Raw genomic sequence first — 143,606 nt, 5'->3', positions numbered from 1 at the left:
CTGACTCTCAGCCTAACCTACCTCACAGGGTTGTTGTTGTTGTAGTTGTTATTTATAGCCGAGGCTCTCTGGGCAGTTTACATAGGATAAAAACTATGTAAGAACAATATACAAAAATTTTAAATCACAAAAACATACAATTTAAAACCATAAAAACAAACCCAGGCTAATTACATATTACTAAATGCCTGGGAGAAGAGAAAAGTCTTGACCTGGCGCCGAGAAAGTAACAATGTCGGCGCCAGGCAGGCCTCGTCAGGGAGATTGTTCCACAATTGGAGGGCCACCACAGAAAAGGCCCTCTCTCTTGTTGTTGTGAAGATAAAATGGAGAGGAGGCGGCTTGTGTACCCCAGCTTAGATTCCTTGTAAGAGGAAAGAAAGTGGGATATAGTTGTAGTAAAATAAATAAATACAAATATACGTTAAGCAATAAATACATAAATACAAATGTAGCGTTAATTAAATAAATGGCAATAATGTTGCAAAGGGGCATTTGGCTTGCACATCTCCACATGGCCCTCACACGGCTCACTCAACCCTTGCCGGACTGGCTGGTTATATCTTTTGATGCAAACATGAATGTATGCCAAAAGGCAGGGCGATACGTTCTGTAGGACTAGTTGCCTGAACCGGCAAATTGATGAAGGCCCATGGCTTCAAAATGCAGGCATTACAGCTGCCGTGGGGATTGCAAGGAGAAGGTCTAGTTTCTCTGGGATCAGCACCCCAAGACTTCTTTCTGTGCTCCCTTCCTTTCGGCTTTCACTTTACCACATACTATTCATGGGGTGTTTTTTTTGCATTTCATTCCTTTGGCAGCAATTTCTAGCCTACCCCAAGGACGCACGGGATTCCAAAGTCCCCCGTTTCCCACCCCCTTGTCCACTGCTCCTAAAACTGCCCCCCATAAAAGGGTGTGGCACCCTTCTGGTGCCTCCTTCTCGCCCTCTAGCCCCTGCCATTCCCAGGGCAGAAATCCCTCGGACAACAGGACTCCTTCTTTTAAAAGGTAATCAGAAAGAAAAGAGAATCTCTCCTCCTTCGGTCTGAAATACAAAGACTTTGATCTGGCAGAGTCGATCCGACTCTCAAATCTGGGGGAGTTGATGGAAGAACAAGACAACATTGTTTTCGGCTTTTTCACTTACGGGATTTCAGAAGAGGGTAATGAATGACTCATCCGGGGTCACGGCATGACTCGGTGCTGAAATCGGGGATAAAGAACCTGCCAGGAGTCCTGGCTCCAAAGCCTCTCCTCTGCACACCCAAAATGTAAACGCTGGTGACAGGAACTGTCTGGGAGGCCGGCACATACCATGATGCAAAATGGATTTGCCTGCTTGGGTGGCAGATCTGGGTGCCATTACAGGTGGACAGGTTTTGTGGGCTTTGTTTCGAAAGTTGAGCCCGGGATGAGGCAGGTGCAGGGAAAGACGAAGGCACCTCCAAGCTGCAGGAAGAGGCAGGCTACTGGCAAAGGGAGTTGGAGGACTCCGGGGTTCTCTGGCTCAACCTTCACCAACCTGGTGACATCTAGATGCTTTGGGCTATAACTCCTACCATCCCCCAGCCAGGGAGGGCAACCAGGTTGGCAAAGGCGGCCCTATATGATCCCAACAGCCATTAAGGGTAGCATTGTTGGGGAGGCGGGCAGACAGGGCTGGATTAAGACATATTGAAGCCCTAATGCCATGTCAAGGTTCAGCGTCCCCAAACCATAATGATAAAGCAGAAAAAGTGCAAGGGTAATGATAGGGTGCCCCAAATGTTAGGAGGTTAAACAGTGTTAGATAGCCTTCTACGAAGATGTGTATAAAGGCACTAAAAAAATAGGTTGATTTGAACTTCTTTTAAACTGGCTCTAGTTGGTGCTTGTCGGGTCCATTACTAAATGCTGTGTTGCCACACTTGCTCTCTGTATAAGGCAACTCTGCCGTACGTCACACTGGACTTTTCAAGATATTTAAGCCAAAGCAATGTTATCTTTTATGAGGCCCTAAGCCATGGCTTATTTGGGTCGTTCCTAAATCTGGCACTGTAGGCAGAACCGGGTTACAGGACACAATCCACCAGGGTTTGCTTGTGAAATTCCACTAGTGGACAGTGCCTCGTTTTAATAACTGGACGGCCAGCTAGGTGGCTGTTTGGATTTTTTTGCCTTAACCAACCCCAATATCTTAGGCCAGCCCTACGAAGATGGCAGGTGGTGCAAGGACCCTTGTATTGCACATGTGAGAATAGCGGGGGGGGGGGGGAGGCGCTTGCACATTACCAAAGAGAACGCATCACCCAAAAGGAGGACATCACTGTGCACAATATTTGCATATGCAAATGTTGTTGTTTATTCGTTCAGTTGTTTCCGACTCTTCGTGACTTCATGGACCAGCCCACGCCAGAGCTTTCTGTCGGCTGTCGCCACCCCCAGCTTCCCCCAAGGTCAAGTCTCAAATACAGACGTATAAATGCAAACGTAGAAATAATAACAACAATCATGTAAATAGAAGCAGAATACTTCTCACCATTGTAAGGAAGACTGCCCAGGTGTCTTGGGTGTCCACTGTCCAGGTGCTGCAAAGTGTGGATGGACAACCTCAAGGCCCCTGCTGTTCTCCCTTCATGCGGTTTTTCGATGTTTTGGATTTCTATTCCCAGTATTCCTGACCATTGGCCATAGTGGTACAGCAGTTGCTGGGGAACATGGGTGTGAGGGTGCTGTTGCACTCGTGTCCTGCTACTTTCATCATCATCATCATCATCATCATCATCATCATCATCTATATACCATCCCATAGCCCAGCCTTCCTCAACCTGGGGCGCTCCAGATGTGTTGGACTACAACTCCCAGAATGCCCCAGCCAGCTGGCTGGGGCATTCTGGGAGATGCAGTCCAACACATCTGGAGCGCTCCAGGTTGAGGAAGGCTGCCATAGCCGAAGCTCTCTGGGCGTTTTACAAAGTTGGCCAGCGTGCTGGACTAGTTGGACCCTCAGACTGATCCAACGCTGCTCTTCTTATGTTCTTAAGAGACAGAGCACAACCCCCCCGACATTAAATCCTATTTGGGTGATCGCTCATGGACAAAAAGAGGAAAGGCATCACTTTGAGAACTACAAGTTCAACCGCAGCTTTTAAAGCTCAGCTAAAAACTTTTCTTTTTCCTAAAGCTTTTAAAACTTGATGTTGTGCAGACTTCTACTGTTACTTTCTACTGTTAGTTTTTCCCTACCCTGTGCCTGCTTACCCTTCCCTGTACCTGTTTGCATTCTCTTCCCCTCCTTATTGCTTTACTATGATTTTATTAGATTGTAAGCCTATGTGGCAGGGTCTTGCTATTTACTGTTTTACTCTGTACAGCACCATGTACATTGATGGTGCTATATAAATAAATAAATAATAATAATAATAATAATAATAATAATAATAATAATAATAATAACCCCAAAAGAGTGCCACAACTGGTATAAGCCTGGCACCTCCTTACCTGTATGAATGCAAATTTAGAAACAATTTACTCTCATTTAAATGGAAATGCAGTACATCTCACCGCAATGGCCATCACACTTTGGACATACAGTGAGAAGAAATGGCTCATGAGAAAATACAATAACGCCGGGGGGGAAACAGAAGGCAGAAGGAAAAGAGATGGAATGACTCCATGAAGGAAGAATACGGGCACGGAGTTACAAGTCACTGTAATGATCTACATGCCTGCCTGTCCAGTCTGCTGTCCTGGGACTACCTGTTGATGAGCAACAATTCTTATGGTGCTTTATCGTTAAACTGGGATTGGACAGGACAGCCTTTGGAACAGAGGGTGACTCTAAAGAGGGGATGGCACTCTCGCCGCCTTTCAATAGAACCTCTGTATCCACAACCACCTTAAACCCTATTCTATTTCCCTCCTTCTTCTTTTTGTCTATCACCACAGCCCACACGTTTTCCTCCCCCCACCCTCCGTAGACCTGGCTGTAGAATCCAGAAGTCCTGGATTACACATGCCTTAAACGTTGTCTGCAGAGCACAACACACCCACGCATGGCTAGGGTTAGAGAAGCCGTGACTTGTGATCACCTGCCTTTAACCACAGAAGACACGGCCTGTCTTGCTTTAGACGCGGAGGCAGCTGTCTCTGCCCACAGGCTTTTGGCTTTACAAGGATGGCATAAGAAGCTGATACAGCAAGTCATGTCTGCCCAGGCACAAGCAGGGCCGGTGCTACCATAGAGGCAACTCAGGCGGCCGCCTAGAGCGCCAAGCTCAGAGGGGCGCCGGGCACAGCGCAGCACTCACGCGTGTTGGCTGTGAGCTGGGCCGGCCCGAGGATTCAGCTGGGCCTGGGCGGGCGAGATGGCACCCTGTGCCCGCCCAGTCGAAGCAAAGCCAGGGACGCTGGGGTGGGGGTGGGGCGGCTCCACGTTCGGACTTCCGCAATGCGCAGAGAGAGAGAGAGAGAGAGAGAGAGAGAGAGAGAGAATGTATGGGTGAATGTGGTGCATCATAGGGACTTTGAGTGAATGCATGTGTTCATGCGTGTGTTTGTTTGGAGTGAGTGATGCTGAGTGTGTGTGTGTGTGTGTGCGCACGTGTGTGAATTGGGGGGGATGATTTGGAGGTGATATTCCTATTAAATAATGCATTTTAGACTCATCGACATTCCTTTCCAATTTGTTTGCTATAATTGGCATGGCGTATTTCTTGCACTTTAAAATAAATTTAGCAGTTTCAAGTTTTGTGCTTCTTATTTTTTCCAGGTAACATATGTTCTTAAAAATCAAAGTTGGCATTTTGGGGGGTGGGGTGGGGGTGAAAGTAGCTCACATTGCCTAGGGCGCAAAATAGTCTGGCACCGGCCCTGGGCACAAGGAAGGGTAGGAGGCAGAGGAGACAGAAACTCTGGCAGGGACCACCGCAGAGTCAAATCCAGTTGGATGCAGGAACTGGGAAAACTGGAGCCACAGTGGGGATGTATCCATGGACACAGAGTGCTACTTCATGCGCCTGAACGTTGCCAACTGAAAGCAGTCATTTTAGATTCTAGGGGAGGGTGAGCGGTTTTCCCTAGAGGAGGCAAGATAACCAGTAAGTTCTTGAGGCCTTGGAGACGTCAAAGTTAAATTGAAAGGGAAAAGAGAAAAGAAGGGAGACGTACTTTAGGAGCCAATAGCCATGGCAAACTTATCAACGCAAGCCAGTCACTCATGTGAGTTTGTTTTTGAAGTAAGAGATTTGTTTTTTGAAGCAAGAGATTTAAGGCAGCCCCATTAAATTGTTTATGACGGCGGTTGCTCTGTGTTGAAAGCCGGTAAATGAAGCAGAAATATTTATGCGTGTCTGAGGATTAACCGTGTGTCATTTAAAAACCAGTTCATTCCTCCTCCTGCCCATGTGGAAGGAGAAGAGGGGAGGTAGAGCGTTGGAACCTTGTGCAGGCTCCTTTCTGCTCGTGCCCATAGCGCCAAACTATGGTTTAGTGTTACGTGCAAATGCAATCCTCGGATCCTGGTTTGGCAGCCACGCGTAAACCATGGTTTGTTGAGAGGTGCTGGATTAGATATCGTGACCTAGCATGGTTTCGTTTTGTCGATCCTGGTTTGGCATTACTTCTGAACCATATCTAAGCCTTGGGAGTAAAATGATCACAAATCGCTTTTCGGCTGGCGAGATGCGCTCTCAATCGGGTTCTTGCAACAGCCGCTGTGGCTGATCTTTGCTGGGTAGCTTCTGTCCCAGAGAGAGAAAATGTTTGGGGAGGGAGGGGTGGGGACATCCCAAACCAAGATAAGGCTTTTCTGGTAAACAAGTCAGTAAAAAGAGTGACTCACAACACTGAGCTCCTGATGAGTTTTTAGCCTTTATCTGGGGATAAACTGGGAGGTAAGCTGCCCATCCTATCTTAACTGTAGATATCTGAGACCTGGCAAGAAACAAAACTCATTTCAGGAAGCCTTTGCTTTCCAACAGGGACAAAGGGCAAACCACAGCCAATGCTGGGCTGATGGAAAACAGATGCACCCCAGTTGTTGTGAGCAAGAAAGCACCTTGTAACACAGGAGTGAATCAGCTGTATTGCTTCATGTTGAGGCTCAGCTGAGTTGGGGCGGGTGGGAGAAGACGTGAGGGATGGGGAAGGATATTTAAAAACAGAAGTGGAATGTTAAAACACACACACACACACACACACACACACACACACACACACACAGCCGGGTGCTTCCATGAGGGCTAAAGATTGCTCAGAGTTATGTAAAGTAGTCATGAACTCTTGCTTCTCCGATAGATTCACTCTTCGAAGCGCCACCGCTTAAACCACAAGAGCAAGCTGCAGTGCGCTTTTCGAAACAACTGTATCCAGATGTTGGTATATTGTTATTTCCATCTGAAAGATGGAGTGGTTTTTTTGGATTGAACCTGGCCGAACCCATCCTATGGTCAAAGGAAAATGGCGGTTGCTGTGGCATTGGGTGACGCACCCTTCCATCGGTACCCAGGGCGGAGTGGGGAGTGTAAGTTCTGTTTTACTCTGTACAGCACCATGTACATTGATGGTGCTATATAAATAAATAATAATAATAATAATAATAATAATAATAATAATAATAATAATACCAATGCCAGTATAACTTTGCGGGTTACTCGTGCGGGTTCTATGGGGCTTAATTAGAATAAACTTGTAAAGTATATATGTCTGTAGTAAACATCCAATTACAGAAATATGCCACAATTTGTCCTTCTATGTGCAAACAACAACAACATGGATCTCTTGCTTGTAGCCCAGTCCCACATGGTCCTGTATCTCCAAGTGCTGAGTATTTTGGAAGTCCCTTTTGTAGAATGTTTTCTCAACTTTTATTTCACAGGCCAATGCCCAACCAGTAACACAACAGTTCAGAGTATTAGCCCTGCAATAATATAGTTAGTACGAATATCAAAAATGCCCCCCCCAAATATCTCCACCCCCTTGAAACGCTACTGTACACCATTAACAGTGCAATTTACCTTATACAAGGTGATGAGCCTATAATTAAACAGAAGTTCTTCTAATATTCAACTTCATTTCTTTTTGCTGTTTCTTCTCTAGCCCGCCCTCTGAGTGAGAGCCCCGCCCAAGGGACTAAACCATCTACTCCACAGGTGTCACACCAGCTCCAGGTTTTGAAGGTCTTTTGGCAGGTCACCCTCAAGGAGCCTACCTTCTCACCACCATTGCCACCATCTGCTCTTGCTTCTCCTCCTCCGTCTCATCGCTGCTAACAGAGGAGGGCCAGGATCTCTTCTCGATCCTCCCAGAGTGCAGGACACGGAATAATGGGCTCAAATTAAAGGAAGCCAGATTCCGGCTGGACATCAGGAAAAGCTTCCTGACTGTTAGAGCAGTACGACAATGGAACCAGTTACCTAGGGAGGTTGTGGGCACTGAGTGGGGGAACTCCTGAGTGCTGGATTGTGGCCTGTATACCGAAGAGACAAGAGGACGGTGGGGATAGCAATGCACTATGGGTAGCACCTGCAACTTACAGTATCTCTGACTTGGTGCTCATCAGGTGTCACTGAGAAGTATAAGCTTCCAAATCACATGGGATACTGGTTTCCCTCTGTTCGGCACAGGTTAGGCCTCATTTTGAGTACTGCATCGACAAGCAGATAAGCTGGAGAGGGGACAGAGGAGGGCAACCACGATGATCAGGGGTCTGGAAGCAAAGCCCTCTGAGGAGAGACTGAAAGAATTGGGCGTGTTTATCCTGAAGAGAAGGCTGAGGAGAGACATGAAAGCACTCTTCAAATGCTTGGAAGGTTGTCACACAGAGGAGGGCCAGGATCTCTTCTCGATCGTCCCAGAGTGCAGGACACGGAATAAGGGGCTCAAGTGACAGGAAGTCAGATTCTGGTGGCACATCAGGAAAAACTTCCTGACTGTTAGAGCAGCACAACAATGGAACCAGTGACCAAGGGAAGTCATGGGCTCTCCCACACTAGAGGCCTTCAAGATGCAGCTGGACAGCTACCTGTCAGGTAGGCTTTATGGTGGTTTCCTGCATTGAGCAGAGGGTTGGACTCGATGGCCTCACAGACCCCTTCCGACTCAACTATTCTGGGATTCTATGGGTTATTCAGAAAGGGTGCTGCTATCAGGCTTCTTTCCCCTTCAGCGTGCCCCAGGCCAACTCTGTGCTTTTTCACCAGGACCTCATTCACAAGGCAGTCCCTCTGTTGGGAAAGAGTTTGTTATCACGTGGACAAGACCTACTCGCCAAAGGCTGTCTAGGAACTCAGTGTCCAGGTAATGTTTGTCCTGCCGCTGTGTACCCTGGCTCTGATCCGGCAATGGAAAAGTGACTGACTCCTGGAACTGGGCAATCCCACCCGAGTCTGACGGCTTGTGTGAAGTTGACCCTCATGCCATATAACGGCCCAGTTTGGACATCACGATATGGCTGAATTCTTTTGAAGGACGGCTTATCTGGAATGCACAAAAACAAACTCTGGGTTAGGGATAGGAGAACCAGGGATTATTTGCCCAGATTCTCCAAACTCCATTTCAAAACACGGTTTGCCTCACTCCCATGTTCGTTTGCAAGCCATTTTTGTTCAAATGGGGAAAGGGAGCATTTCTATGCACGTTTTTTTTAGAAATATGAACATTTCCCTCGCTGGTTAAAGCATGAAAATGCTTATTATTATTTTTTGAAAGATCCACATTTTCCAAATGGGAGGGGGGAAAAGCAATCACATTTGAGGCTGTGAACAGGGCAAGTTCTAAGGATTTGAGAACTGAACCTAAATTCTCATATGTATCTACTCCGGCGTATGATCCTGGCTTGTTAGGAGAGCAACATAACGCTAAACAAACCATGGATGAGACTTCCTGGTTTATTCTGCTCGTTCTGCCGGCAGGAGGGATCCAGGAGTGATTGATGGAGCAGCGTGCCCCAGTTTACATCCGAACCAGCCCATTGAATCCATGGATTCATGGGATCCATTGCAGCCACAGAAGTATGTTTCTATGAGCTAGATCAGTGGGAGGCCAGAAGGTAGATTGGGATCTACTGATAGGTTTGATTTGCAGTAGAGCATCCAAGTTTTCTAACTCTCAATTGTTTAACAATACTAACTGTGAAAATGCTCCCTCCCTGCCCAACACTGCAAAATTAAGCTGGAAGAATCCCATCTCCTGAGGCTATTCTATATGCCATTCCCTTGATGCAGACCCCACCTCCTGAAGTTATTATATAAGCACCCCGAGCCACCATTTTGCATCTGGTTAAGGACATCAGAAGAGCCCTGCTGGATCAGACCGAGGGTCCATCTAGTCCAGCATTCTGTTCACACAAGGGCCAACCAGCCATCGGCCAGGGATGAACAAGGCAGGACATGGTGCAACAGCACCCAGCCACCCATGTTCCCCAGCAACTGGTGCACACAGGCTTACTGCCTCAAATACTGGAGATAGCGCACAACCATCAGGGCTAGTAGCCATTGATAGCCTCTATATCAAAAACTTATTTTGCATTTTGTTGGACCTCAGGGGTTCTAGATTTTTTAAAGTCCGCCCCTGCCTGGGCTAGATCAGTGGTTCCCAAACTTTTTCAGGTCACCGCCCCCTTGGTTCCCCAAACTCATGCCCAGTGCCCCCTACCCTACACTATAAAAATTATTATTCGGAATAGCGATTTTCAACGACCCACTAAGGAAGATAATGACAATAAAATTCAAAACAGTAACAATTAATTGAATATTTATTCAAAATCCAATTACATTTTTTTTAGTTTATTCAATTAAACCTAATTGATGTACTTGATCCAGTGATATCATCTTTTCAAAGTAATCATTTAGCAAGAATATTAGATATCACACTTCGTAACTAGGGTAGAGTACCTCACTATTCTGTAAATTCTTAATGTGATGGACGGGCTTGATGAAGTGATACCAGTTTCCCAATGTCTGGTTTAAAGTCACTTAACATGAGTCTTAAATCACCACGTTTAGTAATCTGGAGTCGATTTCTTTGCTTGGAGAGAAGTCGGCAGACCACACTAAAACCACATTCCACCAGATATGATGTTGGAAATACAGCCAGGAGCTTCTGAACCACTCTCCGTAGTGCAGGATAGCGATCAGAAATTTCCTTCTGTAACCAAAACTCCAGGTATGGAAAAGACCACCTCGAGTGCCCCCTTGCCGCCCCTTTGCCTCTTAACGCTCCCCTATGCAATCCCACCGGGGCAGTACCACCCACTTTGGGAACCCCTGGGCTAGATGAATGCAAGGAAACTATATCGTATCTTACTAGCCAGTTTTCAGTGCCCTCTAGTGGTGGATTTCTCATTTTGATTTTATTTTTAAATGTAATCAGGGACCAGACCCTGTTTTTTCTCTGAAGCAGCGCTGCCCCAGTTCCCCCCATACACCTCAGTATCTTCTGTGTTTATAACACAAGCAAGTGTCACACATCAGTGCATAGTGTTGTAATCATAGGAGAGGAAATGGGGACTTCAAAGGCCATGTGTCCTTTTTAATTTATGTTTTTATTTATACATGTATGAGTCTCCTTTTGGCCCAAATCGTGCCTCCCAAGGTGACTTATATTTATAGTTTTTTGTTTAAGCGTTATTGTTTGTGTGTATTACACAAACACGTGCCAGCAGAAACCACAGTATAATTCTGCAATTGCAGGAAGACTGGGACGTCATGCTGCCATTTCAGGTTGCTTTTTTCTTTCTTTCTTTTTTAAGGTTTGAGAACTGCATGCACACCTTTGCAGCTGTGCAGGAATGCAGGTTTAAAGCAAAAATTTGTGGTCACTCACAGAGGTACAGTTGTATAATATAGGCTGCATTAATAGAAGTGTAGCTTCCAAATCACGTGAGGTACTGGTTCCTCTCTATTTGGCCCTGGTTAGGCCTCATCTAGAGTATTGCGTCCAGTTCTGGGCTCCACAATTCCAGAAGGATGCAGACAAGCTGGAGCGTGTTCAGAGGAGGGCAACCAGGATGATCAGGGGTTTGGAAACAAAGCCCTATGAAGAGAGACTGAAAGAACTGGGCAGGTTTAGCCTGGAGAAGAGAAGATTGAGAGGAGACATGATAGCACTCTTCAAATATTTAAAAGGTTGTCACACAGAGGAGGGCCAGGATGTCTTCTTGATCCTCCCAGAGTGCAGTACACGGAATAACGGACTCAAGTTAAAGGAAGCCAGATTCCAGCTGGACATCAGGAAAAACTTCCTGACTGTTAGAGCAGTGCGACAATGGAAACAGTTACCTAGGGAGGTGGTGGGCTCTCCCACACTAGAGGCCTTCAAGAGGCAGCTGGACAAGCATCTGTCAGGGATGCTTTAGGGTGGATTCCTGCATTGAGCAGGGGGTTGGACTCGATGGCCTTGTAGGCCCCTTCCAACTCTGCTATTCTATGATTCTATGATTTAATATATTTTTGACTTTGTATATTTCTGTTTATAGGTTTTAAATGTATATGTTATAAATTTTGTAATGCCACCTTGAGGCTCAGCATTGGACAAGAGGCAGGACATAAATAAATATAGTAACAACAACAATAATTTTTCTAAGGTATTTTGTTTCCCTGCATTGTGGAAATCAGGAGGGGTGGTGGTGGAGCGCAGCAAAGAAATCTCTAACAAGAATTATGGAACTACACAGAATATTTCGTTGTGCCCTATGAAAAATGGAGGACCCTGTAACAGCCGCGGCAGCTCGTCCCCAGAGTTGCATCCCAAACCCGCCACACACACCCCTGGCATCAATCAAGCCGATAAGTGGTACCCTAAATCTTTAGCTCTCTCTTTCTCTCTCTTCTTCAAAAGGACCCGACCCCCTCAGGGCTGCCTCAGACAGCTCACAAATCCGGGAAGTGAAAGATGTGAGCGACACAATCACTTCACGGAGATAAAGCAAGGTCAGTAAATACAGCCTTCCTTGAGGGCCGGGGATTTATTTATTTATTTATTGCAACCTTCTTGCTCGATTGAGCAAATGTGGATTCGCCTCCTCACCGCCTCCTCCTTTTTGTAAGCAATGGTTTTGGAGGCTGTAGCAATAACTGTTGGGGGTGGAAAAGAAAGCCCCCCACCCACATGTCCACAGACACCCCTCTGTTAATGAATGACAGGAACCAGGGGAGGAAGGGAACATTTATCCCCCCCCTCCCTCGGTGCTCCCACTCCTCAAAGACGAACCTGGTCTCCATCCTAGCAAGTTCTCAGGACCCTGCACTGAGCTACCACGATGAGGTTCCTCGTGGTCACGCTGGCTTTGGCCCTCTTTTCAGGTGAGTGGAGAGTCAACCTCTGGAGGGAAATTATGGACTCTCTTTTTGGCCATGCGGGTGACCGCTCTGCTTTCACCCGGCCAAAAATGATTTGCTGGAAGAGCCAGGAGGTGCCATATTTTGTTTTAGGACCCATTTACGCTAGCGTTCTATCCCGGGGCCGGCTCTACCAGTAGGCAGAGCGAGGGAGTTGCCCGAGGGAGCAGATTTGGGGTAGCAAAATATCGTTTAATCTGTTTTTATTGTATTTTGACTGCAAGGCAAGGGGAGACACCCTTATGGGGTTCTTTTTGCTCCATGTGCCCAAATAATTTGGCTGGCTTCACTTGGTAGATTGGAGAGGGGGCATTTGCTGCTCTACCTCAGGCAGCAAAACAACTTGGGCTGCCCCCTGCCCAGTACTGAAACATCTGGCTCAGTTGTAGTCACAGCACAACCTATGATCCGGATGCTTTTTCTCGCTCGATATTTCATCCCTACCCCCTAAGCAATTTTTATGGCTTTTTTCAGCTGTTTCCGTGTGCTGCAAAATCATGTGCATTTCACTGTAGCAGTAGTAGAACTCTTACAGATGGGAGTAGCTTTAAAAATGTAGACGTGTTTTGCAGAAGTTTTGTCTGTCTTCTTCCCACCCCTCCACACACACCTTTCTCCTCCCCCTCCCCCTCCCCCTCCCGCCTCACTTGGTTTTTAATTCTGATTAGCCCAAAGCTGTCTGCTTGGTCCTCCAAAAGATTCAGGTACGCTCTCAAACGGTCCAGAGATTACATTTCCTTGGATCAACAGCACTGATAAAGATAGCAAGCTTTCAAGTTGCACTGCACTCTTCCTCCCTCGAAGATTCTATTGAACTATGACACTTCCAATGAGCTGAGGAACGAATGAGATGGAATGATGGGGCAGCCTTGGATAGGGGTGAGAACAGTGCTTGTGTGTCCACTTTATAATCCCTTTCTCCGAAGGGAGGGGGCTCAAAGGACACCGTCCACACAGTGAAAGAGCATGTGAAGGGATAGGACAGCCTCGTGGGCCAGACCCACCCTCCACCGCTGGCGCATTCCATCTGAAATGCATCGGAAGGGGGGCTACAGGCATACCAGCGTGTGTACATGCAATTCTTCTATGTGAACAGAGACCCTGGTGGGGCGTGGCTGCCATGCATGGCAGAGGGTCATGTGACTACCAGTGGTGGCCTCCTCATGACCCACCTCATATGTTCTTTCAACGCATGGAAGGGGTCAACTGAACTGAGCTGAGGAACTCACTGGGCTCCCGCATTTGGGCTCCATCGCACTCAACAGGAACCAGACGCACATTACCTTAGAAAAGGCCGGCGACACTTACATGCCCACAGCAGGAAGCCTGTAAGTTGAATTCTCATGTAAACACTGATGATGGGGCAGCATCCTCCATTGCACCTGAGGGCAACACGCTAGGTTAGGGGGTGCATGACTGTGGGGCAGGCACTACACAGCTCTGTCCTCCAACACCGTTCCGTTGGTCAACGCACCCTAGTGCCCACCACTTGAGGTGGCTGCTCCACTCTACCTAACGGTAGGGCCGGACCTGTCTCAGTAAGTGGTTATATGTTCGTTCTCTCTCTCTCTTTCTGTCTCTGTGTTTTCTATTAATACATCTTTATCCATCAGAACTTTTCTGCTTTTGGCATCATGCAACACAGACCACACAATGGCGATTTTCATCTTGTCCTGGTTTGTTTGGGGGTGTTTTCTTTTGGGGGTGGGGGTGTCATTTTATTTTATATGAAATTGCAGCTCCTAAGGAAAGGTGTTCATTTCACAAAGCAAAGGCCTTTGCTCAGATGAGGGTGTGACAAACATCCTTCTCCTCTCCTTTATCTTCCAGGCTCCCAGGCATTTGTCCTCAAAGAACAATATCCTGAGCTGGTCCAGTTAAACCAGGAGATAAAGGAATACCTGAGAAACGTCACCAGAGCAGTGAATGAAAAAATCGAGTTCATCCGAAGCTTGGAGATCGGCCAGTCGCTGGTGTAAGCAATTGAGGCTCCTTCTTTTTCTCATGAAAATGAATATATGTATAATGTCAGGACCACGAACTTCATGGGTTGCCACTGAGGCCAGTGTTGCTGGCTTATTGGCCCTAAGAAACAAACACGGTCCATTCTTGGACTGTAAATGAACACATTTGTGATTCATGTGCAGAGCAGGGGTAGGGAGAGAGGAATTACATGTAAAAAAACACACACCTAGATTCCCCATATGTGCTGGACTACAACTCCCATCGTCCCCAACAAGCAGCCGCCAATGGCTGGGGATGATGGGAGATGGCGTGAAGCACTAGCTGTTGACGGCTTAGCCTGGGGTGGTTTCTCTCTCCCCTTGGGATTACTTTTCTCTCCTTATTCCTCCCCTCCTAACTGGTAAGGAAAATTAGCTGGGAAGAGATAAAATAGCTTGAAATCAGCCAGAGGAGGCGGCACGTGGCCAGCGGCTCCTTCTTCCTTGTCAGCCGTACATGCTTTGCTGGAAGGGAGCCCAACAGGAGAGGCAGCCTGCTTTTTGTAGGCTAAGCGTAATACGCAGGGCAGCCCTGAAACAGAGGAGTTTGCTGCTCAGTGGGGAATTTCCGTCACCTTGGCCTGAGTCTCCCAACCCTCCGTCCTTCTCCTGCAGAGACCAGCTGCATGCAGGCTACTCCGAAGTCAGTGGGCACCTGCGTGACCTGGAGGCTGAGCTGCCCGCTGAGGTCAAGCAGGCCTACGAGCGGGCGATCAGGGCCTCGTTGACCGTGGTGGAGAAAAGCGTCAGCGCCCTCCGCAGCTTGAAGAGAAAGGTGACGCCGGCCACAGAGAAGGCCGCCGAGTCTTTGTACTCCATCGTGGTGCCCTACACAAATGCTGTCCTTGGGAAGGTGAGTTCATACACGGATGCCCTGCGCCAGGCCCTCGCCACGACCAAGGAACTGAGTCCCAAGGTGAAGGAGAAGCTGAGGAAGCAGTTGCAAGAGCTGAGAAACCAGCTGGCTCCGTACACGGAGAAGCTCCAGGGCCAGTTGAAGGCGCTCCAAGCCTCCCTCAGGCCCTTCACCAATGGGGCCAAGGAGAAGTTCAGACAAGGCGTGAGGAGAGTCAACCAGACTTTGCAGCCGTATATCGCCCCTATTCTCAAGGCACTCCGGAAATACACCGCAGACTTTAAGGAGTGGGTGGACGCTCCTGTGCCCACCCCAGCTCAGTTATGACGACGATGAATGGAAGGGAGGACCCTCAGACCACCCTCGAAATAGATGAAAGCAACTGGGAGGGAGGCATTAAAACGTGGACACTCAACAACGTGGCCGTGGGCATTTGTAAGTTTTCCACATCATATAATAAAGCGGATGTCCCAAACGATGATTTGGTTATGGGGTGCCAGTTTCTTATGACTTTGCGGCAGCTTCTGCCAACGGGTTAAAGATGATGTCCACACAAATAAACCTTGAGCAACATTAGACATGAGGAGTTTTCACACAGTAAACCCATTACCCGCTTTGCTTCCTCAGAGAATTGTTCCCAGTTGTCGCAGAGAATCATCTCTCTCTCTCTGCTCACACTTTGGCAACTGTTTTCAGGGCCACCGTCATAGGCCAGGTCTACAGCTTGTGTCATATCATAACAATTCCATCACAGTGATGCTATAACCCTCTTATCTTAGAATCATAGGCTAGTAGAGTTGGAAGGGGTCTATAAGGCCATCAAGTCCAACCCTCTGCTCATTGCAGGAATCTTGTATGTACTGTATTTTCTGGCGTATAAGACTACTTTTTAACCCAGGAAAATCTTCTCAAAAGTTGGGGGTCGTCTTATACGCCCAGTATAAGATGACTTTTTAACCCAGGAAGATCTTCTCAAAAGTTGGGGGTCGTCTTATACGCCCAGTCGTCTTATACGCTGGAAAATACGGTATGTATTATTGCATTTATATCCTGCCTTTTTTCCTCCAAGGAACCCAAGGCGGCGGACATAATCCTCCTCCTCTTCTCCATTTTATCCTAACAACAACCCTGTGAGGTGGGTTGGGCTGAGAGTCTGTGACTGACCCAAAGTCACCCAGTGGGTTTCCGTGGCCGAGTGGGGACTAGAACCCGGATCTCCCGACTCCCAGTCCAACACTTTAGCCACTACCATACTGGCTCTCTTGCTCGTTTATACCTCGCTGGACACATACCTCGCTTCGTTCGCTACATCAGGGGTGTCCAGAAACTAGACTGGGCTCTCCTGGTAGATCTCCAAGTGCTTAGCCTTAGATCCAAAAGTATTTTGGTTCCCAATTGTTTAAGAATAGCCGCAACAAAATGACCCCCACTCCACCCCACCCCACCCACTACACACACATCAGTGACAGTATTTTGGATAATGTGGAATAAAAAGCAGGGAATATGATGATAGCAGCATATAGAATCCGTAATGTGCCCCAACAGTTATCAACACACTTCAATAGCGCTATAAAGCAGGAATGTAGATCTAGCCCAAATCTCTCCCTCGGTCATTTGTCTCAGGACCTACCCCCCAGTAAAAACTAAAACACCCAGGATCATTGTGCCTGTTTTATAAATGAATGATGTGGGACATTGGGCGCACTTCTAATCTCCCCATCTCACACAGCCTTTTGTGGAGCTGGAATGGATTTGTGTGTGTGGAAAGATGGTGAACTTTGTTCAGTTCAGGACTCAAAACAAGTCCTTGGGTGTAGAATCGTTCCAGTTGGGACTGTTATCGCACTGACTCATTTACAGAATTTGTCAGGGGTGGTGGTGGTGGTCCAAAAGGCATTTTCTTCCATTTGCAGCCCTCCGATGTTTTCTCATGGTGCTACTTATAAACTAAGGACAGCCTGAAAACCTGAGGGTTTGCCCACCCTGCACTATAGAAGCCTGACCCATAGAGACTGCTCCAGACTTTCAATAAATCAGGGAAGAGAGCCAACCCCCTGCCCCAAAGACTCTCCCCATGAAAAGGGGTCTATGAATGTTTTCTTTCTGTCTTTAGCAAACTATACCTCTGTTTCCTGGTGGCAATGAACCCAAAGAATGGGGCATGGAATCCCACCATGTCTATAGATGCATCTTAGGCCAATGCCTCGTGTTAATGAATGACAGGAGGCAGGGTGGACGAGGTGACTTCTCCCCCTTCAGCTCCCACTGCTCAAAACCCGCCACTGCCTTCCACTCAGCACTTTCCCAGGACTCCCCACTGGAACACCATGAAGATCCTTGTGGTTATGCTGGCCTTGGCCATGGCTGCGGGTGAGTAGAGCGGCTACCTCAGCCTGGAGGGAAATTCTGAAGCCTCCTTTTGCAGTGAGAGGGTGGGCTTACACTGAGCAAACCCATTTTCACGTTATCAATTTGATAACAAGAACACAGGCTTAACACTGCCACTTGTTATTCTGAAAGAACGTAGTCTATCATCAACATTAATAATAATAATAACAATAATAATAATAGAAGAACCCGGGGTCACCCCATGAAGCTGATGGGTGGCAGATCCAGGACAAATAAGAAGTACTCCTTCACACAGCCCAGAGTTAAATGATGGAACTCACTACCAAAAGATGCAGTGATGGCCACCCATTTGAATGGCTTTAAAAGGGGGTTGGATAAATTCCTGGCGACATAGGTTATCAATGGCTACTAGCCCTGATGGTTGTGTGCTATCTCCAGTATTCGAGGCAATAAGCCTGTGTGCAGCAGTTGCTGGGGAACATGGGTGGGAGGGTGATGTTGTACCCTGTCCTGCTTGCCGGTCCCTAGCCGATGGCTGGTTGGCCACTGTGTGAACAGAGTGCTGGACTAGATGGACCCTTGGTCTGATCCAGCATCAGGGCTCTTCTGATATTCGAAAAAGGAGGAGGAGGAGGAGGAGATATACCACTTTAATTGCTTAAAAGCTATCAAGGCAGTGTATAGCAACTTAAAACAATAAAACCTCAACACATTTTTTTTAAAAAAAAGACTCCAAGAACATTTTAAACAGTAGAACATTAATGTTTTAAAATAATTTAAAACAATTTAGAAGGCTAAATAAAAATGACGTGCCTTCAGGCCTTTTCTAAACGCCAAGAAAGTTTTGTTCTTGAGGGAGCAACTCAAGAGAACGGCGAGGTGCAAAGGTCCTTCAGCATTCTGACTGAAACCCAGAGCAGATTCACGGTCCCACTGACATCGGAGCCACCAGCCTCCGCTGACTTTGGGAAAACCTGCCTACAATGTGCCAGCTAGCATGGAACCGCCTCGCCACCGACAGCCGCTGCAAGAAGCTGCAGAGGATGAAGCTAGACCGCCATGGCATATTTTTTGGATAGTAACATTTGAGCCGTTTTCGCTGCCCTAAATTGGGGCCCAGCTCAGGGCAGACCTTCAGCTCACCTTGTGATCAAACTGCCTCGTGCGCCTTCTTTGTACCCAGGCTCCAATAAATAAATAAATAAAAATTAGATTTGCGTTTGCTGAAGCAGAGTCCATTCTGCAACTCACTGTTGGAGGATCAATAACCAAAGCCTACGTAGGCCTTTAAGCGTTGGCAGTCCAAGAGGGACAGAGAGGACCGGTGGAGAATCATTGCAACGACTTTTGGTACTTGTTATCTTGATAAACCCAAATACCCCATAGTCTGAATTTACGTCAGGAGATGTTGGCCTGCATCACAGCTATCTGAGCTCGCAATTGGAATGCTTTTTGCACACAACGGGAAACACAGATCGTGCGGGTGCCAAATTAGCACGACAAATAAATGGGTCAATTGCAGGCTTCCGGGACATAGGGCTGGAATAGCCCACACTGCTGCCTAAACTCCTGTTTGGTCTGGAATCTCCATTTTAAAGGGGTATGGGGTAAACACACAAACACCAGCTCTGCATGAGGTGTGAAGGAGCACAAACAGCATCTGTGTTCAGCTGAATGCCGGATTAAGTGGCAGGCTGCAATTTAACTAGATTTATCCTTGTTGCAACCTCGACTTTTGGGTATGAGTTCTTTTCTGCTGGAAGTCAAAATCAACCACCAACAGAAAGGGAGGGAGTACGTGACTTCCACTTCAGCATTTTAAGCCCCATTTAATTGATGGGATTGTTGAGTAACGATGCCTCCCGTTAGAAAGACAGTTAGCAGAGAGAAAAACACACAGGCAAAACAGAATGAGTGTTTACCAGTCCCACATGCACACAAGGCTATCTTGATGAAAGAAGACCACACCTTTCTTCAGTGAAAGAAACCGAAGTGCTTTACTCACAAACGTGTTCGCACAAAAATGCAGGTACAGCATAGAGTTTCAAAAGGCGTTTGTGCAGTCCATTTTGTGTTCCATTACACAGGCGGGAGCGGGAGCAAAGACATGTGCTCTCAGCAATGGTGGAGGTCAGAGGGAGAGAAGGAAGGGGAGGAGCACAGGAAACCACACGGTGAACTACTGCGATCCTAAGGCCAGCTGTGGCCAAAATGGCCATGAACTAACTAATTGCAACACTGTCCCCTTCCAGTAATTTGCAGATGAGGTTACAATATTCCCAACAACATGGACTGTTGTACAATAAAGCAGCTGCAGAGTATGAAGAGGTTTATAGGAACATGGTAACAATTGGACCACATTGCAGTGATTCTGTATACTACTTGTCTCTCGGCCCCAGCCTCTGCAACATGGGAACAGTAACACACACATTTATCACAGGGTTTGGTTCCGCTACCTCACCTTCCTGTGCACTTTATCTTCTAGGATCCAAACCTTTCACCCTAGGAGGTCAATCGGACTCCAGGCTGGCCAAGTTAGTCCGGGACACCAAAGAGCACAAGCAAAACATCTCCTTCGTATTCTTTAAAACGTTGATAGAAATCGATAAATCAGAGGTTGGCCGGGAGTTGCAGTAAGCAAATCCAAATTCTGTTTCCATGCTGCAGTAGCCTTCCAGCTCAGAAAGTGCCTGCCTATAGCATTAAAGCAGCTGTCTGGGGCTAATAGAAGTTTTAGCCCAATACCTGCAGAGAGCAATGATTTGGGAGAAGGCTAGATTAGGGATGTGGGCCATTAACGGTTTGGGACCAAGTCGCTTGGATCACCTTCACCCAGAGTGACCATATGAAAAGGAGGACAGGGCTCCTGTATTGTTAACAGTTGCATAGAAAAGGGAATTTCAGCAGGTGTCATTTGTATAGATGGAGAAGATGGTGAAATTTCCTCTTCATCACAATGAAAGCTGCAGGAGCTATACTGTGACCAGATTTAAAAGAGGGCAGGGTACCTGCAGCTTTAACTGTTGTGATAGAGGAAATTTAACCAGGTTCTCCATATATACAAATGACACCTGCTGAAATTCCCTTTTCTATGCAATTGTTAAAGATACAGGAGCCTTGTCCTCCTTTTCATATGGTCACCCTATCTTCACCCATATCAGCCTGCCTGCACTTTACGATCAGAAAGAGGGCCCCCCTCTTCTCCTTCTCATTTAGTTATGCATTTATTTATATTTATGTATATACTACCTTATTTGTTAAAAAGCCATCAAGGCAGTGCACAACCATCTTTTGCTTCTGCTGATTTTGTTCACTTCCATTCTATCAAGGACATTTTTAATTTCATTTCCGTCTTCCGAGGATCCCCTCCCACCCCTTCATATAAGATGAAGAGTATTTGGACCAGGACAGAGTTTAGTCTGGAAGTGCCTTCCTTTGTTCACACATGTATTATGGAGAACTGAGCCATTGTATCCTGGCATTTTCTGTTGAACTCTCTTCTTCTTTCCAGATGGAATTCATCAGGATTTCTCCAGGTTAAAATGTAACTGCAGGCAAAGGGCAATTGAAACTTCAAAGTGTTTTGTGCTTTTAATTAAAAGCTTCCTGTTTGCAGTTTGACCATTGTATTTGCTTGCTGCTGAATGGATCAGGGAGATCACTGATGTTTACTCTAGTCATTGCCCTTTTGAATAGCCTCTCTTAATTGCCTGATTTCTCCAAACCTCTGTTTCCCCCCCCCCCCCCCACTTCAGAGAAAAGATAAGACCTGTCATTTCAAAACTCAGTGTCTACTTAAACAAGCTGGGGCGGGAGTTGTCCTCTGAAGCCTCAAACACATATGGCCTAATTGGTGAGGTATCCCGGGGAGTGCTGGATAAAGGTCAAATGCTCCTGAATGGCGCGAGGAGAAAGATGAGGCCTGAAACAGAGAAGTTCTCTGAGATTCTGCAGTCGTACACTGAACCTTTCCTAGAAAGGGTGGAACCATCCATAAAGTCCCTCTTGAGTTCCCTCAGCACCATGACTGAGGAGGTGGACACCAAGTTGAATAAGAATCTGTCTGAGTGGCTGGGCTCCTTCCGACCTTGGCTGAGCCCTTATATCATCGGTTTTGAAAAATTCCACGAATCCCTTGTGCCTGTCGCCAACCAGCTGCAGGAGGCGGTCAGACGAAGAATGGAAGGGTTCCACCGACAACTTTGGTCTCACTTTGGACACATTCTGGTGGTATTCGAAAAACACAGGCAGGAGTTTAGGGAGTGGGTGGACCGCCCGGTCTTTCCCCAAGACCAATGATTTTTCACACCAGTAACAGATGAGATGGTCTTAACCAACTTCTGAATGGAAACCGGTGAAGAAGGGGATATACTGCAACCGCAGCAACATGGCAGGTGTAACCTCCCTCCCCTTCCAGATCATGTAATAAAGGACATCTCTCTAAAGTCAGCCTCTGTCTATTCTCATTAACTTCTGGCAGAAGCTTCTTGGCTATGAAAGAGGTGCGTTCACACAAGCAAAAATGGAGAACAATGGATAATCCTGCAAGGGGGGGGGGCGGGGAGCAGAGTTCTGCACTTAACTTTAGCGCTACTATTGTTGTAAACTGCCCAGAGCACTTTGGCTATGGGGTGGTATAGAAATAATAATAATCCACGCCAACGTCCAGAAAGCAGTCATACTTAAACATGCTCAATTGTCAGGAAATTCCTGAATCCATAAAAGACAGCATGACTTGGCAATGCCCCAGAGCTGGGGCATTCTGGGAGTTGTAGTCCAACACATCTGGAGCAGCCCAGGTTCAGGAAGGCTGGTCTAGAAAAACCACCATGAGCGTAGTAGTAGTAGTAATAATAATAATAATAATAATAATAATAATAATAATAATAATAATAATAATAATAAGATGGTCTGAATGACCTTTCAGGGGGCTCTTACAACCCAGTGCCTTTGACTGCAAAGAGATGCAGGATCCCTCTGAACTTTGTAATTCTGTAAACAGTGTTATCAGTACAGCAGAGATACAGTAACAGGCAGTTAGCCTGTTAGCCTGTTACGATAACCCACCTTGGCTTAATTTATCCACAGGGGATGTTGCACCATGCTGGGTGCCCGCAGGCAACGTTTTGCATAGTGCCTGGCAGGTGTCTGGCTCGCCATGGCTTGTTGCGTCATGTGAACCCAGGCGGAAGGGGCTGTTTGAGACAACCCTCAAATAACCCATGGCTTGTTTTAGAGTTAGATTAGGGCTGTGCAAAAATGGCACCCAGCACAACATTACAGCCCCCGCAGGTAAATTAAGTCATGGTGGGCTGTCTTGTCATGCGAACCAGGTCAATGGCTCAGTTTGCGCAATCAAATGACCCATGGGTAACAAACTGTGAGTAGATTATTTTCTCCTTTCCCAGGAAGGACTGGGAGGCAATTGGTACAGGTTCAGCCTCCAACTGGAACGAGGATGTTGTGTGTGTGGGAGAAAAACAGCTACCAACAATACTGAGGAACTCTGGAATGTGAAAGCAGCTGTGGGAAAGAAGAACCTTTTGCCTGGGTGGGCAGCATTCCTGTCGGATCATCATACGCTACTGAGGCCCAAGCAACAGTTGAGTATTGCTTGATAAACCTAAGCCGGTGTGGCCTTGAGCCGCGCATGATGCAGAGACACCCCACCACCAAATAAGCTACTCCTGACCCTCCAAGGAATAGTGGCGGGTGCAGGGAGAGGTAAACACTAAACAGAAAGCTAATTTTTGCCCCCTCGTAATCCCACAAATGTCACATTTGTGGGATTACGAGATGCTGCGGGGCATTCTGGGAACTCTTTTGGTGGCTACGTTCCTACTATTGCCCTCCCAAGCAAACCACAAATCAGTGCAAATGAGAACAAAACAACTCCCAGGTCGTATGAGAACGAAGGACCAACCTCGGATAATCAAAATGATCTTCACAAGAAGGGCACAAATGCCAGGAATGTGTGTTTGTCTCCAGCACCTATTATTCCCTGCCTTACTCCATGAGGGCTCAATTTAGCCATCATTGCTAAGAGACTTCACGAATTTGTCTATTTGTTAAAAAGGAAATCTAATCAAAGCTAGTGGGCGTTACATCATGGTAGTGGCAGTGAATGCTGTGGTACTGGGGTCGCCAACGTAATGACCACTGGCACCAACGGGGTCATGGTCAGCTCTAATGGCACAGGCCAGGCTCTTGGCCTCTCCTGATTTTTATTGTATTTCTTAAGATGTTTTATTTAACTTGGAGATTGCCATGTTGCCAACTGAGGTGCCGCATTCCAGCGCCATCTTTATTTGGGTTCAAAAGAATGGTTTTGCATTTCAGGGGTCAGAACCCACCTCTGCCTTGCGCCTAGGTTCTTGGACAAGCGACTTGTATTTTAGTCTTATCCATTTGCATTCTGAGAATCATTCCTGCCCCACCACTGCATGACTGGGCAAGCCGCCCGCCTCATGGAAGCCATGTTGTGAGAGCGCCCACAGCACTCTCTCAAAATTCCAAATGGGCCCCATTGACTCAAAAAGTTTGGGAAGGCTGCAGTAACAGGACTCACAAACATCATATGAACTAGGGTTGTGCTCCGCTTCTCCTCGAACCGGAGAAGCAGGAGCGGAGCGGGGGGCTTCGCCTACCCTTAAGGCGGAGGCGAAGAGGATTGGGGGGCCGGCGGAGCATTGCGAAGAGGATCGAGGTGAAGGCGGGTCCTTCGCCTCGATCCGGAGCTCCACAAGAAAGGTAAGTGGGGTTTACCGGGCTCTGCCGCTGTCACCCTTGCGGCGACAGCGGCAGGGCCTGGTAACCCCCCCTCCTCTCCCTTACCTGCCTCCATCCGCGGTCCCTCGGCTTCTTCAATTGAGCACTTGCGGCCCAGACTTCCTGGTTGAGCCAAGGGCTCAATTGAAGAAGCCGAGGGACCGCGGACGGACGCAGGTAAGGCCCCCGGGCTCTGCAGGTAAGGGAGAGGAGGGAGGGGGGCCTTACCTGGCGCCACTCCCCTCCACTGCGGAGCTCCGATTTGGAGCCGGAGCTCCGCGGCGAAGAGGAGCTGGGGGTCCGTGCACACCCCTAATATGAACCATATTCCACACTCCAGGACTACAGGAAACTACTATAACAGGGATAGACAAACATCAGGCATGCTAGAAATGCTAGTCCTTTTACTAGGATGTTGAAGGCATGTGCAAAATAGTGGCTGGGAACAGGACCAAACGATGTTTGACTTAGTGCCTTTGTGGCCAAGCTCATACTTTTAGAACTGAGGTCTCATGCACAAATCCATTTTTGGTTTTCCCATAAGCGCTCTCCATTTTACCAGGCTCTTTGTCCTCTTGCAACTTGGAGAGAAATCAAGTAGTCTAACGTCCAGTCCAGCCCTTCACTTTCCTTTCTAACCGATAGAAACTAAACTAATCCCACTTTACAGCTGCTAGAAACTAAACTAATTCCACTTTACAACTGTTGTTGCAAGTTCCAGCCCAGTTCCCCACTGCTCTGTCCTTGTAAATGGAAGCCACGCTGCTCCAGTTTAGATCAGCTTCGGGGCCGGGAGCCTCTGGTTCAAGCACAGGAAGGGGTTCACTCAGATGGCCTTTGTGAACCGCCCAGAGAGCTTCAGCTATTGGGCGGTATAAAAATGTAATAAATAAATAATAAATACATAAATAAATAAATGGCCTTGTGCGGCGCACACCCTCAGTAGCCCCATCTGTAAAATGGGGACATTTGCACATACAACATAAGAGTCTAGACCAGGGCTGTTAAACCTTTCAGTCTGGGCCCCCAAATTAACATCAGAGCAGCTCTCAGGGGGTGTATTCCGGTGGTTGGGGGGCTAAGGTAAAAAGAGGTGAGGCCAAAAATACGTAAGAAGAGCCCTACTGGATCAAACCAAGGGTCCATCTAGCCCAGCACTGTTCACACAGGGACCCACAAAGCAGGACACGGCACAACAGCACCCTCCCACCCATGTTCCCCAGCAATTGGTGCACACAGGCTTACTGCCTCGGATACTGGAGCTTAAAGCTCTCACCGGCAGTAAATGAGCCTTAGGAGAAGGTATTTCAAGCTTTCAGAATGGGAGGAAAAACACTGGAAAGCAAGAAATCAAATAAGGATTACAGGTGGGCCTGTATTACAGGGAGTTTCACGTCCCTGTTCTAAACCAATATAAATACACCACACCACACCAGACCCTTAAATCTTAATTCCTTCTTGATCTGGGGTTGGTATATGCTGCTTCCTTGCTATGAACATGGGGATAAAATCCTCCTCTCCTGTTCAGAAAACTGGTCTCCTGGACCTTGCCCGGCTTGAGATATTAGAACTCCATGCTGGCTGGTGATGTGGATAAGAAACCTTGGGAGCGGGGAAGTCTCAGAAGCAAAGGGTATCTTACTACTGATAATGTCTGGAGAAAGGGAGTCTACGGGAAGCGATCAAAGGGGCAATTAGCAGTTAGCCGGCCTAAGCCCATGCAGTACTTGCAGAAGGCAGCTAAACTATTACACCTACCGGTATATATTATTTTTTACTTTTTTTATTACTTTACTCATTTAGCTTCTGGTCTTACAAGTCTGCTATGCAAGATTAAAAAACAGCAGTTTGCTGGTGCCAGTAAATCACCAAGCCTTCGGTGAATCCCATCTACAAACAGCAGAGAGACGGGGATTAAAAAAACAAAACCTTGTCTTGTCAAGACAAGACTCTAGGACAAATGAGAAGGGTTTGATTGCTTCCTCCTTCTACCAAGCTTGAGCTGAAAAAGGACTATCTTTAACAACAAAATGTTCTTTGTTTTTTGTCAAACGTCAGCAGAGTTTGACTTCGCGGGGGGGGGGGGAGAGGAAGCAGTCAGCGGCTTTCCTACGATCTATAAAAACAGAAATACAACTGAGAGAGCACCTTCTCCTTTACCAACCTGCCCAGTCACTGAGGTCATTGGAGGGCCTGCTCCTGGTGGTTCCACATGGACCTTTGGCCCGATTAGAGTCCACCCGGAGAAGAGCCTTTAGTGTGGTGGCCCCTTCTCTTTGGAAGGACCTGCATCTGGCGCCTCCTGAAAACAACTTGTTTCGAGAAGCCTTCTTCAACTGACTAGCCACTGTTTTTCTGGTTCCTGTTTTTAAATTGAACAATTTTAATTTGCTTTGTAAATCTAATTTCTTTTACTATTTATACCTATGTTCACCGCTCTGGAATCTGTTAAGATAGTTGAGCAGTACATAAATATTGTAAATAAATAAACTGTTGTGGTCTGTTGAAACGGATACAATGACCCAGTTCACACAATCACCTCTGCTGTGCATCCAACAAAATTAACCAGCAGGTTCAAGCCAAGGCTGCTCTTTTCAGGATCCTCAAAGCACCTCTTGGGCCTAGACTTCACAATACATTATTTGATCCTTATGAAGATGCTGAATCAGACCGCTGATCCAGCCTTTCCTGTATTCCAGATGTGTTAATTACAATCCCCATCACCTCTAGCCAGAGTCTTTCCCACTCGTCACTCAAGAACCTTTTAACACCAGACATCCATTGAACTGGGGACTTTCCATGTGAAGCTCCACCACTGAATTGAACTTGAGCCACCAGTTCAAAACCAGCTAGTTAGCCGTCGCTTAAAGGCATGCAAGGTCCATTCTTTCGCCCACTTTTAACACCCTGCTGTAGACCAGGCTGGACCTGACCATTCAGAACTTAGCTTGCATTTGCTGCGAGGAAAGCCGCGGCCTTCAGCCTGGCAAGTGGGAGCGTGAGGCAGCCAGAGAGAGTCTCAGCAGGCAATTTTGAAGGGTCTAGGTGAAAGGCAGCTACTGCAGGGTTACTTTGGGCTGAGTCAGCTGGTCTAGACAGATGGATGGACACGCGGGAGGCCAGATAGTTCTCACTTCCTCCTGAGGGCGTCTGCAGACAGCTGCTGCACCACATCCTTCTTCCGTGGGGATGTTCCTCATGACCACTAGCCCGGTCTAACGCCATGCAAACAGGGCTCACCCCTGTACCGACTTCTTGTTAGTGCAACTAGGAACATAAGAAGCTGCTGTATACTCTCAGTCAACCTAGCCCAGTGTTACCAACCCTAACTGGCAGCCATGGCTCTCCAGGGTGGGATTCCTTTCCTTTCCCCACCTGGAGAAGCAGGGGATCAAACCGGGGACCTTCCATGTGCCACCTACATGCTCTATCACACTGAGCTATGGCCCCCTCCCTACACCACACTGGCCTATGAAGCTCCTGGCAGGCACCAGGTCAGAATGGGGAGATCACAGCTTGGGTTTTGGCCACTAGGCTACACCAAGAACATCTGAAGAGCCCTCCTGGATCAGACCAAAGGTCCATCCAGCGCAGCACTCTGCTCACAGGGGTCAACCAGGGACCAACAAAGCAGGACATAGTGCAACAGCACCCTCCCACCCATATTCCCCAACAACTTACTGCTTCTGGAGGTTGCACTTAGCCAACAGGACTAGTAGCCATTGATAGCCTTCTCCTCCAGGAGCTCTTATTTGAAAGCAGGGCCATTTGCATTCCATACTTCTGAGCCACATCCAAGTGGCTACGGAAAAGCCTGGAACCAAGCTCCAGTCAACCCACCTTCTACGACAAGGATGCAGAACCAGCCCTCCAGGGTCCCCAATCCAGCCTCCCTGAATTCCCCATAAAGCCCTAGTCCCTTCCTCCAGGTCCACACGTTCCCCAAACCACCAAGCGTTTCAGTGTTCAAGCAGCTGGACATATTTCTTCTCCCTTTCTAAAAGGTCGAAATGTTTTTCTTAAGGCTTAGTTACCGGCAGTGAGAACTTTTCAGCTAAAATACACTGGCATTTGGAGCCCTGTCCACTACTGGAATGCAGCCGCTGCGAACGTCTCTGAAACGGGATTCAAAACTTGCGCTGAAACAGGTTCTGCGCTGCCACCCTGTGAGACAGGGAGCAGGAACAAACCAAAAAAAGACAGAGAAAGGCTGGAAGAAGGGTGGCAGATGTTTTTGCATTTTTTAATTGAAACCCGACGTTCCCAACTTTGCAGAGGGAGGGCGGCTCTCACCTTGCAGGGCTTTTTTTTTTTTTTTTTTGGTTTTGTTTTTCTTCTGTAAAAGATCGTTTCGTTCCCATAACTTATAAACATGATTTACACTCAGTCTCTGGCGGCGAGAGGGAAGGAGGGCATGCAGAGATTCCCCCGCTATCTCCACAGGGGGTGTGTGGGGGGGGTGGCAGGCACGCTGGGCAGCTGTGGGTGGGTGTTTCTCTCCCTCTGGTCCCATAGAGCGTCTCCGTGCATTGGGTGGGGGTCTTTTTCGGGGGTGGGGTGATGAAAGGTAAAGGTGGAGGCGGGGGGGGAGGAGGGGGAAACGGTGCTAATGCATCCAGCAGATACAGAAGCAGAAAGATACTTCCTGCAAAACCTGTTGCTGGCAGCAGCAGCAGCAGCAAGGGGTGCGCATGTGTGTGAAGAGAAGGGGAGGCAGTGGGGAACCCTGAAGGAAAAGCAGCAAGACAAAAACACTGGGTTTTTTTTAAAAAAAAAGAAAAAAAATGGAACAGGGAGGTAAGAAAAAAGGGAGGGTTAAGAGGTCTGGGCTTCGGAACACGTGCCAGGAAGGATCAAATGGTTCCTGGTGGTGGGAGTTAAGGCCCTGAAGGCTGGGACTGGCCGCTTGGGCACTTTTACAAAACCGTCAAAGGAGCACTTGTCCCTCCGGGCCAGAGAAAGAAAATGGGAAGGGAAGGATGCTTCTCTCTGAACAGAAAGAAATAAGGGAACCGGGGGCGGGAGGGAGGGAGGGAGAACTGTACAGAGGGATGTAGCTCTCCGGTCCGGGTCCGGGTCCAGGAACCATCGTCCCATGCTCGGCCCTGGGGTTCGTGCTGCTCCTACCACCTCCTGCGTTGCATTACCGGCCGTAGATTCCGTCAGAACGCACCTGCTTCCCCCAGGCCCAAAACAACACCCCCCTCTAGTGGCAGCAGGCCGGCCGAGCAGCTGCTTCCGTCAAAGGGCCCTCCGGGAAGAAAGCTCTGGCCGTAAACCCCACACAGAGTCCTGCCTCCAAGTTCCCTGAGAACCAGCTGACTGCTCTTTGTGGGCGGGTGAGAGGAAGGGTGAGAAAGAGAGAGGGGAGGGGAAGACTCATTGCTCAATACATCCTGCCTCCCCTCCCCACGACACTCTTTGGGTTCCCCCCCCCCACGCCCCATGGACGCCACCGCTGGGCGGACGCAAGTGGGAGGGACAAAGGGGCGTGAGCTGCACTGAACAGGTGGGGAAGAGGAGGGGGCGGGGATTAGCCAATGGTAAGGCCAAAGCCACACTGGAATTTGTTCTTGCGGTGGTTGAGAAAGGCGCCCATGGCCAGCGTGAGCGGCAGTGGGAGGAGCTTCTTTTCCAGCGCTGCCCCCACAATCCAGTTGCTGTCGACGGAGCCTGAGAAGGGGAGGAGAAACACGGTCAGGGCGGAAGAGCGCGTTCCAACGAAACGGCAACGGAGCAGCCGTGAGCTCTCAAGAAATACAAGAACATCAGGAGAGCCCTGCTGGATCAGACCGAGGGTCCACCTAGTCCAGCACTCTGTTCACACAGTGGCCAACCAGCTGTCGACCAGGGACCGACAAAGCAGGACATGGTGCAACAGCACCCGCCCACCCATGTTCCCCACACAGGCTTACTGCCTTGGATACTGGAGGCTGCACTTAGCCATCAGGGCTAGTAGCCATGGATAGCCTTCGCCTCCATGAATTTATCCAACCCCCTTTTAAAACCATCCAAATGGGTGACCATCACCACATCTTGTGGTAGTGAGTTCCGTAGTTTAACTAGGCGCTGTGTGAAGAAGTCCTTCCTTTTATCTGTCCTGAATCTCCCACCCATCAGGTTCATGGGAGGACCCTGTTAGGTTCCAGTATTTTGAGAGGGGGGGGGGACGCCTCCCTCTCCACATTCACCACACCAGGCTTCATTTCGTACAGCTCTTATCCGCCCCGCCAGTTAAGCTCCCTGCCTGAACTGGGGTGGAGATTGATGTCGTACCTCTGAAGAGCAGGTTGGCTTTGGGAAGGTCCAGCTGGTACCCAAACGTGACGCTTGTGTCCTGCATGCGGGTGCTGGCTTCCAATTCGACCCCCACCTGCAACTGGAAGATGACAGGGGGGAGAGAGAGAGGAAGAGCGTGAGGCTCCATGGAAGATGTGGGGAACCATGGCTGTCGACAACCTGCACTTCCAGCCAAGGCCCATCTGTGCTGGGAGCCCAGGGCTAAGAGCATGGGATGAAAAGGTATCGCAGCAAACTAAAGCAAACCTCCCGCTTGCTAAGCTTCAGGCACGATCTGTAAATTTCACCCTGCTTAACTTCAGAACCTGCACCAAACAGGCCCGGAGCACCCCAGTGGGTGACCAAGCTTATCCGCCCAGGGAGCTCTGGCTGTTGGGCGGAATAAAAATGCAATAAATAAATAAATAAAATAAACAAACACGGCATTCATCACCACAGACAAAAAGGTAAACAGGAATCTTATTTTTTTTATAAAACTACATATTACGTAATCAAAATAAACGGTGCGGCATGGCTTAATATTGAACCCTTTAGTACCAGATTAACACTATTGAGGGTATCCCAAAGAAATACTTTTGTAAGCTGCCGTGAGAGCCTTTTTTGGCTGAATGGCGGCATAAAAATCCTTAAATAAATAAATAAATAAATAACAAAAAAAGAGTTGCACTAGATTGGAAGACCAAAGGCATCAAGAGTCGGCATGGTTGGGCACTTGCCGGGGGCCTGCCACACAGCAGGGGCCCACTGACAAAAGCCCCCTGGAGTTTTGCCTCCTCTTCACCCTTGCAGCCTGCCTGTAAGAACATCAGAAGGGCCCTGATGCTGGATCAGACCAAGGGTCCATCTAGTCCAGCACTCTGCTCCCACAGTGGCCAACCAGCCATCGGCCAGGGACCAACAAAGCAGGACATGGTGCAATAGCACCCTCCCACCCATGTTCCCCAGCAACTGGTGCACACAGGCTTACTGCCTCGAATACTGGAGATATCACACAAGCCTCAGGGCTAGTAGCCATGGATGGCCTCCGCCTCCAGGAATTCATCCAACCCTCTTTTAAAGCCATCCAAATGGCTACGTCTTGTGGTAGGGAGTTCCACGATTTAACCCTGCGCTGTGTGAAGAAGTCCTTCCTTTTATTTGTCCTGGATCTCCCACCCATCAGCATCATGGGATGAGCCCACTGGGTTCTAGTATTTTGAGAGAGGGAGAAAAAGGTCTCCCTATCCACATTCTCCACGCCGTGCATCTATTTGTACACCTCTATCAGGTCTCCCCTTGGACACCTGCCACTCGCTCTGGCCCAGACCACAGAGGTGGTGTGTAGGAAGAGCAGTAGATGCCCACTGCCTGCTTGGCTCCCTGGCTCTCTAACTGCCAAGTGATGAGGACGAGGAACAAGAGAAGGCCAATGCAGTGAGGGACAGGGGCCATGGGGGTGTCTTGCCCAATGACCCTGCTAAACTGGGAACTACACTGGCAGAGGCCCATCTAGTCCACCGTTGTGCTTATCACAGTGGCCCATCGAACGCCTCTGGCAAGCCCATAAGCTGGACGTGAAGGCAAATGACGGGCTCCAGCCGAGAGCCCCCTCCCTCCTGCCAACAACTGTCGCTGCTGAGGCCATCAGACAGGGAAAGGAAGCGGCAGTCAGGCCTCCCTCCATCGTGCCTTGATCTATATGAGGCTGTTAGACAGGGAGAGAAAGGAAGCAGCTGCTGAACATTGCAACTAAGAATCTAGTGCCGGAATCTGCTGCTGCTTTTTTTTTCCTCTTCCCTCCCAACCCCCTTTCCTTTTGTGTCATGTTTTTTAGATTGTAAGCCCGTGGGCAGGGACTGTTTTAAGAAATATTTCTGTAAGCCGCCTTGAGAGCTTTTTCGGCTCAACGGCAAAATAAAAGTGCTTAAATAAATACATAAATAAATAAATAAATAGACCAACCCAAACGGGTATTCAGAGACACGCTGCCTCTGATCCTGCACTGCCTTTGGACCCCACTCAGGCTAGAACTCCACTGAAGCCCCAAACGAAGGGTAGCGGCAGCTCATTTCTGTCCCACGTCAGTCTTGCCTCTATTCATTCGCCAGTCTGTGCCGTTTCCACAATTTGCAAAGCGAATTCGTTTTTTTTAAACAGCACGACAATTCTCATTTAAACAAGGACGTACGTTCACAAAATATGAATCCTACATGCATTTTACCCTAGAATGGTTATTTTGGTACTTTTTTTGGGGGTGGGGGGAGTGGAGAATTGTGTCGCAAAATTTGGAAAAGTACAAATCTCAGCTCTCAAGCATGGGGGTGTGTGTGTGCTCACAATTCATGAAACGAACAGGTGAGACAGACAATGAACTCAACTTTATTCCTCCCCCACATGCAATCGCCCAAAGGCGACTTACCTGATCGCTGGCTTTGTGGTAATACGTGGCGTGTGCTCCTGCCTGCCCTATTGTCAGTGTACCGATCCAGTTAGGTGCTGTGGAGAGAGAAGTAAATAAATAAAATCCTTTCTGGCTCCATTCTGAGCGAGAAGCCCAGCTCTACACGCGCACATCCGTACCAAGCTGTGCCCACCAGAGTACAAAGAGTGCAGCACAAGCCAGCCCTGAATTCGCGCAGATCCGGTTGGTACCTGCAACGACGCCACCTCACACTCAAGGCTTTGACGCGCACCCCTCCCTCAGGCTAAGCACCACCACTTAAATACCTGAGGAAGAGGGTAAAAAGAAAAGTATAACCTTTCCCTTAGAGCAGAGGGAAAAGCTAAGGAGATTTGGAAAAGGCTTTTCTGTGAATATAGCAGGCTGAAGGTTTAATGTAATGTGCTTATTTATAAACCGACAGAGCAGGAGACACAGCCAAACTGACACGTGGTTTTATGGTAGCAAAATAAAGAAAATGTTTATTGTTGTTTACAGTTCTTAGTTCCTTCGAATTCTGTTGTTCTTTAAAATGGATACTGTTTTTAAAGTGTTGTTTTTATACATTTTTGATGGTTTTAAATTTTGTATACTTTTTAATATCCACTGTTTTTAACTTTTGTAAACCGCCCAGAGAGCTTCGGCTGTGGGGCGGTATATAAATTTAATAAATAATAAATAAATATTTAACTCTTGCCTATTCTTAAGAATACTGGTAGTAACAAATCTAATAACAACAACCCTTAGTCCCTATGATCTTATTTCCACTCACTCCTCACACAACTCCTGACAAGGAATCACACAGCTAAACACATCTCCCCTCCAAACCCAATCACCAACCGAACTCCCAAACCACTCAGCTCCCGCATATACCAGGTGGCCCAAAAGTAAGTATACAGTTGTTTAGAATGTTGATGGGAGGTACTGTATACCTACTTTTGGGGCACTCTGTATAGACTCCTCCCCCCTTTCCACAGCATCACCAGCCACACCCACTCAATCCAACATTCCACACTCTCTAGACATACTCACGCAGACATACCTAAGGGAATAGAAATGTGGGTAACGCCACAGTACCTGTGTATTTCCCAGCTAGTGACATGACGGTCCCTTCCTCTCCTGGGCGGCGATGATACACCAGCTCTCCACCTAGCGCCAGGCAAGGCGTGATGCTCTGTAGATAGTGTGCCACCAGAATCCCTGTGGAGCAGAGGAGGAGGTGGGTCAGCACCTCAGAGGTGGATGTTCTACCCAAATGAACAGGACCCTCAGGAGAGTCAAGCGACTTGGGTCAAAGGCCAGCCCAGTTGGGAAGACAGGGAGGGGAGGGGAGGGGAAGGAGGAGAGGGAGGGAGCCGTCTCACCTGAGCCCACTAAAATATCGGGGTTCCCTAGCGTGACGGCTGCAGTGAAGTCTGCGCCCCGGTATTCGCCATCCACTTGCCAGTTCACAAACTTTGATTGCTGCGTCTGGGATATGAGGGAGAGGGGAAAGGGCAGAAGTGGTGGAGGGGGAAATAGATTAGATTTCTACCTTGTTCGGAAGGATTAATTTAAAGCCAGTCAAAGGTAAACCACTCAGCAACAGAGATGCACCCAGCAATCAGGCAGCAGAAATTTCCACAAATTGGACGCTCTCTCCTGTGTTTCCCTCTAAATACGTCCGAGATACACTCCAGCACCAATTTTAAAGGGTAGGGAGAAGGTAGTGCCCCAGACTTTCCTACCCTGGTGCCTTCCAGATATTTTGGGCTACAATTCCTAATCATTGGCCATGCTGGCTAGTGCTAATGGGAGTCAAAATCCAAAACTTCCAGGCAGCAACTGCTGGGGAAGACCGTAGCCGCCCACTTGCCTGCACATACCAGTGGCTAAACATCTGTGGTCTTTTTAAAAAAATTAAAAAGGGATGTTTTGCAAAGCATCCTCTTTTGGTCACCTAAAGGTGATTCTAGCTTGCCACAGGAGACTAAAAGGGTGAATATTTACAAGACTGAACTAGTCACAAGCCAGCAATGTAAGCCGTGGCTTAAAGGGCCTGGATGCAACATGGACCATGATGCCCCAGCAGGGAAGGCAGGCAGTTGAGCCCATATGGGTGGGGTGTGGAGTGAAGAGCTCAGCACATTAATAAGTACCTGAAAGGCCACCTTGGAGCGAACTTTGTTTGCAAGCTGGTGAATGATCTGTGCATTGAGGCTGCCGCTGTTATCCATATCACCCACGAGCACAGGGAAGGCCTGTGGGTCAACGAGAAGGAGTTTGTTTAGTTGTAGTCTTTATATCCCGTGTTTTGTCGGTACAGCCCAAAATGTAGCAATTGTGAGTACATAAAATAAAATGCAATTCAGATAATGATATTTTTTTTAAAATCCAAACTAATAGCAGCAATGAAAGGAGCCTTGGCTATCTGTCATTAAAACCACTTCCAAATAAATTTTTAACTTGGCACTGAAATGAAAAGAGCAGGTCACAAGGAAATGACCAGAAGGAGGTTATTCCCCTGTTTTGGTGCCACTATGAAAAAGACCCTGTCTTTAATAGCCACTCTTCTGACTACTAGATGATGACCTTAGCAAATGGGCAGGCTCATATGGGAGAAGGCGTCCCTAACGCAGATGAGAATGGATCCCTAGTCCTAAATGGCCCAAGATGTACAAAAGTACAAAACCAAGTCCTAAATGGCCCAAGATGTACAAAAACAGCATACATCAAACTTACCTCTGTGGGGCTAAGCTGCTTTGTCCCTACGTAGGTCACCCCAAAGTGGTAATTGGAGTCGCCGACTGTGCTGAGAGCCACCGTGTGATTGACCTGAGGAAGACAAGAAGGGCATGAAACAGCAGCAAGACCCACCGACTCAGGGAAATGACTGCTGAGACCTGAATTCTAATTACCAAGCACCTGTTCAGCTGTGGTGAGCAAAGAGTGCCTCCAGGTGACCACACAGTGTTTTGTAAATTAAGAGTTTTTCCTTTTGTCCTGTAGGCTGCTGTGCCACAAATTATTAACACAGACAAGCCTGGGCAGGCAGGTAACATTTGCACAGGCAAGTATTTCGACGTAGTTGCAAAAATGATTAAGGGCTGAAAACAGACCTTTTGATTTGAATTTTAAAGTGGTGTGACCCTTATGAAATTTCCCCAAAATTCCCTTCTCAAGTTGTTATCAGGTCTACAGGGGGGCTAACAAAAGCTTTTGTGGAAAGTGGGTGGTTAGATAAAAGGAAATGGAATGGGAAAAGGGTTAAACATCTTTCTCTCTGCTTGACTGTTCTGATCAAAATTGAGAGTCCCCTACAGCTGCATTTAAAGGGAAAACAAAACTGAAGAAAGCGATATCACCCTGTTAGGAGATGATGATGATGATGATAATAATAATAATAATAATAATAATAATAATAATAATTTATTTCTTACCCGCCTCTCCCTTTGGATCGAGGCGGGGAACAACATCAGTAAAGGAATCAACACATCTTAAAAATTCTTGATTTTACATTGATCTGGGTAGGCCTGCCGGAAAAGGCTAGTCTTCAAAGCCGCCTTAATTAGCCGCCTTAGTTTTGTTTTCCCTTAAAATCACAGAGAGAGTTAATATTACGAATCTCCTCCGGTAGACCGTTCCATAATCCAGGGGCGACAGAAGAAAAGGTCCTCTGGGAAACTGACGTCAGCCTAGTCTTGGCTGACTGAAGTAAGTTCTCCCCAGAGGACCTGAGTGTGCGAAGCGGACTGTATGGGAGAAGGCGATCCCGCAGGTAACCTGGACCCAAATCATTTAGGGCTTTAAAGGTAATGACCAACACTTTGTACTTTGCCCGGAAACTAATTGGCAGCCAGTGGAGTGATTTTGATGTTGGGGTAAAATGCTCACCCCTAGATGTACTGGTGACCAACCTGGCTGCCATATTTTGAACTAGTTGAAGTTTCTGAACTAGGTACAATGGTAGCCCTATGTAGAGCGCATTGTAGAAGTCAAGCCTTGAGGTTACCAGCGCGTGCACAACTGTCTTTAGGTCTTCTGACTCTAAGAAGGGGCGCAGCTGGCATATCAGCCAAAGCTGATAGTAGGCACTCCTGGCCGTCGCGTTTATCTGGGCTGTCATTTGGAGCGATGGATCCAGGAGCACCCCCAAACTGTGAACAGTCTTTCAGGGGGAGTGTAGCCCCATTCAGAACTGGTTGACACACCTCCAAACCTAGGTCAGAGCCCTTGACAGCAAGCACCTCTGTTTTGTCTGGATTCAGCTTCAGTTTTTCCCCTCATCCAGTCCATTACCGCCTCCAAGCATTCATTCAGAGGAGACACACTATCCTTAGCTGATGCTGTTATTGAAGGCATAGAGAAATATATTTGGGTGTCATCAGCATACTGATAGCACCCCGCCCATGCCTCTGGATGATCTCTCCCAGCGGTTTCATGTAGATGTTAAACAGCACTGGGGATAGGATGGCACCTTGTGGTACGCCATACAACAGCTCCTTCTTTGAGGAGCAACTATCCCCAAGCATCACCATCTGGAATCTACCTGAGAGGTAGGACCAGAACCACTGCAGCACAGCGCCCCCGATTCCCAAACCCCTCAGGCGTTCCAGAAGGATACCATGGTCGATGGTATCGAAAGCCGCTGAAAGGTCCAAAAGTACCAGCAGGGGCACGCTCCCCCTGTCAATACTCATGCGGAGATCGTCCACTAAGGCGACCATAGCTGTCTCAATTCTGTATCCCGCCCTGAAGCCGGTTTGAAATGGGTCTAGAAAATCTGTATCATCCAAAACTACTTGGAGTTGGAAGGCCACTGCCCTCTCAATCACCTTGCCCAAAAATGAAAGATTTGATACCAGTCTGTAATTATTAAGGTCCAGGGAGGGCTTTTTTAGAAGCGGCCGTACCACTGCTTCTTTTACAACAACTGTTATCCATTTCATACCCAAAAACGCAACCCCGTGCACACATACTTGAGTGCAAGCTATATTGTATTAACCAAGTTTTCTGTAACAGCTGTTTAAACCACAATTGTTAGGGGACTGTTCTATATAAAACAAAATATTTAAAAATAAAAAAATACGTTACAGATTAATACATGGAAAAGCTTGACAGGTCCCTGGAACTCCGCCTGCACCGTCCTGTGTAATTCACTCCCTCTCTGGTTTGAAGCAAACCATGGTTGGCTGTTTTGCATCTAAATAAGCCAACCATGGTTTGCCACTGCTCAGGATAGGAATCTCCTCCCCTTCTGAGCACAGGAGTGAGAGAGGCAGCCCAGAGCTTACAACTGTTCGTGCATATCTCCATAAAACATGACTTGCTGCTACAGCTGAAAGCAGCCAGTCTCTCCTCAGATGTCCCAGAAGTGACTCTCTCAAACGGCTTGTAAATTCAAAGGAGTTACCTGGAAGTGGTTACTGAGACCTTTGTTCACAGTCAACTTCACACCCTCCATCTGGATGGGGAATAGTTCTGAAACAGTGAGAAAAAAAACAGGGGCTCAGATAAGTGTATATATTACATGATATGAATGTAAAAAAATAAATGCCATTAAAGAAAGGATCCCAGGATCAGAACACAGTGCAGAACTACTGCCAACACATCAGAGGGAAAGTTATATTCTAAACATCTTGCAAGACTAAACATACATTTAACAATCTGAAATTTCTGCATCAGACACAAGCATGCACTTCTGTGTGCGTGTTTTACGCTCTGGAGCGAGGACGAGTGTCCCACGTGTTAGGTGCTGCCAGGTGCTGGAGAGCTTTTTACCTTTGCATTTGCGGTGACACTCTTCAAAGGTGCCCGGGTTGGGAAGCTGGTCACACTTGTCTTCTGTGGCGCGATCTTGTGCCGGGGGAACCAGCCCACTGACTGGGGGCATAGAGAAACCAGGTGGCACAGATACCAGGCCAGAGCCTGGTCCTGGCACTGCAGGAGGCGGTGCCGGGGAGCTGGCAGCCAGGACGTTGCCCATGGTGAGAAACTAGGAAAGAGGAAAGAAAGTGCTGGTCAAGCGGCAGATTCCCCCAGAGATGCCTCACCCCCTCGTTAGCAGCCATGGCTCGGTGGTAGACTGTATGCCTTGAAATGTATAAAGGTCTCAGTTTTTGCACACCTGTGCATGACAAACTGCACCTGAAAAATCCTTCTGCACAACCATCAGAAGGTACAGGAACCCCCCTCTGCATCAGATCCCTCCAGCAAGGCAAGGCTTTGTTCCAGAAGAAATGGCTGCTAATTTTGTTCAGTAACCGGTTTTGCTAGGCAGCCACTACGAAAAAGGAGTATCAGGGAAGATTGGAGCGGTTCTGGGCCACAGTCTCAAACCCACCTGAAGCCCTACTGAGAGATGTTGCTTCTTCCACACTCCTCTTTTTGCTTCTGGGTTAGTACCTAGCATATGTGCACATGTGCATGCATGAGTGCAGATTTGCCAAATGACCACTGGCATAAATCCACCATTTGTTAACTGCTAGCAGTCATAGGCTCAAAGAGACCCCCGATAGTTTTACTCTGAACACATGCTTTGCATGCAAGAAGTTCCTGGTTTAATCCCCAGTGGCATCATCAGATAGGCAAGAAAAGACTTCAGTGTGAAGCCCCAGGGAGCTGCTACCGTTCCGCATATGTGCATTGGGCTTGATGGACCAACTGTCTAACTCAGTAGAAAGCAGCTTCCTACAACTACCAGTAGCCATATCAGGCTCCAACATAGTAACATAGAACACTGCCTTACACCGAGTGAGAAACAGAAAAGAAAATGTTCTCAAGTTCCAGAAAAAAACTTTAATAAGCCCAATGCATTTTGAAAAAATTATTTCCTTCCTCAGGGCCCACTTGTCTTTTTTCCAGATATATATATGGCAATATCTTATTTATATACAACATTTATGTACCCCTCTACATCTACATAGGTTCTAGAGCAGCGGACAGTAAAAGATTAAAAGACAGAAAGAATAAACACGAAGTTATTATTATTGCTTTTAAAAGAGAACCAAAAGAACACACACAAAAAAACTTGGCTGATCAATCAAGGAAGGCTTTAGGAGGTACCAAAAACAACACAATGTCAGCACCTGCCTGGCCTCCACAGGCAAGGGGTTCCACAGAAAGGGGGCCAACACATGGAAGGCTCTTCTCCGGGTGGATTGCAATGGGGCCGCAGGCCCATGCGGAAACACCAGGAGCGTGCCCTCTGATGACCTCAGTGACTGGGCAGGTTGGAACAGGGTGACTTGCTAACACTTCCTGTTTCAAACAACTCTTGTACAGAGTTGGATCTTTGACCCACCTGGCCCAGCACTACTGACACCGACTGGCAGCGGCTCTCCAGGGTTTCAGACAAGATAACTTGGGACCTTCTGCATGCAAAGCAGAAGTGATGGCCACCAGGACTTCCAAAGAGGGTTTGACAAAACCCTTGGGAGGAGCAGGCTATCAAGAGCTGCAAGTCCTAATGGCTGTATGCTACCTCCATGATCAGGAGCAGTATACCTATGTATACACCAGTTGCCGGGGAACATGGGTGGGAGGGTGGTGTTGCACGGTGTCCTGCTCGTGGGTCCCTTGGTCGGCCACTGTGTGAACAGAATGCTGGGCTAGATGGGTCTGATCCAGCCTGTTCTTGAAGCACGTGCTCTGCCTCTAAGCCCCTCCCTCCGGGAAGCAGCCCTATAGCCTGCTCGGGAGGAGGCTCCCAGCTGCAGCCTGGAGGCGGGAGGAGACGCGCAGTAGCAGCAGCAGCCGGACTCTGCACCAAGGCCGCCAGTTGCTGACCCCTGGCTCAACGCGAGGGACTAGCGGCTTGGGCTCATGGCCAGCGGGGTCCGAGGGACGGCCGGCCTGGCTGCCTCTTCCCTCCCTCTGCCCGGAGCTCCTCCTACCCACCCACCGACCCACCCACCTCCCCCGCCGCAGTGTCCATTTTGGTTTCGCCTCCCCCACTCCTCCCTCGCTCTCCGCCCGGCCGCCTGCCTGCCCCGACCTCCCTCCCCGGCCATGTCGGGCTCTCCCCTCTCCCAGCAGGCCGCGTCTCTTCCCACAGGCCTGTCCGCCCGCCCGCCCGCTTCAGCCTCGCCCGCCCGCTCTCCCCGCTACACTCACGCGGCGGCGGCAGGAGCAGCAGCGAGGGCTGGAGCCGGGAGACACCCGAACCCGCCTGTCCGGAGGCCCCGCCCCCTCACTGCCGCCATTGGCCCGCATCGCCTCCAACTCCGCCCTTGCTCAAGCTTACCCACCACGCTACTGGCCCGTGCCCCGGCAAGCCACGCCCCTTCTCCGAGACCTCATGGGTTACAGGCCTGCCCGTGTCCCACCGCTTCCTCTCCGTAGGGTGGTTGCTATTGGTCGCGCGCACACCTAGGGAGCTACCCGAGCCAGCCGTCCTGATTGGGCGGATTATGAAATAAATCTGGCCTCTGAACGCCTATTGGTGGGTTTTCCCCTGCTGGCACGGAGCCTCGCCGCATTTTCATTGGCTGTTTTTCAAATAGGGCGGGGAACACGGCTCTCTGCCGACTAGTTATTGGTTAATTTTTTTAATGAGAGGCGGAGTGCCCAGCTAAGTACGCAAGGTCAGTTGAGAAGAACAGGGGCAAGGTCAGGTGGCCGTCCCGAAGTGCATCACGGCGACCACAGAGTTTGCGGGCTAGCGCAGCCGGAGAAAACCATAGAGAAAGCGGGGACGACGACGACTCATGAACGGCACCATCTTTGTAGTAAAGGACGCTGGTTGTGGTCCCGCCCCTTCCTGGCGCCCACGGTTACCATAGAAACATGTGGGTGGTTTCTAGGCTCCACTTTCTCCCTCAAAACTAGCAAGCCCAAGATGTACAAAAATACAGCCACTGAAATTAGGGGTGACCATATGAAAAGGAGGACTGGGCTCCTGTATCTTTAGCAGTTGCATAGGAAAGGGAATTTCAGCAGGGGTCATTTGTATAGATGGAGAACCTGGTGAAATTCCCTCTTCATCACAACAGTTAAAGTGCAGGAGCTATACTAGAGTGGCCAGATTTAAAAGAGGGCAGGGCTCCTGCAGCTTTAACTGTTGTGATGAAGAGGGAATTTCACCAGGTTCCCCATATATATAAATGACACCTGCTGAAATTCCCTTTTCTATGCAACTGTTAAAAATACAGGAGCCCGGTCCTCCTTTTCATAGGGTCACCTTATTGAAGGGGGACCTTGAAACTCACATTGCGCCACTGTACATTTGAGAAATTGTATAGACATTGACATATATCTGTAATGAGAATGACTGGAGATAGGAATTGGTCCCTCTTCAAAAGTACTACATGGAATGTGTACATTCCCCCCCTTCCCCGCTTAATTTTCCCAAACCTTCTTGGGATTGCACATCATGGAGTCTCAGGCCAGTGAGTTTTGGTATTTGCTTTCCATGGTATGATGGAATGGCCAAAGCTCCCAAGCAGCTTTGCAATGCCGTACAAAAGAGAGTGAGCACCAAAACGCAAGACAACGGCTGTGCTGGCCCTCCCCACCCACAGACCATGCTGCTGCCACCACACGCAGTTGAAAAATATTTATTTTTTATGAAATAACATCAATACAAAGGTTTTTTTTAAAAAAAAATCCATTTCTGTCCCCGTTGAAATTCAACCACTCAGTAGTGTCAAGCAAAGGCACATAAACGGGCAGTGGAGAAAAGGCATTGCGTGATTGAGCGCATAGATCATTCCCTCCCCCAGACCCTGAGATTCAGGGAGTTAGTAGGATTGGTGCAGCTAGTATAAAATAATCATTATTGTGTTCAAAATCCCACAGTGCCAATTTGTACCTGCATCCACAGAAAACAGCAGCAGTGGAAGAGTGTACGAAGACCATACCTTAGAATGGTTCAGTCAACGTATTTTATAACATATTTTTAAAAAGCTAAAAACAACAACCCAAAAACTTTTCACATTTTCAGGAGCCCAGAGACCCAAACTCAATTGGGCGGCATCCAAACTCTTGGGGTACAGCTTCAAAATTCAAGTAGTGACCGGAGCCTGGAACAGAACTATGGGGAAATCATGTCGGTAGGTTGTTCATTACGCCAACCTCCCTGCCCCAAGGAAAATGTCTTCTTTCTGAAACAGGGGAGGCTCTCAGCAGATCATCTAATGCAAGCTCTTGCCATACAGCCTTCCTGCTGAATTGTGGGGTCTGGTCTCAGACAAACAGTTCATCTGGGGCTGTAAAATTGTTCCTGGATTGTGCCACTTCAGAAGACTTCAGGTGGAGGAAGGTGCTGCATCATTGAATCTTGCCCCACCTGAAAGATTCTCTCCAGCTGTTGGAGAGAAGGCCTCTAGCATAACCTTCGCCTTGATCTGCTAATTTTCTGTGTCTGGGATTTTTGGGGGCAGGGGAGGGGCAGGAAATGAATCGTGCAATCTCCCACTTGCAAACTCAAGTGGCAAGGTCCAGGAAGAGTTTCACTGTGTAGTTTGAGCTTCCTGTCTAGATAACCCAACAACCTCCAGCTATGAGAAGTTAATGTAGGAGCAGAAGGAGGACGGAGAAATCCACTTCTTCCCCCTCAAACTGGCTTTAGGAGAAACCTGATCAGCATAGTATGGGAGCTAAGCTGCAAGTTAGACCTGCATCCTGCATCCACACTTTGGGAGTGTTCTTGGTTTTTCTTGAGGATTCTCACCTCATTGTAAACGGACTAAGTAGCGTTCAGCCTCGTACCTCAGATGTTCAGATATATATGGGCTCAGAGTCAGGACAGGAGAAGTTGGCAAGAGGACCTACTGAAGTTTGGGGGAGGTTGGGAACTGAGGCCACTGCCGGCGGCAGGCCCACTTCAAAAGATCCAGAATGAAAAATCCAAGAAGGCACTATTCACATTTGGCATACTGTAGGCTTGGGAGGGGTAGTCACTTCTTCCTGCATGATGGAGGAATTTACAAGGCCTGTTTTGAGCAAGGGGTGCTCCCGCCCATCTAAGGCACACGTGAAAATCAGGATTCCAAAACAACAGAGCCTGGCAGCTAACCGGGATGTAGTGGCAAAGAAGCAGCATCAATCCAGGACAGACGCAAAATACGCCCATGAGCAGCGTCCTTCTCTCTGGACCGCAGCTGGAGGTTCAACCTACAGGCTCAGACATACATGGCCCTGGACATGACAAAGGCCTTGTCGGTTGCCATGGGAGTCAGGGCTGTCTCATCCTCGTTGGCCGTAAAGGAGAGCGCATCGTAAATGGGGTTGATCTGGTCCAAATACTCATCCTCCAGGCCGGCTCCAGCTTCGCCTGCTGCCTCTCGCTCCTCCAATGTCGGCAGCTCGTGGTATCGTGGGGCCTCCTGCAGAGGGGAGCAAACAGATGGGAGAAAGTATTCACTCACAGTGGCCTCTCCTGTTCCTACCTCTCCCACAACACTGAAATTTAGGTTGGGCCAGGGGCTGTGCCTGGATCGCTGCAGCCCCGTATCCCCGAGATCAGTTGCTGGAACTGGAAGCTGGGACCTGGATCTGGGAGCATCCCAAACTGGAAGCTGGATAATAAAGCACAGTTGTTCCTGCTCTGTTGACCAAGAAAAGGCAAATGCCCAGGCTCCTGATATTTTTACTAAGCTTGGCCAATCCAGAAGTTTCATACTACCAGCCAGTCACTGGGACTGATGTTGCATGCCCCTAGCCAGAGGCCTCTGAAGCTGAAACACATGGTAGCCCTGGGCTAGGAACTTCCTAGCTAAAGTTGAAGGGTTGGTTAATTATGACCACCATCGCCCCGCCCCGGGAATGGTATTGCAACAGAGACATGCCACAAATTATATGGTACCTATTTCTTGTTCTTTCTTGTTATGTGCACAGGGTGGTTGGTGTGCACAGAATTTGCCCACAAAACTACATTTGTAGATTACCTGCCAAACATATCCAGGGCCAGCCCAACTGCGGAGGAAACACTGCTGGCTCTTTGAAGCAGCAACCGGTTTAAAGGGCAGCACTATTGTTACTGGTGCTATTGAAGCAGCGTGCAGTCCAAGAAGTGAACCCCGGGATTTTATGCAACGCTGGAGGTTGTCCAGAGGGGGACCCCGAAGTTGAAAGCAGCGTGATACTTTTGCGTTTGCAAGGGAAGAACAGCAAAGGAGGTTTGGAGAACACAGAAGCTGCGTTCCCCCTTCCCTGTCCTCATTCTAGCTTCTGAAAGCTCATTGAGCGTGGCCCACGGGTTTGCAAATGAATTGCTTCTCTTCACAGCCGTAAGGACCAGAAACTTGTGCCGTTTAAAAAAGAGGGGAAAAGGCAAGCGTCTCAGGATTCTGAAATGTGCACTCAATAACCAAAGTCCATGCTTTGGGAGGTGTGATTGCAGATGTGTGGGATATACCCCAGGAGGTAGGGGTATGTGTGTGTGTGTGTGTGTGTGTGTGTGTGTGTGTGTGTGCATTTGATGTATTTCTGATGCCTAATGGGGCCTCACGGTCATCATGGAGCAAGTTTTCTTCCCGAGGCAAACCCAGTCCAGGCAGATCCATTTCTGGCTGTCAAAGTTAATCCTATTTAAGAGGATTCGGTCACCTCACCACACCCCTTGTGCTCCATGTGGGATCTTCCCTCGAGAAAACTCTTTGGCACCAGCTTCTCCCTCACCTCCATTGTGGTGGCAATGACCCCTCCAAAGAGATCGTCTGTAATGCTGGGTTCAAAATAGGGAGTTTTGAGTGGGATACTCTCAGCCTCAGTGAGTTTAGGAACCTGGAATAAACCAGAGATGTGGTGAAGACGGGCGAGCCTGAGCCACCAAAGGAAACCAGGACAGAGAAAGGACACCAGAGTTGGAATAAATTCCAGGATACTGGATGGCCAGACAGATCCTGGCGCCATATCCACGCCTTGGAGAGTTCCTCCCCGTCCTCAGCCGCCTAAGCCTTTCTAAAGAGCCTTTTCGGCTTGGCCTCCTCATACTCAGCTGCAGAAAGGAGAAGAAGGCCACAGCTAGACCTAAGGTTTATCCTGGGATCATCCAGGGTTCGCCCCTGCCTGAGCACTGGATCCCCTGGGTGTCACCTAGATGAACAGGTTTGACCCCAGGACAATCCTGGGATAAACCTTAGGTCTAGCTATGGCCGAAGTTGCCAGAAACACACAGGTTCTTTTGTCAACAGGGTTTCGCCACGCTCTACGTCGTCTTTTCATCCTCAGCCAGCTACCGCTGGCAGCGGAGTATGTGGGGGGTGCTGATTTTGCCATTCCATGCTAGCACCACCCAGGTGTGGAATTTGCTACTGAGAGCAGGATTCAATGTCCCAAGAACCCCAGCTTTCCATTTAGAAACACGCACACAAGTTCCTAGCCCTTAAGGTGGCAAAGACAGCTTAAAACAGCTCTTTTCCAGGAAGCATTCCTCACCAGACCAGAGCCGTTTTTACTGGTATTCCATTTTCAATTGATGAATTTTAATAGTTGTTTTATTTTTTATTTTTACTGTTTTATTGGTATGTTCACCACTCCAGAATCTATTGTAGGTATGGAGCGGTATATAAGTATTGTACATAATTGTACATGTAAATAAAGAGAGGCGTAACCGAGCATGGGCACGGCTTGCTGAAATCTCAGAAGCCAGAGGGAAGGGCTGGTAAAGGATTCCAGTGGGGAGTGTGGGGCGAGGCTTCATTGACCCACAGAGCTCTTTGACCTGCTGCAGGACTAGCAGAAAAAGAACAGGTTGTGCGAAACCGACGCAATTACACACGGATTTGGGATGACATCAGGATCCTGCTTTTCTGGGCCCAAGTGGGCTTTTTCTAACCCCCCTTCCAGTGCAAAGTATAGACAGCCTCTGGGTGGTGGTTGTTGCATTTATATCCCGCCTTTTTTCCTCCAAGGAACCCAAGGCAGAGTACATAATCCTTCGCCTCCTCTCCATTTTATCCTCACAACAACAACCCTTCGAGGTAGGTTGGGCTGAGAGGCTGTGACTGGCCCAAAGTCACCCAGTGGGTTTTCATGGCCGAGTGGGGACTAGAACCCAGATCTTCTGACTCCCAGTCCAACGCTTTAGCCACTACACCACACTGGCTCTGAGTAGACTGGTGGAGGCAAAAAGAATGAGAGGGACAGGTCTTTGCTGTGGGGGAGGTGCTGGGCCAGCATTAGAAGTTAGCATTGTAGTTAGCTACTGTAAGGCCTGCACTCCAGCATGGTGCCTCCTGCCGACCCCTGCCCCGTGCTGTTCCTTCTCCTCTTTTCTGCCATCTGGGGAACCAGCATTTTTGAAATGAGAAATGGGGTCATCCTAGTAACTGCCTGGGAAGACAGGATTCACACTTATTGAACATTCTGAGCTCCATCAGATGAGGAAAATCGCGTTTGCTTGCCGTCACTTCTCCACCCGCGCGTTTGTCCCGCTTGACTTCCTCTTTCAAAAGAGGAAGTAAACAACGGGCACGTGGCCCATTCAGTGGGCCGTTTTGATCCCACTGCTTCTGCACACAGCAGGAGAAAGCAGCAACTTCCGTCTGTAAAAATAAGTCAGACTTCTTGGGGTGTTTTTCTGTTCTGCGAAGAAGGCTAGAAGGGGCGGGAGGTACATGGAAGGCAGACGTTGTGAGAAGGACCTGCGAAAATCCGTGAGTGCCTAGCAACGAGCGTGCAATAAAACTCTCGTCTGATGGAGCTCTTTGGAAACCACCCAGACAGCTTCAGCTATGGGGCGGTCTAGTAATGTATTAAATAGTCACAGTCATAATCACATGAGGGCTGGGGCTTCAATGTGGAACTAGCGTTGGACCAATACCAAGATTCAAATCCCTCTCAGCCCATTCAAGAGGCATCAGGACAACCATCTGTCAGGGATGCTTTAAGGTGGATTCCTGCATTGAGCAGGGGGTTGGACTCGATGGCCTTAGAGGCCCCTTCCAACTGTACTATTCTATGATTCTATGAAACTCCATGGGGTGACTCTGAACAGTAGAGGCTGTGATGTCAGTGGGGCGGTGAATCCACTCCGGGTTTTAGTCAGAACCAGTCAGAGCTCTAAAGGAGCTGTCCACGCTGCAGAGCTCCTTTAGATTTCTGTCTGGGCCGAGCTACTGTTAAAAGCACAGCTGGTTGAAAAGTTGGCAACTGGGGTCAAACCGGGGCAGAATCTTATGTGCTGAGATGGAACCTGCCATTCAGGCGCTGGGTTGGGGCAAGGCTCTGCTAGCGGGTTGGCAGGCGTAGCAAACATCAAGGGTCTGCAACTCGCATTGTTTTAATTCCGTTAAAACCCAGTTAGGAGATGTAAAAAAATCCGCATTTATCTCCTCCCTCTTCTTGTCCTGGGTTGTAATTCACCTCGATCCTTCCGGGCCCCGAGCGGAGTTGGAGCGATACTTACCGGTTCGGTCTCCTCGGAGAGCTGGCAGGGTGGGGGTGGCTTGTAAGCCGGTGGCCCTTCCAGTCTGCAGGGATGAAAGGAAGCGGGAGAGGATCAGGTGAGGAAATCGGAACAATTGAGCCTGCACCACCCAGTCTACCACTCCTTTGTTTTTCATTAACCAGAAGTGCCGGTGGCAAACTGAGGGCTCATCTACACCAAGCAGATATTCCACTCTGAATAACACTCGGGAAGACAGAAACAAACTTCAAAGCGATCTTGATAGGCTGGAGTACTGCGCTGAGAACAACAGAATGAAATTTAATAGGGATAGATGCCAAGTTCTACATCTAGGAAATAGAAATCAAATGCACAGTTACAAGATGGGGGATACTTGGCTCAGCAATACTACAAACGAGAAGAATCTTGGAATTGTGGTATTATTATTATTATTATTATTATTATTTATTTATTTATTTATTTATTTATATAGCGCCATCAATGTACATGGTGCTGTACAGAGTAAAACAATAAAATAGCAAGACCCTGCCGCATAGGCTTACATTCTAATAAAATCATAATAAAACAATAAGGAGGGGAAGAGAATGCACCAAACAGGCACAGGGTAGAGTAAAACTAACAGTATAAAAGTCAGAACAAAATCAAGTTTTAAAAGCTTTAGGAAAAAGAAAAGTTTTTAGCTGAGCTTTAAAAGCTGCGATTGAACTTGTAGTTCTCAAATGTTCTGGAAGAGCGTTCCAGGCGTAAGGGGCAGCAGAAGAAAATGGACGAAGCCGAGCAAGGGTAGTAGAGGCCCTTGGGCAGATGAGTAGAGACCCTTGAGCAGGTAGATCACAAGCTTAATATGAGCCAACGGTGTGATGTGGCTGCAAGAAAGGCAAATGCTGTTTTGGGCTGCATTAATAGAAGTATAGCTTCCAAATCGCATGAGGTACTGGTTCCTCTCTATTCGGCCCTGGTTAGGCCTCATCTAGAGTTCTGGGCTCCACAATTCAAGAAGGACGCAGACAAGCTGGAGCGTGTTCAGAGGAGGGCAACCAGGATGATCAGGGGTCTGGAAACATAGCCCTATGAAGAGAGCCTGAAAGAACTGGGCATGTTTAGCCTGGAGAAGAGAAGATTGAGGGGAGACATGGTAGCACTCTTCAAATACTTAAAAAGGTTGTCACATGGAGGAGGGCCAGGATCTCTTCTCGATCCTTCCAGAGTGCAGGACATGGAATAACAGGCTCAAGTTACAGGAAACCAGATCCCGGCTGGACATCAGGAAAAACTTTATGACTGTAAGAGCACTACAACAATGGAACCAGTGACCTAGGGAGGTTGTGGGCTCTCCCACACTAGAGGCTTTCAAGAGGCAGCTGGACAAGCATCTGTCAGGGATGCTTTAGGGTGGATTCCTGCATTGAGCAGGGGGTTGGACTCGATGGCCTTATAGGTCCCTTCCAACTCTACTATTCTATGATTCTATGAAAGTGGTATGGAAGTGGTATAAAAAAGGCAGGAGCCACACTACTGCTTTGTAGCGGTATTGAAGTGCACTGACAACTATTGGGACCCATTGATACATACCATATATACTGCTTTCATACCACTTTCATAGTGTTATATCCTGCTTGGTGTAGATGTGTCATGAGCCCTAACAGTTGTCAGTACCACTATAAGGCAGTAGTGTAGATTCTGCAGTGCACTTCAATATCACTATAAAGCGGTAGTGTGCCTCTTGTCTTTTATATACTGCTTTCATACCGCTTTCATAGTGGAATATCCTGCTTGGCGTAGATGAGCCCAGAGTGTGTTTCAGCCTAGATCCGCTGTTATCACATAGAAACTGGAATGGGGCTGATCCTAAGAAATCCGAAAAGGGGGACAGACGAATGCAGGAGGAATGCAGAAAACACGCCCCCCCCCCCCCTCCGTTGTGTATCTTGCTGTTGCTCCTCTTTCCGAAGGCTTTTATCTCCCCAGAGCTCATTTCCAGTATTGAAACTTGGCTGTAGGGGAAAATGCCCGGGTGGGGGGGAAGAAGAGGCTGTAGGGAGAGATGGGGTGGGGAAATTCTGCACTTCTCGTCTGCCCGCCCCCCTGCTCACCCCCACAGGCCTCCTCCCCAGAGCAAACCCAGTCGGTCACTCACTCGTCCTCCTCGCGATCCGTTCGGTTCTTCTGTTGCTGCCGGCAGATCAAGATGCCGGTAGCCAGCACAGCCAAGGCCACGATGGCTGCGATGAGGCCTCCGATGATGCCGCCGGTGGTGCCCGCTCCATCCATGCTGGGCTTATCTGGACCAAAAACACAATCACACAGAACAAGAGGGCCGCTCCGTCAGCTGGGCTAGAGAGCCTTGCAAACGTGTGACGCGCGACAGGTGGCTGCCACGGGCAAAGGAAAGGTCTGTGTTGAGTGGGCCTGGCAGGCACTTTGCAAAGCAGACCTGGGAGCCGACAGCAATGCAATTAGCAGCCCCCCCCCTCTGGGGTCACCCATTGCCTCGTGTGGGACCGTTTAGCCCATCATTACAAATAAACAAAAATTAAATCCCTGCACCCAGGGTGGTGCTAATGGTACAACACGAAAAAGTGGATTCGGCGCCCTGTATGACTACATTACATGCTTTTTATATGCTACATTATATGTTTTTAGACGCCAGGTGAAGACCTTTTTATTCTCCCAGTATTTTAACAGTCTATAAATAAATTTTAACTTGGTGTTTTAAATTTGTAATTTTGCATTGCTGCTGTTTTTATCTGGTTGAGCTTTTATATTGTATTTTGTACTCTGGTTTTATACTGTTGTTTTATACTTCGGATGGTTTTAATTTTTGCGAAGAACCGCCCAGAGAGCTCCGGCTATTGGGCGGTATAGAAATGTAATAAATAAATAAATAAATAAATAAATAATACAAAGTAAGCACCTGATTTGTCTTTGCTTTGTGCAATTGATCCTGCTGCTGTAGGTTGTGGCGGACAGGTAAGAAGACCTATAAGGCAGAGGTAAGGAAAACTTTCTGGCTCTAGGGAAGGGTGTTGGGGGCTGCATACCAGCAGTGAGTGGGCCCGGAACCCAAAGTGAGAGGGGTCACCCACTCGCACACCCATCCAGTGGAAACTGGTGGCTCTGATGTCCATGGGGCAGTGAATCTGCTCTGGGTTTCAGTCCGAACAAGTCAGAACTCTAAAGCAGTGGTTCCCAATTATCTAAGTACTGTGGACCCCTTGTTTTTCAAATGCCAAGCCATGGACCCCCTACTTTTGAAAATTTTGTTACCTCTATGGTAGTTACCTGTACGAAGCAATTTTTTGGAGAAAATAAGGGGTAGCCCCTAATAAGCAAAGGATTTTAGGGATACTAAAAAACAGACCATAAAATTTGTGATATTACCACGCAAAAATGACAATGATTTGGTTAGGAATTTAAAGACGAATTTAATTTTACTAATATCTAGTTTACAATTGAACAAATTATGACATGTTTAGCAGCTACTAAACCTAAATGTGATGGGAGAAATCATGCCTCTTTTTGTCCCGAACAATCCCTTCCACATCCGGTTCAATATTTCCTACTTTTAATCTCAAATCTGGATCAACATCGAGCCGATTTCTATGCTTGTTCTTCATATAACAAAATGTCGAAAATGTTTGTTCACAAAGATATGTGGAACAAAAGGGAACTAGATGTTTCAAAGCTTTTTCACCTCTTATAATCAGGAAAAATTGGTCCAGTCTATATTCTTTGAAAAATGATTTCAATGAACCATCACAAGTCACGTCAACATGCGCATCTTGTTCTTCCGCAGAGAGAGTTGTTAGTTGTTCATCACCACATTCAAAAGGATTCCTTTTCCATGAGTTTTCAGGATTAGATGCAGGGAAGTAATCTCTGAAGCTAGTCGCCAAATCACGCAGGTGCTCAGAGATGTTATATTTTACTTCTGGTAGGAATTCGTCATCAGTGGACTCCAGAAATGAATGGTGAATACGTGAATGGTGCTACGGACCCCCTGGGTGGGTTACGTGGACCCCCTGGGATCCACGGACCACCAATTGGGAACCACTGCTCTAAAGGAAATGTGACCTCAGACAGCTCTTTTAGAGTTCTGACTAAAACCCAAAGTGGATTTACTGCTCCACTGCACCCATCCATCCACACACACACACACACACACACACACACACACACACGGTTATTATTTATTTATTATTTTATTTACAGTATTTATATACTGCTCCCCATTCAAAATTTCGGAGCGGTGTACAAGATAAAACTAAACAAAAACAGAATAAAACACCTTACAACAGGTTTTTAAAAGCAAAATGAAAGGTGAACTGTGAACTGTGAACTGTGGCTGGTCATTAAGGAAAGGCTTCCTGGAACAATGACTTTTTCAGGAGGCGCCGAAAGGAATACAAAGTTGGCACCTGCCTGACCTACAGAGGCAGGGAGTTCCATAGGTTATAAGGCCATTAAAGTTAAGCCTCCAATTATTAGAAATTTCATTCAGCAATAGCTGTTCCTGAGATTTCAGCCAAGCGTGGTTCAGGTCTTCTCTAGCATATCCTCACAACCGTAACAGCTAGGAAGTTCCCATTCTTCTAGAGAGGAATTTCAAAGGGAAACTCTCAACGTGAAATAGCAGAATTGCAACTAATAGCAGAGCTTGACTCTGTTTACAGAGGTCTCTCGACCTGTTGCAGAAATCAACAACAAAGTAGTCTTGTGGCATGTTCAAAAGATGTAACAAATTTATTATGGCAGAATAAATGCCTCCAGACTCTTTAAAGTTTGAGTCTGTCTGTTTGGGCTTGATTAAAAACAAGGTTTTCCTGCCCCACTAGAGGTAATAATTAACTTAGCAATGCTAGAACGGCAGGCTAAGCACCAGTTACCAGCGTTGTAAATGGTCACTGTGCTTATTCTGTATACATTTAAGCTGAAATTTAATTTTTAGTCAGTGCTTTTTGCACTACTTTTCCATTTGACCACTATTTTCTATTATTTCTCCACAGGGGTGTGTGTGTGTGTGTGTTTGCGTTCTTGCAAACAAAGGATAACACTTTATGCAACTCATGACATGGACTCTAGTCAAAGAAAGGCTATGCCATAATTTATTTACTCATCTTTAAGCTGCCACAAGTTGCTTTCTTTGTGGCTTCTGCTGAATTGGGCTATATATTTACTGTGCATGCGCGCGCACACACACACACACACACACACACACTTTGCTTTGAAGTCCGATTCAGAGCTTCTGGTCCAGATCCGACTTGGGTCACTTCGGGCCCAGGTCGACCCGCTTCACATCCAGATCCGAAGCGAGATCCAGTCACCCGAAGCGTGTTGGTTGCTGTGGGTTCTTGGGCTCCCACCGAGTGGCTGCTTGCTGGGCACTCAGGAAAGCCAGGCACAAGGGTGGACCTGGAGTCCATCAGACTCCCCCACCTTGTTTGCCCCCCCCAAACCCAGAGCTGCTTCCCCCCGTCTGCCCGTAGGACTTACCTGACCTGTCTGGCAGCTGCCCTTTCTTAATGAGAGCTGCCATTTCAAATGAAAATGGGGGCGCTGTCATTTCCTAGATCTAACGTCATAAACTACGGTGGCCGTAAAGGGCCATTTTGGTTCAGATTCGGGGTTTGGGCTCGAAGTGGTGCACGGTCCTAATGTATGCATCCCTGAGTCAACCCCCGAGCACAGGGCCAGCGTCAAGGGTGGGCATGATCAGGCACTTGCCATGGCCTCCCACTCCTGCAGAGGCCCATTGGTTAGCACGGCCCAGAGTTACTCCTCCTCTTCCCCCATTGCTTGTTCACCTGCCCCTCACTCTGGCCCAGATCACTGTGGTGGTAAGAAGGAGGAGTGGGAGATGCCACGGCCTCCTTGCTCCCTGGCTCTCTGCCTGACAAGAAAGCAAGTAGTAGCAACGATAAGGAAGAGAGGCGGGGGCTACCAGGAGGAGGGCCTTCTCTGCTGTGGCACCCTGGCTTTGGAATGAGCTCCCTAGAAGGGTTCGCCTGGCACCTACGTTATACTCTTTTCGACGCCAGGTGAAGACCTTTTTATTTCCCCAATATTTTAACAGTTTATCACCTTAAGTCTTTTTTACTTTGCTGTTTTAAATCTGCATTAATCTCTGCCTTGCTACTCTGCTTTATCCTGGTTGCGTTTTTATAGTGTGCTTTTATACTGTTGCTCGTTTTATACTTTGAGAATTGTACTTCGTGGCTTTAATTTCTGTGAACCGCCCAGAGAGCTTTGGCTATTGGGCGGCATCGAAATGCAATAAATAAATAAATAAATAAGGAGGATGAAATCGCAGCTGGTGACCATGGCAGTGAGAAGGTAGATTCACTGAAGGCAAGGCCCCATTGAGGGTGCCTGACCCCAAGGGCCCTCCGAAACCTGGAACCGGCACTGCTAGAGGAGGACTCGAAGTGGCGCGGGGTGTGGATTGGGTTTGCTTGTCTTTCATTTTAAATCTTCGGCCACTAGGTGGTGCCTTAATCCTGCGCTGCAGATTAGCAACTGTGGGTTAGGATACCAGTGGGGTTTTCTGGGAAACTGTGCTGACATGATTCATCTCACGCAGAATGAGGAACTATACGCAGACCGGTTTCGGTGGTCCCTCTACAGTTTCAGTCAGTGGAGGCTGGTGGCTCCGATGTCAGCAGGGCCGTAGATCCGCTCCGGGTTTCAGTCAGAACCAGTCAGAGCTCTAAAGGAGCACCTTGGATAGATCCTTTAGAGTAGGGTGACCCTATGAAAAGGAGGACAGGGCTCCTGTATCTTTAACAGTTGCATAGAAAAGGGAATTTCAGCAGGTGTCCTTTGTATATATGTATATATTTGTATATATGGAGGACTTGGTGAAATTCCCTCTTCAACACAACAGCTGCGGAACTATACTAGAGTGACCAGATTTAAAAGAGGGCAGGGCACCTGCAGCTTTAACTGTGGTGATGAAGAGGGAATTTCACCAGGTTCTCCATATATACAAATGACACCTGCTGAAATTCCCTTTTCAATACAACTGTATTGAAAACTGTAAAGGAAACTGTACAGGAGCCCTGTCTTCCTTTTCATATGGTCACCCTACTTTAGAGGTCTGACTGGTCCTGACTGAAACCCGGATTCATCGCCCCCACTGACATCGGAGCCACCAGCCCCCACTGGTTTATATATATATATATATATATATATATATATATATATATATATATATATATATAAAAATTTTATTTTCTACAATACTTAAACATACACCAGTACAATTAAAGCAAAAACAACATACTACATAAATGTTGAATAACATCAATATCATCTCTATATAACATAATTAACTTAACATATACGTGCACCCCCCACCTCGGGATCTCATTCCTGATTCCAAAATCTCATACTTTCTTCTACTGGTGGTTTCCCACTTCCCTTAGAAAACACAAATATTAGGAACTGTTTCCAAATTCCTTCAAAATCATTTGTTTTAGCTATACCTCTTCTCCATTTAATATTACAAGTCAATTTATCATTAATAGCTATATCCCATACTTCTTTGTACCATTCTTCAATAGAATATTCCCCTTCAATCTTCCAGTTCCTAGCTACAATCAATCTTGCTGCAGTCAGCAAATTCGTTATCAATTCCTTAATTTCTTTTTTACATTTTAAATCTTCAAATAGTGACAGTAATGCAACTTTTGGTGTTCGTTCTATCCTCATTCCCACAATTTCTTCAATCTCCAAAAACACCATCTTCCACAATTTTTGTACATATTTGCATAACCCCCACTGGTTTCAGGGACTGGACCTTTAGAAAATGTTGATCACGAGGATGGGAGCAACGCACCGTTACCATCTGAGGGCGGCCCTTCTAGGTACCTGTGAAGATCGTTTAAAATAATGAGCTCAAAGGAATGAAGAATGGGCCTGCTGGAGACAAAATTCCAGGGATCCAGGTCCAGCACTAAAATCAGAAATCTAGGGATTAGAGTTGGGTGGTTCAGAAACGTCAGGATAACAGATATGCCGCTGTTGTACCCTGTGAAAGCAGGAAGTGGTGTTGGCCGCAAGATTTAGCAGCCAGAGAATCTCGGCTTTTATGGTTTTCTCTTCTTTCCTTGATTGAAATCAAGTTTCTAACTCCTAAGGCTGCAGCAACGGCGGAAGAACTCTCAGAAGGCACAGATCGGGATTGCCCCCAGCAAAGGGTCCTGTGCAGTCCTTTGCCTTCCGCAGTGATTAGCAGGAGCAAAATAAATTATGCAAAATGGAGACATATAGAGGCGAATGAGCTCAACGTGCATTATTCATACCCGTTGAAATGTGCAGCTTTTCTTTGGCACATTATTATTATTCTTTTCTTAAAGTACAAGAAATGTATGTGGCCTTGAGAGTGAATGCTGGGATTTCACTTTTCAGCTCTTTCAAGACAGTGAGGCCTAATGGCTGCAGTTTGTGGTGTGCGGGGTGGGGATGGGAGGCACCAATTTACATCAGCATTCCTGGGTTACAGGCCCTGCTCTAAGAAAAAGCAAGGGGTCTGCCGTTAAAACCATCAACCTCCATTAGTATAATTGTGCATATATTACAAGAGAGTGGAGCGAGTAGTCATGCTGAATGAACAAACACAGAGTCCAAGCGAACCTAACCTGTAGCGAAGAGGTGGGCAGAATGTAGATCTTCAGATATATATATATATATTTGGACTTCGACTCCCAGAAGCCTCTGCCAACATGGCCAATGGTCAGGAAAGCTGGGAGTTGATGTCCAAAACATCTGGAGATCTACTCTCTGCCCACCCTTGCTCTCGGGCAGCCTTCCTCAAGTTGGACTACAACACCCACCATCCCCAGCCAGAATGTTCACTGGCCATCCTGGCTGGAGATATTGGGAGTTGTCCAACCCAGCTGGAGGCAGTTTGTGGAAAACATCCTGGCTTGATCCACCAGATGCCAGAATCTTATGGCCCTCGAATCAGGGAGCCCGTCAGTGAAGGGGCAGCAGAGACAGTGTGCTCTTCTGCACGTCACTAGAGGACTGATAGGCGCTGCGTGCTCTTCTCCCTTCTCTTGCAGTGAAAACTCCACCAGGACTAGAACCTTTGCTCGTTAACGCAGGTATTTCTTTTCTTTAAAATATTTTTAGGCTCCCACTTGTTCTGCATTGTTCTGGCCCTTTGAAGCCCAGTGGAGGAATTTGTAGATAAAAGCTCAATTTTTATGTTCTTTTCTCTTTTAAAAAACGGAGGAAAAAACTGTAACTGTAAGCCAGTCTAAGCCTTAGGGATAAGAGGAGATATAAATGGTACTGTATAAGAAGTAATTATGAATATGAAATCTGATTTGCCTCTTGCCTCTTCGCGTCATCTGTAACATGAGGATAATAATACTGATCTGCTTTACAGGGCTGTTGTACGGACAGCTGTGATCACGTACGTGAAGCATTTTGAATATTGTTAGGGTTTACAAGAGACCAGAAACAATTGACCTGTCCCACTCCTGTGCCTTTAATAGCATCCTGGTGTGCAGGTATTAGCAGGTGAGGCTTTTCACAGTCTGACAGTAAGCCGGTTAATACCTGCAGATCAAGCTGCTGTTAAAAGCACAGGAGCACATGCCAGTTTTAAAAGTTGGCAATCCTAAGCATATTGAAAATGATAACCATTATTTACTATACAGTCCTCATGACCCATCAGAAAATGTGAATCACTTTCTAGAGCCAGGGCAAGTATGGTGTGAAGACTAGGGTGACCCTATGGAAAGGAGGACAGGGCTCCTGTAACTTTAGCAGTTGGGTAGAAAAGGGAATTTCAGCAGGTGTCCTTTGTAGGCCTGGTGAAATTCCCTCTTCATCTCAACAGTTAAATTATTATTATTATTATTATTATTATTATTATTATTATTATTATTATTATTTATTTATTTATATAGCACCATCAATGTACATGGTGCTGTACAGAGTAAAACAGTAAATAGCAAGACCCTGCCGCATAGGCTTACAATCTAATAAAATCATAGTAAAACAATAAGGAGGGGAAGAGAATGCAAACAGGTACAGGGTAGGGTAAGCAGGCACAGGGTAGGGTAAAACTAACAGTAGAAAGTAACAGTAGAAGTTACTTTCTACAAGAGCGCTGCACTTTTTTTTGTATCTGCTCAAGAGGGCTAGGCTCCTGCAGCTTTAACTATTATGTTGGGGAAGGAATTTCCCCAGGTGCTGCATGCATACAAAGGACACCTGCTGAAATTCTTTCAGTACAACTGTTAAAGATACAGGATCCCAGTCCTCCTTTTCATACGGTCACCCTAGTGAAAACCCTTTATTTCCAGCAACGTCCACCTTCGCCCTGCCTCTGTGTAGGGAAAGGCCCAGAGGCATGTGCGGCGCAAGCCCAAGGAGTGAAACACAGCCCACTCTGTGCCATCTTTTCACTGCCAGCTTGGCGTGTTCATCCACCTACTGATCCTCTCCTCAGCTCTCCTGGGAGATCCCATAATTACACAGCCCCATACATTATGCATGGGCAAGCTGGGAGCAAGTGGAGGCTCATGGCCTCTTTCGCAGCAGCAGCTCAAAATTATTATTTTTAGGTTAAAAAGGAAGATTTCCAAAGGAACCTTTTGACGACAGCTTTGCTGTCAAGAAGCCGGGCGGCAGCCAGGAATACCAAATCCGGAGGGGAAGAAGAAACCCTACAACCTCGGCGGAGTACAAAGGAGAGAATGCCGTCTGTGGTCAGGGTTGCCCTGTGTCTTACAGCGAGAGGAAGAAGAGAAAAAGAAAGATTGAGTGGGAGGGCGGGATGGAGGGAGGGAGGGAAGGCGAGAGAGGGAAGAAATGTTGGAAGACGTAGAAAGGAGGAAACATTTTTCATACTAGCAAAGGCTTAAAGGATTAAGACTGTTTCAAGCTTAGAAATGCAGAGGACAGCAGAAGAATATGACGGGCACGCATCCGGAGTATGAAATTAGAAGATCACAAAAACAAGACTGCAAGTTGATCAAGCCCCCACCCCTGCTCATCCACCTCCGCTCGCACAACAGAGTCCTTCACAAACAACATCTCACCCACAGTCAGGCTGCAGCCATAGCACAGTCAGAGACCAGGAGCAAACGAAAGCGTCAAAGATTTGGGGTCCTCTGGGCAGCTGGATCTAAGGGGTCCCCTTTCATATGTTCAGAGGCACGGCTGGTGGGGGACAGAAGGAGGGGGTGCTATTTGGGATGGGTGCTGATGGGTCGGGGACATTGCATGTTCGTACAACCTAGCCAGGCCCTGCCAGAACTAAAAGAGTGCCCCAGCAAGGCGGGGGGGGGGGGGGGGGACGACGACGACGGACATTTTGGGCAAGGTCCTCGCCTAGCACCATGTAGGAATTTAAGTTTAGCTGCGGTTTTATTTCACAGCCGAGGACACTTTACACAGGCTCTGTTTTAGCTGAGTCCTTCCAACCCTCGTCCTATTGGGAAGCCCTGGTTCTTGCTTTTCTGCCCGCCTGCATGAATTGAATAGCGCAGTCACTTTAGTAGATTCACACATTTATTTAAAAGGCATCCTGACAAAAGTAAGCAATAGGTACTGAGCTACTTTGTGGCAAAGTTTAGAACAGGAGGAAGAAACGAGCCGCCCGTTTTACCCATCACAGAGACTTTTAATATCTTGCATTCCCTTAAATATCGCACTCAATGTATCAGGCTTGGTCACCCTGGGTCTTGAAACGTAATTGGCTTTCCTACCTATGCTATTTTGACCGATTCTCATCACTCTCCAACGACGTCACTTGTTTTGATGGCCATTTCTGTCCTCAGGAAGTCCTCTAGACCTTTAGACCACGAACCCATCTGCTTTGCTTCTTTTGTACATGTTTCTCAGCTGCTTAAGTCAGCAAATGACTTGTCCTTGTACCATTCTGGGTTCTTCCAGTTATGACCTTTCCATGCCATCTTATGCCAACTCCAGCTTTTCTTGTGGTACAGCTGCGCTATGAAGCTTTGCAGTAGGCCTTTTGAGCGATGCTAAACCGTGGCATGCTGGCAATACGATGGACACGAATCAGTTCTGTAATTTGTAGAGGATATGGGCTCATCTGCACCTGCCATCCTTTGGGGAGGGACGATCACAGAGTTTTCCACTTCCGGGATCGTCCCTTGGGGGCCCCACGCCAGCGAGTTGTCCCAGAAGTAAAGAGGGACGTTCCGGGGCGCCATTTCTTTTTTAAAAAGAGGAGACATTTGTGCAATTGCACGGGCGCGATCCTGTGCAAAGGAACGACTTTTTAAAAACAACAACAACACAACAAACTCGGCACTGGACGACGCCAAGCGCCATCCCAAAGATGGCAAAAATGCTCTCCCCCTCACCCCTGATGCCTCCGGACTCCCCCCCCCCATCGCACAGCTCCGTGCCCGTTTCTTGAGCCCCGCTACTCGTGGGCAAGAGGGAGGACCCCGGGAGGGAGCGCCAAACCACCTGCGGAGCTCGGGATGGTCCCGAGATTGTGGGGAAAAAACAGGGAGAAAGTAGCCCCAGCTATTCTGGGAAAACAGACTGCTCATCTCCGGTTCACTCCAGAATCAGCTGTGGGTCACCTGGACATGCATGGACGACCTCGTGATCACCCCGGGATAAACGGCACGTGTAGACAAGCCCTATATGTGTGTGTGTGTGACTATTTTTGTCCATATGTTTTAGGACCTCCCTTCTCCTTCATCAGGACCAAACCCTGCACTGCCTCTGCCCAGCTTGGGTTCTGTGCCAAGTGAAAGATGTCCCTGCTGCTGTTGCTCTAGCAAATTAGACTCCCCCCCCCTCCACAGTCTCTACCTGCCCACCATTGTAAGGTACCATGTGGCAAATGGTCCTGTGAATTGACCCAGGAGTGAAAGGACGTTGGTAACATGTACCGTGGTGCCATTCTTCAGTGCTCCACCCCCCCTTTTTTTTAAAATAATCCCATCAGCTTTTGGAGCACACCTTGCCTCTCGGACTAGGCATCATGACATCACAGGACACCATGAAAGAGGCAGAGCTTGCTGTAGAAAAGGGGTGGAGCTGGTTGAGGAGTCAGACCATGGGCCTATCTAGGCCAGTGTTATCAACACAGACTGGCAGCAGCTCTTGAGGGTTTCAGGCAGGGTACTTTCCTCGCCCTACCTGGAGATGCCAGGAATCGAACCTGGGACCTTGTGCATCCAAAGCAGGCACTCTACTACTGAGCTAGAGCTCCTCTAGATTCCCACAGGGCTAGGCTGATGGTACAACCATGGGGCTCTCAAGGTGGTTTTGTTTAGGGGTGTGCATGGACCCCCCACTCCGCTTCACTTTCAGATCCGCCATTTTCGGATCGGGCCGCTCCGCCCCGCCCCGCCCCCACTCTGCCTATGCCCACTCCGCTCCGCTCGGAGCTCCGGATCCGGATCGGAGCTCCGTTTCCCCCCCCATAGGCGGGCGGCGATGGCGGCAGAGCCCGGTAAGGGACCAAGGGAGAGGGGGACCTTACCTGCCTCCGTCCGCGGTCCGTCGCCGTCTTCAATTGAGCCCGTGGTTCCACCAGGAAGTCTGGGCCGCAAGTGCGGCCTAGACTTCCTGGTTGAACCGCGGGCTCAATTGAAGAAGCCAAGGGACCGTGGACGGAAGCAGGTAAGGGAGAGGAGGGGGGGTTTACCGGGCCCTGCCGCCGTCGCCGCATGGGCGACAGCGACAGTGGCAGGGCCCGGTAAACCCCACTTACCTTTCCAGCAGAGCTCCGGATCGAGGCGAAGGATCCGCCTTCACCTCGATCCTCTTCGCCATGCTCCGCTGGCCCCCCAATCCTCTTCGCCTCCGCCTTAAGGGGAGGTGAAGCACCCCGCTCCGCTTCTAATTCTCCGGTCCGATTAGAAGCGGAGCACATCCCTAGATTTGTTGTTGCTGCTGTTTCGGTTGTGTTTTTATCGCTCTTAATATTGTGTCGGTTTTCTGTGTTTTATTGTCGTGTGCCGCCTGGAGAGCCCCATGGTTGTTCCATCAACCTAGGCCGATGGGAATCCAGATTGTGCCGCCTTTAGTTTTAAATAAATAAAACTAAAAAGGTGTGTCGTTTTACTGCCATTTTCTAGAGCTGCAGGGTGGTTCCCTTCCGTGTTCTGATTTGAAACGCTGGAGCGCTGGGCACGTTCAGATCGTGCCAAGCACCTGTCAGGTATGACTCAGAGAAGCCAGCTGGGATGGTGTTTGATGACTGCGCCATCGGGATGGTGCAACCGATAAACAATTTTGCATTGCAAGTGCTTATCATGACAGTCCTCCCCCAAAAGAGAAGCCGAAAATGCAGGTAGCTGCGTTGATCAATATCGACAAACTCGTGCTAGCAGGCCTTTTGTAAAGCCGATAGGTCATAATGTAGCCATCCAAGACCAGGCCACCCCAAAACACTTTGCATTACAACAAGGACAGCTCACAACAAGGTCCCCATCCGCTGCAACCCTGGATCAGGCCAATGGGAGTTTGCTCCGTGACGTCCGAACTCAGACACTGTGGGTTAATCGTAAAGAACCACAGTTAACCGAACGACGAATTGCAGGTTAGGATTAGTGGCACACAGCAAATCGTGAGATTAGGATTAACAGCACGGCGTGGTAATCAGGAGTTTAATTAACCCATGATTTGCTGCTGCAGGTGCAAAAACCTCCCATTTTCTGACTTGACTTGACTTCTGTACGTGTTAAATTTCTGCTTTCCGGAAGTTACTAGGGGTGATCCTGCAAAGCTTGTTGGACTCCAACCTCCGTCACTCCTGCCCACTGGCTATTCTGGCTGTGGATGATAGGAGTTGGAGTCCAACTACCTCTAAAAAGCTATCAGTTCCCCACCCCTGCCTTAACCATTGGGGGGGGGGGGATATGCAGCGTGCCCCATTTTGAGAGACTAGGAGTCTAATGTCCCATTTTCAGATTTTTCTAGTAAACCGTGCCTTCAAGCTTGTGTGTGTGTGTACGTTTTAGGGTCCAAGCATGACTGGAGGTAGCCCAACCATTATCGGAAGAAGCAGTGAATGCCTAGAGCCTTATATACTGCTTCCTGTCGTGCAGACTGAGGTTTTGGGAAAACAAGCTCCTTCCAGGATGGATCCCTGGGTTAGTTTGGATTCAAATGAGGATGAAAGCAAGGCCTAAGTACACCAGCCCAACAGGTAGGGCTGGAGAAGGTCATCTACGTTATCAGCAACAGTAATCCACTTTATCAGTCCTGCAAATATCCGAGAGGTACATTCAGAAGGGAACTGGCTAGGGAGTTTTCATAGGACTTGGTGGCGGTGCATGAGCAAGCCAAAGGAAAGGTGAGTCAGGGCTGAGCTGTGCCTTTTGAAATCGCACTGTGGTCACTGAAAGTTGGGGCGGGAAGAGGGAGGGGCTGAGAGCGAAACCGCTCTTGTTCAGGGAAAGAGACGGATTTCGAGAGAAGGAAAAGCGGAGGGGGGGAAAGAGCTGGAGTCGTGTTTTTCCTATCTGAGCCACGGGAGGTTCAAATTCCAAACAGATGACGACAACATGTGTACTACCCGGCTACAGCTCGTGCCCTCCCCACACGCTGACGGGCCCCGGCACCAACCCACACTTCACAAAAGACGAGCGGAACATTTGCCCTCCCTCCCGGATTCTCACTCTCAACAGTGCTGGGAACAAAACTTTTATCTTATCTCTGCTGCACCTTTCCCCACGCAAACTCCACTCCCCCCCATCACCATGGAGAAGTCCGGACGGCTCCCGGGCCTAGCCTCAAGAACGCATCAGGAATGACCGCAATAAATCCCCTCCGGCCTGGAGGTGACGCCTAGGGTGACCGTATGAAAAGGAGGACAAGGCTCCTGTATCTTTAACAGATGTATTGAAAAGGGAATTTCAGCAGGTGTCTCATGTATATTTGGGGAACCTGGTGAAATTCCCTCTTCATCACAACCGTTAAAGCTGCAGGAGCTATACTAGAGTGACCAGATTTAAAAGAGGGCAGGGCACCTGCAGCTTTAACGGTTGTGATAAAGAGGAAATTTCACCAGGTTCTCCATATACACAAATGACACCTGCTGAAATTCCCTTTTCAATACAACTGTTAAAGATACAGGAGCCCTGTCCTCCTTTTCATGGGGTCACCCTACTATCTAACCTCCCCATTACATTTTTAAATTCAATTCAAATAAGTTCAATGGGTTGAGAAAACAAAGCAAGGATAACTTGGAAAAGGATCCCAAGTTAGCACACAACTAGCTCGGCCTGGTTGTTCTTTGTCTCGGGCAAACACTAGTTGCTTGTTTTTAAAAGATAAAAAAGGCCTTTCTAGCTGCATTTCCTTAAACAGAAGCTACTCCCTCAGTATCAGCCCCTCCCTTGGGAATCTCTTCACCAGTGTTTACATGAAACTAGACGAAAAAGGAAAATAAGACTGTACTTTCGGCCTCAGAGGAATGAGTTTATGTTACTTCCCAAGAGTCAGCGCCAGGTTGGCCGAAGGAAGCCTGCCGAGCACAGGAGCTCAGAGCATGAATTCTAAGCTGGGAAGCTGTCCACAGCACCCGGAGACGTTTCTTCCTTTTGCTTGTTCTTTTTTTTCTGTACGAAAATGCATAGGATTGCACCCTAAATAAGACACGGTAAATACGTGCATGACAGTTGTAAATACAGTTGGCTACTGCTCTTCTGGCTGAGTCAGTGTCTTTAACAGCTGCACAACAGGCAGAAATTCAACAGGTGAAGTGTTTTCTCTCTTTCTTGCTGTAACTTGGACGGCTTCCAATTGTTGAATTTCTCCCTGTCCTGCAGTCAGTAAGAGGCCTTCTCCCAGAAGTCAAACTCAAGAGTTTGAATCAAGATCTTGACAATGCTGGCCTTTAAAATACTTGAAAGATTTGAGGATGAGAGAGGAGTTTTGTTGCGTCTTGGAAATTTAGCAGGTGGAAACTTTGTTCTCACTTATCTCCATGCCGGGAAAAAACTTCACCTCTGGAGTTTCTAATTCAAGAGCAGGGCCAAAGATACTTAGAATCATAGAATAGTAGAGTTGGAAGGCCATCGAGTCCAACCCCTGCTCAATGCAGGAATCCACCCTAAAGCATCCCTGACAGATGGCTGTCCAGTTGCCTCTTGAATGCCTCTAGTGTGGGAGAGCCCACAACCTCCCTAGGTAACTGGTTCCATTGTCGTACTGCTCTAACAGTCAGGAAATTTTTCCTGACGTCCAGCCGGAATCTGGCTTCCTGTCACTTTAGCCCATTATTCCGTGTCCTGCACTCTGGGATGATCGAGAAGAGATCCCTGTCGCCCCTCTGTGAGGTTTTCAGCCATGACCAGGAATGAACGAGCACCCTAAACGTAAGCATGTGTTGCTGTTTGGAAGATTTCCTACATTACCTGATAAATTGCCAGATGCTGTGACTACATGAGGCTAATTATACACTGCTATCTTGAGTTGTCTATTAATATCTCCCCTAATACAGCACACCATGCTATGAAGAAAGCTGCCTGATTTCTTGTAAGAGGGCTGTTTTTTATATCTACTGAATCACAGCTGAAAGAATTTACGACCCAACTCTGGTGCTCATCTATTGGGTGAGCCCATGCAATATTCTTTTTTTTTTAATGCAGGAAGCTTCCTTATACTGAGTCAGACCATCGGTCCATCTAGCCCAGAACTTTCACACTGAATTGCAGCGGCTCTCCAGGGTTTCAGGTAGTTTTTCCTGCCCTACCTGGATATGCCAGGGTTCAGAACTTTCACCATTTTCACTCTCCTAGTGAAAATGGCTTTTCTTTTGTTGTTGAAGTGGCACCAGGCCCTGCCTCTATATGTTATCAAACTTCCCACTGTGGTAGTAAGGAATGACATATAGACCAGCTCATGAGTTTGTCATTGGGGTAATATTTGAACAGGAGATTTCCCTCCTTATACTTTTCAGATATATCTACACTACAGACGTGTATTACTTTTATACTACTTAGTTGTCAACGTCCCCCTCATCCACACTCCTGGAAATGTAATTTGGCAAGCGTGCACAGAGAGATAAATATGATTGTGAGTTGTAGAATAAATACAAGCCCTCAAATGATGCCTTTCAAACTGTAGACAGTCTTTACTGGAAAGTCACCTTGTTTACCTTTACTGATCTTCTTCTAAAGCAGGGATGAGCTCCTTGTGGCCCTCCATATTTTGGCATACAACCCCCCGCACCACTCACCATTGGCTATGCCGGCAAAGGCTGAGGGGGACTTAGAATCATAGAATTGTTGAGTTGGAAAGGACCACAAGGAACATCTAGTCCAACCCTCTGCAATGTGCAGGAAAACCAGCCTCTTCTTAAAAACCTCCAGAGATGGAGAACCCACAACTTCCATAGGTTGTGGACAACTTGTATGCCCACAAGTTGTCCACCCTTCATTAAAACCCAGAGTTGCAGGAAAGCGTTGACTATTTTCTAGGATGTTTCTCACAGTTAATGCGGACTTGGAGGCTGGCCATGAGCCGAGTCCCTAGTCTAGAACGTTCCACCATTCCCAGAATCCTCTTCATCACACATAGGGGCTCTCCAGCAGACAAAGACGTTTGAAAGTCTCTGCCTTATGCCACTACATTACTCCATTTTTTGCTTTCCTAGGCATTGCCCTGGCACTGAGAATGGATTCTGAGACTCGAATCGCACCATTTTATTTCATTAAAAACTCTTTGGGACTGGAGTGCTCAGCTGGGCTGCATCCCAAAGCAGCCAGCAAGCAGGAACGTCTCCAGCTGACCGCGCTTTGACCTTTTCCCATGAGTTGAGCACTCAAGCACTCTTACTGCCTTTTAAGTAGAAACAGCTGGTTTGTCCCTGTTCCTGCCCAGGCCACAGCCTGGGAGGTTAAGGGCGAGGAGAATCAGATATGGCCTTCCATGTCACCCTAAACCTGTCAGCGTGGAAGGACTTAACTTGATGTTCATGCTAGGATTTAACTGGATCATGCATCATTGTGATCTGACAGTGGATTATGACAAGGGGTGGATGAAGGATCAAAATGTGATCTGGGAGGGTCTCGCCCACACTTTGGGCAGCTATCCAAGGGCAGTGGCCAACACTTGGTCCTGTTCTGTTTGGGAACATTCCAAACCATATTTCATGGGTATTTTAGTGGTATTAGTTGTTTAAAACAGATGGGCCAGAAGTGCTTTGAACATCCAGTGGAAACTAGTACTACTGTGGATGACATCGCCATACCCATACCACTGGCTAATGGGATTGGGGCACAACTCCCCATTGAACTTGAACCCCAACACCTCTTTTCAGTGCTGCTTATTTAGCACTCTCCCACTGCCTGCCCCCTGTCCTCAGTAAACATTTCAACAACTCTTTCTGAGATTATATATGAGAGTAATCCAGTATCGTTACGCCAGTGTTGCAGATGAAAGTATTGGTTTACCTAAGGCCAGACTGTGAGTGTATGGTTAAGCTTGATGTTTGAAACCAGGGGCTTACAGTTCATACCCATAAACATTGTGCAAGAGGCTTAGAAATTAGGGTTAAAGCCTTACACAGCTTGGGACCACAATACCTGACGGAACGTCTCTCCCGACATGAACCTACCCATACACAACGCTCAACATCTAAGGTCCTCCTCTGGGTGCCTACTCCGAGGGAAGCTCTGAGGATGGCAACAAGGGAGAGGGCCTTCTCACTGGTGGCCCCCCAATTATGGAATGATCTCTCCGACGAGGCTCGCCTGGTGCCAACATTGTTATATTTTCGGCGCCACGTCAAGTCTTTTCTCTTCTTCCTAAACTCAGCATATGTTGAGTTTTTTAGCTGACCTCTGGATAGTTTGGTATGCAGTCCGTTTTTATGCTTTTTATGGTTTTAAATTTTGTATATTGGTTTTTAAATGTTCAGCATTTTTAATCTTTGCAAACGGCCCAGAGAGCTTTGGCTATGAGGCAGTATATAAATGTAATAAATAAATAAATAAATAAATAAATAGAAATTAACCAATGCCCTTTATGTGGGAATGAATGTAATGAGGCCAATGGCAGTTGCTGAATTTATTGATAGCATTTATGTACGGCTCCACATCTACACAGATTTTGGAGCGGTGAATAGTAAATGGGCATACTTCACTGCAGTGGTAAATAGTAAATGGGCATACTTCTCTGCAGGGAGAATCAAGAGTTCCAGAAAGTGACCGGGAAGAAAGTTTCATAAATAAGCAACTTTCACTAAGTGTCAGGCACCCTCGACATTCTGGTTTTGCTTGTCTGTGACAGTCATAGATGGCCAATTTGCGGCCCAGAAGCTACAGCTGGCAGGGGCAGGAACGAATTATTTGCTCACCTGTACAGAAACTGAAAGTCCCACAGGTGCAGCTAGGGCAGAAGCGTCCCTTCTGCCTATTTCTCTCATGCTGCAAAACCACGCCAAGGCAGGAAAGGGGTGACATATTGATAGCATGCATGAAAGCAACATCCTCTCTGACCGAGTGGCAAGCTTACACCAACACTGGGAAAGGTCACCCGTCATTGACCCAGACTGCAAACATTCTGGGTAGAGATTGTCAGCTGCTTCAAACATTACTGGTAGCTGGTGCTCCAATATTACATGGAAGCCAGCCAGTGGGCATAGAATCATAGAATAGTAGAGTTGGAAGGGGCCTAGAAGGCCATCGAATCCAACCCCCTGCTCAATGCAGGAATCCACCCTAAAGCATCCCCAACAGATGCTTGTCCAGCTGCCTCTTGAATACCTCTAGTGTGGGAGAGCCCACCACCTCCCTAGGTTACTGGTTCCATTGTCGTACTGCTCTAACAGTCAGGACGTTTTTCCTGATGTCCAGCCGGAATCTGGCTTCCTGTAACTTGAGCCTGTTATTCCGGGTCCTGCACTCTGGGAGGATCGAGAAGAGATCCTGGCCCTCCTCTGTGTGACAACCTTTTAAGTATTTGAAGAGTGCTATCATGTCTCCCCTCAATTTGCTCTTCTCCAGGCTATTCTTCAATATTTGAATCAGTTGTATTTATTTTATGGTGTTTTTATTTGTGTTGTATCCCGCCTCAATCCAGAGGGAGAGGCGGGTAAGAAATAAATTATTATTATTATTATTATTATTATTATTATTATTATTATTATTATTAAACATTCTCAGTTGTTTCAGTCTCTCTTCATAGGGCTTTTTATAGCCACATGTAATATTATCTTGTCTCATGTCACACATGCATTTATATATAAAAGCAACGTGATATGACATGTTTAAAGGCAAGAAGGATCCTGATGCCAGTTTTACAAAGCAGGATATTGTCCATTTGCTTGCATTCTGGCATTTGACACAGAATTTTATTATTTTTAATTCCCAAGAAGTTTAGTCTTCATTTAAATGAACAACGAACGAGCATGTTTCTAGCCCTCATCATGCTAGGTCTCTCTGAAGACATTTCAGAAGCATCACAAGAATCTGTGTTTAGGAAGTATTTAGAAAGTTCATTTTGTACCTTCCTCAGGGGGCTCAATTTCGACCCACCTCTCTCTTCCTACAACGGCACTGCTCTTTGCGCATGAGATGGGAAAAGATTCAAGTCAAATCCATTTTCTGCCAACGGAACAAAACCACTGCCATTCTGCAAAACAACCCTCAAATATCTGGTTCAGACTAAAGTGTGTCACATGAACATTTATGCAAAATAAGATTTGCATATATTGGTATGCATGCATCTTAAAGCACAGCGCTTTGATTTTTCTTTTTTAAATGTAGAGCGGTGAGCAGCCCCTGCTGCTTTTGAACAAGGTATCCAGAGAGAGAGATCACATTTACAAGCTCAAGCAGGAGGCTTGAGGGAAATGAAAAGATGCCAAGAAGCAAAATATCTGGGCGGTAAAACCGATGAGAGGTCCGCGGATTGATCTTGCCAAAATCCAACCTTGCCCACTGCACTATGTATGGGAGACATAGTGGGTTTTTCATCACTGAACATATCATTTTATGGAATTCACAGCCGAAAGGTGGTGTGGTAGCGGCCTCTTAACTCAGATGCCATTTTATTTTTCAAAGGGTTAAAACAAATTCAGGAAAGGTAGGCCTGTTAACATCTATTGCCAATGATACTTAGAGACAGCCCATGTTTAAAGCCAGATGCTCGGGGACTTACATATATGGATTGTTGGCTTCTTGGAAGCATCTGTTTTGGGCCCTGGTTGGGAAGAGGACACCAGACGAGTGGGTTCTATGGTGCGTTTCCTCTATTCAGGGTAAAAACCACAAACCCCATTGACAGAGGATTAACGGGGTAGCGCGGAGGAGGCCATGCTCCCTTAAGCCCAATTTGCATCATTAGCATTCTGTACACATACACTCACTGGTGGGGCAGAGTGTCAAACAGCTGGTATCTGGTATGCACCTTGGATAACTCTGGGGGAACTTTGCACCCACCACCAGCCTCCAACGGTGTCAAGCACTGAGGACAGTATGGCCGGTCTCTCCCGGTCTCTCATGGTTTACACATAGGAGTATAGAAGGGAGAACTGCAACAACATATTCCCGTAGGGAGTGTAACTGTGTAGGATACCAGCCAGCCCTTTGGTTTTCCATTTCTCTCCCAGTCAGTTATTCTGTGCCCACTGAACATATACAGTCTCCCCTGAGCAGTTTTTAGGACAACCCCCCCCCTCTTCAGCATCCCCCCCTTCCTAAATTCTGCAAGCCTTGGGGGTTCCCTGAACCTGCCCACTCCCTCCCCCAGAGCATGGACGGCGTGTAAGATCCACACTCCGAGAATGCGTTCACTGTTAGTCTGCAGCAGGGATAGGCAACCCGGTGCCCTCCAGATGTTTTTGGACTATAACTCCCATCATCCCCAACCAGCATCCTTAATGGTCAGGGATTACGGGAGTTGTGCCCCCAAAATCTACAGGGCACTGGGTAACCCATCTGTGGTATACAGGATTCCCCCTGCAAAGAGGATCATCTGAGAATATCCCAGAATTCTCCTCTGCTCACTTCTCTGGAAACATAAGCAGTTCTTGAAAAGATAATGATCCATATTCTTGTCCTTCCTCACTTTGACTTCTTTTCTCAGTGGTGGAGGAGTTAATGCACATTCAGCAAATTCATGAGAATTTTTGCTGGTTTTATCGACATTTTTGGCTTCCCTTGAAATGGCTCAGATATTTCACCTGAGGAATTCCTCCCCCCCACTCCCACGCCCCAGCAATTTCACTTCAGCTAAACTTTCAGTGGCAGTGCTACTGTTAAATATTTCTCAAATCGAACTCTCTTGGCAAATAGGACCAGGGACAGTCATGAGGACATTTTAAGATCCCTTTCTACTAAGATACAGAAAAGCTTTACCTCAGAAGTAGTGTTTTCACTGGGCCCTGCTCCTTTATTGGCAACCTAACAGAAGCATTTAGAGAGCCATCCTGTGGTCCCTGGGCGAGGATCCCAGTGACCATAGGACAGCTTGGAAAACCCCTTCCAAGGTAGAGAGATAAAGCACTCCACTCCGGCTCCCTCTCTGAGGTCAGAAAATTGACCTCAGAGACTGAGGAAGGGACTGTTCTGGTGGATGGGAATAGGAAGAGACCAGAGAGGCCAGGTTACGATTCATCCAGAGTCTTCTTCAACCTCCTTTCCTGCCCCTCCAAAGCGCCTTCGCTAGATGGGCTAAAAAAGCCCATCTGGCAAAAATAAAGGAGATTGGAGGACAGGATGGCAAAGATAGACTGCACTGCTCCTCCTGTATAGGAGTCTTGGAAGCCCATCGAGTTCAGGACTTCGGAGGAGCAAAGGGCAGAGTCCACAGGATTGTGCCCTTATTTGTCGACAGTTTTTCTTGTTAGGGGGAAAGAGTGACAGAGAACGCTTCTGAACCAAAATTTCAGCATGTCCCATTTCAGCGTGAATAGAACCCTCACCAGGGCCCATTTCAAGGCACGCTTTCCTCGCCTGCACCTGCAGATCAGGGCATCTATGGAGTAGCAGGCACAATGAACTGTTCTCCACCTACGACACACCTGCTGTTCCTTGCTTTGGCTGTTGCCTTTGCAAGAAATACAAGCTGCCTCCTGGGGCAGACAGGTGGTCATGGAGACATGCAAAAGCGGATAGCTCAGTCTGGCTCTCAACCTCAGGCACCTGCTGCCAAGGAACTTACACGCCCTCCACAGCAATGGGAGGTGTTTTGGAGGCTGAATTAACAGTGCTATGGATCCAGTTCCGCTTTGCCCTCAGAGGGAAGGCCTTGGCAGCAGGATTATGATGAACAAGACAGCAAGACAAGGAAGTGCCTGTGAGCAAGAAGCCCGGACAGCCCACCGATAACGCTGCCATGCTGACCGACTGACGTAGCTCCATCTTGATACGGGCTCAAGATTAGTGTGCTCAAACACTTAAAACAACAAAAGGTCCTTGCAACTTGTACCACAGCAAGATAGATGTGCCAAATAATCAGCCCACCACGACGAAGCATAGCTCCTAAAGCACGAATGGGGAACCTCCAACCGACGGGCCAAGCATGCTCTAAGGGAATTCCCCATAGGGCCTGCCAATTGCTTCTCCAGCTCCCGCCCCTTTCCCGAAAAGGAAAAGCTCTTATCTCTGCTCAGCTGCAGATTGGAGATAAGAGCTTTTCCTGTTGGGGAGAGAGGGCACGCCTAAGGAAGCTGCTGAGTGATTCAATCCTGCTTATTTCTGACACTTCACCTGTACAGGTGTGCCCTGCTCACTTCTGAGGTTTGGAATTCAGATGCTGTTTGGAAGTGCTGTTGAGTAATTCAGCCCTATTTACCTTCAAATTGGGGTAAGATCCTTAATCACCACCTGTTGGCCCTGCCACTGACAAATGGAGTGCACCTCCCTTTCCCAGACTGGAATTTGCCCCTTGGGCTGAAAAAGGTTCTCTGTGCTTGTCCTAAAGGCACAAGGTGCTTACATCTGGTTACCTTATTCAAGATGCCCTGTCTACCAGCTCTATACAGAGGTAAGGATGTTGGAGGAATCCATGGGGGAGAGGTAAAGCTCTCCAAACTTTGGCTCACCTTCTCCCAGGCTGGCCTGACTTGTTTCGCACCCACTTCGCAGATTTCTGGTGGCTTATTTGTGTAAAAAAAAAAGTTTGTGCAAATTTCAGCTGAAATTACGGCTGCAATTTGCGCAATTTGTGGAAATTACAGCTGCAATTTGCACAAATGACCTCTTAGGCAAAAAAAACAAAACCCTGAAAATGTTCCCGGATTATGTGAAGAAAGCCGCAGCTCAGCTCGCAAATGCAAGCCAAGTCAGGGTTGCCATGGAAATCAGGTGATCCCAAAAAGGGTTGATTTCCCAACAATGGACATCCCTATATGGAGGCCAATCTTGTGATGGGGTCAGGGAGAATCTCACTTTCAAACTAATATACTCTCTTAAAAAGTCAGGTGCAATCCTATGTGGATAGTTGGCAGCCTTCAAACTCGGAGGCTGCTCAGTATTCCATGCCAAGGTGGGAGGACAGGTAATCTTTGCCTCTGCAGTCCAGCCGCCCTGCATTTCTGCTAGACAGGCAATTTTGCCCATCTAGCAGCAGCACCATGGAGAGGGAGGGAAGGCAGCTGGGGAAGCCAAAGGAAATGGTATAAGAGAGCCACCCTGGACTCCTTCCCACCCCTGCGAATGCCCATTCCACCCCCACCCCCATCTATGCTCTGTTTTCTGAGTGCGGAGAGACAGCCAGCATGGGTCTCTCCATAAAAGCTATCAGAGGGAGTGGTGGGGAGTGCAGTTTCCTGGCTCCCAGGTCAGAGCCTGTCTCTAACCTAGAAGCCAGGAAGCTGAACAACTCAATGGCTCCCCAGATGCTATCTAGAAGGCATAAGAGTTCTCTCTCAGTTGCCAAAGACATCCCCAAAATGTATCAAAATGTAAAATCAGCGACAGGAGCATATACAACTCCCTAGTTCAGCAGTCGGCAGTTTTCAGGCTTATCAGATCTACTTTTTTAAAAATTAAAACCTCAATATCTACCACCTGCGGCCAGATGCAAAAGTTGTATACCTAGAATTAAAGAAGAGAGTGCCTCCGAGTATATTTTGAGCCCAGGAATTTCTTTGTAGTAGCAGAAGTGAACTGAGCTCACAGCCCTTTCCTACAGAAGTCCACTCCTGGTTATCCCAGCTCTCTTCATTTCAGCAGTCTAATTTGGGTGGGAATAATCATTTTGTTGATGCTGTTATAAACAACTGAGAATCCCAAATCCTTGCTGTTCTACTGCAAATCACCGAGCGATCTACGAGTAAATCCTGACTGCCTCAGGGCCTAGCATACACTCAAGTGGTGCCTTCCACGCTGGTTTTCCTGCAGAAAAATATTAGGAAGTATATTTTGTCCCTGCAGCAACTATGTTCTTGTTTTTTTTAAAAAAAAATCAAAATTAATAAAAATCAATAGTTTCGGTGCCCTTCCAGGATTGGAGGAAGGAAGCCAATATCACGAGACTGCAAATCAAAGGCAGCTATCCTGGACAGGATTGATTGTATTCCTTTTCCTAACCCGAACCTTCTCCCCGCTCACATGGACAACCCAATCGCTCTCGACCTGAGCCCCTAGGACATTTCATTTGCAATTAATTCTTTCCCAAGCAAGCAGGTTTTAAATATTCATACAGCAGCCTAGCCGGAGAAGTAACGTTGTCAGAAGATGAGAGATTCGGTGTCACCATGGTCAGGAATCCCTCCTCCTTCAGCAATATTCATCACATCACCCCAGTCCCCAAACCTCTTCCCGCCCGGGGGGGGGGGGGAATCCAAGACAGACAGACGGGAGTTGGGTTTTGAGACAGCTTTTAATTACACACACAAAAGCAAAGACAGAGCCCACCGGGGACAAAAAAACCAAACACCCAAAAATAAAAAACAAACACCCAACAACAACCCAGTACGAAAATAACTCTTGTGCCTTTCTTTTCCTATCTTTCTTTTTTCTTTTTTTAAAAAAGAAAAGGCCGGGGGTATTTACAGACAACTGGGGGCATGAAGAAAAAAAAAAACTGCTGGTCCCCGTAAGGCACAGCATGGGTTAGGGCAGCCTTCCTCAACCTGGGGCGCTCCAGATGTGTTGGACTGCATCTCCCAGAATGCCCCAGAGCTGGCTGGGACATTCTGGGAGTTGTAGTCCAACACATCTGGAGCGCCCCAGGTTGAGGAAGGCTGGGTTAGGGTATGAGTGAGGAAGAGAGGGGAAGAGGTCGTCTCTCTCCCAACCCCCCAACAGTTCCACGAAATCCCACCCACACACAAAGATGTGAATGATCCACAGGAGATAGAGGGAGAAAGTGGGGCAAGCCAAACCAGGGGCAAAACGAGACTGACAAAACCCGGGCGAATTGAGAATTCTCTTCAAAAACAAAAGTCGATGTTTTCTGTTTTTAAAGACCCCGGGCTGACAGCATGAGTGACACGGACCCCTTCCTCTTTCCCCCCCAGCACGGGCCTTGCTCCCTGGCGGAAAGGTAGTTATGGTACAAAGGCCAGGGCAGGCCAGCCTTGGTTACCTGCAGACACAGGCATGATGTAGGGTGCGTGGAGAAGGGAGCTCAGCATTTTAACAGGAGCTAGTTTCTTTCCCCACCAGCACCAGGCTGGGGAGATTCAGCACCAGCCAAGAGAACTGGGTAAGAGCACCAGAACCAGAGGGAGTCATTCGAAAGGGAGGTTAGAAGCGCCAGAGTCTAAGGTGTCGCTCCGGGCAGGATAATGCCCCAAGGCCCTTCCGCGGGGGCCAGAAGAAGTTTAATTCCTTTTCCGAGCTGCCCCAAACCCAGTTTTACAGCCAGCCTTGACATCTCATTTTAGCATTTATTGAAAACGAAAATTAAAAATCCTGTTAAGGCAGCGGCAGCAGCAGCACAAAAGTTCTCCCAGCGACAGAAGAAGGTGGGAGGTCGTCAGGGTGAGGTATGTCCCCATTCTCTCTCTCTTTCCTTAAATCCCCCTTTTTTCCAACACTCCCACCTTGATTTGGCGATGTCTCTTGCAGCTGCCTCGCTTTTCGAAGGAAGGGCTTCCCCAACAGAGTTCAGCCACACAGGGCCCATAAATTATAAAAGAAAAAATTAAAACTTCTGGAGAGTCTAAAAATGTCTTTGCAAGGGCCGGAGTCATCTTCCCACCCCCTTGGAGGTGCTGATGAGGCAGGGCTCACACATAGACGGCTGTTTTTGAGATGATGGAGCCATCGTGTTGGGACTCCATGTCGTCGAACTCGTAGCCGTGGGAGGCCGAGCCCAGCCGCAACATGGGGCCCAGCTGATCAAATCGCTCCTCCTCATCCGCCAGGCGGCGGGACGGGTAGCTGTAAGGAGAGCGTCGCCCCTCACGCTCCTCGTCCTCGTCCTCCTCCTCGTCCTCGTCCTGCCCCCTTCCCGGAGCGCCCTTGAGGGGCCGGTCGAGTTCAGCGAAGTCGCGGATGGGAGGCGGAGCCGTTCCGTTGCCAAAGACCCGGGTCTTGGGGTCATAGGAGCCTTTGGCGTCCCGGTGGCGTCGTCGGCGGATGAAGAGGAAGACGCCGACTATGGCCGCCAGAATACCCAGGGCCAGGATCCCCCCCACGATGAACCCGGCCAAGGCTCCAGCGTTGCTGCTCTGCCTCTTCGCCGGCTGGTCTGAGTAAAGAAAGGAAGATGGGGAAGTCACTCAGAGGGTAGCGCACCGTTCGCCATTGCCGGCAAGGGGAAGGGGCAGAGCTGCAGATGGAGCCATGAAAGGGCACGTGGGGGGCGGGGAGGTCTCAGGGACCCCCCATCGTCAGCCTGGTGGGATCCTTTTGCAGGGGGCCAAATGAGTCCCCACGTTGTCCAAGGAGAACTGGGACGGAAGGGGGTCCAGAAAGCACCACCTCCATGCAGGACTGGCCAAAGGCGATGCAGCCCAGCGCATGCCGCCTCCGCACCCACAATGCACCTGGCTGGTGGCATAGGATGGACCCATAATGCATCTGGTTGATCAGACCTCATGACATTCCTTGCCCTCTTGACCCCACAATGCATTTGACTTTCAGGACATTCTGAATACGTATGCCCATGGCGTGAACACTTTATCGAGTCACTTACAATACCAGGAAATTTATTTATTTATTTATTTATTTATTTATTTATTACATTTGTATACTGCCCCATAGCCGAGGCTCTCTGGGTGGTTTTCATAGGTTAAAAGGCAGGCCTAAACCCGTCTCCCTGATATGTTAGCACTGTATGTTAGCACCGCAAAGGAGTATTTCTCATGTGTGGGAGGAGGGAGTGGGCAGCACTTACATTCAGTCCCGCCCTGGAAACTGAAAATGGTACAGTCCAGCAACAGATTCGTCACGGGAGATTTATGCTCATGCGTCTCAGCTCTCAGTGTGTGCATGTGCGCACGCACGCACCACACATGAATACACACACTCTTCTCCCACAGAGAGGAAGCACATTTAAACTGCAGGCACCTGATCCCCAAAGCAGTAAAAAAAGAGAGAAGACCCCAGGATACCCCCCACTTGCCCCCCTTCCTTTCCACGGTCCACATATCAGCTTGCCAGAGTCCGATCTCCAAGAATGAAGTTCCTCCACCCAAAAGCCACCTGCACCTGCAGCCCAGTGCAACCGCACCATTCTTACCTCGGACAAAGACGATCTGTTCCGACGAGACCTGTCCCACCCGATTGGTGGCCTGGCAGATAAAAGTAGTGTTCACAGATGCGTCCACATTACGCACTATTAGTCGCTCTCCCACAACACTTACAGACTTGGGCAGGGGCCCGCTGGTCCTGGATAGAGGTAAGCGAGCAAGAGACACAATTTAGCCAAGAAATAGAATTCCCCTTGTAAAAATTCATCAAACGCAATGGCTGGGTTCAGACGATCAGCAGGGGAAACAACCCAGCATGGGTTGTTTCCCCCCTGTCCCTGTGTGTGCCAGTCGCCTGATCGGCAGTTCCCTGATTATGCGCACTGCACTGCAGGTCGCTGTGCTTTCCTAGGGTGACCATATGAAAAGGAGGACAGGGCTCCTGTATCTTTAACAGTTGCCTAGAAAAGGGAATTTCAGCAGGTGTCATTTGTATATATGGGGAACCTGGTGGAATTCCCTCTTCATCACCACAGTTAAAGCTGCAGGAGCTATACTAGAGTAACCAGATTTAAAAGAGGGCAGGGCACTTGCAGCTTTAACTGTGGTGATGAAGAAGGAATTCCACCAAGTGCTACATGCCTACAAATGACACCTGCTGAAATTTCCTTTTCAATACAACTGTTAAAGATACAGGAGCCCGGTCCTCCTTTCCGTATGGTCACCCTAGCTTTTCAAACCTGGCACATGGTGCAATGGGGCTGGCTTCTTACTCACCCTACGACCCATGGCTTGCAGTAGGGGTTGTGGGGTGTGTGAGAAGCCACTGTCCCGACACTGCACTTGGACAACACAGTAAATTGCAATGCAGTGGTAGGGTGACCATATGAAAAGGAGGACAGGGCTCCTGTATCTTTAACAGTTGCCTAGAAAAGGGAATTTCAGCAGGTGTCATTTGTATATACGGAGAACCTGGTGAAATTTCCTCTTCATCACCACAGTTAAAGCTGCAGGTGCCCTGCCCTCTTTTAAATCTGGTCACTCTAGTATAGCTCCTGCAGCTTTAACTGTGGTGATGAAGAGGGAATTTCACCAGGTTCTCTCTATATACAAATGACACCTGCTGAAATTCCCTTTCCTATGCATCTGTTAAAGGTACAGGAGCCCTGCCCTCCTTTTCATATGGTCACCTTAGCAGTGCGGGTAATTAGGGGAACGCGGTTGTGTGGCCGGAACACGCAGAGAGCAAGGGAAACGTCCCATACTGCGTTGTTTCCCTGCTAATCATCTGATCGCAGCCAGAGTGTGTTCGGAATTTAAAGACTTTTCCGCTTCCTGTGCATGAACATTAGTCTGTTAGTGCAGCACAGAGTGCTCAAGCTTCTCTCCACAACCATGACAACTAGAAACTACCCTGGAACTGGGTAGATGAGCAATCCTCCAATTCTTAATAAGTTAGGTTTAATTCATTATTTTAACTGACTAATGTATTATTATTTTTTACTGTGTTCTTTTAATGTGTTCTGTTTTGTAATGCCTGCAGCACCACAAAATAAACTCTGTTTGATTTGAAGTAGGAACTTGTGTTTTACTTTATTTTTCAAGAAAGGAAGGAATGCAATGAATTTGGTATCGTGCAAATCAATCATGACTTGCCTGGAACAGCCTGAATACGTTAACATAGGCAACAGCAAAAAAAAAAAAGGGGGGGGGAGGAGGAGAGGGGAGGGGTGCACACTCACGCAAGCTCTCAACAAGAATTACGATAGCTATTAAAGAGAATTAAATGCAGAATGTGTTTTTCCTAGAGTTACATTGCTTTATAGATGGATCTCCATGTAAGCTGTAGGCACGGAGTAGCACATGAAAGAAGACTTCCCCAGTGTCATTTGAGTTCATTAATTTGGGCATTTAATACCGACCGTTTGTTTATATTAGTGGGATGCCTCTTTTCTGCACGGCCTGGATACACACAGGCCATGCCATCTATACAGCCAAGGCTAGACCACAGACTTACCAGTCATGACCCCTCTGGTCACTCCCCCTCCCTGCCGCTTCGCTGCACTCACCCCGGGTCCCAAGGTGCCTTAGAGAACGGCACGCCAGACTCCAGAGCCCTGCTCTCTCCTGGCCCTTCCCTTGCCCTGAGCTAGAGTCAAGAGGAGAAGAAAGGATGTTTTTCTGTGGCGAGCCAGCAGAACCAGTTCGGCCTCATTCACCGTGAAAGGATAAGCAAACTTCCCCAGGCTGGCGGAAGAGGCTTTGCAACACTTTGCTTAAGACGACACAGCTGAAACACCTGATCTCACCGTTCCTTGGAGCAGGCCTGTGCCACGTTTGGCCTAAGAGTTCCCTTGTATTTGACAACGGGAATTGTAGCGATGGCCACCATTTGGATGGCTTTCAAAGGGGGTTGGAGAAATTCCTGGAGGAGAAGGCTATCAATGGCTACTAGACCTGGCGGTTGTGTGCTACCTCCAGTATTCGAGGCAGTAAGCCTGTGTGCACCAGTTGCTGGGGAACATGGTTAGGAGGGTACTGTTGCACCATGTCCTGCTTGTTGGTCCCTGGCCGATGGCTGGTTGGCCACTGTGTGAACAGAGTGCTGGACTAGATGGACCCTTGGTCTGATCCAGCAGGGCTCTTCTGATGTTCTTAGTCCAGCACAGCTGGGAGGTGCTAAATTGGGAACGACTGGCTTAAGCACTTGGACCTGGTTACATTTAAGGAGAAAAGCAGCAAGTTTCTAGTTCTCAAGAGGCAGAGGAGCAGAGCTTGAAAACCACTCAGTCAGCATCTCCCAAAGGCATTCAGGCCAAAAGGTGTACTTTCACATTATGAAGTCCACTGGGTGGAAAACATCATCTCTCTTCATAAACCAGAAACGATTGCACAAAGGAACTTTAGTTGTGGGGCGGCTTAGAAATGTAATTCACTTATATCAACACCGCTCCTGTGACAGTGTGGAAACCAAATTTGGATTCCTAACTGGCCAGGTCCAGGCAAATGTGATGGTAGAGTGTGGGTAAGCAGCCTTCCCCAACCTGACGCCCTCCAGATGCGTGGGACTGCAATTCCCAGGGCTCCCAGTGGACATGGGAGTTGCTGTCCAACACATTTGGAGGGCGCCGGGCTGGGGAAAGCGGTCCTAGGGCGTGGGACTCACGTGCTCCAGACGAACTCAGTGGGCATGGGGTTCCCTTTAGCGCTGCAGATGAGGTTGGCCTCGTTGCGGCTCAAATACCAGTTGTCATCGTAGCCGTCTATGGTAACTTCTGGGGGATCTGTAGGGAAAACAGCAGGAATACTCCAAGTTCATTTGGTTGTAGGGACTAGGAAGGCCCAAGCACACGGCTTCCTTCTCCCACAGCCTGCACCCGCCATGAAAATGTGTTGCTACCATCAATATCCCCAGCTGCTACCAGGCTCTAGAGCAGCCTTCCTCAACCTGGGGCGCTCCAGATGTGTTGGACTGCATCTCCCAGAATGCCCCAGCCAGCTGGCTGGGGCATTCTGGGAGATGCAGTCCAACACATCTGGAGCGCCCCAGGTTGAGGAAGGCTGCTCTAGATCTTCCTCACATCAAACATTCCATTCTTCCATTCCCACCGTCAGGAATAGAATTCACCATTTCCCCTTGGGTTCCCCCCGCCCCCTCCTGCTCCTCACAACGTGCCGTGGAACAGGAATAAAGAGACAGCCTTTGAATTGCTCCCCGTGCTTCAGCTCTAACCCATTAGGTACCAGACCACTATCCAAAAACTAGGAATCCAGATTCTCTTGAAATTTGATGCCTCCTTTTAACCATCCCACTCTGTCAGCTCAGGGTGAGGAACAAGGGGGAAACAGGAGTTATAAGATTTCTTCTATCCAGCACCTGAAGGCCAGCAGTCAAAGAACCACACTCAGCCACTCACTCCTCTCTGAAGAGTGTAAGCTGGCTTTCCCCAAACGGGCACCCTCCAAGTGTTTGGGACAACAACTCCCATCATTCCTGCCCATGCTGGCTTGGAATGATGGGAGATATAGCTCAAAATATCTGCAGGGAAAACTATCAGCATACTGTAGTTTAAAGCTCTTATTTCCATGAGCTTAGGAGAGGCATTTCAACTTTCTAGAACCATCAAATGAATGGGGGAAAGGGGTGTGGTGTCAAGGGAAGTGGGTGTGGCCTTCTGCGGAACCTCCGAGGGCCGGAAATCCACACACCCTGACCTGAGGCTCCCCACCCCTGGATCAAAGCTCACAGCTGTAAGTGAAATATCAGCATCAGAGGAGTAAGCCTATATACACCAGTTGCTGGGGAACATGAGTGGGAAGGTGCTGTTGCACCATGTCCTGCTTGTGGGTCCCTGATCAACAGCTGATTGGCCACTGTGTGAACAGAGTGCTGGACTAGATGGACCCTCGGTCTGATCCAACAGGTCTCCTCTTATGTTCTTATGTGTGTATTGGAGGAGATGAGAGGGAAGCAGGACCCTTCCACCAGCCCTGTGGAAAGACGGCTGAAGTTTTTTCCTCTTCCCTTCCCATCCCTTTTTCCTTATGTGTCGTGTCGCCTTAGACTGTAAGCTTGTGGGCAGAGACTGTCTTGTTTTACTGACTGAGAACTTTTTTGGCTGAAGAGCGGAATAAAAATATTTTGGATAAATAAACGAAAACAAAAAGTACTGGGACCAGAACACAGTTATAGTTAAAGCAGACCCACTGCAATCAATGGGATTTCAGTTAGTCATAACCTACTTGTCCCATGACTTTCAATGGGCCTACTTTAAGTAGGACTAAGTCTGGTGCACACAGTAAGCCTGTGTGCACCAGTTGCTGGAGAACATGGGTGGGAGGGTGCTGTTGCACCATGTCCTGCTTATTATTATTATTATTATTATTATTATTATTATTATTATTATTATTATTTATATAGCACCATCAATGTACATGGTGCTGTTCATCCCTGGTGCTGTTCATCCCTGGCTGATGGCTGGTTGGCCACTGTGTGAACAGAGTGGAGGACCAGATGGACCCTTGGTCTGATCCAGTATGGCACTTCTGATGTTCTTAAATAAATGAGAGGGAGAGACAGAAAAAGCAAGCCTCCTTAGCCCTGAAGTGTTTTTCTCCCTCGTGCGCCCGCCTCTGGAACCCAAAGTCCCCAAAGCCAGGCCAAATCACTCACACAATATGGAGAGCGTAACTGGGATGGACTCTGGTTGTGCGAGAGTCTTCTGCGCAATCTCACAGGTGATGCGCTGCCCGTTGGCCTCCTTGCTGGGCACCATGTTGTAGGAGCTGGTGACCGTGACCGTGCCGTCCGCATGTAGCACTTGCGAGACAGTGGAGTTGCCGTTCAGCCCCGACTGCCACGTGATGCGGGCTGGCGGCTTCCCATTGGCAGAGGTGCAGTTGGCCACAGGGACCTCCACTTTGCTAGCTTTCACCTCCAGAGCTTTAGCGGTGTTTGTGGGCTTGGCTGGAAAGAGAGACAGAAGTCGGGGTGAAACACAACGTAGGCTGGACATCAGGAAAAACTTCCTGACTGTTCGAGCAGTACAACAATGGAACCAAAGTCCTAGGGAGGTGGTGGGCTCTCCCACCCTAGAGGCAGTCAAGTGGCAGCTGGACAGCCACCTGTCAGGGATGCTTTAAGGTGGATTCCTGCACTGAGCAGAGGGGTGGACTCGATGGCCTTATAGGCCCCTTCCAACTCTACTAGTCTATGATTCTATGTTGGACTAGGCTACTTTAAATTGCTGGGGGTGGGAAGAGAGGATATACACTGATATGTCCCCTAGACAGGGGGAAATACCTCAACTCCCTGCACACAGAAAATGAGCACTTCATGAAAAAACTTTCTCTGATACTTGTACAAGTTTCACAGTTGGGGAGCATTTAAGCAGACACCCCTGCCCCCAGGAACCCAAGGTGGCACAGTCCAAGAACAGCTCTCCTAGTTGATTCTGCTGATGGTGTAAACTGGCCTCCTCTGGCAAGCAGGACTGGCGGGCATAAAAGGAGTGACTTTGCACTGTGAGTGACAGCGTGGTGAAGTGCAATTTTGCCTGTGACTTCAAACGATATGAACTGCGTAACGAGACAGCCGTTCTGCCAAGGCCTCTTTCGCTCTTCATACTGGTGAAAGGGGGTTAAAAAAAAGAGTCTGGACAAAACCTGGTCACTGGGAGGTGCTGCCGCCACTGGCCCTTCTGCCTTTGCACAGTTCAAAAATGTGACCCTTAATTAGTTGCACAGAATAAACATTCGACTTTATTTGCTGCATCAGGAAAAAACTGCTATGATGCATTAGGTTCTTGCAAAATTCCCTTAAATGGGGGACTTCCTCAATGCTTGCCAGCTGACCACAGGAACACTGTCAACTCCATGCTAGGGAAGGCGGCCAAAGTAGCTCTTCTTCATCTTGGGGGAGTACTACTGCAGTAGTACCATGGCCAACTTGCTCTCACTCTGGGCCCTAAATTGATTTGACTTTCCAAATCAGGAAGAGGCCAGCAAGGCAGGGGGAGTTATGGAGACATTTCCATGGTTTCCTCCATAATCATCAGGGCTAGAAACTTGCCTTCAAAATGAAAATGGATTCAGGATGGGCAATTCAGTTCTGGATGGAATACACACAACTCTGGACTTGTACCCCTGGCAGAACTGTACTGTTGGGTAACCCTATGAAAAGGAGGACAGGGCTCCTGTGTCTTTAACAGATGCATAGAAAAGGGAATTTCAGCAGGTGTCATTTGTATATATGGGGAACCTGGTGAAATTCCCTCTTCATCACAACAGTTAAAGCTGCAGGAGCTATACTAGAGTGACCAGATTTAAAAGAGGGCAGGGCACCTGCAGCTTTAACTGTTGTGATGAAGAGGGAATTTCACCAGGTTCTCCACATATACAAATGACACCTGCTGAAATTCCCTTTTCTATGCAGCTGTTAAAGATACAGGAGCCCTGTCCTCCTTTTCACAGGGTCACCCTATGTACAGACTTTGCACTAGCATTTTATATATAAAATCCGGGGGGAATAATTTGCATAATTTAGCCTGGTTTTGCTAGGCATTGGGAAGGGAAAAGCAATAAGCAGGATACTCAAGCCCCATCCGTATCCACCAAAAACCGAATTCAGCCACCCTTCTGGCTTCTGAGATTTCAGGAAGTAGCCCCCACACTTCCACACTGATCTTTGCAGTCATAAACGTAAAACAAAAATGAAATCCTGTGCTCCGGCAGACTCACAGCAAACTCATCACCCTTGCTTTTAAAAGCAGGACATTGCTATATGCCATGGACAAGCCCTTAAAAAGGTCATCTGAGAAACACTCAGTCTAATGAGACTTCAAGGTAGGTGGGGGAATCCCCCATCCCTAGAGGTCCTTCTGCGATCAAATTAAAAATAGACGTGAGAGTCCTAAATGACAGCCCAGCGACCTTATTGCTGAGCCATGCAAGAGAACACGGAGCACGATTGGGGCCCGGTTGCTCAAAGCCCTTTTGGGCTTGTTTGCGTTTTTTGCTCCAAAACTGCCTGTTAGGTAAGAGCTTTATTGCTGCTATTATTACGCTCTCTGCTTGCCGAACCTTCCGACGAATTGCCCATAATTAATTCAAGGAATTAGGACACGCCGCTACCTTGCAGCACTGGAAGACACGAGCCGGGGAAAGCGTTTTAAGCGGCTCGGTTCAGAATGGCCCCAAGGAAGCAATTTAAAAATGAGCAGATCCCCTCCCATCAGAATACAGCCAGATGCAGGCAATCTGCATCTCCAAAAATAAACAGGCAAAGCCAGCCAGAACCACACTCTCACTTCCTCATTCAGAGCTACAACGGGATGGATCAGGGTGAGGATGTGACTCAATACTCCTGGCCATATCCGTTGGCTATGCCTCCTAGGCAACACCCCCTAGAATGGCCTACGGTGTAGTGGTTAGAGCTGCTTCCCCAAACATGGGTTTCTCCAGATGTGTTGCATTACAACTCCCCAGCTATGCCAGCTGGGTTTGTACAATTTGCAGTCAAACATCGAGAAGGCACCAGGCTGTGTTAAGAGAGGTGGGTTTGGAAAGGGCGAGACCTGGGTTTATATCCTGGCTTCGCCATGAAGCTCATTGGCTGACCTTGGCCCTGGAAGCTTAGCCCACCTCACGGGGTCGTTGTGGAGGAAGGAAAAGCTGATGAGGGCCCAATCTTCAATGCCCTGAACACACTGGTGGATGAGAAAGGTACAAATAAAATAATGGAGGACAGAGATGTAGGCAGCTTTTAGCCCAGATAAGCAGAAGCAGAACCTTCACATTCAGACTAGGATGCTAAAACGCCTGGGGAAATGAAAAGGTCTTAACCTGGCACTGAAAGGAGTACAATGTAAGTGCTAGGCGAACCTCTCTAGGGAGCTCATTCCGCAGCCAGGGTGCCACAGCAGAAAAGGCCCTCTTTCGTTGGCAGGGGCTCATGGAGGAGGACCCCTGAGGATGATCTGAGGATCCGGGCAGGTACATATGGGACGAGGCGATCCTCCAGATGGGCGGCATGGGGATGAGCGCATTCATACTTACGGAGATAGTTTGTTCTTACCCACTATTATCAGGTTGGTGATGCCGTCCTCGTTGCCCAAAGGGTAGGTAGCGAACTCGCAAGTGTAGGTGCCCTCGTCCGTCATGAGCAGGGGGCTGATGATCAGCGTGGCATCCTCCAGGGACGCACTGCGGAAGCGGATCCGGGTACTGCCCCTCTCCATCGGATAGCTAGGCCCATGGTCCGGGTGGTACACGGCCACGTTCTGTTTCCTGCCTCCCGTCTCCTTCACCCAGGTGACCTGGCTGACCTTGATTTCGGGGTAATTCGTCGCAAAGGTGCATGGCAGAGTGACAGCCTTCCCCAGGTAGCCTGTGACCTCATTGGCGACCTGCACCCTCTGGGCGAGCACAACTGGAAGAAGGAAAGAGCGAGCGAGGTGAGAAGTTGGGTTCTTCGAGCAGGCCTGCAAATATCCCCCCTTGCTTTGTCAACTCTGGGAATTGGGAAACACCTCAAGGGAACGCAGTACAGATGCTCGACTGCAGTGCTGCCCAAACTCCCTGTCCCTGCTTGGAAAATATTAGCTAAGTGCAGGAAGGCATCCCAACAGGGATTACTGCAAACGTTCTCAGAAGGCTGGTTTTTGAAGGCTCCAACTTATATTAGATTGTAAGCCTATGCGGCAGGGTCTTGCTATTTACTGTGTAATCTGTACAGCACCATGTACATTGATGGTGCTATATAAATAAATAAATAATAATAAATAATAATAATACCTACCTACCTGGGAGTAAGCTCCACTGAACGCAATGGGGCCTACTTTTGAACTGACATGTGTAGGCAATGGGGCGGTAAGGATGGGGCTTTGGGGGCATCGTCAGGGGCCAGAATGCAGGGACCCCCCAAATGACCACCCAGAGAGCAGCAGGTGATGAGGGCAGCAGGGCAGCAGGAGCAAACTTCGTTTTGTTCCTGGAGTCATGATTGAAGTGTACTTAAAATGCAAAACTGCTTATGCTCAGAGGATTTAAATAATAATCAGGAATGGCTGGCAGTTTTGCTGTTGTCGCTCTAATGCATCAGGAATGTAAAAGCCGTTGTAGAGCATGGAATTGTGGCTGGGATGAAAAGAAACGTTGTCTGTGTGCTTCACAAGTGAAGTAACTCACAGACCCATCTAAAGCAGCCTTCCTCAACCTGGGGCGCTCCAGATGTGTTGGACTGCATCTCCCAGAATGCCCCAGCCGGGGCATTCTGGGAGATGCAGTCCAACACATCTGGAGCGCCCCAGGTTGAGGAAGGCTGATCTAAAGGATCCCCCACATAAGACCATTACATCCGAAGTCTAAAATTACCTTATCTGTGTGTAGTGCACAATATACACTGTATGTCTCTTGTGCTGTGTGTTCTGCTACATGTATGCACAAGGCTGTTCTGGCCATTGGTTCCCTAATTTATGTAAGTTCTCAAATAATGAAGCAATAAATTGCACGAAAATAGGCTAAAAGCAAGGGCTGTGGGCACTGTACACTTCAACACAAGTGGAGAAGTTCACATGGGGTAGAGAATCCAGTATCCTGAGAACCAAAACTGTAATTCAAATGTCTAACTCCCTTCTGTCTCACAGAAACCCACAATTATTTCCTGGTCCTAAAAATGAATATTCCTTTAGTCAGGCCCTGTGTCAAGATCCCTTCTTACAATCATGAGTACCTGAAACAGGCTAGCAGACTAGTTTCCTGGTGAGCAGTTACACAATAGTCCCATTCTACAACTCCGGTATAAATGCGGGTCCATTTGCAAGATGTTTGTGGATTTGGCACAAGCAGATATCAGGCTTGGTGGATCGATTTTGGGTGGTAGGCCTTGGGAGTTTTAATAAAAAGCAGAGCCAAGTGGAAATCAGCCAAATATCTAGCAACAGTTCCCAATTTACCTTCCGCCCAATTCCTGTTACAGATGCCTTTCTAACTTTTTTTTTTTTACTATTGAAAGACAGTTAACTTTGTACCACAACTATTGCTCATGTTTACTTCTGTTACCGTTTATTCAATTTGATCAAGTATTTATAATAATTATTTATTATTCCGCCACCATTTGTGTATTAAGAGTTAATTTGGGGTGCTCTTATTTTTATGTCTCTCTTTCCCCCTTCCATTTAAAAACAACATCAAGTTCACCCAGACTACTGCAGAAAACCAGAGAGGCCTGGTTAACCCAGCTAACCAAAGGCTAAGAAGTGTCTTCTGAAAATAAATAGCAACCACCATCAAGAAAAACACTTAACGTTTGTATAGCTTTCAAGTGTTCTAAGTGCTTCGCGAGGATTGTCTAGGGGTATTCCTTACAACAATCGTGGAAGGTTAGTCAATATTATTATGCCCCTTATTGCAGCAGAGCAGGGTAGGCAACATGGCATATATGAACACTAAGGTGCCCCCAGACAACTTCATAGAATCATAGAATAGTAGAGTTGGAAGGGGCCTAAAAGGCCATCGAGTCCAACCCCCTGCTCAATGCAGGAATCCACCCTAAAGCATCCCTGACAGATGGTTGTCCAGCTGCTTCTTGAAGGCCTCTAGTGTGGGAGAGCCCACCACCTCCCTAGGTAACTGATTCCACCGTCGCACTGCTCTAACAGTCAGGAAGTTTTTCCTGATGTCCAGCCGGAATCTGGCTTCCTTTAACTTGAGCCCGTTCTTCCGTGTCCTGCACTCTGGGAGGATCGAGAAGAGATCCTGGTCCTCCTCTGTGTGACAACCTTTTAAGTATTTGAAGCGTGCTATCATGTCTCCCCTCAATCTTCTCTTCTCCAGACTAAACATGCCCAGTTGTTTCAGTCTCTCTTCATAGGGCTTTGTTTCCAGACCCCTGATCATCCTGGTTGCCCTCCTCTGAACACGCTTCAGCTTGTCTGCGTCCTTCTTGATGGACTTCCTTGGTGTCCATCCCATTCCTTCCCATTCTTATGAAAATAATATTTTTATATATTTTCTTACCGGCAGCTGGGAGTCTCTAGCTGCCATCTTAATTTCCCATGAATGCTGCTGGGCAGCTTACTTGTTCTTTGTATCACGCCATGCCCACCCATGGCGGCCATTTTGTAGTTGTGCCCAGGACCGTTTCTCAAATTTCCAAATAAGCCCACGGGCCCTGAGGTTTGCCTACCCCTGAGATAGAGGGACTGAGGGGGAGAGAGGCAGACACCCAGTTCTCACGCTGAAACAAGCCACTATGCAAACAAACCGTGGTTTTATTTATTTATTTATATATTGCATTTTTATACCACCCAATAGCCAAAGCTCTCTGGGCAGTTCACAAAAATTAAAACCATTCGAAAGCAGCAGTTTCTTCAGCTGAAACTCTCCCCACGGCCTGAGTTCGATCCCAGTGGAAGCTGGTTTCAGGCAGCCGGCTCAGGTCAACTCAGCCTTCCATCCTCCCAAGGTCAGTAAAATGAGTACCCAGTTAGCTGGGGGAAAGGTAATAATGGCCAGGGAAGGCAACGGCAAACCACCCCGCTCTAAGGCCTGCCAAGAAAACGTCAGCGAAACCTGGCGTCCCTCCAAGAGTGAGTAATGACTCAGTGCTTGCACGAGAGGTTCCTTTCCTTTTTTTCATAAAAACAGGAACGCACAAGAGCTCTGGACTGTCTGCGTGCTTCCATCACGCTAAGTGACCCGGGGACACGCATCATAGGCGCTATGAGTTCTGCTTCTTTCCCACATTTTTGCCCCTCAGTCCCCTAACCAAAGAGGCGCTCATGAATAAAGCAGAAGTGGCTCATGCATAGTGAATCCCCCCCTCCAAAATTTGCATGTGGCGCAGCCCTGCCCTCTCCCCAAAAAGCCCCCAGCACCACTTTTGGAGACCGCTTCTCCAAGGAGGCGCGGAACTACTTTAAAACCCTGCCTTCCCAGCCCAATCGAGATAAACGATCCGTGGCTGATGATATCAAAAGCTGCTGACAGGTCTAGAAGAACCCACAGGGTCGCACTCCCCCAATGCATTCCTGGTCTAAGTCATCAACCAGGTTGACCAATGTTGTTCCCGTCAAGGTTTTCACAGAGAAAAGCTGAAGGAGTATAGGGCGTGCGAGCAGACTGCAAATATTAAAATGGAAAGAAAAACAAAAATGATCATGAGGCTGACAACAGAAGGGCAGAGTACAAATTCCACCGATAGAGCTTAGCGTTCAGAGTGTTCAAAGTACATCACATGCAACTAGGAGAGAAACTACTTTGGCATCAATCCTATAGGATATAGCTACATCTCGAGCACAAAACATGCTTTCCTCGACTAGAAAACATTGGTAACTGGGCTATTATAAAAATATAATAGATATAAGGCGGGATACAAAGGTTTTAATAAATAATAAATAGACAGCCTGTTTTATTATTTAGCCAAAATAGGCAATGCTAAAACAATTACATGCTTCAGAACAACATGGTAAGCTAGATAGCAATTCCCCCAGTAAAAGTTGGATCAAATAAAGCCCAGCCTTCTGTTTCCAAAACAGGACAGTTCATAAGCAAGGCATAATGGAAACACACAGACACCTTGTTTGTCCCCAGCTCCTGATACTCAAAAGGTATAGTGCCTCTAAATGTGGAGGTTCTAGTCATGGATCAGCACTGGAGATATTGCCATTATAAACACTTGCATCGTGCCACAGAATGGCCGTGTTCATAAATAGATAAAGCAGCCTTCCTCAACCTGGGGCGCTCCAGATGTGTTGGACTACAACTCCCAGAATGCCCCATGGGGCATTCTGGGAGATGCAGTCCAACACATCTGGAGCGCCCCAGGTTGAGGAAGGCTGAGATAAAGCGTTACTGTTTCAACCAGTGGTTACAAGCATAGTAAAAATGAGAGAGCTTCAGCTATTGGGCGGTATAGAAATGCAATAAATAAATAAATAAAATAAATAAAAACAATGGTAAAACAAATCATACATTCTGCAAGGTCTGAAATTTTGCTCTATACATTTGGGCTGCCAGAGCGAAGTTGGCCGATGCCAATATGCTATCGCATGTAGACAAAAAGTGTATTCTTTCTGAATCGGACCAGCTGGACATTTTCTCAAGGAAACAATCTAAATATTTAGAACCAATTCGGGAATAGACAAGGCAGTAGAACAAATAATGAGGCAGATCCTCCGCTTTGCCACTACGGCAAGGGCAGCGTCTCGAGGCATAAGGAATTTTATTAAAACGCCCTTCAAGAACTGCTGTTTTCATTCGTTGCATCTTTAATCGTCCAAGGGCTGATCTAAGACGAGGATCAGAAATTAGAGTCGAGTAGCATTCACATTCAAATTTAACCTTAGTGTCTGCCAACCAAGGTGCTATCTTATTACTTGAAACTGCACAGAGATCCATTTGGATAGAAACACTATAGACCCTCTCCTTAAAGACCTCTTTGCTGTTAGCTAAATTCAAAGTACTAAAGTATTGAGAAGAAAAACCATAATAATGAATTTGAGGAATCCGTTTTTGAAACTAAGGCCTTAGCTAGACCTACCTGATAGTCCGCGACGGAGGAGGGAAGATCTCACATTGCGATTAACGCGAGATCCCTCCTCCGTTTACATGTGAGGTGCGACGACCTCAGGAAGAGAGGCGTTGCGCCCGCCATTTTTTATTTTTAAAGAAGACGGAGCGCACTAATGCTCATAAGCTAAAGGAAGGTCTTTTTTAAGTTTAACTGAATTTCCCCATTCCCCTCACCCTACCCCCAGCTCCTGGCTCCACGCAAGTAATCACGCGGAGCTGGGTCAAACCGTGGCAACGGGCAACACGTTTCGCAGTCTCAAGACCGTGGAAAAAGCAGGCCCAAAGTGGAGGGCTCTATCCCGGGGCGAGGGAGGGATGACAAGGCGGAGCGTGTTCAGAGGAGGGCAACCAGGATGATCAGGGGTCTGGAAACAAAGCCCTATGAAGAGAGACTGAAAGAACTGGGCATGTTTAGCCTAGAGAACAGAAGATTGAGGGGAGACATGATAGCACTCTTCAAATACTTAAAAGGTTGGCACACAGAGGAGGGCCAGGATCTCTTCTCGATCCTCCCAGAGTGCAGGACACGGAATAATGGGCTCAAGTGAAAGGAAGCCAGATTCCAGCTGGACATCAGGAAAAACTTCCTGACTGTTAGAGCAGTACGACAATGGAATCAGTTACCTATGGAGGTTGTGGGCTCTCCCACACTAGAGGCCTTCAAGAGGCAGCTGGACAACCCTCTGCCAGGGATGCTTTAGGGTGGATTCCTGCAATGAGCAGGGGGTTGGACTCGATGGCCTTACAGGCCCCTTCCAACTCTGCTATTCTATGATTCTGTGATCCCGGGATCCCCTGGGCATCATGTGGACACACAGGGACAATCCCAGGGTTCACCCCGTGATAAAGCCTGATCTAGCTAAGGCCCAAGAGGATGTATTTGATGAATTGGCTCTCATTTGCTCTAAAAGACACAATTTAGGTAAACTGGTTAAAGGAGGGATCTTGAGCCAGTAGTTTAAGGCCCTGATGACAGTGATAGATTTAACTGCTATTACGCCGGTTTCTGAGCATAAAAATGAAGCAGGAGAGCACCTTCTTACACCTAGAATTGTCCGTAGCAATTTATTTTGAAACATTTCCATATTGTATGAAGATTTCAGAGCCCATAATTCTCCTTATTCATTATTAGGATGAAGTGTGCCCGTTTACAAGTTCAGCCCTGGATCTTGGACCCACCAATATCCCAGGCACGGCTGATGGGTACGTGGGAGAGGGCCTTCTCGGTGGCTGCTCCAAGGCTCTGGAACTCCCTTCCCAGGGAGGCTAGGCTGGCTCCCTCTGTGCCACAGTTTCGGAGGCAGGCAAAAACGTTTTTGTTTCAGCAGGCTTTTGGAACTATACTGGACCTGTGCTAATGAATTGGATCCCCCCCCCCTCTTTTAACCTATTACAGTTTAATTTTTTAACATGTTTTTAATTTTACTGTAGGTTTAATTCTATTTTAACTTTTGTAATTTATATTTATATGTTTTAATTGTACATGTTTTAATCTTGTAAACTGCCTTGAGTCCCAGTACTGGGAAAAAGGTGGGATATAATAAATAAATAAATAAATAAATAAATAAATAAATAAATAATAATCCTGCTATAATGCACCTGTCACATCCACCTAAAGGCATTTTGGTGCCAGGTTGCCTAAATACTGGTGAGCAATATTTGAAAGCAACTTCTTAGTAATGGGATTGCAACAGAAAGCCAGCCTAGCCAGGCAGACTCGCCTCACCTGTCAGGAATGGGATGGGGCTAGAGTTGCTTCAGGTAGAGCTGCACATTGGCCCTTCTCTGTTCTTGGTCACCGGTTCAGAAAAGGCAGGTGCCTGGCAGGGGTGGGGGAGAAAACCCACCCGTTTTCATCACATGCAGGAGCACCAACATTTGCCCAACTTGCTGGTTACTGCACACTCAAAAGGCTCCCTTAATTGTTTCTAAGAATAGTCTGTACGCAATGCCAAAAGGCACACATTCCTTTGCTTGAAAGTTAAAGAGGGGCAGCTGGCAACTGTATTGACAACACCAGTGCTAGTTCCAGATTTCTGGGGGGCCTTAGGCAAGACACCCACAATGGGCCCCCTCCCTCAGTGAGGCGACCTTTAGGGTGCTTTAGGATGGATTCCTGCCTTGAGCAGGGGGTTGGACTCGATGGCCTTGTAGGCCCCTTCCAACTCTGCTATTCTATGATTCTATGATTCTCTCTGCCATTGTCACCCGCTGCTCTTGTTCCTCATCTTCTTATCATTGCTCCCATTTGTTTGCTTGTTGCACCATGTCCTGCTTTGTTGGTGCCCTGGTCAACAGCAGGTTGGCCACTGTGTGAACAGAGTGCTGGACTAGATGGACCCTTGGTCTGATCCAGCATCAGGGCACTTCCGATGTCCTTATGACAGGCAGAGATCCAGTGAGCAGTGGCAATGGTATCTACCCCACCCCCCTTCTCACCACCACCAATATCTGGGCTGAAGCAAGATGCAGGGGAACAAGGAGGTTGCAATGGTGAAGAGGAGAGCAAGTCCAGAGGGCTCTTCCCAGGGTGTCCCTGGGGGTGTGTGGACCCTTGGCAAGGGCCCGACAACGCCTACCTTTGACGTCGGCCCATATAACAAGGTAATCATAATAAACCCTCTCTTAAAATACGCTGCTTTTGCTTGGCGGTGTGGGAGGTGCACTATCTGGGACTGTCTATATTTAAACCTAGCTGATAATCGTGTCCCGTTATCACCCCATCCTTATTACATACATACTGTATTTCTTCGATTGTAAGACGCCATCGATTGTAAGACGCACACTAATTTCAGTACCACCAACAGAAAAAAAAGCTTTGATTATGAGAAATAATAAACACTGCCACGACACAGGCTCTGAACACCAGACCTCACGTCTGCCACCACTTATTATGGGGTGACACAGGCTCTGAACTCGAGACCTAGCCGAGGCTACTCCCTGCTCAAGCCAAGCACCACCGCTTGATACGCATGAGGCAAGGGATAAAGCCCACCTTCCTCCAAACTATGTGGAGAAAGGGGTTTAAAATGAAGAAGGATTTTAATATATATAATAATGCGCTGTGAGTTATATCTGCTGAGGTGCATGATTGTCAGAGTGGGTGCTGAATGTGTAAACTTAAGATGATAAATGCCAAACAGACACATGGGACTTTTGTGGTAGTTTAAAAACAAAACAATCAAAATTTATTTTTAAAAGTACACAAGCTTTGTTTCAAATAACAACATTTAAAAGCCTTTTTGAAACCTTTCATACAATCCGGTCACTCATACACATTCGCGCTTTCCTTTTTCTCACACAATCACTCTTGAACTTTCTTTATTATCAGTATTGATTAATATACTTCCACTAAGTGCACACCACACTCTAAAGACACCACGCACTACACTGACCCTCAAATTTCCCAGAACTTAAGTACCATAAACACAGAGAGCACTACAGACTCTACGAGTACCTAACAAGTCCCCCTGAAAAGCTCTCTCAATCCCCCCAGTCCTTCCCTTATATATCACTCCCCCCCCTCCCAAGACATTCTAACTCCGCCCACTCAGGCCAACATTCTAAAAACCACAGACTTACAAACTGCAGACATACATTTGGAATTGACTTGTGGGGTGTAACGCCACAAACGCCACCTGCGATTCTAAGACGCATCCCGTTTTGAGAGATGTTTATATGGGTGTGTGTGGGGGGGGGGGGGAAGTGTGTCTTAGAATCGAAGAAATAAGGTATATCTCTTGCAAAGCCTTACAGAAGCTAGTTTATTAAGAACTAGGTAAGACTCTCAACCTTACATCTAAACCAGCTAGCAACACAGCCAGAAAATGTGTTGCAGAGATAAATACATAAATAAAATAAATAAATACATGCTATTCAAACTATGCAAGACTAACTAAACAGATGCAACAAAAACAACAATGAATCTTGGGGCACCTAAAAGATTAACAAATTCACTCTTCTTTAAGTTAGTCTTTAATGCTTTATGTGTGTATGTTTTGTGTTTTAGAATTTTAAATTTTGTATACTCGTTTTAATCTTAATTTTAGAATTTCTGTAAACCGCCCAGAGAGCCCTGGCTATGGGAGTGGTATATAAGTGCAATAAATAAATAAATAAATAAATAAATAAATAAATAAATAAATAAGGTATCACAAGACTTTTTGGCTGCAATAGACTACCACGGCTACCCCTCTGGAAAACGTAAGTAGGTGCAACGTTCATACTACCATACACCATTGTTACTACTGCCAAAATGGATAATATCGCCTGAGCTCATGTGCAGGCCAGAGAAGGAGCAGGTATCGGGAGTTTGTTTCCTGTCTCCCAGCGAGAAAGAACACTCTCCTCCAAAACCCAGAAAACCAACTTTGCTACTCTTTAAACTGGAGTCACCAAGGAGTGAACTTGGGACATACTGAATAGAAAAAGCAGGTGTTCTACCATTAAGATGCAGCCTCTTTCCTAAATAAACCAGCACAGGCAAAAAGAGATAATTAGGTATCAAAATATTAGAATCATAGAATTGTGGAGTTGGAAGGGACCACAAGGATCTTCTAGTCCAACAATACTATTCAAGGTTAGCTCTTGGCTGCCTGATTGCTTGTGCTGCAAATGGGAGGAGCTAAACAACCCAGGGATGCTCCATGCCTGGGTTGTTTGTGACATCCAAACCCAGAACGCAGGGTTGTCAGAGAAGAGACAACCCAGAATGGCCTAGATGCAGGTGTAACCCCTTGTGGCTGCTAAGCAACGCCAAGGTGCCTGAGCTTCCATCAATAATTGGGCAGAAAAGAACCGTCTCATAATCCATTGATGCTACACAGGTGCAGTCTAGAGTATAAAGTACTAAAGTCTAGAACCATCTAAAAGGCGAATAAGCAAATCACAAAGAAGGTAGCTCCTAGTTTGATGGGGAGTGGAAAGAAAAAAAGGGGTTGACTCAAGACCATTACAAAACTGTATTAAAAAGGGTTGCTTCTCTTCTCCACTCTGAAGCGGCTCCTGCTGAATCACCGACTGTCAGGTTCAGGACAGCAGGAGCCCTTTGAGAACCCCGGGCTGCCTGAAAGCAGCGCTCCGACAGCCGCCGCTCGACAGACGACGATCTCTTCCGACGGGCAGGCCATGAATAAGTAAAAGGAGGAGAGTGTGCCGTTTGCAAGTACTGGCACACAATCTGCCCCTGGAGGGTGAAGCACACTCAAACGACTCAGGCAGGCCGAGCAACGAGGAGATGCTCTCTCGCACACAGAGGGGACTCTTAGCACCAGCATTCGGGCTCCCTGGGTTACAATAGCAAATCAGGCCGCGCTCCATTTAATGCACACCCCTGCGCCCATTTTGTTCACTGTGCGCACTGGCTAAACGGTGAAAATGGATGCTTCCCCCAGGAACCCTAATGCTGCCACCAGAGAAAGAGAGAGAGAGAGAGAGAGAGAGAGAGAGAGAGAGAGAGAGAGAAATATATATATATATATATATATATATATATATATGCAAAGCCCTGCATCACAATTACCATCTGTCCTCACTCAGCTACCTGCGACTTCTCCGATTTCACCAGACGGCGGCTGCACATTTTCAAGCTCATTACCGCATCCATAAGGGCTAGGAACTTGTAAAACGGAAGCAGAGGTGTGCGGAAGGCCTAGTTTAGCAGCAGACTCTAACATCCACCTGTAGCTCTCTCATGGAATTCAGATGGTCTTGCTTCCACCCTCCCTTACACTCTTCACCTCGACACACAGCTCCACCCGCCTTCCTCAATAACCCACCCCAAACCCTATCAAACTAGCTACCCCAAGGTAATTATTTGGCAGAATCTTCATCATCCAGCACAATCACCACAAACATGACCTATTCCAGTGGGGTGAGGCTAGGGAGGAGAGACCCAGGCTACATGCACATTAATAACAGAAGTACTTAGTATTTACATTGCTCAAAGCACTTCACATGCATTAATATCGCTGTAATCCTTACAATAAGCCTGTAGATAATACTAACCTATCACCCCATATTGCAGCCAGGAAGGCCGGGGGGAGGGGGGCAGCACCAAGGCAGAGACACAGCGGCTTTCCTAAAGTCATCCAGTGAGTTCATAGCCAGGCCGAGATTTTGAACTGAGAATTTCCGGCTCATAACAGTTATCCTCTACTAATGCTCCATAGCTTAGCTTAGGTGTGTTCCATGTTTTGTTTATGAGGAGATTTATCTGGAATGCTTCATGCTTCCTAATAATGACCTGGCTTGCACATAACACTAACTCAAGTTTTATTTAACCCATGGTTTGTTGCCTTACCCAAGGTTTGTCTGCCAGACAATCGAACAACCCGTGGTTTGTTTTCTGAAACCCTGGCTGTCAGGTATAGGTACAAGGCCGGCCTTGTACCTAGTGGTTAGATTTATTAGGAAATGGTTTGAGACTGGCAGATGTTCTCTGCAAGCTTATCTCTGTAAGAAGTTCCCATGGGAGTAGCTTGTTCACTCCTTTGTCTTGGCCTTGAAGCGGCTGGTTCTCTGGGAACTTCAGAGTGTTTTGGAAAAGGTGGAGGGACGCTCTTCAAAGTGGGTTGTAACATCCCGCCCTCTTGGCACATGGGCAAGGTTTACTGGTCAGAGGACCTGTCTGTCAAGTGACTTTGAATAGGCCTTAAAGGCTGGTGCAAAGCTGAAAAAGCTTTGCTAGGTTTCATCTCTCGACGCAATGCCTGACCTCCCTCCTGCTTTGGATTCCACCTCCGCTTGGGACTTTGAAAGCACTCTGCACATGGACGCTTTGCTATTTGGACTTTGGATATCTAAGAACTGTGCCATGAAAAGTAGTGAGGCCTTTTCATAGACTTGGAGTTGCATATGCTGTGGATTCTGTGTTTGTGCCCAGACTCAGGTGGCAGGGAGTTTCCAGTCCTTAGCAGAAGGATGAGAGTCCTGGGCCTGAGGCTTAACCTTTCCTGAAGTCGTGGTAACGGGGTCAGCTCAGTAGTGGTAGGCTGAGATTGACAAGTGTGTGATGAATTTCTCTGCCCGGCTCTGGTGGCTCAGAGCAACCTTTCTTGGGACTTTGTTTTAGGAGATTGGCCATGTTCCTTTGAGGTGCCAGGGTATGCGGCATCTGGAGAAGCTCAAAGCAGTTACTGGCTTACCCTATTCACACACACCCTCCGAGTGTCTGCCTTAAGAATTGTTCAGAAAGAAGAGCCTAAAGCTTTCTAACCATTGTTCTGCTTTAAGTGTGTTTTGGAGACTCTGTAACGTTAAGCTTGTCTACCGTGTGATTTCCTCAATAAAAGAAGTCTCACTGGTGTGAGTGTTTCGTGTCAGCTTGCCAGCACGTGTGAATGCCAGAGGGAACAGGCATGAACACCACCACTGGCCATTGTAGAACGATGGAGAGAGAAGGTGACACAGTTCTAGGATGCTGTAATGCTAATGTGGCACCTATGTGGTCCACTCCACATAGCAACCAGCCCACAGGCAGCAGATTTTGAGAGACCATTGAAGAGCCGCAAATTGAAAGCAAAGTTTGTTATATTTTCTGCATCAGCCACCAAAAGCTCTTGGGCTACATAATCATATCATACATTAGCAGAATTAGATTTTTGCGAACCGTCCAGAGAGCTTCAGCTACTGGGTGGTTCAGAAATGCAATAAATAAATAAATTATCCTAGAATATTGCAATATATTTGCAAAAAAAACAGATATGTAATAGGTCGACACAGGCATCGTGCCAATCCTACTCTCAAGTAAGAGTTTGGGTCTCTCCTTGCAACTCAAGCCTTCCACGGAGTATGGAATTCCACAGCAGAGCCAGCCTCGTGGGGAAACCTTCTTACATCTTGTACTACAACTTTCCAGGCAGTTCAGGTACGCTGCAACATTTACCCAGACAAGCAAAAAACACCTCCTGTACCTGACAGTCCTGGGGGGACAGGGGAGTGACAAGGAGCTTCATGTTCACCCCAGAGGCAGGTATGTGTGTGTGTGCGTGTGCCTGTGCACGCGTGTCTGTGAGTAGGTAGGTAAGGAACGTTTCAGCTAATAAACTCTTCACACTTCACAGCCCAGCAGAAAGAGGTAAGAGAGCCTCGCCATGCATTCTGTGGTTATTAATTCCCCACTGATTTATTTCTAGAAGTCAACTATGACAGAAACAACAGTTTCTGGCTCTCACCCCAAATCACCCAGCCCACCCCACAGGTGGGCAGAAAGTAGGTTTGGATACATTGGCAGGTCTATGAATGATCTGCAGTAGATTGATAAGGATTTCTGTCCTCCGAATTTGTAAGAATAGCAACAACAGAAGAACTCCCCACTGGCCAAAATTATACTGCTGAAATGAAGATATCTGGGGACAGGGTGTAACTGAGAGTTGATTTGTCTGTGGAAGGGCTGTGACTTCCGTTCCAGTTCTGGAACTCAAAACAAATTCCTGGTCCCCAGAAATATTTACTTCTAAGCACCCATCTTTTGCACCTGGCTCCAGTTGGGGTATCTCAGGTCTCTAGAAGGAAAACAAAGTAGTCCCCCCCCCCCAACCCTGCATTATGTTATCAAGTCTTTAACAAGCTGAGGGATTTCAGCTCCATTTTGTCAGGAGATGGGGCAATGAAGACGCTCCCATTGACAAAAGCTGCCAGAACCCCTACGTTATCAGCTCACTGAAGACTTTTGAACAATGGCTGGCATTATAGAGCTGTGTTACGCAGCAGCAGGTGGGTGGGGGGCAAGGAGTGGGGAGATGGGACAATTCCCAGCCACACAGTCAGGAGTGGGAGAGAAAGTGGATGTGGACTGGTGGGTGAGGGAAAGACTGGTTAAGGCTCCAGAATCTACCAGTCCACCAGAATAGAAGGCAGAGAGCCTGACCAAAACAAAGATGAGGAAACAGGTACAAATTAAGAGGTAGTTAAACAGTCCTCAGTTTTCTATTTTGGCTTAAAGAGGGTGGCTGGGATCCAAAGAGCTACTTTAAAAGGATTCAGAAGCAGCCAGCAACAAAGCACAGCAGCCACGGCTTAAAAGCTCCAGTGTCCACACTAGATTAGGACAGTCCCTGGAGAGAATCACCTTCTAGCAAGGCAGAATGCAAAAACAGAACATAAGAAGTAGGGGTGTGCATGGACCCCCCACTCCGCTTCACTTGCAGATCCGCCATTTTCGGATCGGGCCGCTCCGCCCCGCCCCCACTCCGCCTATGCCCACTCCACTCCGCTCGGAGCTCCGGATCCGGATTGGAGCTCCGTTCCCCCCCCATAGGGGGGGTTACCAGGCCCTGCCACCATCGCCGCCCATGCGGTGACAGCAGCAGAGCCCGGTAACGGGGAGGGGGGCCTTACCTGCCTCCGTCTGCAGTCCGTCGCCGTCTTCAATTGAGCCCGTGGTTCCACCAGGAAGTCTGGGCCGCAAGCGCGGCCCAGACTTCCTGTTGGAACCACGGGCTCAATTGAAGACGGCGACGGACCGCGGACGGAGGCAGGTAAAGGAGAGGGGGGGGGTTTACCCGGCCCTGCTGCTGTCGCTGCATGGGCGACAGCGGCAGGGCCTGATAAACCCCACTTACCTTTCCGGCGGAGCTCCGGATCGAGGCGAAGGATCCGCCTTCACCTCGATCCTCTTCGCCTCCGCCTTAAGGGCAGGCGAAGCCCCCCGCTCCGCTTCTAATTCGCTGGTCCGATTAGAAGTGGAGCACATCCCTAATAAAAAGCAGCATCAGCAGCTGGGAGAAATGGAATAGGAGATCCAGAACATTCAAGGACGGAAGTGGTGTGCTGGCATGATTCTATGGCTCTCTAAAGTTTGCCATCTTCTCTCCCCGTCATCCAAACCCAATGTTAGCATGGGGAAACTTTTCTCTTGCCACTGGGCTCAGACTGGGTGCCTTCCCTCAGCGACTTCCTTCCAAGGAGAATGCACTGGATGGCTGCAGAGGGGCAGGAGTAATTGTGCACACGCCTCCTCCATTGACTAGATTAAAGGGAGTGGCTTCTATGGACCTATGGAAACACGCAAATGCCTACTTGCTCCATGGCCAAGTTACTGCCAAGCCAGCTAAATCATGAAGGTACCTGTAAATGGACCAGTTCAGAGCCTTGGTGAGAAATACGGCCTTAATCCTGAGCAGCCCACCTAGATAGTTCAATTTATTTATTTCATTTTTTTAAATTACATTTTTATACCGCCCAATAGCCGAAGCTCTCTGGGCAGTTCACAAAAATTAAAACCATAATAAAACAACCAACAGGTTAAAAGCACAAATACAAAATACAGTATAAAAAGCACAACCAGAATAAAACCACGCAGCAAAATTGATATAAGATTAAAATACAGAGTTAAAACAGTAAAATTTAAATTTAAGTTAAAATTAAGTGTTAAAATACTGAGAGAATAAAAAGGTCTTCAGCTGGTGACGAAAAGAGTACAGTGTAAGCGCCAGGCAGACCTCTCTGGGGAGCTCATTCCACAACCGGGGTGCCACAGCGGAGAAAGCCCTCCTCCTAGTAGCCACCTGCCTCACTTCCTTTGGCAGGGGCTCACGGAGAACGGCCCCTGTAGATGATCTTAAGGTCCGGGCAGGTACATATGGGAGGAGGCGTTCCTTCAAATAACCTGGCCCCAAACCGTTTAGGGCTTTAAATGTCAATAGCAGCACTTTGAATCAGGCCCGGACCTGGACTGGCAGCCAATGAAGTTGTAAAAGGACTGGCGTAATGTGATCTCGCCGGCCAGTCCCTGTTAGTAAACGGGCTGCTCTGTTTTGTAGCAGCTGAAGCTTCCGGACCATTTTCAAAGGCAGCCCCACGTATAACGCATTGCAGTAATCCAAATGCGAGGTTATCAGAGCATGGATAACTATAGCTAGGCTATCTCTGTCCAGATAAGGGCGTAGTTGGTATATCAACCTAAGCTGATAAAAGGTGCTCTTTGCCACTGAGTTCACCTGTGCCTCAAGTGACAGTTCTGGATCCAACAGAACCCCCAAACTACGGACCCAATCCTTTAGGGAGAGTGCAACCCCGTCCAGGACAGGGCAAACATCACATTTTTGTTTCCAAATTGTGGTGGCTCTGGGGTCCTTAATAATAGCGAAGCCTGTGTTCGACCTCACCATCAATGCCCGTCCAAAGGCCTTTCCTTTGAAAATTTAGTTAACACAGCAGAGTCCATTCGCTATCATTTGGCCTACGGTTTCCACCCCTAGTTTTAATTCATAACTCAAGGTTGAGAGAAGAAGAGGCAGTGTATTTCTCCAACCATCAGTGACTGACTCAGAAGTTAAATCCTTTAGGCTCCCCTTATTCCAAAGCCCTGTAATTAGAACTTGTTGTGTTCTTATTTCTTTTCTTTTCCTCCTCTAAATCTATCCATCTTACGCCTATGGCCCACCATTTTCACCAGCATTCAAACTTTCTTTTGATGTATAGCCTTCCCAATTTCTTGCCTTGCCATTTCCATTACTGCCGATTCCACTCCTTATTTGGCAAGTGCTAATTTACCCAATCTACGTCTTTATTTCCATAATAGGACTATTAGAAGTAGTATACTGGGCCATGTGTTAAGTGCTTGGGATACCAACTAAGCTGTTTTTCTCTTTGGTAATGTGTGTGTGTTTTAAGAATAAGGTCAGTAAAAATAAAGTCTCTCTATTTTTGGAATTTAATGGTTGTTTGAGCTAATTCCCCCAATTTAGAAGTAGCTTTTCCCCACTTGGATGAAACACCGTGCATAAATATCCGGTGTCTGCACTAAACCACAACTCTGGCAAAGGTCCCTATAGTCCCACGTTCGTCATTACACATGCGGGTTTGCGTAGGCATGAGAGCAAAAACGCGCTGCAACACCACTTTTAATTCACTTGTTTTTCCTCTCTCCCCACAACAAAATTTCACCTCCCCTGCCCTTGTCTCACTTGGGGACTATGAGTTGGGTTGCATACCGTTACAGTCACCATGGAGATTGGTATCCTTATGGCAAGGTCCATACATAACATGCACAAGCAATTTCCATGTGATGCGGCATCTCATTATATGCGCTAAGGAACTCTGAAACAGTGGTTGCCTTCCGAAGTCTGGATCTAGGGAAGGAGAGGCTGAGGGATCCGGGAGAGGAAGCAGAAAGGACCCTAAGAAATTAAACATGGTCCATAGGAATGGCGATAAAGTTTCAGATGAGGAGAAAGGTTGCCAACCGGCCCAATTATGGCCTCCAATACTTTAGAAATCACCTTCTATTCACCTAGTTTACTTCTCAAGATTTGTCTGTTGGGAGCCTATTCCCACAGCTACACAAACACACGTGCTCTGTTGCACCATGAGTTATGATTCCAGTGGAGATGCAGAACAAGGAGAGCAATGGGGTACTCGGGGAACTGGTGTGAGGAAAGAGAGAGAGCAAGCCCCAAGCACAACAATTACTTCCAGACTCCATTATTCTGCATTTCCAGCTCCCACAAAAAGGCAGCTTGCAAAAGCCAGGGCAATTTTAGGGAGGGAGAAGAGGACATGTTCGATAAGAAAAAATACGGGAGACTTTGGCAGAGCAGGGTATGGGAACTGGAGACTCCACAAGACCACAGCTGAATCCTAAAGTTCCTTTTTTCTCCATATGGACAGAGAGAGACAGGCAGACAGAGATACAGGAAGCCAGTCAATCAGCACCAGCTGCAATAAACATGGGGTCTGTGGACACCTGTGCTAGACAACAGATAAGCTCAGAGGTTAGCTTGCCAGGGGTTCCCACAGACCTCTTGAAAGTCTGTCTGCCCCCCTTCAGCCACTGAGCCTTTTTTTTAACACTCTATTGTTCTTCTTCCCCCCTTCATCCCCAGCAGCTGGCTTCCTGTTTGTTTTGAAAAGCATCTTCCATGTCAGAGAAACAGACAGAACAATGTAAAAAGTGAAGCGGAAGAGAGCTTACCCCCACCCCAAAGATTGGGGGAGGGACAGAGAGAAAATCAGATGGATTATTTGGGGCAGCATCAGTCTCTTCCATTTCAGGATGGGTGGAGGGAAGGGACAAAGAACCAGAGGTGCTCATGCTGACCTACCTCTGTGTCATCATGCATCCTATTGAGATGATCTTTTCCAAGCTCATGAAAACCCTGCCAGGAAGAGGGTGGAATTCTTTGCAAAAAAAAAAAAAACCCACATGAGTATGTAGACTCCATGCTTTGGCTTCAATTCCCATGACAGCATCTCTCAATCTAGCAAAAGTGAGTCACGGGAAGACTGCTATGATATGGCACACTCACACAGTAGGAAGCCCTACTGAACTCAGAAGGGGCTTGCTTGGGAGAAAGCATGCTGGAGGTCTGGCTGAAAATCCCACTCAAATCAGTGGAGTTGATTTGGGTATTGTTTGGTCATTTGAAGGCGGCAACACATTCGCATGTGTGAATGGGCCACTGACGAGATTGTGGGCATTTTGTTTTGAACATAGACAGGAGGTTCTGAGACTACATGAGTCTCTAACTAGCCCAACTCTTGGATCAGTTGAATAGTTACTTCAAGTTTTAATTGTGATGCGCCTGTGAAGCCAAAACATGGAAAGAATATCCACAATTCTCCTCTGTTCTCTTGTCTACAGAGAAAAATGGCATCCTTCTCCATCACAGACAACTTTAGGAAAGGGTTAACGGGTCCTGTATGATATGGGGAAGGGTGCATACTCCTCTTAAAAAAGGGTATATCCTCATTGATGGAGGAGTTAAAACAAAGGAAGGAGAAGAATACAGGAGTTAAACAAATTTAAGTAACCACTCCTTTATGAATAAGGCCCAAGCTAGCTGGATATTTTGCAGCATCCCAGAGCCTTCACTATCCCCACATAAATATGGGCAATCTTGAGTGTTCAGGACTATGACCTGGTTTGCACAATCAGATCCCCCATCGTTTGTTAACCATGATTTGTTTACGAGCATGCCGGAGTGAACAAACGTGCTGGTTTCTGCCTGCATGACTGCTTTTGCTTTCAATTAACAATTGTTCAATTGTTTCATGATGTGCAAACCTGGAAATTCTGGGTTGTTTAGAGGTTAAACAACTCAGAGCTAACCCAGAGTTTGTTGTTGGGTTAATTCTGAGTTGTTTAACCCTAAACTACCCAGAGTTTTTGGCTTCACATGTTATGAAATAAACCAGGAACACCCCATTATTGTTAATTGAATGTGGAACAGATTGAGTGAGCAGATTGGGGGGCAACTCAGTCACTCACTCCTGTGCCCCTTGTCACTTATTGGGTTAAACAACCCAGGAATCTCCCATATCATGCAACTGGGTCTATGAGCTGGAAATTCCCTGGTTCAGATCCCACTTCAGCCAAACTCACTAGCTGGGCCTTCAAGGTAAGCCATTATTCTCTCAATTCCCCATTTGCAATATGCAAAAGTGTACCGACCTTCCTTACAGGATTTTGTAAGGATTACCAAGATGTGTAGGTGAAGCACTCTGAACACTCAGAAAAGCACCAAGTAATACCATGGTAATCTCAAACCTTTCAGAGTGAAATTAAATTCATTCTTGTTTATATGCAGTGTCTTGGTGCAAGTATTCTAGCCCCCCAGCCCCCCCAACCAGATGGCAATGGCTGCTACTACAGTTCATGGGCATCTGCCACCATTTCCACCCCAGATGTGGGGTTGGCAGCTTGCAGGTTTCAGCCCCAGCCTGGCTTTTCGACAGTTCCAGAATTGAGCGGGAGAAGCAGAAAACGTTTCTCCCACATGCGGTTAAGAGTCTGGGACAAGTCAGGAGTCACATCTCAAAAAGAGAGAGGAACTGTGGGAGGGCAAGGGGAGAGAAGTGATGTGGATTGATCACCTTGTCAAAGATGCCTCCACGTCTTAACAGTTGGGGTCAAGAATAACTAACCTCTATTTTATATGAAGCCAGATCAGAAACAGTAGGTGATTTCGCCAAGGAGAGAGAAAGATACAGTTTTGCCAGCCGTTATGCTTACAATGCTGTAATAAGAAAAACGTTGCAAATGAAATATTTCACACTGTTGGTTGCCCAGACTTCCTGAAAGCAAACTGAGACAGAATCCTCTTGATTTGAACCCTTATTTGGAGTTTCCCCCCACCCTATCTGGCCTTTCGCCACTGTTCTTTTTAAAGATTCTCGTTGCTTCAGCATTCTAAATATTCCCAAGGCCTTTTGGATTAATGAGATGGTTGTGTAATTTGCGTGCCGGTTCCTCTCCAACCCAACCTGCCTTTAGGATACTTAAGCATGACAGGCAGTTATTGAAGCTGATGGCTGCAAGAGGGGAAAGGAGGGGATTAAAAGAACCAGCAAACTACAGTTCTGCAAATGGGTCCTCCTGGACCCAGGACCACATGTAAGTCAGTCAATGTTACAAAAGTACCATGGCCATCTTTCCTGCGCTCATCACAGACATACAATGCTCTTCCCAGCCTAACAAAGGCAAGGCAGCAACCAAGGAAAGGGTTGCTGCCTGTTACATTAGGCCAGGGGTGACTAACTTGTCATCTAGATATTTTGTCAGCCTATTTGATAATCCAGTCCTGGTCAAAATGGCGTCAACCTCAGTTGTCGGGGGTGGGGGGGAAGCAATCAAGTGCAGGGCCAAGTATAGATATAATTGACTGTTCTTCAACATTTCCATCGACTACAGATCTAGGGCACAATCTGTATTCACATTAGGATGACATCAAGAGTCAATAGACATAGACTGTACTCTGTATGGCCTATGTGCCCTACAGATCATACCACAGAATCTTCCATAACTCAAACGGATTCCACAGCAGGCAAGCAAATGTGGAAAAAGGTTCCCTGACAGTGAGATGTCCGAAAAACCACTGAAATTGGGATTCTTTCTGTTCAGGAGGCTAAACGAATTCTTAACCCACAGTCTATCTTCCACGGACATGGCTCATGGGCTCCTTTGAGCAAAATGAAACACAAGTCACCATCCAAAGACATTTGCAGTGACCTATAGCATTAAAGTACAACAAATACTCATTTTTATCCACGCCACCCAGTGGATCTGCTATGGGTCGGCATACAAACACCTTAAATAAATAAAAAGATCATTAGAGATTATTAATATCCTCCCTCTTCCTACAATGCCCCCACCCATACATGAATCCTCCATCACCGCCCTATTCATTTGCATTCAGCATGTGATGGGTTGTTAACTTTTGTAAACCACCCAGAGAGCTTCGGCTACGGGGCGGTATGTAAATTTAATAAATAAATAAATGGGTTGAGCAGCCAGGAGGGACTGCGGCAGGCTCACAAACCGACCCACCAGCTCAACCAGGTTTGGCCCCCTGGTCTGGAGTCCTGATCTATGTCCAAACCAGGAGTCCTGGTTTGAACATAGCACTAAGGTTTTCCCCCTTAGAGATTTCCTGGTTCCTGGATCTGCTCCTGCTGGTGGGACAAACCTAGAAAGAGCAACAGAGGAACACGCACCAGTGCACATGCCGGTGAACAATAAGCCAGGATTCATGAGAATTCTGGCTTATCGTTTTTCTGTGCCTCTCTCTCTCTCTCTAACGTACTGCACAAAGTAGTTATGGAGAGAAAATGAGAGGGAGGGAAAAACATGTTGGCTTCTCTGAGCTCTTTGGAAGAAGGGCAGGATTAAAACGCAGATAAAATGGCTGAGGTGCAATTTGAACAGGAACTTTCCTGACTCTTAGCTCATACTCTTAGCCACTACACCGCAGCAGTTCTCAAAAATCACCTCCCCCACCTAATTGTAGGCGTTCTCTTCCGACGCCAATTTGCCGATCCAAGCTTCTATATATTACCAAGACTATATGTAGCTGAAAACCTGGAGAAGGTTCTTGTGGCTGCCATTTCACTGCAGGAATGCAAAAATTCGACCTGTGCTTTTAACTACACGGGTTGTAAAGCGTGGGTAGTTAGGGTTTTGGGTTTTTTTTAAACTTAATGAGGTTGGCTACGGCAGACATTTGAGGAGCCCTCAATTAAAATATATGCATCCCACACAGAAAGCCAGGGCTCAAAAATAAAATATGAAGCAGAGCTTCAGTTTAGTCACAGTCTCCATTGCTGGCTGGCTGGCTTTGGTCTTTCTCATCCATCCACACCCTCCTGTCTAGCCAAGCAAGTTAAGCAGAAGGGAAGGAAGAGGATAGAACAAACGAAAAGCAGCCAAGAGGTCACACGCATCATATACAACTACCTGACTACAGGCCTTCAGTTCCCAGAATCACTACAGAACACCAGTGCTTGTTCAACCAAATCTTGCCTAAACTTGGGAACACCTGTGTTTTGATTTCCACATCAAACAAAGGCTGGCCAAGATGGCCTCTTGTGGGACTGATCTCCTCAGGCTTCACGTGCGGAGGCACTCATTTGCAAGAGTCCACATGGGGGAATAGCGTTTTCCCTCACAACTCACCAACCCAGTGGTCCAGGGTGGCAAACTCTTGACATATGTGTCAGTCACGTATGAAAGAATGAGCCAGGAGCTTTCCCGTGAAAGGGCTCTGCCCTTCCAAGAGTTTATTCCAGTTCCTGGGATAAGGAGACACTGGTCTCAGCCAGACGAGGGGGTGAAAGGGTGACGATCTCGCGATTTTATGATTGCAAGATCATCGCCCTCGTTTACACGTGGCGCTCGACATCGCGGCCGCCATTTTGTTTTAGGTTTTAAAGGAGAAGGAGCGCATGAGCACTAGTAAGTTTTTTTAAAAAAATAATAATTTCCCCACTCCCCCCACCCCATCTCTGATGGGCACAGAGTTCCTGAGAAGCCCTGTGCCCGGCTTCCGGCTCCTCACGGTTACTCGTGAGGAGCCGGGACAAACCGTGACACCCGGCCACATGTTCCACGGTCTCAGGATCAACCCAGGACTGCAGAAAAACCAGGCTAGATGGGTAAGGCAAAATCCCGGGGAAATGAGGGATCGTCTCTCCCTGCCCCCGGGATTCCCTGTGCGTCATCTGGACACGCAGGGTTGATCCCGGGGCGATCTCTGGGATAAGCCCTCGTCTAGCCATGGCTACTGACATGGGCAATTAACTGCTTGGGGGGGGCATATTACTTCAGGGTTCCTCAGTTGCCAGAGCTATGTGAGAAGAAACCACACCACAGCAACTTCTGCATCGCTTAGGTAACTCAAGAACAGGGCCTTAATCAGGGATTGGCTCCAGTTGTTCAACAATTCCGTTCTATTGCTAAGAATATTGCCTCATTCCTGATTTCTGACTTCAGCGTGTGTGTGTTTTCTGCTGCAGAAGACAAAAAAAAGTAACACAAAACCCCAGTCTCACCGTCCTCTCATGCAGGCCTTTAAAGATTCTGTCCCTAATTAAGTCCACATTTTATGCCAAGGTCAACCCAGCACCTACGCGACAGAAAGCTGAACTCTGAAACCTGAATTAAATATGCAGATTAAGTAACTTGCATAAAAAGTCTTTATCTTGCATGAATAGTTTTACTTTTCCCAGCTCCGGAAGGGCAAAGAACTACTGAGGACACTCCAGTCCTGCTCAGTTTCCCTTCAGGCTTTGAGATCCCACCAGGTTTTAAGCCTATTTTTCCTGCAATCTTCCCCAACCTGGTGTCCTCCAGATGTCTTGGACTGCAAACTCCATCATTCCCTGCTGGATGGGAATGATGGGGGCTGCTACCCAACAAATGTGGAGGGCACCAAAATTGGAGGAGGTTCTTCTACAGTCTTAAGAGCAGGAAACCATTTATTTATATATTTTTAGGCTGCCTTTCTGCCTGTAGACCTTCAAATTGACTAGAAGTTGTTTAAAACACAATAAAATAAACTAGCAAGCAGGAAAAATCTTACATTCCAGACTCCATAATATATCATAGAAGTTCTAAGTGTACAGAACACAGACTATTCTGAAAGACAGTTCAACGTTGGTAGTCAAATGTACTCACTGTCAAGGTGAATCTTTCAAGCTTATTACAGGGGACAAAGGATGGGGTGGGGTGGGGACATAGCAACCAGGCCTGAACCTCAACTAGTTATTTGAGAAGATTTCTTGTGGTCCAAAGAAGCACCTCTCTCCTTTTTGGTACTCTTTGCAAAAAATAAAATAGTGTCTTATTCGTTTTTAAATTGTCCTGTATAGACACCATCATATAGCCAAATCTCATTGGTTGCGTTAAGCCACCTGATTTTTATTTACTGAAATCTGGGCATGTTGCCACAGAAACAACATTGTTCACCACGTCACCCTCCATGAAGATGGATCAGCACCGTAGTTAACTCTGGAAGAAAAAAGCCCCAGCCGCAACAGCCCTGGACAATATCAAACGAAGCGAATGTTCGCATGCAGTTTCTACCCTGCTAAAATGGCTAGTTTTGATCCAGGAATCTAAAGCTGGGGAGCATTCCATGCGGCCCTGCGTGCATTTGACGACAGTTGTGTCATAATCAGATGCAGAATGGTAGACAAGCTAGACCATTGCTTTGCCCCACTGTGGCAGTTCCTGTGCTTCCTTACTCTAAGGATAGTTTTAAAAATAGACCATAATTATGTTCCTCTGCATTCCAGTATAAAGCTAGAGAAGAAGGCTTGGGGCCGGTTTTGCCAGACAATTCCACTCTGAAAGAAAGATTTAGCTAAGGAAACAGACAAGCCACAGTTTGGCTTTTATAAAAATAGTCACAGAATAACAAAGCCCTCACCCCTCCGCTGTCCTCCCGGCTGGCAGCTTCCACGTTCTGAAGGGGTTTTTTTTGTCTGTGTTTTGTTTTAAGAAGCCCATCCTACCCTAGGACAATTATCCCAGGGAGCCAAGCGCACAGGCCTCTGCCCCTAATGGGAAGCGACATTCCCGTCCGTAGCCCCGCGCCGCAGTCAGGGCAATTCGGAGAGCGTGAATGAAGCTCCCCTTAATTTAATAAGAAAACAGATCGAGCGTGAGACGGGAGCATTAAAAATTCAGCTTTTACGTATGTGTGTGTGTATTTTTTTAAAAAACTCAGAGGGTAAAGAGGGTAGATGTAGGAACAAGAAACCCTCTAGGATTTGGGTTCGTCAAAGAATGCACTTTTTTTTTTTGAATGGATACAAAGGGAAAAGCTCATACTTCAAGTCACAGTTACTTTAGTGTAGATCAGAGAGCAAAATTCTGCAGAAGTGCAGAATATGATATGGACACAGGTTATAAAGCATCCCTTGCCTCTAGCCAACAGCTCATAGAGCTCACTGAGTCAGTGTCTTCTGCAAAACCACGTCCCGTTCATCCCCCACATGGATCTAAATCCACCATTACCTGTCGAACTGCCCCAGTTCTCTTACTCAAAGATTTAACCCAGGCACTTAATGATTTTGATACCTAAAAACCTTGACCTGTAGGCTTTAATCAATAGATCAATAAAAAAATGTATAGGGGCAATTTTAATAGGCAAGGCTGATGGACAGAGGAGACTGCCTTGTCCAAGTTAGACTGTTGCTCTATCTGGGCCAAAACAACTCAGGACCAGGACACGTAGCAAACCGACTTCCCCTATATATACCAAATCAACACCTGAGATCTTCCAAGGAGGCCTTGTTGATCATCCCACGACCAACAGTGTGTCATCAAGTAATAGCACGTACCCGGGCCTTCTCAGTAGTGGCACCCACCCTCTGGAACGTTGTCTCATACGTACTCCAAGAGGTGGAAACTAGTACTGAAACTGGGACCTTGTGCAGGGAGAGCATGTATTCAGCCATTGGGCTCCAGCTGTTCCCTAAGGGGGCACTTTCAATTGTGGTATTATAACAAGGAATGGCAAAAGGGGGTAATCAAGGAGATGTTAAAGATGACCTCTCTTTCCAACAAGGAATGGCAGATTTTATCTTATGCTTTCTTCAATATATCAGGGGGAAGCATCTATGTTGATACTGGAGTAGTGTGCAAATGCATTTAAACTTAAACGTGATCAATTACGTGAATCAAGTGGCAAAACAATGAATCGACCAAACATTCTTTCAATGGTCGATAGCCACACTAAATACATGATGCTGCCATCCATGAATTGTACATATTTCTTCTGCATCCTAATGGCTTGCTAGTACAAGTTCATCCTTCCAAACACAGAGAGATGTCCAGGAGTATAAGCTAACGAGGGAGTATCAAGTCGATCACCTCTGCCTGCCTTTCCTCCTCCCTCCAGGTTCCTGAGCTGACTGGAGGAGACAGGAGACACGGCTGCAAAGTGAACAAGCCACTTCCAGCTGAGTTTCTCAGCGCCTCAGCAAGACGGCAGTCAACAGCCGATTCTACGCTGCCCCCACCGGGCCTCTGCCCAAAGCAGGCGTGCGCCAGCTGCCACAGGAGCGCGATGGAGGGTGGCGAACGAGGGCAGCAGCCTGACAGAGTCGCAAGTGTTGGGCAAGTGGACAACTAGCGGAGTGCTTGGTACCCCAGGGCAGGATGGAGATTAACGGCCTCAAAAAACAACGCAGAGATGCAAACCTTACTTGCTACAGATCTCAGGAGCTCAGACACACTGGGGACAGACTAAGCAGCCTCTGGACTGAAATCTGCTAGGAAATGGAGTCCTGAATTAGCACTAGATAAAACCCTAACTGCTCTAAACCTACAGTCAAAGGCTAGATTGGTTGATACTAAAGTCAGTGCGTGAAGATAACAGGCCCAATCTCTGCTGGCCCTTTGGTTTTGCTGTCCATTCAAGTGTCCTACATAGACGTGGGTAGAAAGCAGGTTATCCAGATTTTTGGACTTCAACCCCCCAGTATTCCTTATCATTGGCCAAATTGAAATGGAAGGAACAAGGCGAATATCAAATAGAAGGGTGGTATAAGGAAATCTGGGATATTGCTATTAATGACAGACTTACATGTAGTATAAAAGTTAAGAAAGGAGTATCGAAGTGGAATGACTTTGAAGAGATATGGAAACCATTTGTGGAGTTCGTGTTAGAAAAGGGGAAAGGATGCAAACATTCACAAGAGTTGTCACAACTTTGGAAAGGAGAATAAAGGTCCCGGGGGTGGGGGGCATTTATTATAATTATTTTGGTTAATTTCTATTAATTTTCATTGTTATGTAGTATTTTGATGTATGGTGATATTGTATGTGTTTATGTTTAATAACAATTTTAAAAATAATAATCATTGGCCAAATTGGCAGAGGCTTCTGAGAGTTGAAGTCCCAAACATCTGGCGATCTACTTTCTGCTTATCCCTGTCCTACAGCCTCCAAAATCTTCCTGCCGATCTTGCTCAAGTTACAGGAAGACAGATTCTGGCTGGAAATCAGGAAAAACTTCCAGACTGTTAGAGCAGTACAACAATGGATCCAATGACCTAGGGAGGTGGTGGGCTCTCCCACACTAGAGGCCTTCAAGAGGCAGCTGGACAGCCATTTGTCAGGAATGCTTTAAGGTGGATTCCTGCATTGAGCAGGGGATTGGACTCGATGGCCTTAGAGGACCCTTCCAACTCTGCTATTCTATGATTCTATGACTTCCTGATAGCAGGATGCAGTTCCTTCTCATCCCAAGGCCCTGCATGGGATTGACTCTTTATCTCCTTAGCACCCCACTCCCTGTCTTCAGCCATCCCAACACGGAGTCCTCTCTCTACCCTGTTTTCCAACCCTCACTCTACCTGCTTGTCTAGTCTGACTCCCTGCCCTTCTCTTATCCTGCTAAAAACACATGTGGCTCTGCCCTTTGCCCAAGCCTGTATGACCTCTTTCCAAACCAAGCTCCATAAGCAAATATTTACTGCTGCTTGATCTCTTTCCTCAGGATGGTATACACTAGCCTTCCCCAACCTGGTGCCTTCCAGATGTGATGGAACTACAACTCCCAGCATGCACCAGCCAGCTGGGAGTTGTAGTACAACACATCTGAAAAGGCACCAGGCTGGGAAAGGTTATTTTACATGCTTTTTTTTAACCTTCTATTTAGCATGGTAATAAAGAGAGAATGGATCCAATCAAGCCTTCCAGTTCACATTCCCATTAAGACTGCAATGCAACAGCTCCCCTTCACAAACATTCTTGATGTTTCCCCCATTTTAAAGAAAGGGAATGTTGAGCGTAAACGTCAAAAGTCAAGTCGATTGTTCTCCATCACTGCCACGCATTTCTGCCCAGCAGCAGGGGCAGAAAAAGGAGCTGGGTGTGAAGCTACATGCCAAATGAGTACTGATTCCGAGATGTCCAAGAACAATGTTCTAATCTTAGAAGACACTGAGGGGGTGGAATAGAGAGGCCCCCTGAAGCTTAATCTTCCCTGGCATGCTAGTCCAAGAAGCACCAGAGACGGGCGTTGAAGGTGAAAAGGTTGCCTCAACTCATCCTGCAGGCCTGGTTAAGGCAGGCAAGAAGGAGAGAAGAGATCCCAAAAGGACACAGAACAGAGTTAAGAGTCCACATAGTTTAGGGCTGGAAATCAAGACTTTTGGCTTCCAGTTTTGGGATGTTGGACTAGGATGCAGGATTCCCAAGTTCCTTTCTCAAGACATTGGAAAGAGTCGTTCTCTCTCAGAAGTCAATTCTTTCGGCTTCGCCTGCCCTCCTAGTAGTCACGACTCCCCCCATAAAAGCAGAGATGGAGCCTCTAACCCGCCAGGTGCTACCAAGACAAGTACTCCTGTTCTTTCATCGTAAGTAATGTGGCTGGCCCTCTCCCTGCTAAGATGAAGCACAGAACTTTAGATTCGTCCAATCTTGCCCTTTGCTTAACTAGAGTGACCGTATGAAAAGGAGGACAGGGCTCCTGTATCTTTAAGAGTTGCATAGAAAAAGGAATTTCAGCAGGTGTCATTTGTATGCATGCAGCACCTGGTGAAATTCCCTCTTCATCACAACAGTTAAAACTTCAGGAGCCCTGCTCTCTTGACCAGATACAAAAGAGGGTAGGGCTCCTGCAGCTTTAACTGTTGTGATGAAGAGGGAATTTCATCAGGTGCTACATGCATACCAATGACACCTGCTGAAATTCCTTTTTCTATGCAACTCTTAAAGATATAGGAGCCCTGTCCTCCTTTTCATAGGGTCATCCTAACTTAACCAAGATTCATGAAACTCCCGTCCAATCCTGATTCCCAGCCTAGGGCCAAGAACTGCCGAAGTGCCACTCTTCCACCCGAACAAGGACAGGCCATAGCTCAATCATTGGCAGAGCACTTGGCTTTGCATGCAAATATTCCCAGATGCCACCCCTGGCATCGCCAGATAAGGCAGGAGGAAAGGCAAAAAGCCCTTCTCTGAGTGAGGCCCTGGAGAGCAGCTACCAGTCATAGTATAATGCTGTGCTACATAGGACATGGCAACTTCCCAGGTTCCCCAAGCTGCTCTTAAACGATTCCGTCCATTTCCCCATCATGGTGGAATTCCCTCTCTACAGCCCCACATACTGCCCCCTCCCACTCTTTCCTCAAAAACACCTTTTCCACAAAACCCTTGCTGTGGGCCCCACTTTTCACTGCCAGCCACAACAAAGTCTGTGGAAGCACATTCACCTTTTTATTTATTTATTTATTTATTTATTTATTTATTTATTTTATTGCATTTATATACCACCGCATAGCCGACGTTCTCTGGGCGGTTTACAAAAGTTAAAAACAGTAAACATTAAAAACTAATATACAAAGTTTTAAAACATAAAAAGCATAAAAACAACAGTATTGTTATAAAAGCAGCTATCCTGGGGTCCGTTAAAAACAAACAAACTCAGTATATGTTGTTACATGCTGTTCAACGCCTGGGAGAAGAGAAAGGTCTTAACCTGGCGCTGAAAAGATAACAATGTTGGCGCCAGGCGAGCCTCATCGGGGAGATCATTCCATAATTGGGGGGCCACCACTGAAAAGGCCCTCTCCCTTGTTGCCATCCTCCAAGCTTCCCTCGGAGTAGGCACTCGGAGGAGGACCTTAGATGTAGAGTGCAGTGAGTGGGTGGGTTCATGTCAGGAGAGGCAATCCGTCAGGTATTGTGGTCCCAAGCCGTGTAAGGCTTTATAGGTCAAAACCAGCGCCTTGAATTGGGCTCAATGCTGTTTGATGTTCAACAGCATGAGTGGTAGCTGCTCTCCAGGGCCTCACTCAGAGAAGGGCTTGCCTTGCCTCTTTAGCAAATTTTACACTGTAAGCTCCTGGAGGCAGAGGCCTGCTCTTCCTCCCCTCCTCATTTTTATTTGCATTGTCAGCAGGGAGTGGGGAAAGGAGAGGAATGGGGCTGGACATACAGGTAGGCTCAGGGCTCCCACTCCATCCTGCATCTCTACCAGCTTTTGTCTGTGGATTAAGAAGCGTTTCTTCTTCTGCTACAAATCCCCTTCCCAGGACAGGCCTGGCAGACCACAAATCTAACCAATTTGCATTCTCACACACAAAAAAACTGCAGGTTTTCACCAAGGTCAGGAAAAGCGGGAGCACAGCAAGGATCCTGGAAGCTCAGCACATCACACTTACAAGGTCGTTCTGGGGGCGGGAGATGCCGTTCGTTCGCTAGGCCTTTTGCTTATGGGAGAAATTGGGTGAGTTGATGTGGCGAAGAAGAATATGGGCGTCAAGAGAGGATCAATACGGCTTAGCCACAGACCAAGCATCCCTTGAGGGGATGGATTTTTACATATCTTAATATAGATGCAAATTATCTGAGAGAATTAAGTAGGTCACACTAACATCACTACCGTTACAGGCTGAAAGGAAAGTGAGTCCACGCACGTGTGTGTGTACAAATAACATAAGAGGTATGGGAGCAGAGAAACCCCAAGCGGTGGGGGGGGGACGAAGAGGGGGGAAGACAAAAGGGACAGCAGAGCCTAAAGTGCTGTTTGATGTTCAACAGCATGCAAACAAAGCAGTTAAATGGAGCAAGCTGTCAGGGAAAAATAAAAGGTATTTTAGAGTTGGAGAGCAGGGAATGCCCCTCCCAAGCTAGAAAGCCTATTTTTCCAGGCTGCAGGGGCAAGAGAAGACAGCAAACAAACCTAGAAGGAGACATCAAGATGAGATCTTAAGGAGATGAGGCAGAGGGTGGTGTGGTGTGGGGGTGTGTGTGAAAGGAAGAGGCGCAGCAGGAGGACAGAGGTGTCCTTGAGGTGTTGGAAAGACCATTAATTTATCGTGGCGCTCTCCCGTACATCCTGGGCATGCACCTTATGATTCTCCCTTTCTCTCTCTCTCTCTCTTCCACTACCTCCTTAGCTTCCTGCCACCCCAGGCCACCGTTATATCTCAGCACCTCCATTTTCCAGTGAGGGTGGGTGAGTAGGAGATAATTCACCAGGTCAGACCTCTAGAAAGGCTTACATAACCTTTTTGCAATTCTACGGAACACAAGTGCAGCCGTGGCTTCTTGAGAACCCTATCTAGTGACGTTTCATTAAACGCAATTTCAATTTGACACAAAAATAAACCAGCATATCGTTACGAAGATCCAAAGCATGCGCTGAATTAAAATAATACAAGTGCTATCTGCAACAAAATGGTGCTGTATACCCACTAATAGCACCCCTCCTCTTCTGAATTCTAGCCAGCCAGCTATGTTATCTCCCAGGGTCAGGACCTCAAACAAAGCATTCAAATCCTCTCCCCTAATTTTCCACTTTTGTTTTCTACCCGATACTCAAGATTCCACAGCTACTGAGCATGCACAATTGGGCTCTTTTGGAGTAGGGGTCTGCTCCCTTATTTTTTTCTAAATTGTTGTACTCTAGCAAATCTTGGGGTTTCCGTGAGCATGATAATATCTCCCTTCTCCCCCCATCAAGTGGTCCCATTTTGATCCCAACCCTGTTGACACCACCCACCCACCGTAGTTTGTTATTAGAGAGAGCAACTCTACATCAATACCAATTAATGTGAGAAGTCACCAAATAAGGAAATATATAGTTGTTTAAAAAAAAAAATCTGAAAAAAGGAGCCCAGGTTGAGTAACTTGGGAGCGGTGTATGAAACAGTCCATTTCAAAAAAAAAAAAAAAGAGTAGGATTCCAACAATATAAAAGAGCCATGCTGAGCCTATTCAGCACAGTGTTCAGTTCCCACAACGGCCAACCAGATGAGCTAATGTGAAGCCCACAAGCAGATATGAGTGCATTTCTACCTACCTTCCTGCTTGTGTTTTCCTGCAACGGGCATAGTCCCAGCCCTCATATTTCCCCACATGACGGCCCACCCATGAATCAGTAGCTACCTTTATTCTAGCCCATGTTCATAGCCTGAAGGATTAGAAACCGAATATCCCCAGAATGCTGAACTGTCTATTACAATCTTTGCACAGGCACAGTGCCATCATGAAACACATAGCAACCGTCTTGTTTGTGCTGGGAGATGGACTTGCCCCCTACCCCATCTGCCTGTTTCTAGAAACACAAGACACGGGGGAAGACGTTGGGGGCTACAAATGGAGGGCAGCTCCCTTTGCATCCTCATCCAGGTAACTCAAACATTGCGGGAAGACAATGGTAGTAATTACAACCGGTATGTTTATATGGAATAGCGTTAAGGCAGGGTTGCATTGAAAGAACTTGCCTGGTGGCCACAGGCAACCAGGAATTCCAGGCAAGCAAGTGCATAGGCTGGCAGATGAGACATGGACCACTTCATCCCTCTCTGCCAAACTCCTTGGGAGATCTTTTTTTAAAATGCAGACTAGTCTCTTAGTAGGCTAGTAATTATTATTATTATTATTATTATTATTATTATTATTATTATTATTATTATTATTTGCAGGCCAGTCATTTTTATGAGTTTATTTATTTATTTTTATTTTTTGTATTTTTATATCACCCAATACCTGAAGCTCCTTACAAGGCCGATGTAAGGAGGGATGGGATCTTGTACAGATTCTGTTATTCTTATATCTGTAGCCCCATCCTTCCTTTAACCACACCTATTTAGTTAGCATCACCCACTCCATCAATGCCCTATGTCTCTTCTTTACAGTGATACGATTTTATACACAACATTTTATTATTCAAAATGGGGTTCAACATGCTGAGGATCATCTATCTTAAAATGCATCTTTCAGCCTGATTAGGTTGTATGTTTGTCATGACCAATGGTTTTTAGCAAATAAATTTAACCATATAAAGAGTACCTCTGGGCATGAAAAGAGCATGTTTTCTTCATCACTTAGCAAATGCAGCCATATCCCACACTCTTCCGCTTAAGTGGCAGGTCTCTCAAGAAGGCCTAAGCACCCTTGACAGTGTCCCAAGAACACAGTCCAAAATATTTTTTTGAAGCATTTAAAAATTTAACAAGGAGAGCGATACTCTCAAACCACCACAAACTTTCTGCATGAACTATGAGCAGGATACACTAAATGCACGAAGAGAGGAGAACAAAGTAGGCTGTACGGCCTACCTCACGCTCCACCTGCTCAGCCAAAGGGTGCATCTGCAACCACAGTGATTATTTACATTTATTATCATTATTTTAACATTTATTTTATTTAAAGTGATACCAAAAAAAAGGAATGAATACAAACAATCCCCTAACAATTAAACCAACGGTTATATGTATATGTATAATGTACAAAGAAAAATAAATTAAAGTTGATTGATACGACTTCTAGGGGAAAGAGGCTTAATCAAAGTAGAAAAGGGAAAGTTAAAAAGAAAAAAGGAGAAGAAAAGAAAAAGAGAAAGATACAAAAAACAAACAAACCCTAAATCATAAATGTGCTGTATTCCTTCATTTGTTGTTACAATGTCCATATACTCAGAGCTGAAACAGGCATACACTGTTGTTCAATGAATCTCTCCCATATGGCTTCGAACGAGGTTGATTCTGATCACAATGATTATTTTCATGTCTGGATTGGGCTGCACTTCAACAAATAATTTCTGGGTGGGTTGCAGAGCAAAATATATACACTTGTTCAATGTACCCCCCCCCCCCTGTGAACAGGCTGATGTTATGCCACCAGCACGCTGCATGGGACCATGCCCATTCATTCCCACCCTCACTATTGACACCAGGTGTGTTTTCTTGCACCAGGATCCGTTCACTAGTCACCAATACGGGACCCAACTGGGGCCACAGCTAGACCTAAGGTTTATTCTGGAATCATCCAGGGTTCGCCCCTGCCTGAGCACTGGATCCCCTGTGTGTCACCTAGATGAACAGGTTTGACCCCTGGACGATCCAGGGATAAACCTTAGATCTAGCTATGGCCTGAGTCTCCAAGAGAAATGAGCATTAGCTCAGCACAGGGACATGAGGGGAAGTGTGTGCGCACGCAGAGCAGGAAGAGCGCTTAGCTCATCCACGTCCATAGAGATTACTCTTCTCCTAGTTCCACTGGGCCCAAGGCAATGCAGAGTCCATGGGGAGATTTCGACAAGCAGAGACAGCGCTTCACAGTTCATCTTTTCAGCTCACTATCAAGAAGCAAGCGCCTTCCCTGCCCTTTGTTTCTTGCTCTTCCTGGCCAGCTCTCCCTCCCTCCAACCCAGCATAAAGAGATGCCTCAAAAGTTGTAGGACAAACAAAACTACGGCCAAAAGACACCAAAGCAACAGCTTCTCCACCTTCTGCATACAAAAACTCCCAATACAAGACCCTCTATTTTTTTAATGCCCAGGCGTTGGGGGCTGGGGGAAATCCACACGTCGTACTCAGGGCGCTTCCATGCGGCCCCAGTGCACCCCGAAAACGATCGTGTAGCTTGCCTGTAAAAGAGACGAGGAAGAGGCGTCCTTGCCGCCACCCACCTCCCTCCTCGCCTGGCGAGGAGGGAGGTGGGTGGCGCCGGCAAGGACGCCTCTTCCTCGTCTCTTTTACAGGCAAGCTACACGATCGTTTTCGGGGTGCACTGGGGCCGCATGGAAGCACCCTGAGTACGACGCGTGGATTCCCCCCTGGACTATCGCTTCAGCGAAGTTCTTGGTAGGACAGGAACCCAGCTAAACTGAATTTCCAATGCAGGTATTTTTGCTACCTGTCACCAACATGTCCTTTGTTTGGAGAGGACTCCCTGGCTACATAAACATTATTTGGAACAACTGGGGCGAGAAGTCCACTTGTAAATCTTTGTTGAGCATCTTAACTGAATGTAAAAGGATAATAAGACTACTAACCAAGTGATTTCCAAACGATGGGACTGGGGTGGGGGGTTTAGGTTCCAGGAATGGATAGAATCTCAAGACAGATAGTTTTCTCCTTGTCAGTGTTGGATTAGGGATCAACATCACAGATCCTGGCATACGGGAACACACAAGAATCTTCACACGCATAGAAAAGATGATCGGTATTAAAAAAAAATAGGACATTGCACAAAATGGTCAAGGAGGTTCAGAAGTGGAGACAGTGGCTCAATCCACCCACAGGGGCTTCTCAGTTTGCCCCCAACAAAATTTCCAATCCCAGCCCCCTTTGTCGCAACTTTAACTACTTTCTCCCATGCAAGCAGACCCTCCCACTCCGGTGTCAACTGCAATCCGGGCTCCGTCAAACAAACCTCCCCTTTATGCACTTGCTTTGTGCATACTCATTTGCTTGCACACAGAGAGCAATGTTCAACCAAAGCACATAAAGAGAGGATCCATCACTGCGGACATTGGAAAAGAGAGGGTTAAAGCACTCTTTGCCTGTCTCAATGGTGTGGGACAGTGTCGCTGGCTTTTCATCCCTTGCCAACTGCAAACATGCATTCTTCCCCCACCCCCTCCGCCTTAAAGATCAGTAACATCTGACAAGGGACATAATTCTTTCCCACTAAGGGCCAGTTCAGACTTTTTATGGTGTTCTTTGTTCTTGCTACAAAGTGTTTGCTATTGGCATGTGCTAAGTCACTGTGGTAGCTCAAAGTAACCCTCACCCCATCCCTGCGTTTTAGACTTTACACCAGGCCCCCAAGCCTCCACTGCTTCCTAAAGTAGGGGGCAGACTCAGACAGAGGTCTCAAAACAACTCTGCCAACTACAAGCCCCCTGTTCCTCGTCAGATTTGATCACTGGCGTCTCTGCTCCCCCTGCTAAGTTTCGTGTCTCGGAGCCCATCAGAAAGAATGGGGGAGGGACAGACACGAAACCGCTGGCTGAGGAATGTTATCGGCAGAGGAGACAAAGCGATGGATGGCGAGCTGGGATTAAGCTTGGTTTATGGAAAAGCAAATCAGTGATGAGTTGAGGGGAGGGGGGAGGCCCCTGGAGCAGAAACAGCACATGTTTCATTAAAGACTGTTTGAACAGAAAGAGAGCGGGAGAGATGCCGGCAGGCCTGATTCAACTGGAGAACAGCAAAGGACACACACACACAGTCACACTCACATACACACCAGGCAAACTACTACAGCGGCTGCAGATGGAGCAGTGGTCATTTGCACCAGATAGAACTTGTAGCATTGCATGGCTTCCTCCCTGCAAACACCCAGCTTTATTGGGGGGAGGAAAGGAGTAACTCCACACATCTCTTGCTATGGCGGCTTATACTCCGTGCAAGGTAACACCGCCAGTCAGCCTAGATCACAGCCGGTTTTAACTTATCATTCAGCTACATTTGTTTGAGGAGCAAGCTAAAAGGTGCCCTTTGACCAAGGCCTAGTTCACATGAACTGATAAGATGGTAGATTTATACCTGGACTGTACCACTTCAAACAGATAGGGGGGAGAAGGGGGAAGCAATTGCTTGAATTCACTTCTACGTGTAATTACTTATGCATAGAAGACTAAATGACAAAGAGAGAGAAAATGCTACCTTTGATTTCCCCCTGGTATTTGTATCTAACAAATACCGCTACCCCCACAAACCCCAGACACACCTACAGTCTGAAGTGGTACAGTCCAGTTCACTGCCTCGTCCACTGTTTCTGTGATCTAAACCAGAGATTGAGCTGCAAGATCTAAGTCCCATTACTTGTACAACAGGTAGCTTTTCACACAGAAGGGACAAAAATACATTACATTGAAGAAATTGGGAAGTGAAAGCATTGCAGTTCCATTCCTAGCAAGTAAAAAGCCTGCTGAATAAGCCGCCCGCAGGCATTTTTCAATACACAGGACTTGTTCAAGAGTGGATAGAACCTAAAACAGAAGATGACTTCTGTGCATTTAATGGCTACATGGGTCCCATTTTCTCCCAAAAATACACATAGGCTGTGATCCTGCCACAGCCATCCCACAGACAAGGCGTCCTGGTGTCATTCATAACCCTTTCTAAAGATAATGTAGCTCCTGCTCCAGTCTGCAGAAATTGCTGATTCAGCCACAAATTCTCTGCACCCACCTTGCTACAGTTTACGATCACTCCGTCCAGCGCAAAAAAAGTTAAGCAAATTTGTGCCAAGTTGCTTTTGGACCTTCCTCCAGTCTCTATTAATGCCTTAAAACGGAGAAAAACAATTCCAAAGCTGACAGAGGTTCTGGGTGTTCATCTCCAGAAGTACCACAGCTCCATCCAATTTCCTTCAGCGAAACTGGGCCTGCACCTTGAGGCCTCGTGGGGTTATTCGGACCCCCTGTATGGTTGCTAGTAAAAGAAGCCTGTCTACCTCACAGAGAAGTGGGGAAAGAAAAGGCCGACGTGCGGTTCCCGGTTGCCATAGCAATGGGGAGACGGAAGCAGCGGGCCTGCCTCCCAGGACAAAATTGACACAACTCACCTGCCCAAAAGACTGGGTGGAGCGTAATAACAAGGTAACCCAGTTTAATCTGAGCCAGGACTCGGCTGAGGAACCAGTTCTGAAAGTCCCAGCTTATTACGGCTATGTGAATAAAAAGAGGATTCCCTTGTGCATGTAGATTCTACCTTGCAACAATAGCCAGCACTCACTCATGTGAAGCCAGCCCCAGGAATCTCTTTGTATAAGAAGTAAAGCTTTATTTATTTATTGCATTTCTATACCGCCCAATAGCCGAGGGGGAGGGGCAAAATGATATAGATTCCAGCTGGGGCAGGAGATAGGGTGGAAGCATGAGCCCTCCTTCGGATGCACAGATTATAAGAAAGGGGATTTTTAACCGACATGAAAAATTTAAGTCGGAATCGGGAATGGCAGTTTGTCCAGATTAATTAAAACAAGGGTGCAATCTTGTGTATGTGGCATGACCTCCCAGGACTTGAGGCACTCAATTCCAACATCTGAAAATGTGCAAAATAGAAGCAGACTCTCACCAAACTGGGCAGGCACTCTTGCTCAGTGGTAAGAGTACAGAATTTGCATTGAAGACCAGAAAGCCCTAGGTTCAATCCCTGGCATCTTTATCTTTTAAAAAAGGATCAGGTAACAGAGAGACTCTTCCTGAGACACCAGAGCTGCTGCTGACAGAGCAGACAATACTGGGCTATATATGGACAGATAGTTTGATCGGGTAAAAGGAAATTTTCTATGTTCCATTATGTTGGAACCCAAAGATAATGCTGTTCTGTTATTACTAGTGCAATGCTTTGTCTCACATCTAAAACAGTGAACAGTGGTGTAAAATCTTTAACGATGTAGAATCTGAGTGTTTGCTGCTTCATGTGACACAAGAATACACCTTAAATTACACTCAGTATTCCCAAAGGTGACACATTTTAAGGGAAGATTGGGAGCTTGAGCGAATAGTCTTTCGGGGGATGCTTGTCTGCCATGCCTGATTCTCACAGGGGTGAACCCCAGGGTTCCCCCAGAACACTAGGGTGTAGCTCTGCTTTGCATGCACAAGGATTAAACTACGGAATTCACTACTACAAGATGTGGTGATGGCCACTAATTTGGGTGGCTTAATTTGGGTGGCTTTAAAAGGGGGTTGGATAAATTCCTGGAGGAGAGGGCTATCGATGGCTAAGTGCAACCTCCAGTATCAGAGGCAGTATGCCTGAATACACTAGTTGTTGGGGAACATGGGCGGTAGGGTGCTGTTGCACAAAGACCTGCTTGTGGATCCCTGCTCGACAGCTGATTGGCCACTGTGTGAACAGAGTGCTGGACTAGATGGACCCTCAGTCTGACCCAGCAGGGCTCTTCTGATGTTCTTAAGGATTCAGGTTCAATCCCTGGCATGTCCATGTAAGCCTGGGAAAGTCTGGAGGTCCACAGAGACTAGCCTTCTCAACCTGGTGCCCTCCAAAGAGTAGTGTAGCAGTTTAGTACAGATGCTCATCATTAGAGTCCCCATAGGTACACTCAACAAGCAAGCTCTAGAAGTTTTCATGCCCACCAGGAGCATGTTTTTTGTAATGCTAATGGGTCTTAATTGCCCATTGAAGACCGAGCCACCCCCCCAAAATACTTTGCATTACAATAGGGAAAATTCATTACCCTCCCAGCTATTGTGAGGACTACAGGGAACAGGGAAGTCTAGGCAGGTGGTGGGTGTGGTAGCAGATGACACAAGCTTCCCTGCTAATAAAAAAGGTGCTGGCCTTGCATCTCTGTGAGCCCTGGCTCAGGATGTGTTGGATAGCAATTCCCATGTTTCCCATCCAGTACAGCTGGGCACTAGATTGGGGAACTCTGGCATAAACAAAACTGTGCTACATGGAGGAATTGTCTGATTCAGGTTTCAGGCAGCTTCCTATACAGTTTGGAATCACTGAGAGATGGAGTTCAACATTCACAATTCAGTCTTCTATCTCAAAAGCAGCAACTGCCACGAAACTCCAGCCTAGCAACAGAAATACCAAAGACAAAGCTCTCTCATTATATTTTGTGCACACACAACACACCAGTCACCTCCTTGCCTGCTCAGACTTAATGCCGTAGTAGGGTAAAAAAAAAGACAAGAAAGTCTCCCAGCAGGATACAACCGTTCTTGGAGAAAAGGATGAGCCAACAGAGTTTGTGTGAAAAGAAGAACCAGGATCAAGAGACATGGAGGCTTGGGCAAAAGCGGGGCAGGCAGGGAACATCCCTTGGATGCTCTTGGCTTCTAAAACACACACACACCACAAACCCCTCAACTCTCAAATCGCCTGGAGGGATTTGCCCAGAGTGGTAAACCACAACTCAGCAGGGAGAGGAGAGGGTTAACCCTGTATTTGCTGCAATTGCCTCCTCTGGGCCATGGCTTGCAGACGGCTTTTCTCATGCTAATGATGAGTTCTGGCTCTTGGGCAGACAGAGAGGGGGGGGCAGGGAGAAAGGAAGGAAGGTTGGGGGATGGGAGAAAGGAGGAAAAAATTACATTCAGACAGATTTGGGGCTAGGAGAGTTTGTGAATGAGCTCATAAAACAAGAGTATTTGCTGTTCGGTGGGGAAGACTGCAGACCATAAGGGAATTTAAAGAGTAATTTATCCATCATATATTGAATATTTATAGGCTGCTTAAGAAGGCATATAAGTTTTAAAAAGATGCACCATTCATTTTACATATTTCTTCTCTACATTGCCCTAAAGCATCAATATGGGTTAGATTAATAAACCAATCAAGAACTGGTCTGTTTGATCTAGATGTCAGGCGTTGCTGCGGAAGAATGGAATTGGATCCATTTTGTATTGTCCAAACCAAGTGATGCCTTTGATTTAAATCCCTTAAGGTGTTTTGTGTGTCTGTCAGTAATGTGGCATCTAAGAATATTGTGGTACAGGAATAACATTCGACACGTACATTTGGGACATAATTCTACATTTCAAGTTCAAACGCCAGCTCAACACACTGAGCACATGAACGTTTTCAAGGGAGAGAATTCCAAGCTTCTTACAGCTCATTGAATCCTACAGAAAAGAACCAGAACAAACAAAGCCCGATACTGAATCAATCCATTGGTCCATCTAGACGCATATTGTCAACACTGACTGGCAGCAATTCTGCAGGGTTTCAGAAGGAAATTTCCTGTGGTGGGAATGCAAATATGTACAAAGATTATGGAAGATGGTGTTTTTTGAAATTGAAGAAATAGTGGGAATGAAAATAGAACAAACACCAAAAATTGCATTACTGTCACTATTTGAAGATTTAAAATGTGGAAAAGAAATTAAAGAATTGATATCGAGTTTGCTGACTGCAGCACGATTGATGGTAGCTAGGAACTGGAAGATTCAGGGGGAATATTCTATTGAAGAATGGTATAGAGAAGTTTGGGATATAGCTATTAATGATAAATTGACTTGTAATATTAACTGGAGGAAAGGTATAACCAAAATAAATGAGTTTGAAGGAATTTGGAAACAGTTCCTAATATTTGTGTTCTCTAAGGGAAGTGGGAAACCGCCAGCGGAAGAAAGCATGAGATTTTGGAAGCAGGAATAGATCCCGAGGTGGGGGGTGCACTTATATGTTAAGAATGGTTACATTGTATGATAGGATAGGTTATAGATAATATTTACTCAATATATATGTATTCAACATTTATTCAAAATGTATGTAGTATGTTGTGTTGTTGTTCTTTTTTGTAAGATGTTTATTTTGTGTCTTAAATTTTTTTTTAAAAAAAAAAGGCTGAAAAGTTTGTGGTTTTTACAAGTGAGGTTCATGGCCATGTAGTAATTTGGATCTGGGTCTTCCTCATTCAAATTCAACACTCTAGTTCAGGGGTCAGCAAGGCGGCTCCTGTGGGTGTACTAGCACCCATCAAGTCCCCCAAGCGTGCCCACCAGAGTACCTTATGCTCCACTCTGCCCCAATCCACCTTCCTTAATCCCTGTTTGGGATTTCCTCCTCTTTCTCCACTTCTGCCTCTTACCTCCATGCCAGCAGTGCTAACAAGGGCCCTTCCTACACCTAAAGATTACCCCAGGCAAATGGAGGGATCGTCCCTGCCTGCTCCCGGGATGCCGTGTGTGTCATTTGGATGCACAGGGATGATCCCGGGACAATCCCAGGATATAGGCATGGCGTAGACATGCCCAAGGAAACAAGAAATTTGCAGATCAGGAGACTTCTGTGGCCCCTTCATCCTGCTTCGTTATGGATGCTGAGGTGAGCATGGAAACGGGTGGCAGAAGCAAGGAGGGGAGGTAGGGCCGGCCCTACTATTAGCAGAATGAAGAGGCTACTTCAGGAAGCTGGTAGTGGGAGGTGGCAGTGAGGCCATTGGCAGTGTTGAAGAAACAGTTCAGTCAGCTTTGTACGTGGAATGGGAGAGGGCAGCATCTTGTTCTTTGCCTCAGGCAGCAAAATGTCTTGGGTTTGACCTTGGGGGAGAAAATCCCAAGCAGTGGTGGGGAGGAGTACCAAGTGCGGAGGTAGGAAATTCTGGAGGCAGGAAATTCTGGAGTCAGCAGCAGAAAGGGGGAATTCCCTGGTAAAGATGTGGTAGTGGAGAGGAAGGGCTCAAGGGAATCCAAGGCGAGGGAAATCCCAAGAGAGAAGTCAGAGGGAAACAGAGAAAATCCCGAGAGGGGAGGCAAGGAAACTCAGAATCGAGAGATAGGAAAGCAAAAACAGCCAGAATCCAGCGAAGGGCCTGCTCTCAATCACTTTGCAATTGGCCATCATTCCCACAGCAATTTGTGGTGGTGCCCAACTTATGTCAAATGTGCCCTTGGGCCCCAAAAGACAGAGTCAAGGGACATACTAATCTATTGCACAAAGTGAAGAGATGAGCTACTCTCTAAACTTTTAAGGGGAGACATGATAGTACTCTTCAAATGCTTGAAAGGTTGTCATACAGAGGAGGGCCAGGATCTCTTCTCGATCCTCCCAGAGTGCAGGACATGGAATAAGGGGCTTAAGTGACAGGAAGACAGATTCTGGTTGGACATCAGGAAAAACTTCCTGACTGTTAGAGCAGTACGACAATGGAACCAGTTACCTAGGGAGGTTGTGGGCTCTTCCACACTGGAGGCATTCAAGAGGCAGTTGGACAACCATCTGTCAGGGATGCTTTAAGGTGGATTCCTGCATTGAACAGGGGGTTGGACTCGATGGCCTTAGAGGCCCCTTCCAACTCTACTTGTCTATGATTCTATGAAACTTCTGTATAGCTCAGGTGCAGAAGGTGCTTGCCTGCCTGCCTTATATTCCTGATGCCTACTCCAAGGCACCAGAAGCCATGCCACCCTGGTTAGTGAATTTTTGTGACCCGCCCAGAGAGCTTCGGCTATTGGGTGGTATAAAAAAATGTAATAAATAAATAAATAAATAAATAATAGTGGTGTTGGGGGGAAAACACCACTTTGCAGCTTTGCACCTGGTTGGAAAATAACAGCCTCGGGGCGGTGCAAGAGCATGCTCTTGCTTTGGAGAAGGACTGAAGACATTTTAAAACAAGCTCTGCTTGTGTTCTACCTGCTTGTTATGTAGATTTTTAAGTAAATGGAAATTGCAAACTCACTGTCTTACTTGCCTGAAAAGTAACCCTGAAAAACATTGCCATTACCATTTTTATTGCTTGAGGAAGTGTGGAGAGAAAAACCCGTTATGAGTAACTTTGATACACTAATCAGGTAACTGGCATATGATTTACACCTACATGTGATATATGCACATTTGTAATGCTCTAAAACAATGCAGTATGTACCCACAATATTGTAGTTTTCACTACACATAAAAGCCAGCCAGCTGCCAAAGCTCCTGGAATAAGTATTTCTCACTAATTTGGTTTCACATTTTAACAGCTTGTCATATTGTTTAGTAGGCTCCTGGGATTAGACGGGCTCTTGAAAATACTATAGAAATAGTTCTACAAAAATGCTCTTCATATATATGGGGTGACATAAGAACATCAGAAGAGCCTGTTGGATTACACCAAAGGTCCGTCTAGTCCAGCATTCTGTTCACACAGTGGCCAGCCAGCTGTCAACCAGGAACCCATATTTTATTTTTATTTATTTATTTATTACATTTTTATACCGCCCAATAGCCGAAGCTCTCTAAGCAGGACATGGTTGCAAAAGCACCCTAAAGCCCATGTTACCCCGCAACTGGGGCTTATAGGCTTACTGCCTCTGATACTGGAGTAGTTCTTACGGTCCCCCTCCCACATAAATTGTTTGCTGCAGCCTTGAAAACTTGACATACTATCAGTTATTGTAACTTTGTATCCTCCTTCCAAATTCAGAGTAGGTACACCAGGAACAGAACAGAACATACCAGGAAGACAAAGTTCACCCCCGCACAATTAGCCTCCAAAAGCATTTTCAGGTCAACATTAACGGTTTGGAATGTGATAGCCAACATATTTATTTATTTACTTTATTACATTTATATACCGCCCCATAGTTGAAGGTCTCTGGGCGGTTTACAAAAGTTAAAAACAATGAACATTAAAAACAGATATATAAAAATTTAAAACATAGAGGCCTTAGTGGAAAGAGTCATTATTTTGAGCCTGTCCCCTCCTTATTTGCACCTTGATTAATCAACAAGCCTTTGTTATTATAACTTGTGGCACTTCTGAGCATGCACAGAATGCATTCCTCTGCTTAGCAGAAATTCTTTGGGGGATAAAAGGACTTGAGGTCAACGTACTTTTGAGTAAAGGCAGAGTATCTTTGCCTTGTGACAGAAAGATTTTTCTTTTTAAAGAGAGGTTCCAGAGTCTTCCCTCCCTCAGAATGAAACCAACTTTTCTGTTTTGTAAGAGAGAGGGAGAAATCCCCTGTAACCTTACGGAAAGTATGGGGAAACAGCTTGCACAATTAATACAGTATTGTCCCTACCCTTTAGCTTTATACCTTCTTCTTCTGGTATATCATCAAGAGGACAAAATTCTGACTAGCAAACAGCCTGAAAAAGCAGGAAGTTGCTGGGGAACATGGGTGGGAGGGTGCTGTTGCACCATGTCCTGCCTTGTTGGTCCCTGGCCGATGGCTGGTTGGCCCCTGTGTGAACAGAGTGCTGGACTAGATGGGCCCTTGGTCTGATACAGCACAGCTCTTCTTATGTTCTTATGTTCTAGTTAAAGTAGGGTGACCCTATGAAAAGGAGGACAGGGCTCCTGTATCTTTAACAGTTGTACTGAAAAGGGAATTTCAGCAGGTGTCATTTGTATATATGAAGAACCTGGTAAAATGTCCTCTCCATCACACCAGTTAAAGCTGCAGGTGCCCTGCCCTCTTTTAAATCTGGTCACTCTAGTATAGCTCCTGCACCTTTAACTGTGGTGATGAAGAGGGAATTTCACCAGGTTCTCCATCTATACAAATGACACCTGCTGAAATTCCCTTTTCTATGCAACTGTTAAAGATACAGGAGCCCTGTCCTCCTTTTCATAGGGTCACCCTAGTTAAAGCAGGTTGCTACTCTTACTACCTGGAAAATATTTCACATTTCTTGGAGTCAGCCTCACCATTCGCAGAGACAAGGCAAACAAGAACCAGAGTTTCAAGCCCTATCCTGACCCTCGGGCCTAGTTCTCCCAATCCAAACAAGAAGAGGCTTTGCTCTTAGTCGCTTCCGGTTGCCAAGGAAACCCCAGGGCCTTTGAGACTCCCACTCAGGCTCCAACTTGTTCCCAGGCCTCAGGCTGCCCTGAATCAACTTCTTGGGCAACCGTCAGAAGCTATTTGACACTGCCTCGGCCATCTTGCCACAAGTACGGTTTCGGGGCCATTTCACACAAAACAATTTCCTCCACCGTGAGAAGCAGAAACTAAGTTTCTTTTAGCCAGAAGTTGCTGTGTAGAGAAAAAGATAACGCCGTAAGATGGCCTTCCGCCCTGTTTACTTCACCTGCTAGTCCTGCACCTCAACTCTGCGTATTTCTCAGCCACAAACCCTACCTAGTTTCCCAAAGTCAGTACTGGTTTGATCCTTGGAAGCAGAGGAAACTGTTCCACTTTCAGACACCTGTTCATTTCATTTATTATATTTTTCTAAACTGACCCATAGCCAAAGCTCTCTGGGCGGCTCACAAAAATTAAAAGCCATTATATAAAAAAACATTCACATGAGGACATAAAACAGATAGCACACACAACACCATGTATCTAAAACAATTAAAATGATCAGCCAGAGACAATGCAAGACTTGATCAAAAAGACTCATTATATTCTGAGAAATGCCTGAAAGAAGAGGACAGTTTTAACCTCATCAACAAGCCAAGCTCCCACCATTTTCCCTTCCAAGAGCAAGAGATGTAAACCATTAAGTCAAACCTTGGGACAAAAACCGGTTCTTGCATCGCTCTGGCATAAGGAAGGCCCACCCCGTTAGAACATATTCTCTATATAATCTTGTCACAAGCCGTACAGGGCACGTAACCATATAGATATACAAGTGAAGTCAAACTCTCAAGCAGGAAAAAAAATTGAAACCAACTTTGCTTGACTTAAAAGCTTGCTTATTTTCACAATGACCAGACATTGCTCCAAAGTAATGCGGAAGGCAGAGGGTTTATCTACACCAAGCAGGATATTCCTCTATGAAAGCGGTATATAAAAGGCAGGAGCCACACTACTGCTTTATAGTGGTACTGAAGTGCACTGACAACTGTTGGGGACCATTGACACATCTATACCAAGCAGGATGTAACACTATGAAAGTGGTATGAAAGCAGTATATGGTATGTGTCATGGATTCCAACAGTTGTCAGTGCACTTCAATACCACTATAAAGCAGTCGTGTGGCTCCTATCTTTTATATACCGCTTTCATACCACTTTCATAGTGGAATATCTGCTTGGTGTAGATAAGCCCAGAGTAGGGGAGAAGAGAAAAAAGCCAGCCAGCTTGTTCTTGCTCCAACCTCCGATTCACTTCTTGAGCAGGTCCACAAACTAGAAGAAACTGAAGCAGATTCAGAGGGTTGGCAACCCAGGGCAACTGCACTGAGCACTTACTGGGCGATACAGGTATATGGCAGAGAGAACATGCGCGCATGAGTCAGAGGCCTAATCTACACTTGCCATTTATCCCAGGATAGTATTGAGTTTGTCCTTACTGCACTACATGACCTTCACCTACTCCTGCGGTGATCCAGGGATGACCATTCCGTTTCCCCGAGATATCGGTGCCTGTTTTTCCTGGGGTTTCCTGTCTCTTGGGACAATCCTGAGGTCCATGGGCGGTGCGCCCCCCTCCTGTCATAGCTGTTCCTTGCGAATAGCGGGGATCAGCGTGGCGAGCCCTGGGGTATGAGGGGTGAGAGCATTTTCATGTTTCAGAGGGGTCTCAGCATCTTCCAGCGCCAAGTGTGGCTTTTTTTTTTTAAAAAAAAAATCACAGCTTAGTGCAGGAGCACACCTCTGCTTTTGCACAAGCGTTAGGAGTAGTAAAAAACAACAGCCCTTCGCTCAGGATGGCTCTCCTTTACTTCCAGGGGAACTCACTGATGTGTGGCCCCTGACGGACCATATTGGAAGCTGGAAACCCTGCAATCATCCTTCCCCACTCCCCAAAGGGTTGCAGGTGTAGATTAGCCCAGAGAAGGTATAGAAGGGTAGAAAAGAGCTAGGCCATTTCTACACCTGCCTTCCCCCCCCCCCCCCCCGGGATCATCCCTGTGCATCCAAATGTCACATGGGATCCCGGAAGCAGGCAGGGACGACCCCTCCATTTTCCTGGAATAATCCTTAGGTGTAGAAAGGGCCCTAGTATACAGAGCTACCGTCACAGTTTGGTGCAATGCAACTTGGCGTGAAAGGTTTAAAATAAATAAATAAAAGTAAATAACCACGACTTTCAAGTACGTCACTCCCTATTTATGACAGGTTGTGGTGCAGGAGGGTGCATCCAAAGGTAAATGTTTTCTTAAGGGGTTGGGCAGGTGAGGTGAAGGTTGTTATTTATGGGCAGCATCAGCTGGAACTACATTGTAGTTCCCCAACTTAAAACAAAAAAAACGCCAGTTTTTCCTCCACATGAGGAAGAGCGCAATCTCCAGGGCGTTCCGCAAACCTTCTGCGCATTCCTAGGCCCTGACTTGCAAGCGTCAACAGGCTGTGTTTCAAGGGATCCAGGCCAGACCGCTTTCCCTTCTGAAGGGAAGGCAATTACCTCAGAATTACCTCAGCAAAAAGGAAAGGCGTGTACCAAATGTCCTGCAATAATAATGTAATTACCGAATACCAACAGGTAGTCTCCAACTGTATCAAGTTATATTTCTCTTTAGAGGAGAATTGTTGCTTCCTGTCAGAAACGCAGGACTCAACCTAATGGTGAGAATACAGAACCAGATCCATCTAAGCCAGCGGTTCTCAACCTGTGGGTCGGGACCCCTTTGGGGGTCGAATGACCCTTTCACAGGGGTCGCCTAAGACCATCGGAAAATACATATTTCCGATGGTCTTAGGAAACTGTATTGACTGAACTATGTCATGTATCATCTTTTGTATTATTAAAGCTATTGTTATGTATTATTTTCATTAGCAAACCATCCCATGACAATGGATCGTGTAGAGAAGAACGAAAATAATTTTATGGTTGGGGGTCACCACAACATGAGGAACTGTATTAAAGGGTCACGGCATTAGGAAGGTTGAGAACCACTGATCTAAGCGCTCATCTACACCAAGCAGATATTCCACTATGAAAGTGGTATGAAAGTGGTATATAAAAGGCAGGAGACACACGACTGCTTTATAGTGGTATTGAAGTGCACTGACAACTGTTGGGGCCCATTGACACCTACCACATACCGCTTTCATACCACTTTCATAGTGTTATATCCTTGCTTGGTGAAGATGTGTCATGGGCCCCACCCGTTGTCAGTGCACTTCATTACCACTATAAAGCAGTAGTGTAGATCCTGTAGTGCAATATCAGTATAAAGCAGTGGTGTGGCTCCTGCCTTTTATATACCGCTTTCATACCACTTTCATAGTGGAATATCCTGCTTGGTGTAAATGAGCCCTAAGTCTGCAACGCCACCAGGAACGTGAGAAGGCGTTCACATGTTAATGTGCCAGTCTGTGGTTAGACCCCCACGTAAGTACTAACTACTCAATTCACAGTGCCCATGCATTTCAGAAGGAAATGGTTTCTCTCAAAAATAACTGCTCTAACACCACAAAGCAACCCAGCTGAGTTGAGAGGAAGAGCCCATGAGAGCTGGTGTGGTTATGACTGTTCAGCTTAGACTGGGGAAGCACAGATTCAAACCCCACATAGCACGATCCTATGTCAGTTTAGACAGAAAGAAGTCCTAGAACTCCCAGCGTTCCCCAGTCAGCATGGCCATTAATTGATTTTAAGAAGTCAGGTTTTAAAATTATAAATCAGATTTTTAAAAAAAACCCCACCACAGTTCTATTATGTGTCCCTTAAAATTATATAACATTGGAATGTAAACCAAAATGAACATAACAACATGAACAGTTTATTTAAATCACTTATTTCAAATTGGGGCTTTTTCTTTGGGATTTAAATCAGTCCACCCCAAGGCAATTCCTATAACCTGGATGGGGGAATTTAAAGCACGGGGTCCCAATCCAGTCCTCCAGCTTTGCTAGAAGATTTGGCCCTTGTCTCCTCCCCCCACTCCCCCGCCCCCACAACATAAGAACATCAGAAGTGCCATACTGGATCAGACCAAGGGTCCATCTAGTCCAGCACTCTGTTCACAGTGGCCAACCAGCCATCGGCCAGGGATGAACAAGCAGGACATGGTATAACATCACCCTCCCACCCATGTTCCCCAGCAGCTGGTGCACACAGGCTTACTGCCTCCAATACAGGAGATAGCACACAACCCTCAGGGCTAGTAGCCACGGATGGCCTTCGCCTCCAGGAATTTATCCAACCCCCTTTTGAAGCCATCTAATTTGGTGGCCATCACTACATCTTGTGGTAGTGAGTTCCATAATTTAACTCTGTGCTGTGTGAAGAAGTCCTTCTTTTTATTTGTCCTGAATCTCCCACAAATCAGCTTCATGGGATGACCCCGGGTTCTAGTATTTTGAGAGAGGGAGAAAAATGTCTCCCGAGCCACATTCTCCACACCATGCATAATTTTGTACACCTCTATCATGTCCCCCCTCAGCCTCCTCTTCTCCAAACTAAACAATCCCAGCTGATGTAACCTTCCCTCGTACAGGAAATGCTCCAGCCTCTTAATCATTTTAGTTGCCCTTTTCTACACTTTTCCCAACTTTACCACTGACTGTTCTGTGGTTTCTTAGTTTCTGTGCACTTTTCCGCCATTCTAAAAGCTTAAAATCCTCTCCTAAGGCTTAGTTACTGGCAAGAAAAGCTTTAAACTACAATATGTTGGTATTTTGACCCTCCGCCTTTTGCCATTCGCTCTACCCATCACTTAAATGTGTACCCCCCCACTCCACCCCTGAGCTCCTCTGAAATTTAATTTTGTCCATGGTTTGAAAAAAAGATTCCCCACTCGCTCCTACCCTATAGTGTACACGGGGATAACTGAAATAGTGTGGAAATGCTACAAATACAAACTTACATTTTCGAGGAACAAACAGATTCAAGGCATAACCCACAATCAGGAAGGATGAAAGACTCAGGCCTTAGCTAGACCTACCTTAAAATCCGTGCCTGACGAGGGCGATGCAAGTATCGTGGGATCTCGCCCTCGTCTACACACGAGGCGCGACTGGCTAAAGGAAAGACCCGTCGCGTCCGCCGTTTTAAATTTTTTTTAAAGGGACCGGATGCGCACGAACACTTGGGTAAGTAATTTTTTTTAAAAAAAAATCATACTCCCCGCTCCCCCCACCCTGCCCCCACTCCCCCCACCTTGCCTCCAATGGGCGCAGCGCTCCTGGGCTCCTGTGCGCGGCTTCCCCTGGCTATGCCCAAGACTGCGGGAAAAATCGGGCCAAAGGTGGTACCCATTATCCTGGGGCAAGGGAGGGTTGATCCCTGCCTGAGCCCGGGATCCCCTGTGCATCATCTGGATGCACAGGGGCAATCCCGGGTGTCAGTCTAGGATAACCCCTCTTCTAGCTAAGGCCCTGGTCTCCTGAAAAATCAGAGGTTCAAAACAGGCATCTGCATAGCAGCCTAACAACAGCACTCCTCCAGTTTCATCTGCTTGAATATCCTTGCAAGTGTGCGCCCCGTGAGCAGTAAAAGTACCCAGACCTCAACAGCTTAGCCAGAGAATTATGAGAAAAAATATCTCGGTTACCCAGGCACATAGGGAATTTGGGCTATTTGTTCAGCTGTGCCAGGTCCTAAACATTTGGTGTCAGCTCCTAAAAACTGCCGCTGAAGTAAATCATTGCGGTTTTCAAACTGCGTTTTAGGGAAAACACACACACACCCATGGTTTCTCAATGAATAGATGAGTCATAGCGGACACAGTTTCCTGGATGACAACCTGTACTCTTCTGCACTACCCATTTCCCCCTGAAATATGGGGAAGCACCGGGCATATTCCGGGGTAACAAGGCGGACCAATGGGCATAGGTGTGCACAAGGGGTGTGCCTGGTGTGCCCAGGCACACCCTAGTGTCTCAAGCAATAAGTGCCGAATTGAGGGGGTCATTGAGTAGGGATCCACATGCAGCGGAAATGGACCTCCAGATTCTCTGCCGCCCCAAACAGCACGCCATTGCTCCCAGAAGCTGGAGCAAAAAGGAATCGCTCTGCTGGGAGCTGCATTTCAAAGAGGCCAGGAGGAGCCCCCCCCCAAAGGCTAATATCGCTTCATAAGCCCCTCCTCTGGCCAGTGTCACCACAGAGCCCTGCCAATTCTGTGGCTTGAGGAGTGCCTCTTCATCTCAACCCCCCCCCCACGCCTCTCCCATGGTCAGGCAAGCTGAACGCGGAGTATGGCATCAGTGTCTACAATGTTTAATAAATAAATAAATGAATAAAAGTAATTTCCTTTACGATTGAGAATTCAATAAATGCTCGCCTTTAAAAATAAATAAATAAATTTCTCTGGGTGCACCCCCTCATGAAATGTGCTGCACACTCCTATGCCAATGGGCTGTATCCTGCCATCATGAACTAATTGCTAAACCTGAGGGGGAAAAAATAGCCCCAGAATTCTCTACAGCGCTCAGGGGGTTCCACGGTAGAGGCTCAAGTGTTCCACGGCCAATACGTCATCGCAGAAACGTTCCCCAAAGGAAGAGGGTTTGAAAAACAGATGGAACGTTGGAAGCTGCTATATCCCAGGTGAGGACTATTTGTCCACCTGGCCCTGTAATGGGCACTCTGATTGACAGTTGCTCTCCAGGGTCTCAGGTAAAGGTCTTTCCCATCATAAATTCTCTTTTTTAAAAACAAAAAAAAACTGGAGATGATGTAGACTGAACCTGAGATTCCGCAATCAAAGCATGTGCTCTATCGATAAGCTCTGGTCCCTTCTCAAGGGACTCTGGTCTTGAAAGTGGCTGTTATTAAACCACGACAGGTAAGGATGGGATCTATGCTTTCAGAAGCAATATGCCTCCAATTACCAGACCCTGGAGACAAATAACAGGAGCTGGGGGGGCAAAACCTATCATTCTGCCCTGCTCTCAAGCTTCTTGGCAGAGTCTCAATGGCGGCTGTTAGAGAAACAAGGGTTCCGAGTGAAGAGGATGGATCATACGTGCGACCCAGGCACCACAATCCCGACGTTTCTAACGCAGCCTTCCGTTCCTTAGTGAAGATGCTGACAAGAGCCAGGCTACAGAGGTGGGCAGGGACCCTCCCCTAGCAACAACTCTGTCGAGAGCCCTGGCGCACGAACACAGCCTTTAATCACACACCAAGAACAGCAGGCGCGCACGGTGAATCCTTCCAGACATCACTGCTGGATACAAAATAATAAGCAGCAGAGCCGGTAGGTGTGTGTGTGTGTGGGGGGGGAGAAATGGTGCAGCAGGCGCAAGAAGACTCTGCCAGGCGTACGTGATGGTTTCGCTGGGGTGGGATAGAATCCAAGCAACTGTTTCTTACAGCAGTGAAATCTACAGGTAACTACAGGTAACGGAATTTGTGTTTAAGGAACCCAGGCAGATCTCTCGACTAGAAAGCCAGGAAGGATTCCAGCCTTTCGGAGCACAGAAAATAAGTTACAAGGCTAGATCAATGAAGATCATGCCAGATTCCAAGTGCAGGGGGATTCCGTCCCAACTCGGTCGGACTGGGGTTACTTAATCCCAGGTACTGCAGTTTAAAACCAGGGCGCTGGAGCCTGGGGGATGAGTCCAGACGAAGATGGATTGGTCCTAGGCTCCCCCACCTCTCCTAAAATTCTCCAGATTCCTGCGGGGGAGGGGGAAAGGGAAGGATCACAGAGAAAGGGAGGCTGAGAGGGGTGGAGCTAGCAGATCCCATGGGAAGCGGTACCCCCACCCTGATGCCCTGCCCTGGGCCGTCCAGCCCAGCCCAGCCGGGCCAGGTGAGAAAGTGTTAAGAGGCGTCCGCTTTCTCTCCGCCCTCACCCCGCCTTTCCCAGGGCGGCCAGCCAGAGAAACAGGTTCTCTTGGCTGGCCTCGCCATCTTGGGAGGGAGGAAGAAACTTTATCCACAATTAAGGGGGGGGGAGGTTTGCCGGGGGTGGAGGGGAATGAGGGGAGATCGAGTTCGAGTGCAGAGGGGCGCGCAAAGTCTGGGGAGGAGAAAGGGGCGAGGCAGCGTAGAGGTGGCACAGGTGAACTCCGGGAACGGAACGGTTTCGGGAGAGAGACGCCGAGGCACGAGAGCCAGGGCTGGCGCCGGGGGAGGCGAAAGAGGGTCCAGCCCGGAGCGCGCAACTAAGATCTGAGACAACTGGGGGGAAGGGGGGTGGGGAGAGGCCGAAGGAGACTTGCAGTGCAGACGGGGCTGTGGGGGGGGGAGCGATCTCGATCCCTCCCCACCCCCAGGGCGGTCGGTGGATGGCTGGAGCCACGGACTTACCGGAGAGCAGGCAACAGAGGAGGCTAGCGAAAGCGCACGAACTCCGAGGCGCGCCCATGGGGCGGTGGAGGGTCCCGACCTCAGATCTTCGCCCTGGTTGCTACTCCGCGGGCTGGCTGGCTGCTGGCGGGCTGGCTGGCTGGCGAGGCGCCTTAGATCCGCTCCTTTCGAAGACAGCGCCTGCCGCAACTCTGGCTGCGTCTCGGTAGCGAGCGCGTTGCTACTGCTGTTGCAACTGCCCGGTGCGCTTCTGGCGCCGCCTCGGAGGAGGAGGAGGGAAGCGGTGGCCAGGCCCAGTCGGAGGCCGCCCCCCCCCCTTTTCCCCAGCAGCTACACTACCATTCAGGTTGTGTTTTGTGGACACGCCCCCTTCTCTCTCTCTCTCTCTCTCTCTCTCTCTCTCTCGTGATCACAACAGCCCTGCTGAAGTTTTTTAATTAATATATATATATATATATATATATATATATATATATATATATATATATATATATATATATTTCATTGAGTGTTGCAGTTCTTGGAAAGGAAAGACAGTCGAGTCGTCACATGAGTTTTTAATCAATGTGTCACATTTGTGCATGGGTAAAACCCACCACCACCCTATTTTTAAAGCAAGAAGCATCGTTGCCTTGGTTTTAGATCATGTCCATCTGTATTGTAGTGGGTGGAGCAGAGGAGGCGTTTCTCCTGTGTGAGCGAGAACTCCTTGCTAAGATGGTGCTTGGCAGTTTTTATAAGGATTCATTGATCGATTAAATTCTGCAATCGTAATCAGGTTTGGCGTTAAACGCAAGTTTGGGGGTCAGTTAAAAACTTTTAACGGCACAATTCTATGCCTGTTTACTCCGAAGTAAGTTCAATGGGGCTTACTCCCAGGAAAGCAAGTATAGATTGCTCCTTCTTGCAATTTTACACTTCACCCATTCTCCCCTCTTAATAATAATAATATTAATTAATTAATTACATTTATACCCTGCTTTTTTACGCTTGCGAGGAACCCAGGCTGCCTTATGTAGTCCTCATTCTTTCTATTTTATGCTTACAACAGCCCTTTGAGGTAGGTTAGGTTGAGAGTCAGTGACTGGCCCAAAGTCACTTAAAGCTCCATCACACCAGGAGTTAACCTGCTCCCTTACCCTCGCTTCTCCGGCCTTTGTTTTCCTTCCTCACATTCCTTCCTCTTCCAAGAAGAGGAAGTACACAACTAGCATTGAGTCTGCTGTTCTTATGGCGCTGCTTCTCCTGCACACAGCAGGAGAGAGCAGCAAAAAACATCAGACTTAAAGAGGGTTTTTTTGTTGTTGCGCAAGGAAGGCCCGAAGGGGTGGAAGGACGTCATGTGAGGGACCTGAGCAAACTCTGTGGGCGCCCAGTGACGAGCATGCAATAAAACGCTCGTCAGATGGAGCTTCTAGTGACATCTTCCAAGTCTAGGCCAACTCTCTAACCACTATACCACACTGGCTCTCATTAACCACTGCTTCCTCATTAAATACTTTTCAATGCTGCACATGTGAGTTGCGAGTCTGAAGAATCTTCTCTGATGCTCTTCCTTATCTGTGGGATGTTGCAGAGTGAGAGAAAAAACTCTCTCTTGGGCAGTTCCTCCCTTGGGCATGCAGGTTGAGCAAGGTTTTAAGATCCTTGGGATTGGGAGGAAGAGACCAAAATCTTATGGGTGAAATGTGCGCCTCAGTCTTCTCTTGCAGATACCTCCTTGGCTTCCCCATGGGTGACGTTTCCACAGCCTCAAAACCATAGCTCTGAAGTGGCCTTGATGGCCAGGGATTTCCATCAAACCATTGTGTCCCTAATGGTTCAAAAAGTCCCCAGTTCTCATCATGTCTTCCAGATGGCAGCAGAGCCCATCATTTACATGTTGTGAAATACCACTGTTGAGTGCTCCTGCAATATATGTGTATGTGTTTTTAAAACCTCCCTGAAATAATAATAATAATAATAATAATAATAATAATAATAATAATACCTTGAAAACTTTTTGAAAGTTGAAAACTAGCACAGCAGGGTGTGTGTGTGTGTTTTAAAACCTCCCCAAAATAATAATAATAATAATAATAATAATAATAATAATAATAATACATAAATAATAATTTCCCTGAAAACTTCTTGAAAGTAGAAAACTATCACAGAAGGAATTTGGCTGCGTTATACCTTTTCTCCTTGATGGTCTAGATTTCTGCTTGCAGAGATGTTTTGTTGCTGCTTTTTACATGGTGGGGCATTCCAAAGTGGTATCCTCCAACTGCAGTCTGAAATAGTACAGTTCATTCCGTCAGCTCAGTGAATCTACCGCCTCATTTTGCTGAATGTATCGACCCAGGCTCGGTTGCTTCTCTGTTCAGGCCCTTCTCTTTTGCTGCCTGGTTTCTCTCTCTGTTCATTGCTTCAGCAGACACACCTCCTCTTGTCAATTTTGTGAGCACCTCACGCCCCCTGGTGGTTGAGGCCTTGCAAGCAACACAAATAACCGGGTTGCTGCAACCTGCCTGCATGATTTTAAAACAAGAACATACAGGTGTACACAACTGCATCTTAAAATGAGCCCCGGAATATACTTTGTCTGTCACAGAATGATGTGGAAATGATTATCAGGTAATTATTTATTGCTTGTTCTCCCCTTTGTCCATCCTGACCCTGCTATTGGACAATTAAATTGTTACATTTCAGGTGTTCACATACATTTACTGTACTCCTGTAAGGTGATTATCCTCAAATGGGGAAAAATACTGAGGCTAAAAAAATACTGGCATCACTTAAGCCTGTTGAGTTTGTGGCAATGGTAAAATTGGACGTGGGCGCACATTCAACACACACATCAGTAGCCCCTAGACTGACAAAAACAGAATTGCTAGAGTTTTTTGGGGGTGGTTGAATGATTTCTCTCCTTTAAAAAGTAGAGTTTTCTGGCACCTTAAAGACGAACAGATTCATTGTGGTGTAAGCTTTCATGAACCAGAGCACATTTCTGTATCTCTCTATGGGCCTGTTCAGGTCATACGTTAAGCCATGGTTAGGCCGCTAACCCTTTTGCAGCAAATGGTTAGTGAGAGTGTTTAAACCACGG

The 143,606-nt window shown here is 47.2% G+C and overlaps 3 protein-coding genes across 5 annotated transcripts; 1 reads left to right on the top strand and 2 right to left on the bottom strand.

Annotated features, from left to right (window-relative positions):
- Nucleotides 1-17,441: 17,441 nt before the first annotated feature.
- Nucleotides 17,442-21,973, top strand: LOC134408179 (uncharacterized). The gene is made up of 3 exons (XM_063140328.1): nucleotides 17,442-17,549; nucleotides 20,014-20,161; nucleotides 21,284-21,973. The coding sequence occupies exons 1-3, from the start codon at nucleotides 17,507-17,509 to the stop codon at nucleotides 21,825-21,827; spliced, it is 735 nt and encodes a 244-aa protein (XP_062996398.1). The 5' UTR covers nucleotides 17,442-17,506; the 3' UTR covers nucleotides 21,828-21,973.
- A 7,757-nt stretch (nucleotides 21,974-29,730) lies between these two features.
- TOMM40 (translocase of outer mitochondrial membrane 40) lies at nucleotides 29,731-41,190 on the bottom strand. Its single transcript, XM_063140025.1, has 10 exons — nucleotides 41,110-41,190; nucleotides 38,776-38,989; nucleotides 38,408-38,475; nucleotides 35,737-35,829; nucleotides 35,154-35,255; nucleotides 34,380-34,485; nucleotides 34,093-34,215; nucleotides 32,995-33,071; nucleotides 30,573-30,675; nucleotides 29,731-29,969 (listed from the first exon to the last, which is right to left on the bottom strand). Exons 2-10 carry the CDS (start codon nucleotides 38,978-38,980, stop codon nucleotides 29,830-29,832), a joined length of 1,017 nt encoding a protein of 338 aa, XP_062996095.1. The 5' UTR covers nucleotides 38,981-38,989; nucleotides 41,110-41,190; the 3' UTR covers nucleotides 29,731-29,829.
- A 1,402-nt stretch (nucleotides 41,191-42,592) lies between these two features.
- NECTIN2 (nectin cell adhesion molecule 2) lies at nucleotides 42,593-140,725 on the bottom strand. 3 transcript variants are annotated; one of them, XM_063140022.1, is made up of 9 exons: nucleotides 140,519-140,725; nucleotides 86,473-86,826; nucleotides 83,071-83,364; nucleotides 81,064-81,181; nucleotides 77,948-78,096; nucleotides 50,484-50,628; nucleotides 48,347-48,410; nucleotides 45,616-45,720; nucleotides 42,593-44,321 (listed from the first exon to the last, which is right to left on the bottom strand). In XM_063140022.1, exons 1-9 carry the CDS (start codon nucleotides 140,574-140,576, stop codon nucleotides 44,118-44,120), a joined length of 1,491 nt encoding a protein of 496 aa, XP_062996092.1. In that variant the 5' UTR covers nucleotides 140,577-140,725; the 3' UTR covers nucleotides 42,593-44,117. The 3 variants fall into 3 exon arrangements, with proteins under 3 accessions (XP_062996092.1, XP_062996094.1, XP_062996093.1); XM_063140024.1 differs by lacking the exon at nucleotides 45,616-45,720; XM_063140023.1 differs by lacking the exons at nucleotides 42,593-44,321; nucleotides 45,616-45,720; nucleotides 48,347-48,410; nucleotides 50,484-50,628 and adding an exon at nucleotides 75,900-76,954 and having other exon boundaries at nucleotides 140,519-140,724.
- Between the last annotated feature and the right edge of the window lie 2,881 nt (nucleotides 140,726-143,606).

Source organism: Elgaria multicarinata, chromosome 13 (genome assembly GCF_023053635.1).
Source record: "Elgaria multicarinata webbii isolate HBS135686 ecotype San Diego chromosome 13, rElgMul1.1.pri, whole genome shotgun sequence".
In the NCBI taxonomy this organism is placed as follows: Eukaryota; Metazoa; Chordata; class Lepidosauria; order Squamata; family Anguidae; genus Elgaria; species Elgaria multicarinata.
Note: the sequence above shows the minus strand (reverse complement) of the source record. Positions and strands in the feature narration are given on the sequence as shown.

Excerpts from the sequence above, each read along its gene's own strand:
- LOC134408179 (XM_063140328.1), top strand. The coding sequence starts at position 17,507 with ATGAAGATCCTTGTGGTTATGCTGGCCTTGGCCATGGCTGCGG. Across the intron at positions 17,550-20,013 it reads GGCCTTGGCCATGGCTGCGG|GATCCAAACCTTTCACCCTA; the intron begins GTGAGTAGAGCG and ends TTTATCTTCTAG. Across the intron at positions 20,162-21,283 it reads GAGGTTGGCCGGGAGTTGCA|AGAAAAGATAAGACCTGTCA; the intron begins GTAAGCAAATCC and ends CCCCCACTTCAG.
- TOMM40 (XM_063140025.1), bottom strand. The coding sequence starts at position 38,980 with ATGGGCAACGTCCTGGCTGCCAGCTCCCCGGCACCGCCTCCTGCAGTG. Across the intron at positions 35,830-38,407 it reads GTCTCAGTAACCACTTCCAG|GTCAATCACACGGTGGCTCT; the intron begins GTAACTCCTTTG and ends TGTCTTCCTCAG. Across the intron at positions 30,676-32,994 it reads ACCACAAAGCCAGCGATCAG|TTGCAGGTGGGGGTCGAATT; the intron begins GTAAGTCGCCTT and ends GTCATCTTCCAG.
- NECTIN2 (XM_063140022.1), bottom strand. The coding sequence starts at position 140,576 with ATGGGCGCGCCTCGGAGTTCGTGCGCTTTCGCTAGCCTCCTCTGTTGC. Across the intron at positions 86,827-140,518 it reads CCTCTGTTGCCTGCTCTCCG|TTGTGCTCGCCCAGAGGGTG; the intron begins GTAAGTCCGTGG and ends TCCTTCTTCCAG. Across the intron at positions 78,097-81,063 it reads ACTGAGTTCGTCTGGAGCAC|GACCAGCGGGCCCCTGCCCA; the intron begins GTGAGTCCCACG and ends ACCTCTATCCAG.